Genomic DNA, 144,179 nt, shown 5'->3' on the forward strand with positions numbered 1-144,179 from the left:
ATAGTAAACGCAAAACACCAGTCTCAACATCAACAGTGAAGAGGTGACTCCGGGATGCTGGCCTTCTAGGCAGAGTTGCAAAGAAAAAGCCATATCTCAGATTGGCCAATAAAAAGAAAAGATTAAGATAGGCAAAAGAACACAGACACTGGACAGAGGAAGATTGGAAAAAAAGTGCTATGAACAGACGAATCTAAGTTTGAGGTGTTCGGATCACAAAGAAGAATATTCGTGAGACGCAGAATAAATGAAAAGATGCTGGAGGAGTGCTTGATGCCATCTGTCAAGCATGGTGGAGGCAAAGTGATGGTCTGGTGGTGCTTTGTTGGTGGTAAAGTGGGAGATTTGTATAGCGTAAAAGGGATCTTGAAGAAGGAAGGCTATCACTCCATTTTGCAACGCCATGCCATACCCTGTGGACAGCGCATAATTGGAGCTAATTTCCTCCTACAACAGCACAATGACCCAAAGCACAGCTCCAAACTATGCAATAACTATTTAGGGGGAGCAGCTTGACCATATGGTACATAAAAAGCGCCCATCAAGCCAATCCAACTTGTGGGAGGTGCTTCAGGAAGCATGGGGTGAAATCTCTTCAGATTACATCAACAAATTGGCAACTAGAATGCCAAAGGTCTGCAAGGCTGTAATTGCTGTAAATGGAGGATTATTTGTGTCACGTTCCTGACCTTATTTCCTTTGTTTAGCCTTTGTTTAGTTGGTCAGGAAGTGAGCTGGGTGGGTATATTATATGTTATGTGTTTCATTGGTTTAGGGTTGTCTAATTGGCCTGATATGGTTCTCAATCAGAGGCAGGTGTTTTACGTTGTCTCTGATTGGGAACCATATTAAGGTAGGCTGTTCTCACTGTTTGTTTGTGGGTGATTGTTCCTGTTCGTTGCGTTCTTTGTTTTATAGGTTCACATGTTCAGGACTGTAGCGTCGTTGGTTTCGTTTTGTTTATTGTTTTTGTTCGTGTAAAAGAAGTATTCATATAAATATGGATACATACCACGCTGCGATTTGGTCCTCCTCTCTTCCACCCAACGACGAGAGTCGTTACAATTTGACGAAAGCAAAGTTTGAAGGACACAATTATTATTTAAATAAAAAATCATTATTTATAACGTTGTCAACGTTTTGACTATTTATTTTGCAACTAATTTCATGTTTTCATGGAAAACAAGGACATTTCTAAGTGACCCCAAACTTTTGAACAGTAGTGTATATATATATATTATTTATTATTATATAATAAAAAAAAATCCTCATCAATCTACACACAATATCCCATAATGACAAAGTGAAAACAGGTTTTTAGAAATGTTTGCAAATGTATTTAAAATTTATAAAAATAATACAGAAATACCTTATTTACATATGTTTTCAGACTCTCTGCTATGAGACTATAAATTGAGCTCAGGTGTATTATGTATCCACTGATGATCCTTGAGATGTTTCTACAACTTGATTGAAGTCCACCTGTGGTAAATGCAATTGATTGGACATGATTTGGAAACGCACACACCTATCTATATAAGGTCTCACAGTTGACAGTGCTTGTCAGAGCAAAAAACCAAGCCATGTCCGTAGAGCTCCGAGACAGTATTGTGTCGAGTCACAGATCTGGGGAAGGGTACCAAAATGTTTACGCAGCATTGAAGGTCCCCAAGAACACAATGGCCTCTTTTATTTTTAAGGAAAAAGTTTGTAACCACCAAGACTATTCCAAGAGATGGCTGCCCGGCCAAACTGAGCAATCGGGAGAGAAGGGCCTTGGTCAGGGAGGTGACCAAGAACCCGATGGTCACTCTCTGGCAGAACTCCATAGTTCCTCTGTGGAGATGGGAGAACCTTCCAGAAGGACAACCATCTCCGCAGCACTCTACCAATCAGGCTTTTATGGTAGAGTGGCCAGACGGAAGCCACTCCCCAGTTAAATGCACATGATAGCCCACTTGGAGTTTGCCAAAAGGCACCTAAAGGACTCTCAGACCATGAGAAACAAGATTCTCTGGTCTGATGAAACCAAGATTGAACTCTTTGGAATGAATGCCAAGAGTCACGTCTGGAGGAAACCTTGCACCATCCCTACGGTAAAGGGTGGTGGTAACATCATGCTGTGGGGATGTTTTTCAGCGGCAGGGACTGGGAGACTAGTCAGGATTGAGGGAATGATGAACAGAGCAAATGACAAAGATCCTTGATGAAAACCTGTTCCAGAGTGCTCAGGACGTCAGACTGGGGTCGATGTTTCACCTTCCAACAGGACAACGACCCTAAGCACACAGCCAAGACAATGCAGGAGTGGCTTTGGGACAAGTCTTTGAATGTCCTTGAGTGGCCCAGCCAGAGCCCGGACATGAACCCGGTCAAACATCTCTGGAGAGACCTGAAAATAGCTGTGCAGCAACGCTCCCCATCCAACCTGACAGAGCTTGAGAGGATCTGCAGAGAAGAATGGGAGAAGTTCATCAAATACAGGTGTGCCAAGCTTGTAGTGTCATAGCAAAGAATACTTATGTAAATGTGGTATTTCAGTTTGCAAAAATTTCCACAAACCTGTTTTTGCTTTGGCATTATGGGGTTGTTGAGGATCTGAGGACCCATGCCAAATCTTTTCAGGCACATGAGGGGGAATAGGCATTGTTGTGCCCTCTTCACGACTGTCTTGGTGTGCTTGAACCATGTTAGTTTGTTGGTGATGTGGAAACTAAGGAACTTGAAGCTCTCAACCTGCTCCTCTACAGCCCCATAGATGAGATTGGGGCGTGCTCGGTCCTCCTTTTCCTGTAGTTCACAATCATCTCCTTTGTCTTGATCACATTGAGGGAGAGGTTGTTGTCCTGGCACCACATAGCCAGGTCTCTGACCTCCTCCCTATAGGCTGTCTCGTCATTGTCTCTGATCAGGCGCACCACTGTTGTGTCATCGGCAAACTTAATGATGGTGTTGGTGTCGTGCCTGGCCATGCAGTCAAGAGTACAGGGAGTACAGGAGGGGACTGAGCACGCACCCCTGAGACGCCACTGTGTTGAGGATCAGTGTGGTGGATGTGCTGTTCCCTACCCTTTCCACCTGGGGACGGCCCATCAAGAAGTCCAGGATACAGTTGCAGAGGGATGTGTTTATTCCCAGGGTCCTTAGCTTATTGATGAGCTTTGAGGGCACTATGGTGTTGAACGCTGAGCTGTAGTCAGTGAATAGCATTCTCACATAGGTGTTCCTTTTGTCCAGGTGGGAAAGGGCAGTGAGGAGTACAATAGAGATTACATTTTGTGGATCTGTTAGGGCGGTATGCAAATTGGAGTAAGGTCTAGGGTTTCTGGGATAATGATGTTGATGTGAGCCATGACCAGCCTTTCAAAGCACTTCATGGCTACAGACGTAGTCATATAGGCAGGTTACCTTAGTGTTCTTGGGCACAGGGACTATGGTGTTCTGCTTAAAACATGTTGGTATTACAGACTCAGACAGGGAGAGGTTGAAAATGTCAGTGAAGACAATTGACAGTTGGTCAGCGCATGCTCGCAGTACACGTCCTGGTAATCCGTCTGGCCCTGGGCCTTGTGAATGTTGACCTGTTTAAAGGTCTTACTCACATTGGCTGCAGAAAGCGTGATGACACAGTCTTCCAGAACAGCTGATGCTCTCACGCATGTTTCAGTGTTATTTGCCTCAAAGCGATCATAGAAGTAGTTTAGCTCGTCTGGTAGACTTGTGTCACTGGGCAGCCCCCGGCTGTGCTTCCATTTGTAGTCTGTAATGGTTTGCAAGCCCTTCTACATCCGACGAGCGTCGGTGCCGGTGTAGTACGATTCGATGTTAATCCTGTATTGACACTTGCCTCTTTGATGGTTCGTCAGAGGGCATAGCGGGTTTTCTTATAAGAGACGGTAGCAGCAACATTATGTACAACATAAGTTTAAAAAAAAGTTACAAACAACTCAAAAAAACATAAAAACACAATCAATTAGAAGCACTTGAAACGTCAGCCATCTTCTCTGGCGCTGTCTTACAATTGATACATGGATTGTGTATGTGTGCCATTCGGATGTTGAATGGGCAAGACAAAATATTTAAGTGCCTTTGAACGAGTTAAGGTAGTAGGTGCCAGGCGCACCGGTTTGTGTCAACCGCAACTCTTCTGGGTTTTTCACACTCAACAGTTTTCCATGTATATCATGAATGCTCTACCACCCAAAGGACATCCAGCCAACTTGACACAACTATGAGAAGTATTGGAGTCAACATGGGCCAGCATCCCTGTGGACTGCTTTCGAAACTTTTCAGAGTCAAATTGAGACTGTTCCGAGGGCAAAAATATGTATTATTTCACTAGCAGGACACTTTAAAGTCCATTATCCCTCTGAAGAGTATCATTTAGGATGGTTGAGAAAGTTTGAAACCCAAGCAACCTCCCTACACAATGTTGGAAGTACAGTAGACCAACATAGCTACTGTAGTAGTACAAAGCTGTGTGCTGGAAAACCTTGGTAGAGCAAGGTTTACTTTCTTTTTCAGCTTCAGACCAGTGCTTACTTCTCACTTAAAACATTGTTTTATGTTTTTAATTTACATGGTTTTTACACCGGACGGTGATTAGGCAACATTATTATACAACATTATAATACAGCATAACACAGTAATAAAAGTACACAATAATGACAAATGGCAACAGAAATAATGTAGTTATTATTTTTTATTTAATTTCCCACACAACATACATAGGTGCTACTGATAGTGTGCGATGTACTGTGCGCATATGGATGAGCGTGTCGTTTTTTCAGTTCCACGTGGGCCAACTTGTCAAATTTCTTAGCTTCTCACATGACAGAAAGTGGCGCCTGAAAAGGAGAAACGTTTACAACCTGTGCAACTTATGGCATGCATTTGTACCGTAGGGATGGCTTGCATCTGATGGATGAGGGCAAAGACATCTTCCTTGAGAGTTTGAGAGCTATATGTGACTGCTCTCTCTTCCTTAGTAGCAAGACGCACACACTAGTACTAGTACACGTCACACTCCCTGTCCCTAGCTAGCTAGCAAGCTTCCTTTTCCATCTCATCCAACTGGTGTAAGCTAGACAGACAAAGACAGGGAAAGATGATGCTCAGTACTGGATTTTACCCACCTCTGTACACAGACAGACAGACAGACAGACAGACAGACAGACAGACAGACAGACAGACAGACAGACAGACAGACAGACAGACAGACAGACAGACAGACAGACAGACAGACAGACAGACAGACAGACAGACAGACAGACAGACAGACAGACAGACAGACAGACAGACAGACAGACAGACAGACAGACAGACAGACAGGGGAAGATGATGTTCAGTACTGGAGTTTACCGATCTATGTACACAAGCCACTGTCTGACACAGCACAAGGCAATGGCATGTAGCGCTGTCGTTTACAATACTTTTAAAATAAATGTATTTTTTTTACTGTATCTGAGTGCGAGTTGAACCGTTGCGAAAAGTACCTCATTGAAATGATTGTAAAGTCTGATCTCTTCTCACAGTTGGCAGATAATTTCTTAGCTTGTTGACAACGTCTCGAGTGCTCTGAAAGCTAACCAAAACATTCAAAATGCAGAATATTTTCCAAATGTCCAAGGAATTGGGCTGTGGGGTATCGAGTTCTGTGGTCTCAGCTGTGTAGCACATTGATGTTTTATCAATTGAGAACAGATCACTCAGAGCATGGCATTCTGGGCCATTTTCATGTTTCTGGCTTGGACCTGGTTTGTAAATGCAAGAAAACAATGCTCCTTTCTTTCTTCAATTCTCTCTTTATTATTGCCATTTAATTCTAGCATTCAAGAGCAAGAGGATTATTACCATTGACAAAATGGCGTTTGTTTTCTTGTGTTTTACATGCCTGCTACTGGTCAAACAGTCACTGGTAAGTTCCAAAGCATTTTGTCCTCTGTTTCTTTTGAGGAGGGTGGGGTTGGGGTTTAGAGGAAGGGGCCAGTTTCAAATTTAAACTTTCAATGGATGTGCTAAGAAAAGCTGTGAAGGGTCTCTCTGAGTTTTCCCTAGGTGGAGTCTGCTTTTAGAACCCCAACCTCACTTAATGAAAAAAACAAACGCTAGGAAGAAAATATCCTCAAGGAAAAGCCGTGGCCTAGCCAACCACCGGACACCGAGACGCACTGCACAAAGCGCATGTGGGCTGTCTTCGAACTCTCCCCACCAATGTATCTATGTAGAAACCCACTTCCCTATGGGATCTGTCTGTCTGCCTCCAAAAGACACACACTAATTCATACAAAGCAACACTCATATATTGAACCTTTATTTAACTGGGCAAGTCGGTTAAGCACAAATTCTTATTTACAATGACGGCCTACCAAACCCAGATGACACTGGGTCAATTGCACACCGCCCAATCATGGCTAGATGTGATACAAACTGGATTGAACCAGGGACTGTAGTGACACCTCTTGCACTGAGATGCAGTGCCTTAGACCGCTGTACCACTCAGGAGCCTGTACAGCCACTCATACATACAGTACAGACACTAAGAGTTAACAAACAATGCAGTTTTAAGAAAATTACCTAAATAAAGTAATAAATAAAAGTAACAAATAATTAAAGAGCAGCAGTAAAATAACAATAGCAAGGCTATATACAGGGGGTACCAGTACAGAGTCAATGTGTGAGGGCACTGGTTAGTAGAGGTAATTGAGGTAAAATGTACATGTAGGTAGAGTTGTTAAAGTGACTATGCATAGATAATAACAGAGAGTAGCAGCAGCGTAAAATGGGGGGGGGAATGCAAATAGTCTGGGGTAGCCATTTGATTAGATGTTCAGGAGCCTCTTGGACCTAGACTTGGAGCTCCGGTACCGCTTGCCATGCGGTAGCAGAGAGAACAGTCTATGACTAGGGTGGCTGGAGTCTTTGACAATTTCTAGGGCCTTCCTCTGACACCGCCTGGTATAGAGGTCCTGAATGGCAGGAAGCTTGGCCCCGGTGATGTACTGGGCAGTACGCACTACCCTCTGTAGTGCCTTGCGGTCGGAGGCCAAGCAGTTGCCATACCATCAATCAATCAAATGTATTTATAAAGCCCTTTTTACATCAGCCGATGTCACAAAGTGCTATACAGAACCCCAGCCTAAAACCCCAAACAGCAAGCAATGCAGATGTAGTAGCATGGTGGCTAGGAAAAACTCCCTAGAAAGGCAGGAACCTAGGAAGAAACCTAGAGAGGAACCAGGCTCTGAGGGGTGGCCAGTCCTCTTCTGGCTGTGCCGGGTGGAGATTATAACAGAACACGGCCAAGATGTTCAAACGTTCATAGATGACCAGCAGGGTCAAATAATAATAATCACAGTGGTTGTAGATGGTGCAACAGGTCAGCACCTCAGGAGTAAATGTCAGTTGGCTTTTCATAGCCGATCATTCAGAGTTAGAGACAGCAGGTGCGGTAGAGAGAGAGAGTCGAAAACAGCAGGTCCGGGACAAGGTAGCACGTCCGGTGAACAGGTCAGGGTTCCATAGCCGTAGGCAAAACAGTTAAAACTGGAGCAGCAGCACAACCAAGTGGACTGGGGACAGCAAGTAGTATTCCAGATATAACAGACTGACCCTAGACCCCCGACACAAACTATTGCAGCATAATTACTGGAGGCTGAGACAGGTGGCGTCGGGAGACACTGTGGCCCCTTCCGACAATACCCCGGGACAGGGCCAACCAGGCAGGATATAACCCCACCCACTTTGCCAAAGCACAGCCCCCACACCACTAGAGGGATATCTTCAACCACCAACTTACTACCCTGAGACAAGGCCGAGTTTAGCCCACGAAGATCTCCCCCACGGCACGAATCCGAGGGGGGCGCCAACCAGGACAGGAAGATCACGTCAGAGACTTAACCCACTCAAGTGACGCACCCCTCCTAGGGACGGCATGGAAGAGCACCAGTAAGCCAGTGACTCAGCCCCCATAATAGGGTTAGAGGCAGAGAATCCCAGTGGAGAAAGGGGAACCAGCCAGTTAGAGACAGCAAGGGTGGTTCGTCGCTCCAGTGCCTTTCCGTTCACCTTCACAGTAAAACCATGAAATCAGCCCTAGCCTTAACGGGAAGCCAGTGTAGAGAGGCTAGCACTGGAGTAATATGATCACATTTTTTGGTTCTAGTCAAGATTCTAGCAGCCGTGTTTAGCACTAACTGAAGTTTATTTAGTACTTTATCCGGGTAGCCGGAAAGTAGAACATTGCAGTAGTCTAATCTAGAAGTGACAAAAGCATGGATACATTTTTCTGCATCATTATTAGACAGAAAGTTTTGGATTTTTACGTAGATGGAAAAAAGCTGTCTTTGTAACAGTCTTGATATATTCGTAAAAAGAGAGATCAGGTTCCAGAGTAACACCAAGGTCCTTTACAGTTGTATTTGAGACGACTGTACAACAATCAAGATGAATTGTCAGATCTAACAGAAGATCTCTTTGTTTCTTGGGACCTAGAACTAGCATCTCTGTTTTGTCCGAGTTTAAAAGTAAACAATTTGCCGCCATCCACTTTTTTCTTCCAGGAAGGGCCATTTTTTCTTCCAGGGATGGCAATTTTGGGGCTTCACCATGTTTCATTGAAATCTACAGCTGTGTATTGTCTGCAAAGCAGTGAAAGTTAACATTATGTTTCTGAATGACATCACCAAGAGGTAAAATATATAGTGAAAACAATAGAGGTCCTAAAACTCAACCTTGAAGAACACCGAAATTTACAGTTGATTTGTCACACGACAAACAATCCAGAGAGACTAACTGGTATCTTTCCAACAGATAAGATCTAAACCAGGCCAGAACCTGTCCGTGTAGACCAATTTGGGTTTCCTAACTCTCCAAAAGAATGTGGTGATCGATGGTATCAAAAGCAGCACTAAGGTCTGGGAGCACGAGGACAGATGCAGAGCCTTGGTCTGACGCCATTAAAATATAATTTACCACCTTCACAAGTGCTGTCTCATGGCTATGATGGGGTCCAAAACCAGACTGAAACATTTCATATACATTGTTGGTCTTCAGGGAGGCAGTGAGTTGCTGCGCAACAGCTTTTTCAATTTTGTTTGAGAGGAATGGGAGATTTGATATAGGTCGATAGATTTTCACATTTTCTGGGTCAAGGTTTGGCTTTTTCAAGAGAGGCAGAAAACAGTTTTCAACCAGCAATTGAGTTGTGAGACTCTGCTGTAGAGCTCATCACTCCCCCTAACTGTGAGGGGGCCAGATACAATTACTCGATGCCGACACATCTGTCTAGCTGATTTACACGCTGAGGCTATGTTGGGCTTGGTGACCCCTGACGGTTTCATCCTAATATCGTTGGTGCCGACATGCATAACAATATCCCTATACTCTCTACACTCGCCAGTTTTAGCCTTAGCCAGCACCATCTTCAGATTAGCCTTAACGTCGGAGCCCTGCCCCCTTGTAAACAGCGTATGATCGCTGGATGATTCTTTTTAAGTCTAATACTGCGGATAATGGAGTCGCCAATGACTAGGGTTTTCAATTTGTCAGAGCTAATGGTGGGAGCCTTCAGCGTCTCAGACCCCTTAACGGGTGGAGGAGAGACCAGAGAAGGCTCGGCCTCTGACTCCGACTCGTTGCTTAATTGGGAGAACTGGTTGAAAGTTTCTGTCAGCTGAATGAGCGACTCCGGTTGAGCATTCCTACAGCATTTCCCTCCAGAAGCCATGAGAAAGTTGTCCGTCTGCGGGGACCGTCCGAGGGGATTTATACCACCATCTGTACTTATTTGTGGCACAGACGCTGTTTCATCCTTCCTAACGATTGCGTATGAAGCTGGGCTTGCAGCACGGCTATCCTCACCATTAGGTGATTGTTCTCCTCTATATTATAAGTACAACGACTGCAATTAAAAGGCATAATGTTAATGTCACGCCAGTACTTAGCTTCGACTGGTAAGGTCCTGTAGAACGTACGGGGTGAAAAGGTTGAATGAAAAAAGTTGAGCGAGGGAAAATATTTAAATATAAAACGGTAATTAAAAAAGAATAACCGTAATCTTCTGCAGGTAGCAAAGTAACGCTAGCAACAAAACACACAGCATCACGTAAACAAGTCCACAAGTTGTGACAGGAAATTACATAATCTCCAGTGATAACTTGTTCACCAGGCAGTGATGCAACCCATCAGGATGCTCTTCATGGTGCAGCTATAGAACCTTTTGAGGATCTGAGGACCCATGCCAAATATTTTCAGTCTCCTGAGGGGCAATAGGTTTTGTCGTGCCCTCTTCACGACTGTCTTGGTGTGCTTGGACCATGTTAGTTTGTTGGTGATGTGGACGCCAAGGAACTTGAAACTCTCAACCTGCTCCACTACAGCTCTGTCGATGAGAATGGGGCCGTGCTCGGTCCTCCTTTTCCTGTAGTCCACAATCATCTCATTTGTCTTGATCACATTGAGGGATAGGTTGTTGCCCTTGCACCACACGGTCCGGTCTCTGACCTCCTCCCTATAGGCTGTCTCGTTGTCGGTGATGACACTGTTGTGTCATCGGCAAACTTAATGATGTTGGAGTCGTGCTTGGCCGTGCAGTTATGAGGAAACAGGCTGTACAGGAGGGGATTGAGCATGCACCCCTGAGGTGCCCCCGTGTTGAGGATCAGGGTGGCAGATGTGTTGTTATCTACCCTTACCACCTGGAGGTGGCCCATCAAGAAGTCCAGGATATAGTTGCAGAGGGAGGTGTTTAGTCCCAGGGTCCGTAGCTTAGTGATGAGCTTTGATGGCGCTATAGTGTTGAACTCTGAGCTGTAGTCAATGAATAGCATTCTCACATAGGTGTTCCTTTTGTCCAGGTGTGAAAGGGCAGTGTTGAGTGCAATAGAGATTACATCATCTGTGGATCTGTTAGGACAGTATGCAAATTGGAGTGGGTCTAGGGTTTCTGGGATAATGGTGTTTATGTGAGCCCTGACCAGCCTTTCAAAGCACTTTATGCATACAGACGTGAGGGGTCGGTAGTAATTTAGGCAGGTTACCTTGGTGTTCTTGGGCACAGGGACTATGGTGGTCTGCTTGAAATATGTTGGTATGACAGACTCAGACAGGGAGAGGTTGAAAATGTCAGTGAAGACAATTGACAGTTGGTCAGCGCATGCTCGGAGTACACATCCTAGTAATCTGTTTGGCCCTGCGGCCTTCTGAATGTTGACCTGTTTAAAGGTCTTACTCACATCGGCTGCGGAGAACGTGATCACACAGTCGTCCGGAATAGCTGGTGCGCTCAAGAATGTTTCAGTGTTACTTTGCTCGAAGCAAGCATTGAAGTAATTTAGCTCATCCGGTAGGCTTGTGTCACTGGGCAGCTCTCGGCTGTGCTTCCCTTTGTAGACTGTAATAGTTTGCAAGCCCTGCCACATCCGACAAGCGTTGGAGCCGGTGTAGTACGATTCGATCTTAGTCCTGTATTGATGCTTTGCCTGTTTGATGCTTCGTCGGAGGGCAGAGCAGGATTTCTTATAAGCGTCCCGGTTAGAGTCCCGCTCCTTGAAAGCGGCAGCTCTACCCTTTAGCTCAGTGCGGATGTTGCCTGGAATCCATGGCTTCTGGTTGGGGTATGTACGTACAGTCACTGTGGGGATGACGTCATCGATGCACTTATTGATGAAGCCAGTGACTAATGTGGTGTACTCCTCAATGCCAGCGGAAGAATCCTGGAACATATTCCAGTCTGTGCTACAAAAACAGTCCTGTAGCTTAGCATCTGCTTCATCTGACCACTTTTTTATTGACCGAGTCACTGGTGCATCCTGCTTTAATTTTTGCTTGTAAGCAGGAATCAGGAGGATCGAATTATGGTCAGATTTGCCTAATGGAGGGCAAGGGAGAATTTTGTGCGCGTATCTGTGTGTGGAGTAAAGATGGTCTAGAGTTTTCTTTTCCTCTGGATGCACATTTAACATGCTAATAGAAATGAGGTAAAACGGATTTAAGTTTCCATGCATTAAAGTCCTCGGCCATTTGGTGCCACTGTTCGCTTATGGCGGTATACAGCTCATTGAGGGCGGTCTTAGTGCCAGCATCGGTCTGTGGTGGTAAATAGACAGCTATGAAAAAATACAGATGAAAACTCTCTAGGTGGATAGTGTGGTCTACAGCTTGTCATGAGATACTCTATCTCAGGCGAGCAAAACCTTGAGACTTCCTTAGATGTCGTGCACCAGCTGTTGTTTACAAATATACAGTACATAGACCGCAACCCCTTGTCTTACCAAAGGCTGCTGTTTTTCCTGCCGATACAGTGTATAACCCGGTAGCTGTATGTTATTCATGTCGTCGTTCAGCCACGACCTGGTGAAACATAAGATATTAACGTTTTTAATGTGTCGTTAGTAGGATATACAAGCTTTTAGTTCGTCCAATTTATTATCCAGCGATTGTACAATAGTATGGAAAAGGCAGATTATCCACTCGTCGCCTGATCCTCACAAGGCACCCCGACCTCCTTCCGCAAAATCTCTGTCTCTTTCTCCTGCGAATGACGGGTATGAGGGCCTGTTCGGGTGTCTGGAGTAAATCTCTCTCGTCTGACTCATTAAAGAAAAATTCTGCGTCCAATTCAAGATGAGTAATCGCTGTTCTGATGTCCAGAAGCTCTTTTCGGTCATAAGAGATGGTAGCAGCAACATTACGTACAAAATAAGTTACATACAATGCGAAAAAGAAAAAAAAATAGCACAGTTGGTTAAGAGCCAATAAAATGGCAGCCATCCTCTCCTGCGCCATCACAACAAAACTCATCGCCATTACAAATGTCCTCACTTCTCTGAGTTTTTGTTGATTTACTATTCTTGTGAGGACTTCTGGTACGCACAAGTATCGTAAAACGTGTACACACACACACACACACACACACACACACACACACACACACACACACACACACACACACACACACACACACACACACACACACACACACACACACACACACACACACACACACACACACACACACACACACACACACACACACACACACACACACACACACACACACACACACACACACACCCATCTGCTCAGCCTGGGGTTGGACCCATCACATCATGTAAGAGTACTGATGCTGTCTTAACTGTAGCTGTGGGGCCTGACTGAAGGAATCACCACATAAGTATTAACCTTGCCTGTATTTTACGAGCACCGCTTACCGCCCCTGTCCAACATAAACAGGTGTGCTGGCAAAATGACTCCCTAGGCAAATGTCTCGTCTCCACATACAACTTTCACCTTCACATTATCTATTCATCTGAAATGATTTAAAGTTTCGCTTACGTATAGTTAGTAAATATCAAATGTCTAACACATTTACCCTGAAGAATTTGAATAAATCATCTCTAAATATATATTACTGCTGAAATTTCAATGAATAGCACATTTTTTATATTCTAAGAGGTGTGCTCAAATTTGTCGCAAACAAAAACATCAACATTTGCTTGTAGATTATGACCCCTATCGTTGTCTTTGTTAGTCTCAATAAGAAAGTGATTATTTAGAATGAATATGCAGCTAATAGATATTGGTTGACCATTTCCTGGAATTATGCAAATGTTATGTAGCCTCCTGAACCAGCCTCTAACAAGTAATGTGTGTTAAAGTTAAAGTTTGAAGCCAAGAAGACTACATATAGTAAGTTGTGCTGTTGAATAAATGAAGGTAATTAGAATCATTCTAAAGGGGGGATTACAAGTTGAATCCTATAGATGAAGACTACACCAATACAACAATGTAGTACGATGCAGGGTAGTGGGGTAGTCAGGTATACTGAACGCAACATACAACAATTTCAAGGATTTTACTGAGTTACAGTTCATATAAGGAAATCAGTCAATTTAAATACATTGATTAGGCCCTAATCTATGGATTTCACTTGACTGGGCAGGGGTGCAGCTGTGGGTGTGCCTGGGAGGGCATAAGCCCACCTACTTCGGAGCCAGGCCCACCCACTTTGGAGCCAGGCCCGGCCAATCAAAATGAGTTTTTCCTCACAAAAGGTCTTTATTACAGAAATAAATACTCCTCAATTTCATCAGCTGTCCATGTGGCTGGTCTCAGACAATCCCACAGGTGAAGAGGCCAGATATGGAGCTCCTGGACTGGCGTGGTTACACATTTTTTTATTTTTTTATTTTTACATTTAACCTTTATTTAACTAGGCAAGTCAGTTAAGACCAAATTCTTATTTACAATGAATGCCTACACCGGCCAAACCCGGATGACACCGGGCTAATTGTGCGCCACCCTATGGGACTCTCAATCACAGCCAGTTGTGATACAGCCTGGAATTGAACCAGGGTGTCTGTAGTGACACCTCAAGCACTGAGACGCAGGGCCTTAGACCGCTGCGCCACTCGCGTGGTCTGCAGTTTTGAGGCCGGTTGGACGTACTGCCAAATTATCTACAACGATGTTGAAGGCAGCTTATGGTAGAGAAATGAACATTCAATTATTTGGTAACAGCTCTGGTGGACATTCCTGCAGTCAGCATCCCAATTGCATGCTCTCTCAAAACTTGAGACATCTGTGGAATTATGTTGTGTGACAAAACTGCACATTTTAGAGTGGCCTTTTATTGTCCCCAGCACAAGCAGCACATGTGTAATGATCATGCTGTTTAATCAGCTTCTTGATATGCCTCACCTGTCAGGTGGATGGATTATCTTGGCAAAGGAGAAATGTTCACTAACAGGGATGTAAATACATTTGTGCACACAATTTGAGAGAAATAAGCTTTTTGTGAGTATGGGAAATTTCTGATATCTTTTATTTCAGCTATTGAAACATGGGACCAACACTTCACATGTTGCGTTTATATTTTTGTTCAGTATATATTTAAGAAGTCTCTGACTGGGGTCTGATGTTACGATCTCGGCTTCGCCATGCGGTCTATGATGTCACTCAGGCCTCTGCCTTTGAATAGCCATGTGTTCCTTGCCACTAATATCAAACAGACGATGCGAAACCTCAAAATGGCGGTCTTTCAATAAGACAAGCAGTCAAAACAATGTAAAATAACTGATGAGAAACACCATTCTAACCGAACAGCAGATAAAAGGCCATGTGATTTTGCAACTGGGTACAGTACTGTGTTGTAACCTTTGATGCACCAGAGGAATAGGTCCTGTTGACTTGGCAAAAATAGTTTGCACCTATTTTCTATTGATTCCATTTACTGGAAGAACACTTCATGAGTTTTGGTGTGTTGTTCTTAGATCACAGAAAAGGATAACATGCATTTTAGATCTGAAATACATTTTAGAGCTAATAGAGATCCGTGGACATCAGCTGATTTACCTCTCAGGAACACTGAAGTCAGACTAAGCGACATATTCAATCTGTATGGCGTTACAGCGTGGTTGAAATGTAAAGACAATGTTCCCGCGTTAGCAGTAAATGCCGGCTCAATCGTACATTTCCGTAAAATGTATAATTCGCAGTCTGTAACGCTTCAGCGATACAGATTGAATTGAGTCTAAGATTACAATCAAATGACATATTATACTGTAAAAATTCTTACATCACGTTACAGAGTGCTACCATACCAGGACAGACTGTTTCAGCAGCACAGTAGTGCCTCAGGACTTTCTGTTCAGCTCATCAAAAGCCATCATCCCACTGGGCACATTGTCAATTCAATGTCTATTGATGTTCAGTGTCTGGAAGACAACAGTCCTTCCTTTCTTCTCTCTTGAGCCCTGGAAAATCTCAAACGTCAACTCCAACGACTCCTGACTCCTTGAATTTACCCCCCCCCCCCATGGTTTTGAGGAGATTTATTTTTCACCACCCTCGCCTCTCTCCCCCACCGCTGCTGTGTCTTATCTGTGATGGCCAGTCTCTGATCCTAAGGTTCTCGTTTGTTTCACAGAAGTTATAAATTACTGGGTGGAGCCAGATCCCCAGATCCCCTGAGCCAAGCTGAAGGAATCTATAGTGCTTTTGTCAATTCTTAAATGTTAAGGGAAAAGACAGAGGAAACCCTAACACCTACACTGGTGTTTTCCGGTAGTTCTGTGCAAGGCAGGACTAGCTAACGTCTTTGTTACCTCTTTAGTGACCACCCCATATCTATTCTACATAGAGCTGGTCTGATACTTGAAGCTGACAGTTGGTTCTTGTGCCTCTGGGTTGACTCAGGCCCATTAGACCATAGGCGGTAACTAACGTTGCCCCATTTCCAGAAGCAGTGAATGAGGATGTTTGTCATCTGATGCAGAACAACACTGCATGGTCAATGTGTGCACTTCAATGGGTCTGAGCAGCAAAGACTTCCAGAAAAAAAGGAGAGAAAACATTCACTAGAATTGATCAGGAACTCACGAGGGAGGGCATCCAGCTTCCTGTCCTCTCTTCATCCTCTCTTTGCTCTGTGCTGTGGGCAACCAACTGGTCTCAAATGAGACTTGGCAGCCTTTTGGGCCTCTCTTATGTTCTTTAGACTCCGACTGTGTCTCAAATGGCACCCTATTCCCTATATAGTGCATTACTTCTTACCAGAGCCCTAATAGGGTGCCATTTTGGATGCACCCTCAGTCATCTTTAAGTTAACGGATCTCGTTCTCTTGCCAAAGTCATGTACATTGGATCAGACCTCCCCCTCTTGTTTGTCCCCACTCTAAACTCTTAATCATGACCATAGATGTGGGCTGGTTACAGATACAACCACTCTTCATCCATTCCCCACTAGTTTTCAATGGCTGTGTTACTTTGCAACTCTCTCCCATCCCGGGCCCTGATTTGGAAAAGCAGACACGTCGCTCTCTACTAGTGTGAATTAGACCAGAAGCATTAGCTTGCAGAATATAACCCAATGAACTAATGATTCTGACACCTGAACAATAGCTGGTTTACAAGAAGGCACACACACAGCAAAGTCTGTTTTTCTATCTCATATTTTTTAATGACAAAATGTTTGTCAGACACAAATGGATTTATTTTTCTCAATCCAGGGTATAGTATGGGGAGCTTATGTGGTTCCGGTCCCCAGGGTTTCAGACAACTAACAAAACACATCTTACTTCTGCTCTGGTGCTCGGCTGTAATGCTTTTCACATAAAGGAGTGGGAGCCCCCACTAAATTAATAAAGTAGCATGGCCCTTTTCACAGTTATGTAGCGCCACTTTACGTTAAGATTTGGATTGGAAATGTTGTCCAAGTTTAACACACAGCAACCATTTACACTTTTCACATAATAAAAAAAACATCATTTACGAGATTTGTTTTCAATAGCTGTAATTTTGAAAGCTCTTTTTGTACAACGGTCAAAATATTACCTAGTAATGTAATTATGCATTAATATTGTTTGTTTTTATACCAATTCACCCATCATCTTTACAAATATAGACAGACACTTGTCTGTTTCAAAGCTGTAGATATACATATATCACATGTCAAATATACCATAAAACTCAACAATAATACCCATGGAAATATTGATTTTGACTCATAGTCATGTATAAAAAATAGCAATGTTGACACCATTGATTTAAAAAAAATATATTGGATTTAAATAGAAATGAAACAATATTTTGTTGTCTAAATTATCTGGTAATATCTTCATATCTGAATTTTATTAAATACATGCTGGCCCAAGTGAATTTCATGTTTATTTTAGTTTTCTTTATTTTTCAGGTATAACTAATTTGTTATATCAATCATATTGTCAATGCTAAAATACCAAGTTTTCAATTTTAAAGGCAACATTCACCCAAATTAGTCCTTCACTAGGAAATGACTAGGCAAATTTTTCTCAACACCACAATCTACATCACATCTATGGAGTTGAGCGCAGATGACTGTGGGTGTACCTCCAACGGCATTGAGTCTCTGTAAATTCTTAAACCCTTACCGTGTACCTATGTTTGTCCCCTGTAGCTGCACACATTTCTTTTTTTGCTGGAATCCCATACTTTTTAATAAAACGTTAATAAAATACAACCACCGACTGTTCCCTCGTATCGACTGAGTTGAGAAACCTATCTAGCAAATGACATGAACTTCTTAGCTCCTACAATGCTAATTTGAAGCTGTGGCTATGTAAACAAACCCAAGTCTTGTTCACTGACTTTCAGAGTCCATATGAGAATCCATAGAAAAGTTGATTTAACCATCCACAACGAACAAGGGAACTAACCAACACATTAATTGGTTCAAAGATGAGTAGGCTATGGGTTTATTCTTACTTTTTGATCTGATCTTAATTGGATTTGAATATTTTTTATTTATTTAACCTTTATTTAACTTATTGAATATTGACTATTAGAGAACACATCATCCCGGTTGAGGAAAAGACAGCAACACAAATCAAACATTTGTGATTCACATCATTTGCTCTCCGCCACACAGAACTGATAGGTTAATCCTACAGTTGTACCCCCTTAACAGTATCCCCACACGTTCTCTCCCTCTCCCAACCCATTTTCACCAGCCCCTCTCTCTCCTAACCATTCTTTTCACTTGCTGTTTCCGGCTGCACATGCACATCCTTGTTCCATCCAGCCATCCCATCCATCTAGAAAACACACTCAAAAGAACGACACTCTCGTTTGTGTCCAGAAACAAGAGGCAAACTGAGGCACTGCCTATTCAGCACAGGTCATTTGCATGGAGCTCCACTTCCCCAGTGACACTGGATGCCAATGCTGCCAACACAGAGCGTATGGAGAGGGTCCAGAGAGCTAAGATAATCACTGTACTGGTACTCTATCAACATATAAAGGAGGTCGTAACACTTGAGAGATAACTTATTGACGTCAATAAGTTATCTCATATCAAATGGTGATATATTGACGCACCGCAGGCCTACAGTCAGGAACCTGGGCAATGCATGGTGACTGAGTTAGACCAGTTAATCAGATGATAGAGTGAGAAGGTTTATCTTCAGAGGCAGGTCTGACAATCCAAGCCAGACAACTCTAATTACCCAACATAAGAACTCCCAATGAGCCTTCACAAAGCCCCAAGACCACATGTGGCTGGTGGAAGCATAATTTGGGAGGACAGGCTCATTGTAATGGCTGGAAAGGGAAGAATTGAATGGTATCAAACACATGGTTTCCATGTGTTTGATACCAATCACTCCATTCCAGACATTATTATTATTACTATTATTATTATTACTATTATCCTCCCCTCATCAGTCTCTCTCAGACTCGCATGTGACTGTCTGACTCGGAGATGGGCTTCGAGAGATAATTCACTTTTGTTCCCTGCGTGCCATAACGAAGACAAACAAAGCACAGATTACTATGAGCATGTGCTGTGTACAAAATAATGTATTTACAATATTTAATGATTTATGCTTCCTTCATATCGCCAATCGCCATATTAAGGGTGGTTGGAAGTTCTGAATAAGTGGTATGTTTTATATAAATGTTGGCAGCTCAAACCTCTACATACAATGGCCAGACATATAAAGCATGTGTTCCATTTCAGGGAGTCAGAGCCCAAACAAGGGCTTTGGGTATTTGGTGGAACAGTTGACATGGGCAACTGAGATGAGCACCGACTTACAACATTATGTGGATTAACACGCACTTGGCCCAAACAATATTCAGTTGAAGTCGGAAGTTTACATACACCTTAGCCAAATATATTTTAACTCAATTTTTCACAATTCCTGACATTTAATCCTAGTAAAAATGTCCTGTCTGAGGTCAGTTAGGATAACCACTTTATTTTAAGAATGTTAAATGTCAGAATAATAGTAGAGTATGATTTATTTCAGCTTTTGTTTCTTTCATCACATTCTCGGTGGGTCATAAGTTTACATACACTCAGTTAGTATTTGGTAGCATGATGTCAAGCAAAGAGGCACTGAGTTTGAAGGTAGGACTTGAAATACATCCACAGGTACATCTCCAATTGACTCAAATTATGTAAATTAGCCGATCAGAAGCTTCTAAAGCCATGACATCATTTTCTGGAATTTTCCAAGCTGTTTAAAGACATAGTCAACTTAGTGTATGTAAACTTCTAACCCACTGGAATTGCGATACAATGAATTATAAGTGAAATAATCTGTTTGTAAACAATTGTTGGAAAAATTACTTGTGTCATGTGTCATGTGTCACAAAGTAGATGTCCTAACCGACTTGCCAAAACTATAGTTTGTTAACAAGAAATGCGTGAGGTGGTTGAAAAACGAGTTTTATTGACTCCAACCTAAGTGTACGTAAACTTCCGACTTCAACTGTATGGTCTTCTGCCAAAGAGGTTTGAAATAACTGATTCAGGATGAGTTTTTCATATTGTTTGTTTTGGTGTCGCTAAATGTGTATTAGTAATATTATGAGAAACTGTCTGAGAGATGGTTTGGATCATTTTCACGCTTTTGTCCCCTTGTTGCTGAGTTCATACTGTATCTAGAAATAGCAACAGGCCTGCGGTGGTACTAATCAAAATTAGAACGCATATTAATTTTATACACCTGCACCTCTAGTAGCTGAGGAACACTCAACTCCGTTCTCTTATATCGAGACGGATATAAGCGGATAAGAGAACAGAGTTGAGCGTTCCTCAGCTACAGCTCTAGATGACATTAAATAGTTAGCTTTAGTCAGCAGACTATCCAGTTAATTACACTAGTATTGCATTGGAGTAGCACTTACATTGATAGCATAGTTGAAAACTATTAAGGACTAGATTTACATCATTACCATCATAAAACAGCACCTTCACCTAAATTGAGTGAATATTATTCAATATGCACAACCTATGATGACAGATCTGTCTATCTTATGAAAACCAAGAAAATGAGCCAAGAAAGAAACTGGCCCATCTGACAGGTAAACCCTGGGTCATCATAATCTCAAATAAGCAGAAAGCAAATATTCTCTTATCAACATATGAAGGTTAAAGCTAGAATCGACTGTTGAAACTATACCAAAGTGGACACCCGCTTCTGTTTTGGGAAAAAGTTGAGGGATGGGCCTGGAGAAATGTAACCACTCTCAAATTCATAGACAGAGCTATGGATGCAATGACTGACCATCCCTGATATCAAAATTATAGTTTCAGTCATGTTTTAAGGCTGTACAGTGTTTGGTTACGTTGTTTACAAACATTGGAGTAAAACAGGCTTATATTTGGGGTTCTGATAGGATGAGCTCATGAGGCATTTACAAGTTATATTCTTCAAAAATCAATGGGTATATACCATTAGTTTATAAGTCCAAAAATGGATGTTGCAACTAAGTATTCTAGCTTTAAGCATGACGAAAAATTGCTGAAAATAATGACTGTTTTTGATCAGTGGTGTATACTGATGGTTTATGTCAATGAAACTCTACATAGCCTGACACTTGGTATAGTATAACCACAACCAATGAATACAGATGAGAATGCCAACACAGCTTTGGATGCAGTGAATTACCGAAACTGTTGGCTAAAACCTAACATTTCCTCTCACGACCAGCAGACTTCACTCACTGACTATCAGTCTTGTTTTTCTTTGATTCTCAGTCTTGTTTTTCTTTGCAATAAATTTCAAAAAGCAGTCAAATGGGAGATTATTTCTTTTTAATTTGGGTCGTTTCTGAATAGAAACTAATATCAGTGTACCACTCTACAATACATCCAGAAACATCATGTTTAAATAATTGAGGAAGGATCTTTGCGGTTAAGAGATTAGTTCTCTTGCGACTGTCTATGCTAAATAACCCAGACAGGATGTAGGCCTAACGTCTGCTGCATAAATGACTGCAAACAAAAGCTATGCTACAGCAAAATATAACCAATGTGATTGATTGTGATGTGAAATACCCTGTATTGTTGATGTTTTATGTAGTCAACACACCAGTAGCAATGAAACCATTTTAGAAAAAGGGGGATTGATAGTGGGATGGGGCCATATTCTAAAAGACACGCATTATCTTCAGTCAGAGTTTTCTAAAAAGTAATTTTTACACTTAGTACAAAAAAATACATTTCTACCCGTTAGTGCTTTGTTTTAAGATACTATAACATAAATAAACAATTTATTTTCAGTGTTCAAACAGACAGTTCCAGTGTGACTGGAAAACTAACATACTCCACCGTATTCCAGTTGGCAGCAGAGGGCTTACTATAGAGACTTCTCCACTTTCAATGTGCCCCAAGGCACCACACTTACACAGCGTTCTTCATGTCTACACAGCTCCAAAAAGATACACCTCCAGTTTGGGGGCTCAAATATTCACCTCTGAGCTCTCCCTCTGTGGAAAAAGAAAGTAAAACTCAAAGTTCTCACTAAAAGACTTTTAGAGTCTCAGGACTGTCTCATCCCTTAACAGTTACTGTCCTTTTCTACCACATCTCCAGAGTCTGTCTTTCTGTTCCATGAAGAATCCATTCTGTGAAAAAAAAATAAAAAAATTCCAGAGTGCAATGCACAGTTCCCATCCAGGCACCTTTTGCTTCCTGTAGTCCTAACTTTTACATCAGTACGTGATCACACATTATTCTGTCTCAGTCAGTCAAAGATTTTAGTATTATTACCTATTGATATTTAGCCCTCACTTTTCTTTTAAAAAGCTCATATAGATTCTGCTGTGCAAAACGATGCCATGAAGAGCTGATATTGAACATTCCATTCCTTTTTATTTTTAAATCTCTCACTATTCCAAGACATGTCCTTTTATCTTTTCTCTGGGGGTCTTCCTTGTCATCCAGCTAGTCCTGCCACGCCCCTCCCAATTATAGTACCGTACTGTAGGTCCGTTATGTCATGCCCCTTTATTTGCAGGTAAACACCTCCGTCCTCTCGCTGCATGTGTTGCACTTGACGAAGCAGCACCACTGGAACTTACAGTTGCACTGCCACACTTTGGTGTACTGGTGCGTGTTGTAGCCCCGGCCACAGCACATGAGGTCACAGCCGTCCGTGTGGGGCGAGGTGCGGTTACACAGCCTCCCCTGGGTGCCAACGCTCCCCGTGGCTGCGTCCTCCTCGCAGTAGTTGGGCGACCTCTCGATGTAGACGAGGTCGGTCTCCATGGGCTTGCGGTAGCCCTGGGTCTTCTTCACCTTGAGGAAGGTGGGCTGGCGTAGTCGGCTGGCCCGGACCACCTCCACGTGAACCGCCTGGTTGTACTTGTCTTTCAGGACATAGCCGATCTCTCGGAACTTGGGCAGGGTCGTCCAGCAGGTTTTGGTGGTGCAGGAGCCTGACACGCCATGACACTTACACTCCAACTTCATCCGCTCCTCCAGGACCTGCATGGACACACAGGGATAGGGGAGGTTACATGGTGTTTGATTACATTGCTGAACATTACATGGACAAACAGGGAGAGAGAGTCATACATGACATTGTTTTACTGGGGTAGGCCCAGTGTTGAAATACAGAGATGACCTGACTTGGGTGGAAAGAGAAACCAAAAGAAACCCAAAGGGTGAAGAGGTTGCTAGCTAGCTCTGCTGCTGAATGAATGATGGAAAAAACAATCCACAGAAGGTCAGTGAGAAAAGATGGTCCTTGGATAATATATTTTTTTTCTATAATAAAAGAACATTAGACAAGACCAAGCTGTTCTCAAACGTTGGTGAACCGCCACACTTTTCTAAAAACTCCCTACGAATTACCTCTTCAGTCAACAGTTGTACTTTGATAGGATATTATTTTAGTGCGTTTGGCAATAACTACTGAACTCCTAAACCAAATGCAAGGTGAAAACGTGACAGGATGCTGTCCAACAATCCTCTATTGGGCTTGGTAACACTGATGATGTTTCTTTTTTAAAAGTACGAGAACATTTAATGATACTAATGAATCACACTGCTCCAAAGTCTTCCCTGACACTTTAAAAAGGACATACTCAGATAACAATCATGAACCAATTTTTAGTCTGAAAATACGTGAAAGCATAAAGTTTCAATGTCTCTAACAGTCTTTTAATATTCTTTAATTAAAAGTGTCAAAACATGGAGCGATACCACACTGTTGCATGGACCAAAAGACAACTGTTGTCTGTGATGTATTTGGAGCACTGTTAACTAATGTCTAAGTACAGTATACACCATAGCACTGTGGCAAAATGACACTATATAGACTACCGTTCAAAAGTTTGAGGTCACTTAGAAATGTCCCTGTTTTTGAAAGAAAATACATTTTTTTGTCCATTAAAATAACATCAAATTGATCAGAAATACAGTGTAGACATTATTAATGTTGTAAATGACTTGTAGCTGGAAACGGCTGATATTTAATGGATTATCTACATAGGCGTACAGAGGCCCATTATCAGCAACCATCACTTCTGTGTTCCAATGGCAAGTTGTGTTAGCTAATCCAAGTTTATCATTTTAAAAGGCTAATTGAGCATTAGAAAACATTTTTGCAATTATGTTAGCACAGCTGAAAACTGTTGTCCTGATTAAAGAAGCAATAAAACTAGCCTTCTTTAGACTAGTTGAGTATCTGGAGCATCAGCATTTGTGCGTTCGATTACAGGCTAAAAATGGCCAGAAACAAAGACCTTTCTTCTGAAACTCGGCAGTCTATTCTTGTTCTGAGAAATGAAGGCTATTCCATGCGAGAAATTGCATATATATATATATATATATATATAAATATACAGAACCAGTCAAGAGTTTGGACACACCTACTCATTCAAGGGATTTTCTTTATTTTTTTACTATTTTCTACATTGTAGAATAATAGTGAAAACATCAAAACTATGAAATAACACATATGGAATCATGTAGTAACCAAAAAAGTGTTACACAAATCAATATATATTTTATATTTGAGATTCTTCAAAGTAGCCACCCGTTGCCTTGATGAAAGCTTTGCACACTCTTGGCATTATCTCAACCAGCTTCATGAGGGAGTCACCTGGAATGCATTTCAATTAACAGGTGTGCCTTGTTAAAAGTTAATTTGTGGAATTTCTTTCCTTCTTAATGTGTTAGAGCCTATCAGTTCTGTTGTGACAAGGTAGGGATGGTATACAGAAGAAAGACCAAGTCCATATTATGTCAAGAACAGCTAAAAATGAGCAAAGAGAAATGACAGTCCATCATTATTATAAGACCCGACACCAATAAGAAGAAGAGACCTTCTTGGGCCAAGAAACACGAGCAATGGACATTAGACCGGTGGAAATCTGTCCTTGGTTCAAATTTGGAAAATCTGTCCTTTGGTCCAAATTTGAGATTTTTGGTTCACACCGCCATGTCTTTGTGAGACGCAGAGTAGGTGAACGGGTCTGCATGTGTGGTTCCCACCGTGAATCATGGAGGAGGAGGTGTGATGGTGTGGGGGTGCTTTGCTCGTGACACCGTCACTGATTTATTTAAAATTCAAGCCGCACTTAACCAGCATGGCTACCACTGCATTCTGCAGCGATACGCCATCCCATCTGGTTTGCGCTTAGTGGGACTATCATTTGTTTTTCAACAGGACAATGACCCAAAACACACCTCCAGGCTATGTAAGGGCTATTTGACCAAGAAGGAGAGTGATGAAGTGCTGCATGGCCTCCACAATCACCCGACCTCAACCCAATTGAGATGGTTTGGGATGAGTTGGACCGCAGAGTGAAGGAAAAGCAGCCAACAACTGTTCAGCTATGTGGGAACTCCTTCATGACTGCTGGAAAAGCATTCCAGATGACTACCTCATGAAGCTGGTTGAGAGAATGCCAAGAGTGTGCAAAGTTGTCATCAAGGCAAAGGTTGGGTACTTTCAAGAATCTCAAATATAAAATATATTTAGATTTGTTTAAAACGTTTTGGGTGACTACAGGATTCAATATGTGTTATTTCATAGTTTTGATGTCTCCACTATGATTCTATAGTAAAAATAAAGAATGAGTAGGTGGGTCCAAACTTTTGACTGGTACTGTATATACAGTTGAAGTCAGAAGTTTACATACACTTAGGTTGGAGTCATTAAAACTCGTTTTTCAACCACCCTACAAATGTCTTGTTAACAAACTATAGTTTTGGCAAGTCAGTTAGGACATCTACTTTGTGCATGACACAAGTAATTTTTCCAACAATTGTTTACAGACAGATTATTTCACTCATAATTCACTGTATCAGAATTCCAGTGTGTCAGACGTTTACATACACTAAGTTGACTGGGCCTTTAAACAGCTTGGAAAATTCCAGAAAATTATGTCATGGTTTTAGAAGCTTCTGATAGGCTAATTGACATAATTTGAGTCAATTGGAGGTGTACCTGTGGATGTATTTCAAGGCCTACCTTCAAACTCAGTAATTTGCTTGACATCATTGGAAAATCAAAAGAAATCAGCCAAGTCCTCAAAAAAACAATTGTAGACCTCCACAAGTCTGGTTCGTCCTTGGGAGGCCTACAAACCTGACTCAGTTACACCAGCTCTGTCAGGAGGAATGGGCCAAAATTCTCCCAACTTATTGTGGGAAGCTTGTGGAAGGCTACCCGAAACGTTTGACCAAAGTTAAACAATTTAAAGGCAATGCTACCAAATACTAATTGAGTGTATGTAAACTTCTGACCCACTGGGACTGTGATGAAAGAAATAAACGCTCAAATAAATAATTCTCTCTACTATTATTCTGACATTTCGCATTCTTAAAATAAAGTGGTGATCCAAACTGACCTAAGACAGGCAATTTTTACTTGGATTAAATGTCAGGATGTAAACTTCTGACTTCAACTGTATATACAGTGGGGAGAACAAGTATTTGATACACTGCCGATTTTGCAGTGGCTCCGTAAGAAGCATCTCAAGGTCCTGGAGTGGCCTAGCCAGTCTCCAGACCTGAAACCAATAGAAAATCTTTGGAGGGAGCTGAAAGTCCGTATTGCCCAGCGACAGCCCCGAAACCTGAAGGATCTGGAGAAGGTCTGTATGGGGGAGTGGGCCAAAATCCATGCTGCAGTGTGTGCAAACCTGGTCAAGAACTACAGGAAACGTATGATCTCTGTAATTGCAAACAAAGGTTTCTGTACCAAATATTAAGTTCTGCTTTTCTGATGTATCAAATACTTATGTCATGCAATAAAATGCAAATTAATTACTTAAAAATCATACAATCTGATTTTCTGGATTTTTGTTTTAGATTCCGTCTCTCACAGTTGAAGTGTACCTATGATAAAATTACAGACCTCTACATGCTTTGTAAGTAGGAAAACCTGCAAAATCGGCAGTGTATCAAATACTTGTTCTCCCCACTGTATATACTGTATATATATTTAAGCAACAAGGCCTGAGGGGGTATGGTATATTGCCAATATACCACGGCTAAGGGCTGTTCTTACGCATCGCGGAGTGCCTGGATACAGCCATTAGCCGTGGTATATTGGCCATATACCACAAACCCCGAGGTGCCTTATTGCTATTATAAACTGGTTACTAAAGTAATTAGAGCTGTAAAAATAAATGTTTTGTCATACCCATGGTATACGGTCTCATATACCACGGCTGTCAGCCAATCAGCATTCAGGACTGGAACCACCCAGTTTATAAATATATATATATAGTATTTCACTGTTAGTGTACAGCTGTTGTTTTTGAAACATGTAAAATAAAAATATATTGATTTATTTTTGTTGAAATTGCTGCCAATTTCATTGATTGAATAGACATTTGGATGGTATTGCTCTATGGATGGTATTTCTCTGATATAACGTCAACTTCACAGTTCACACCAATGCTTTGTTTTCTCTTCAGTGTTACATGCTGACTAGACCGGACACGTCGTGTGCGCGAGTGTCGCAAAATAAATTTAGAAATCCATGTTATTCAATTATTGCACCCACACTGCTTGCGCGCGCCAACGAGCGTCTGCGATGCCAAGGGCTAAAATAGAACACCTTTCTATTTCTGACGCAGATCGCGCTGCAAGTCCTGCCTCTCCCATCTCCTCATTGGTTTATAGAAACACGTACCCACGTGCCATCTCCGCATTGGTTATACCCACGTGGGTGATTGAAAGACTAACGGTTTTGCCGGTTGTCGTGGTAATACTATGAAAGTGTAGATGCGATCACCATATAAGTTCAAAGATGAAAACGCCTGGAAGGAGGAGAGCTGACTAGAAACGATTTGGTTGGCCGTTTTATGTGTGGATTAATTGTCGGAGTAGAGGACCTTGTGCATTTCAGGTAAAATAACAACTCAATGTTTATATCCCAGGACAAATTAGCTAGCAACAGCAAGCTAGCTAAATAGGACAAATTAGCTAGCAAGTGCAAGCTAACTAGCTAAATTGCCATACATGTTTAATGCTTTTCGACCTGTCCCCAAATTAATGTCATTGGTTCAGAGTTTGTTTTGATATTTTAACCTGCGTGTCGTGATCGCGTTTGGTGTAGGGGGACAAAATAAATGTATGCACGATAGCGCATGATGGCGCACGCGCGCAGCCGGTTTGGGTTCCGTGTTACATATACATTAGGAACATTAGCACCTTCCTAATATTGAGTTGCACCCCCTTTTGCCCTCAGAACAGCCTCAATTCGTCGGGGCATGGACTCTATAAGCAAGGTGTCGAATGTGTTCCACAGGGATGCTGGCCCATGTTGACTCCAATTCTTCCCACAGTTGTATCAAGTTGGCTGAATTTTCTTTGGGTAGTGGACCATTCTTGATACACACGGGAAACTGTTGCGCGTGATAAACCCAGCAGCATTGCAGTTCTTGACACACTGAAACCGGTGCGCCTGGCACCTACTACCATACCCCCTACAAAGGCACTAAATCTTTTGTCTTGCCCATTCACCCTCTGAATGGCACACATACACAATCCATGTCTCAATTGTCTCAAAGCTTAAAAATCCTTCTTTAACTTGTCTCCTCTCATTCATCTACACTGATCTATCTCAAAGGACATCAGTCTGTTAAATGGCCATCACTAGCTGGCTTCCACCCGGTTACGCAACCTTGCACCTTAGAGGCTGCTGCCCCATATACATAGACTTGGAATCACTGGCCACTTTAATAATGGAACACTAGTCACTTCAATAATGTTTAAATAATGTTTACATACAGTTTTTCTCATCTCATATGTATATACTCTATTCTATTCTACTGTATTTTAGTCAATGCTACTCCGACATTGCTCGATCTAATATTTATTTATTTCCTAATTCCATTCATTTACTTTTACATTTGTGTGTATTGTTGTGAATTGTTAGATACTACTGCACTGTTGGAACTAGGAACACAAGCATTTCGCTACAACCGCAATAACATCTGCTAAATATGTGTGGCCAATAACATTTTGATTTGATTTGATTGAAGTTAATTTAACAGGTGACATCAATAAGGGATCATAACTTTCACCTGGATTCACCTGGTCAGTCTATGTCATGGAAAGATAAGGTGTTCCTAATGTTTTGTACACTCAGTGTAAATTCTTTAGAGAGAGACCAAGAAACATTCTGAGTGCAGAGGACATATTTATTTGAGTTCAATATTGTGTTTATTAATGAATAACAAAGAGTTTTCAGCAGACGGTTGGTGAATGCACTCTTTGTATGGAGGAGTCCCTGTAAGTGGAAACGGATGTTCACAATGACAGATGCGTGCCATTCCAAAGACAGATGTTTTGATTTGAAAGTATTTGAGTATATTGTGTTATAGAATAGAGAGTTGTGTTTGATCTGAATTCACACTGGTTGTTTGTTTTGTGCGTTGTGCCACAACCATTTACATCTGAGGGTCAAACATTCACAATCTGGCGTAGAGTGACTGTTCCCTATGAAGTAGACCAAACCAGGCATATCTGACATTCTAAGAGGGACACTGATGCCAGCTATATGTCAAAAACAGGGGAAAATGCACTTACTGGTAATATTCAACCATATAATTATCCCTACCTTCCTGAAGACTACATCAATAGCAAGGGAAAATAAATATAAATCTCATATAACCATACACCATTACGCTTGAGTTAAATGTGGATCATTCAGCTATTTAATGCGTTGCAGATACGGCATACTTGTCACGTTCGTTGTATGGATGAGACCAAGGCGCAGCGTGGGATGAACACATCTTCTCATTTAATGAAACGAAGAACACTTAAACAAACTTACAAAACGAACGTGAAGCTATATATGAAAAGTGCAGACACAGGCAACTAACACATAGACAATCACCCACGAAATACCCAAAGGAATATGGCTGCCTAAATATGGTTCCCAGTCAGAGACAACGATAAACAGCTGCCTCTAATTGAGAACCAATCTAGGCAACCATAGACATATAACTACCTAGACTAGTCAAAAACCCATAGACATACAAAAACCCCTAGACAAGACAAAAACTAAACAAACCACCCCATGTCACACCCTGACCTAACCAAAATAATAAAGAAAACAAAGAATACTAAGGTCAGGGCGTGACAGTACTCGACAGATGATTATTAACTGTTTGCATCTGGATCAGCGTGTATGCTGGGATCATGGTTTGGTTAATTAACTAAAGAAACATGACGTTTGAATGAAAGAAGTATTAAATATTGGATGTCACAATAAAACAGATCATCCAAATCAACACTTCAAGGCCTCTTATCTTAAATCAAAACACTCTTACATGTTCAGATAGCAGACATATATCTTAGAAACGGAATCGTTTCAAAATGCACTGGTACCCATTCATTACCAAGCTCATCTCTGACATGTGGCAAACAGTGTAGCAGAGAACTCCTCTTAAATGCCTAATCCTAGGGCATCTGGGAAATATTGTGTGGTGTGCTCAGCAGTTTAGTGTCAGGACCAAGTCAATCCTTGTTCTACAACAGGCCTCTACTTACCTACTGTAAATCTGCATTCTGTCACTACAGTACGTGCTGTATTCTGTGGAGAATAGAGTGGATGTCATTGAGTCATTGAGAAAAAACAGACTGTGGCCCTTGTATAGGACATGGGATACATATAGTAGTCCTAACATGACTCTTCCAACCTAACTGGGTGCTTCTACTTGTAAGAACCAAGTATGTATTCGTTATATAAGACGTTCAGTTTTGTTGGCAGGGCATTTTTCCAGAGCAGTTTTTTTCCTGGCATGACGACTTACCAGCAATAGTCATCGTTTCTGTCAGACACTTCCACAATGTACACAATGTACACAGAGTTATGGATTAATAAATGCTGCCTGATTCTTACATTGACACTGTATGTGTTTTGAAATCCCTCATTAGCAGATATTCGATTGAAAGCGTGGGGAGAAGGTACATAGAGTACTTGAGGGTCAACCGACAATCTCGTTACAGATGATGATTCAGAACGAGGATTTCCCAAAATATATGGTGGTATAAACCACAATGAATGTCTGTGTGAAACCGAATTACTGAATGGTTGAAAACATTTACTTTACACTGTGTCCATCAAAACCTTGTCTGCTACCAATTAGTCAGATATGACCAGATTTGTCAAACTCACTGGATCCCAGTATACAGAGAGACTAAATCATTCCATGGGTTTGTCTGTATTTATTTGGGATTCACAGAACTGGAGCCTACAGTGTTTGTGTCGGAATGTTCTAGATGCAGAGCGATCTTTGTAGTGGTAGAGTAGTAGTCTCGGGCCAGCATCAATCAAACCACAAACACTGTGAAGAAAATCACATTATTCCTGTGCTGTGAAAATGCATCCTTTCAAACAAAAAAATGTGTTTAGCTGAGTTTCCCCATTGTCTCGTTAATCAACAGATTGCACTTAAAAATGTACTGATCCCTCACAACGCCCTGTTTCCCCAGCGTGTGTTTGATTGAATCCCATCCTCTGTACCAAACCTCTGCCAGGCTTAACTCAGACTCAGACAGGTCATCTGACTACGATCCCCTCATATCAGTCTGCCTGCGTTAACTCCGGCATTGTCGCTGTGCTTTCAGAAACTGAATGGGCGCAGTGAAATGGCAGTGCTGTGTTTTTGGTACGGCTGAAAGACCAGCAATAATATCCTGTTCCTGACTTTACACTTCATAATTCCATGAAAGGGATGGATGGAGGGCCATGGCAGAACTCCATCTGGCAGCCGGCTGCCGTCCGCGCTCCGCTTTCCCAGCGAACACACGATTAAACCCTGGACTTATTCATTAGATCCATTTGTCACCAGAACGCCAGAGAAGCCCAGGCAGGCATGCTCTCTCTTACTCTCTCTTGCTCTCTCACTCTTTCTCTCACTTTCTTGCTCTCGCTGTCTCTCTGTTATGATTCATGTTGTTCTTTGTTCTGGGATGACTAATAACAAACAAACATAACCCAGGACCACACCACCACCACCACCACCACCACCACAGGAGAAGTGTGCCAGATCTCCAAGAGAAAAACACCCCACGTTATAGTAGGAAAAAACCCTGTAATTGAGCTAAAGCAAAACAGGCTGCTGAGAGGCTAACTGTCAATCAGCACGACCCCCATTTAGGGGTTGCCGCCACCACTCTGTAGGTTCCATTCTTTATCTGGGCTGGGGTGTTTACACATGGATGCGCGTGCACACACACAAACCACAAATACACGAATGAACGAGCGTGCGCACACACAAATACACACACACACACACACACACACACACACACACACACACACACACACACACACACACACACACACACACACACACACACACACACACACACACACACACACACACATAGACACATACCGATCTAAAAAGATAAAGATGTATTTCTTCTATGTGGTTGTTTACCTTTCTCCCTGCCTCATTGTTGTGGAGGTTCATCAGCCGGCGCGTGGTCTTCTTGATCTCGCGGGCATCCACGAACCTCCTGGAGAACTCAACGCCGTACTTGATGTCTGCCGAACAGCCTCCCCACTTCCAGCCCTCTTCCTGGTTATAGTAACCCTGCTTCTCCCGGTCACAGCCACACTGGCTCAGGTTTCCCTGGCTACACGCCGCCGTGATGGCATGGGCTACACCGGCGGCCGTGATGGCGTACGTGAACGCAGCTTCCCGGCTACCTGAGAAGAGGTAGAGAGGTTAGGGACGTTAAATAATTGTAGAATTACAGCGATGACAATAGAACGTCATAGAAGCTTGTTTACTATGACCTTGTTGCTTTATTTTGACTTGATGATCTCTAGATAAGGAAATCAGGCACAATCGTCCAGGCAAGACCTCCCCGGCATCCCTCCCTCCTACCTCCGGTCCCTCCTGCACATTGGTAAGAAGGTGGTCACAGCATCAGACCACAAGTCCTCAAGGACAGCCTCCAAGTGTGCAGTGCTGTGATTCCAGGCCGAGTGGGGAGAGGAGAGTACTGTAGCTAGGTGCTGTCCACAGTGCTGAATTCCTCTCCTCGAGCACCTTGTACTGTATGCCCACATTACTACAGCTGTGATTTGCAGGTCTGTCTGGCTGTCTGGTGCAGTTACTTCCCTTCTCCCTCTCTCTCTCTGGGAGCCTGGTGTTCTCTCTCTCTACAGTACACTTGCAGTGGTTAGGACTTCAGCATTACTGGTATAGGCCATGTATGCATGCACAAGTTCAGACAGAGGACAATCAACAGACAAAAGTGATGCCGGTATGACATAGTATTTGCTCCAATGAGAGGAACTGTTCAAGACTGTTAATACAAATGCTTTTTTCTACAATCCCTTTTCAAATATGCATCCCCCAGACAGTGCTGTCCAATTGTCAGAAGGGAGTGCTCAGTTTTTAAAAGACTGCTGTGCTCCAAAAGGGGCCGTGGTCACAGTGAGTTACCCAGGTGTCCTCTGAGTAGTCCTTCATGTGGGAGAAAGGGTGTGGGCCTCGGAGAGAGAAAAAGGGGCTCTGGGCCCCAGAGAGAATAGAGGGGCTCTGGGCCTCAGAGAGAGAGAGAGTAGAGGGGCTCTGGGCCTCAGGGAGAGAGAGAGTAGAGGAGCTCTGGGCCTCAGAGAGAGAAAGTAGAGGTGCTCTGGGCCTCAGGGAGAGAGAGAGTAGAGGGGCTCTGGGCCTCAAAGAGAGAGGGTAGAGGGGCTCTGGGCTTCAGAGAGAGAAAGTAGAGGTGCTCTGGGCCTCAGAGAGAGAGGGTAGATCGGCTCTGGGCCTCAGAGAGAGAGGGTAGAGGTGCTCTGGGCCTCAGAGAGAGAGAGAGGGTAGAGGGGCTCTGGGCCTCAGAGAGAGAGGGTAGATCGGCTCTGGGCCTCAGAGAGAAAGGGTAGAGGGGCTCTGGGCCTCAGGGAGAGAGAGAGAGTAGAGGGGCTCTGGGCCTCAAAGAGAGAGGGTAGAGGGGCTCTGGGCCTCAGGGAGAAAGGGTAGATCGGCTCTGGGCCACAGAGAGAAAGGGTAGATGGTGGAAGGAGAACAAATGCTACTAGTGACAAACCAGTGGGTTTATTGGGCCTTAATGGGGGATATATATTTATTTTTTTACATGGATGTTTCTGTTTCTTTACGTAACATACTTTGCGTGTAACATCACTCTGTAGAATTCATGGTTGTGTTTTCTTCTTACTCAAATATGTGTTCCATATCATGTAAACAATATTAATCAAGTATTTCAGATATCCAGGAGATTTTATGATCATCAGACCGACATGTACTTTCTGCTGTCTGGTCCATAAGGCAGAGCAGGCCTACTGTACCAGGCTACCAGCATGAGGAAAGGGAAAATGATATTGACCACTGCATATTGCAATACAGCCAAATTACAGAAAAAAAACATGACAAATGTAACGATCGTTGTTGGAAGGATGGTCGGACCAAGATGCAGCGTGGGGTAGGTTAATCATTTTTATTTATGATAACCGGCACAAAACAAGAAAGAGTAACAAACGTAACGTACAGATTTGTAGGGCTAAAAAGCAACAATACAAAATCAAGATCCCACACACAACCGGTGGAAAAAAGGCTGCCTAAACATGATCCTCAATCAGAGACAACGATAGACAGTTGCCTCTGATTGGGAACCATACCAGGCCAACATAGAAATACAAAAACTAGAGTACCCAACCTAGTCACACCCTGACCTAACCAAAATAGAGAATAAAAAGGCTCTCTAAGGTCAGGGCATGACAGTACCCACCCCCAAAGGTGGGGACTCCGGCCGCAAAACCTGACTCTATGGGCGAGGGTCCGGGTGGGCATCTAGCCTCGGTGGCGGCTCCGGTTTGGTACGTAGACCCCGCTCCGCTCGCGGATCCTTCCGCTTCCGTGGAACCGGACCGTGGATTGTTGCCGGAGGAACCGGACCGTAGATCGTTGCCGGAGGAACCGGACCGTAGATCGTTGCCGGGGACTCCGGCCCGTGGATCGTCGCCGGGGAATCCGGAACGTGAATCGTCGCCGGAGGAACCAGACCGTGGATCGTCGCCGGAGGCTCCGGGCCGTGGATCATCACCGGAGGCTCCGGGCCGTGGATCATCACCGGAGGCTCCGGGCCGTGGATCATCACCGGAGGCTTCGGGCCATGGATCATCACCGGAGGCTTCGGGCCATGGATCATCACTGGAGGCTTCGGGCCATGGATCATCACTGGAGGCTTCGGGCCATGGATCATCACTGGAGGCTTCGGGCCATGGATCATCACTGGAGATACGTAGACCCCGCTCCGCTCGCGGATCCTTCCGCTTCCGTGGAACCGGACCGTGGATTGTTGCCGGAGGAACCGGACCGTAGATCGTTGCCGGAGGAACCGGACCGTAGATCGTTGCCGGGGACTCCGGCCCGTGGATCGTCGCCGGGGAATCCGGAACGTGAATCGTCGCCGGAGGAACCAGACCGTGGATCGTCGCCGGAGGCTCCGGGCCGTGGATCATCACCGGAGGCTCCGGGCCGTGGATCATCACCGGAGGCTCCGGGCCGTGGATCATCACTGGAGGCTTCGGGCCATGGATCATCACTGGAGGCTTCGGGCCATGGATCATCACTGGAGGCTTCGGGCCATGGATCATCACTGGAGGCTTCGGGCCATGGATCATCACTGGAGGCTTCGGGCCATGGATCATCACTGGAGGCTTCGGTCCATGGATCATCACAAGAGGCTCCGGGCCATTGATCATCACTGGAGGCTTCGGGCCCTGGATCATCACTGGAGGTCTAGAGCGTAGAGCTGGCACAACGCGTCCTGGACAAATGACCACCTTCGCATGGCAAGTGCGGGGAGCTGGCACAGTGACGCACTGGGCTGTGAAGGCGCACTGGAGACACAGTGCGTAGAGCCAGCACAGGATGTACTGGACCATGGAGGTGCACTGGAGGTCTGGAGCGTAGAGCTGGCACAACGCGTCCTGGACAAATGACCACCTTTGCACGGCAAGTGCAGGGAGCTGGCACAGGACGAACTGGGCTGTGAAGGCGCACTGGGGACACAGTTCATAGAGCCGGCGCAGGATGTACTGGACCCTGGAGGCGTACTGGAGACCAGGAGCGCTGAGCCGGCACAACCCGTCCTGGACAGATACCCACTTTAGCACGACAAGTGCGAGGAGCTGGCACAGAACGCACCGAGCTGTGGAGGCGCACTGGAGACACGGTGCGTAGAACCGGAAAACATGGCACCTGAACGGTGACCAACTCCACACGGTGAGTACAGGGAGTTGGTTCTGGTTCCCACCTTGGCTCTGCCAACCACCCCGTGTTCACCCCCCCAATTTTTTTTTGAGGCTGCCTCTCGGCTTCCGTTGTGGCTGCCAACACAGGTATCGTCGTTGTTGCTCACTCGCTGCCTCCGTCTGCTCCCATGGAAGGCGATCCTTTCCGGCCAAGATTGCCTCCCGCGTCCAGGTACCCTTCCCGTCCAATATATCCTCCCACGTCCAGGATGTCTGCTCCTCCTGGGCACGCTGCTTGGTCCTGGGGTGGTGGGATCTTCTGTCATGTTCGTTCAGAGATGGATTGGACCAAGGTGCAGCGTGGTAGGCGTACATCATACATTTATTAAATGAACACCAAAATCAAGAAAGAATAAACGACACGTAAAGTTTTGTAGCGCTAACACAGAAACTAACCAAAAACAAGAAAGAATAAACGACACGTAAAGTTTTGTAGCGCTAACACAGCAACTAACCAAAAACAAGATCCCACAAACTAAAGGTGGAAAAAAGGCTGCCTAAGTATGATCCCCAATCAGAGACAACGATAGATAGCTGCCTCTGATTGGGAACCATACCCGGCCAACAAAGAAATAGAAAAACTAGAATGCCCACCCAAATCACACCCCGACCTAACCAAATAGAGAAATAAAAAGGCTCTCTAAGGTCAGGGCGTGACAACAAATCTCAAATGTGAAAAGTTATACGTTATTTGGCTAAGCAAATAAATATTTAACAATTTAGAAACTTGCTAGATGCAGAATCACTGCTTATTTTACCTTATTTTACAGCCCCAAACACCGTGGTCACATCCAGTGGAGGCTGAGGGCTAAGGCTGCTAGTCTGTGCTGCTGGAGATAAGCCCGGCCATGACTGCTGCTAATGCCCTGCCTGCCTGCCCACTGCCTGCTGTATGTACTGTATGGGGACTGACTCACAAACACCAGCCTTGCCAGTTACCAACAGAGCTGTGCCCTGCCAGCTTGTGGTCACTCTCAGCCACCTTCATCTCACACACACAGACACACACACAAACACACAGAATCACATACAGACACATGCACACAGACACACACAGACACACACACACACACAATGAACACACACACACGGCGGGGTAGTGTAATGGTAAAAACAGAATGGAGTATGAAGTTTCCAGGGTAAGAAGGGAGGTTCCCTGTGTCATAGATGCATGCTTGTTTCTGGGCCCATTCAGCCTGCACTAACACTTCTCATGGGGGAAATGGTATTGGTTGACACCCTCTGTTGGGTCTGGAACTATCAACTAACGCTAAAGGCGTCAACATGCTTCAGTTTGGCTGAAAAACAAACGAGTGTGCTCGCATACTCCCTTAAAGGACATTCACTTGAAAACATTTCCTTTAATTTGACCTTTATTTTAGCAGGGAGTCACCATTGAGACCAGTGTCTCTTTTTCAAGGATCCCTGCATATACAATATTCATAGAACTAAATAATCTAATACAATATAAAACAAGTCAAATACAGACAAGCATAAATACACAAAAGACAATCAACTAAAACAGACACATTGTTCATTATAACATTCTTCTTTCCACTCTCTATACAGCACCAGGGACACTAAGGCATCTCTCTAAACATCCCCAGGGACACTAAGGTATCTCTCTAAACAGCCCCAGGGACACTAAGGTATCTCTCTAAACAGCCCCAGGGACACTAAGGTATCTCTCTAAACAGCCCCAGGGACACTAAGGTATCTCTCTAAACAGCCCCAGGGACACTAAGGCATCTCTCTAAACATCCCCAGGGACACTAAGGCATCTCTCTAAACAGCCCCAGGGACACTAAGGTATCTCTCTAAACAGCCCCAGGGACACTAAGGCATCTCTCTAAACAGCCCCAGGGACACTAAGGCATCTCTCTAAACAGCCCCAGGGACACTAAGGCATCTCTCTAAACAGCCCCAGGGACACTAAGGCATCTCTCTAAACAGCACCAGGGACACTAAGGTATCTCTCTAAACAGCCCCAGGGACACTAAGGTATCTCTCTAAACAGCCCCAGGGACACTAAGGCATCTCTCTAAACAGCCCCAGGGACACTAAGGCATCTCTCTAAACAGCACCAGGGACACTAAGGCATCTCTCTAAACAGCCCCAGGGACACTAAGGCATCTCTCTAAACAGCCCCAGGGACACTAAGGCATCTCTCTAAACAGCCCCAGGGACACTAAGGCATCTCTCTAAACAGCACCAGGGACACTAAGGCATCTCTCTAAACAGCACCAGGGACACTAAGGCATCTCTCTAAACAGCCCCAGGGACACTAAGGTATCTCTCTAAACAGCCCCAGGGACACTAAGGCATCTCTCTAAACAGCCCCAGGGACACTAAGGTATCTCTCTAAACAGCCCCAGGGACACTAAGGTATCTCTCTAAACAGCCCCAGGGACACTAAGGCATCTCTCTAAACAGCACCAGGGACACTAAGGCATCTCTCTAAACAGCCCCAGGGACACTAAGGTATCTCTCTAAACAGCCCCAGGGACACTAAGGCATCTCTCTAAACATCCCCAGGGACACTAAGGCATCTCTCTAAACAGCCCCAGGGACACTAAGGCATCTCTCTAAACAGCCCCAGGGACACTAAGGTATCTCTCTAAACAGCCCCAGGGACACTAAGGCATCTCTCTAAACATCCCCAGGGACACTAAGGCATCTCTCTAAACAGCCCCAGGGACACTAAGGCATCTCTCTAAACAGCCCCAGGGACACTAAGGCATCTCTCTAAACAGCCCCAGGGACACTAAGGCATCTCTCTAAACAGCCCCAGGGACACTAAGGCATCTCTCTAAACAGCCCCAGGGACACTAAGGTATCTCTCTAAACAGCCCCAGGGACACTAAGGCATCTCTCTAAACAGCCCCAGGGACACTAAGGTATCTCTCTAAACAGCCCCAGGGACACTAAGGTATCTCTCTAAACAGCCCCAGGGACACTAAGGCATCTCTCTAAACAGCCCCAGGGACACTAAGGCATCTCTCTAAACAGCACCAGGGACACTAAGGTATCTCTCTAAACAGCCCCAGGGACACTAAGGCATCTCTCTAAACAGCCCCAGGGACACTAAGGTATCTCTCTAAACAGCCCCAGGGACACTAAGGCATCTCTCTAAACAGCACCAGGGACACTAAGGCATCTCTCTAAACATCCCCAGGGACACTAAGGCATCTCTCTAAACAGCACCAGGGACACTAAGGTATCTCTCTAAACAGCCCCAGGGACACTAAGGCATCTCTCTAAACAGCCCCAGGGACACTAAGGTATCTCTCTAAACAGCCCCAGGGACACTAAGGCATCTCTCTAAACAGCACCAGGGACACTAAGGCATCTCTCTAAACATCCCCAGGGACACTAAGGCATCTCTCTAAACAGCCCCAGGGACACTAAGGTATCTCTCTAAACAGCCCCAGGGACACTAAGGCATCTCTCTAAACAGCCCCAGGGACACTAAGGTATCTCTCTAAACAGCCCCAGGGACACTAAGGTATCTCTCTAAACAGCCCCAGGGACACTAAGGCATCTCTCTAAACAGCCCCAGGGACACTAAGGCATCTCTCTAAACAGCACCAGGGACACTAAGGCATCTCTCTAAACAGCACCAGGGACACTAAGGCATCTCTCTAAACAGCCCCAGGGACACTAAGGCATCTCTCTAAACAGCCCCAGGGACACTAAGGCATCTCTCTAAACAGCCCCAGGGACACTAAGGTATCTCTCTAAACAGCCCCAGGGACACTAAGGCATCTCTCTAAACAGCACCAGGGACACTAAGGCATCTCTCTAAACAGCCCCAGGGACACTAAGGCATCTCTCTAAACAGCCCCAGGGACACTAAGACCTCTATGTGTACTGCTTTTTGGACACCAAAGGAGTCTCCAGAGTTAACCAACCCTGTGAACGTACTTTTAAATCTTAATAGTGAAGTTAAGTAAGTCAGAAGCTTGTGGAACAGGGCTTTGTGAACAAAAAGAGCGTAATGATGTGATCTACATGACTTCAAAGAGGTTCAGTCAACCTTTTGGTAAAGAATACAGTGATGAGTAATAAAACTGTCTCCTGTGATAAAACGATGACAAACGGCATCCAGGAGTTTAAGAGTAGAGGCAGCTGCACTTTAATAAATAGTATCACCATAAGCAAGAACTGATAGAAAGTTTGACTGCACAATCTGCTTCCTGCTGACTAGAGAGAGAAAATATCTGTTTTTGTAAAAGGCCACTTTAAATCTTAGTTTCTTAACAAGCTCATTCGTATGTTTTTTAAACTATAAACCATTGTTAATCCAAATACCAAGGTATTTGAATGACAGACTAGTACAATTATAGAAACATCCGACGAGTGAAGACCTAATCCATCTGAGACAATCTTACGAGAACTTGAAAACAACATGTATTTAGTTTTTCCTGTATTAAGCACTAGTTTTAATCAGGGCTTTCTGCACTGCTGCAAAATTGGACTGTAGCCTTGTCACAGCCAGGTCAGCAGTTGGAGCAATTGCATACATTGTAGTATCATTGACCAAGCATGTATATACATAGTGAAAAGACCAGGTCCTTGAATCAACCCCTGCCGAACACCTACATGTACTTCACGAAATTCGGACTTCACCCCATCAACCACGATGGCCTGAGTTCTGTCACTTAGATCAGTGGTTCCCAAACTTGACTACCAGTCTGAATTAATTGGTTGGGGCAGAGAGGAGGAAGTGCAACCCTTTAGAGATTAGACAGTTTTCCAGATTTTAGCTGAGTTTCCCTTGCAATCATAAAGAGTGGTTACATAATAATCACATTTAGCCTTTTTGGTCAGTCTTACACATTGACTCCTCAGTTGCCTAAAAGAAAAAAGCGGCTGTAGTACTGTTTGTCCATTTTGAGACGCCGTAGCCAGTATACAATATATTATTTTTTTTCTTGGGTCACTATATCTATTTTGCCAATTGGATTGATCCCCTCTTCCACACGGAACCCCACTAATCTACCGACGGAAACGCACGAGGTGTCTAAAAAATAGACCTCCATCCTATGCTATCTTGCTACCGATAGCCATCTACCCGGCCAGCTGTCTGGATCGCCGTGACCCCAACCAACCTCTACTCACTGGACCCTTATTGATCACTCGATTAAGCATGCCTCTCCTTAATGTAAATATGCCTTGTCTATTGCTGTTCTGGTTAGTGTTTACTGGCTTATTTCACTGTAAAGCCTCTAGCCCTGCTCACTATACCATATCCAACCTTTCAGTTCCACCACCCACATATGCGATGACATCACCTGGTTTCAATGATGTTTCTAGAGACAATATCTCTCTCATCATCACTCAATACCTAGGTTTACCTCCACTGTATTCACATCCTACCATACCTTTGTCTGTACATTATTCCTTGAAGCTATTTTATCGCCCCCAGAAACGTCCTTTTACTCTCTGTTCTAGACGTTCTAGACGACCAATTCTCATAGCTTTTAGCCGTACCCTTATCCTACTCCTCCTCTGTTCCTCTGGTGATGTAGAGGTGAATCCAGGCCCTGCAGTACCTAGCTCCACTCTTATTCCTCAGGCGCTCTCTTTTGATGACTTCTGTAACCGTAATAGCCTTGGTTTCATGCATGTTAACATTAGAAGCCTCCTCCCTAAGTTTGTTTTGTTCACTGCTTTAGCACACTCTGCCAACCCGGATGTTTTAGCCGTGTCTGAATCCTGGCTTAGAAAGACCACCAAAAATTCTGACATTTTCATCCCCAACTACAAGATTTTCAGACAAGATAGAACGGCCAAAGGGGGCGGTGTTGCAATCTACTGCAAAGATTGCCTGCAGAGTTCTGTTTTACTATCCAGGTCTGTTCCCAAACAATTTGAACTTCTACTTTTAAAAATCCACCTCTCTAAAAACAAGTCTCTCACCGTTGTCGCCTGTTATAGACCACCCTCTGCCCCCAGCTGTGCTCTGGACACCATATGTGAACTGATTGTCCCCCATCTATCTTCAGAGCTCGTGCTGCTAGGCGACCTAAATTGGAACATGCTTAACACCCCAGCCATCCTACAATCTAAGCTTGATGCCCTCAATCTCACACAAATTATCAATGAACCTACCAGGTACCACCCCAATTCCGTAAACACTGGTACCCTCATAGATATCATCCTAACCAACTTGCCCTCCAAATACACCTCTGCTGTTTTCAACCAAGATCTCAGCGATCACTGCCTCATTGCCTGCATCCGTAATGGGTCAGCGGTCAAACGACCTCCACTCATCACTGTCAAACGCTCCCTGAAACACTTCAGCGAGCAGGCCTTTCTAATCGACCTGGCCGAGGTATCCTGGAAGGATATTGATCTCATCCCGTCAGTAGAGGATGCCTGGATATTTTTTTTAAATGCCTTCCTCACCATCTTGAATAAGCATGCCCCATTCAAGAAATTTAGAACCAGGAACAGATATAGCCCTTGGTTCTCTCCTGACCTGACTGCCCTTAACCAACAGAAAAACATCCTATGGCGTTCTGCATTAGCATCGAACTGCCCCCGTGATATGCAACTTTTCAGGAAAGCTAGAAACCAATATACACAGGCAGTTAGAAAAGCCAAGGCTAGCTTTTTCAAGCAGAAATTTGCTTCCTGCAACACAAATTCAAAAAAGTTCTGGGACACTGTAAAGTCCATGGAGAATAAGAACACCTCCTCCCAGCTTCCAACTGCACTGAAGATAGGAAACACTGTCACCACCGACAAATCCACTATAATTGAGAATTTCAATAAGCATTTTTCTACGGCTGGCCATGCTTTCCACCTGGCTACCCCTACCCCGGTCAACAGCACTGCCCTCCCCTCTGCTACTCGCCCAAGCCTTCCCCATTTCTCTTTCTCCCAAATACAGTCAGCTGATGTTCTGAAAGAGCTGCAAAATCTGGACCCTTACAAATCAGCCGGGCTAGATAATCTGGACCCTTTCTTTCTAAAACTATCTGCTGAAATTGTTGCCACCCCTATTACTAGCCTTTTCAACCTCTCTTTCGTGTCGTCTGAGATTCCCAAAGATTGGAAAGCAGCTGCGGTTATCCCCCTCTTCAAAGGGGGGGACACTCTTGACCCTAACAGCTACAGACCTATATCTATCCTACCTTGCCTTTCTAAGGTCTTCGAAAGCCAAGTCAACAAACAGATTACAAACCATTTCGAATCCCACCATACCTTCTCCGCTATGCAATCTGGTTTCAGAGCTGGTCATGGGTGCACCTCAGCCACGCTCAAGGTCATAAACGATATCTTAACCGCCATCGATAGGAAACAGTACTGTGCAGCCGTATTCATTGACCTGGCCAAGGCTTTTGACTCTGTCAATCACCACATCCTCATCGGCAGACTCGACAGCCTTGGTTTCTCTAATGATTGCCTCGCCTGGTTCACCAACTACTTCTCTGATCGAGTTCAGTGTGTCAAATCGGAGGGGCTGTTGTCTGGGCCTCTGGCAGTCTCTATGGGGGTGCCACAGGGTTCAATTCTTGGAGCGACTCTCTTCTCTGTATACATCAATGATGTCGCTCTTGCTGCTGGTGATTCTCTGATCCACCTCTACGCAGACGACACTATTCTGTATACTTCTGGCCCTTCTTTTGACACTGTGTGTCAACAACCCTCCAGGCGAGCTTCAATGCCGTACAACTCTCCTTCCGTGGCCTCCAATTGCTCTTAAATACAAGTAAAACTAAATGCATGCTCTTCAACCGATCGCTGCCTGCACCTGCCCGCCTGTCCAACATCACTACGCTGGACGGCTCTGACTTAGAATATGTGGACAACTACAAATACCTAGGTGTCTGGTTAGACTGTAAACTCTCCTTCCAGACTCACATCAAACATCTCCAATCCAAAGTTAAATCTAGAATTGGCTTCCTATTCCGCAACAAAGCATCCTTCACTCATGCTGCCAAACATACCCTTGTAAAACTGACCATCCTACCAATCCTCGACTTCGGTGATGTCATTTACAAAATAGCCTCCAAAACCCTACTCAATAAATTGGATGCAGTCTATCACAGTGCCATCCGTTTTGTCACCAAAGCCCCATATACTACCCACCACTGCGACCTGTACACTCTCGTTGGCTGGCCCTCGCTTCATACTCGTCGCCAAACCCACTGGCTCCAGGTCATCTACAAGACCCTGCTAGGTAAAGTCCCCCCTTATCTCAGCTCGCTGGTCACCATAGCAGCACCTACCTGTAGCACGCGCTCCAGCAGGTATATCTCTCTGGTCACCCCCAAAACCAATTCTTCCTTTGGCCGCCTCTCCTTCCAGTTCTCTGCTGCCAATGACTGGAACGAACTACAAAAATCTCTGAAACTGGAAACACTTATCTCCCTCACTAGCTTTAAGCACCAGCTGTCAGAGCAGCTCATAGATTACTGCACCTGTACATAGCCCATCTATAATTTAGCCCAAACAACTACCTCTTTACCTACTGTATTTATTTATTTTGCTCCTTTGCACCCCATTATTTCTCTCTCTACTTTACACTTTCTTCCACTGCAAACCAACCATTCCAGTGTTTTTTTTTTTTACTTGCTATATTGTATTTACTTCGCCACCATGGCCTTTTTTATATTTTTATTTATTTATATATATATTTTGTTTGCCTTCACCTCCCTTATCTCACCTCACTTGCTCACATTGTATATAGACTTATTTTTCACTGTATTATTGACTGTATGTTTGTTTTACTCCATGTGTAACTATGTGTTGTTGTATGTGTCGAACTGCTTTGCTTTATCTTGGCCAGGTCGCAATTGTAAATGAGAACTTGTTCTCAATTTGCCTACCTGGTTAAATAATGGTGAAATAAAAATAAAATAAATAAAATACACATCCTCAAAATAGTATAACTCAAGAAATCTGTCATTTATTTTGACGTTTTTGCCGAGGGGACCTTAGTCGCACAATTTTGCTTCTAACTAGGATGTTTGATGCAGTATTTTTATTTAACCTTTATTTAACTAGGCAAGTCAGTTAAGAACAAATTCTTATTTACAATGACGGCCTACCCGGACGACACTGGGCCAATTGTGCGCCGCCCAATGGGACTCCCAATCACGGCCGGATGTGATGCAGCCTGAATGACAACAGGCACTTCATTGAAGAATCTCTACTGTTGACCAATCACCAATGAGGTAGACTTCAGCTACTGACTTCGGCTTGCCTCATGAAAAAATGTTGTGCGCCCAAACAGCCCAAAAAAACCTTGTTGTAGTCCAAACAGCCCAAAAAAACCTTGTTGTAGTCCAAACAGCCCAAAAAAACCTTGTTGTAGTCCAAACAGCCCAAAAAAACCTTGTTGTAGTCCAAACAGCCCAAAAAAACCTTGTTGTAGTCCAAATTGAACAAAAACATCACAAAATGTCATCATAATACTTGCAAGATCTGTTCCAAACTGTTTTGACTGTGAGGCATGTGGATGCCTTAAGAGGGCTGAACCTAGAACTGAGAGAAAATGGTAGGAGAGCAGCACCCTCATTGTTAAATAAAGGTGAAATAAAGTTTCAATAAAACATTTATATAAAAATATTCTCCTGCAGTGATCCTAAGCGCAACTGGGAATCTGCATTATCCATTAGACAATGATATCAACTGGGAATCTGCATTATCCACTAGAAAATTATATCAACTGGAAATCTGCATTATCCATTAGACAATGATATCAACTGGGAACCTGCATTATCCATTAGACAATGATATCAACTGGGAATCTGCATTATCCATTAGACAATGATATCGACTGGGAACCTGCATTATCCATTAGACAATGATATCAACTGGGAACCTGCATTATCCATTAGATAATGATGTAAACATTTACCACTGCTGGACAACTTTCGTTGTGTCATGTTTTGACTTTGACTGCTTTAAGTGTCTCAAAACGCCATTTGAGTGTTCTACAATGTGATTTGAGTGTTCTACAATGTGATTTGAGTGTTCTACAATGTGATTTCTAAAATCTGTATTTTCTATTGTCAGCTCTTGTATTTTTATTAGCACATTTTCTTAATTGTTTACTCTGCTTTGTTGGAAAGGCCTCTTAAGTAAGCATGTCACGGTAAAGTCTACACCTGTTGTATTCGGCGCACGTGACAAATAACATTTGATTTAATTTGTATAATTGTGGAGTGACACTTTAATACACGTTTCTAACTCTAACTCTACAACTGGTTTACGTTCTCATGAATCTGACTGATTTACGACTGACCCAAGACCCAACCCGAGGGTTTTAAAGGTTGTGATTTATGCTGTGTGAGTGTGTGAGTGAGGGAGGGAGTGAGTGAGTGAGGGAGGGAGTTGCTTGATGTTTGGACTAGCAAGCAGTGAGAAGCTTTAATACTGCTTCCATGAAGGACTGTGAGATTTCTGATGCTCCATTTCTGTGTTTGAGCCTCTGCGTCTCAGTGAAAGGTTTGATGGAGTAGTTTCATCATTGACCCGTGAGGTGGTTGATTGTGTATTGAGAAGACAGATGTTTCATGCTGTGTTGGGCATGATGATCCAGTACATCTACATCTACTCTATGATTGGGAGTTGTGTACTGTATGCCCATGCCCTTGGGGAGCTCCTACTTGTTGAACAGGCATGTGGTTTACGAAAGAGAAAAAGGCGAAAGAGGCACCAGGCCCCAGAGTCCTGACAGGATTCCAGGAGGAACCACCCTGGGGTAGCCTTGTAGGCTGCCAGTGGAAAATTGGACTGACCAGAAAAACCTCAATGAACTTGGAATGGTCTGGGGAGAAGAATAGAGAAATATTAAACCATCTGTCTAATGGAGTTTAGTGGCAAGTGTCTGTGACAGTGTCCAATATGGACAGAAGGAGAAGGAAGGAAGGCTCAAGCTCTTCCCTGAGAGCAGTTATCAGTCAACATCCTGTGGCCATACAGGATCGCTCACTACACACTGTACAGAGGAATACCCCCTGTATGGAGGAATACACCCTGTATGGAGGAATACACCCTGTATGGAGGAATACACCCTGTATGGAGGAATACACCCTGTATGGAGGAATACACCCTGTATGGAGGAATACACACTGTATGGAGGAATACACACTGTACGGAGGAATACACACTGTACGGAGGAATACACCCTGTATGGAGGAATACACCCTGTATGGAGGAATACACACTGTACGGAGGAATACACCCTGTATGGAGGAATACACCCTGTACGGAGGAATACACACTGTATGGAGGAATACACCCTGTATGGAGGAATACACCCTGTACGGAGGAATACACCCTGTATGGAGGAATACACCCTGTATGGAGGAATACACCCTGTATGGAGGAATACACCCTGTACGGAGGAATACACACTGTACGGAGGAATACACACTGTACGGAGGAATACCCCCTGTACGGAGGAATACCCCCTGTATGGAGGAATACACCCTGTATGGAGGAATACACCCTGTATGGAGGAATACACCCTGTACGGAGGAATACACACTGTATGGAGGAATACACCCTGTATGGAGGAATACCCCCTGTATGGAGGAATACACCCTGTATGGAGGAATACACACTGTATGGAGGAATACACCCTGTATGGAGGAATACACCCTGTACGGAGGAATACACACTGTATGGAGGAATACACCCTGTATGGAGGAATACACACTGTATGGAGGAATACACCCTGTATGGAGGAATACAGCCTGTACGGAGGAATACACACTGTATGGAGGAATACACCCTGTATGGAGGAATACACACTGTATGGAGGAATACACCCTGTATGGAGGAATACACCCTGTATGGAGGAATACACACTGTACAGAGGAATACACACTGTACAGAGGAATACACACTGTACGGAGGAATACACCCTGTATGGAGGAATACACCCTGTATGGAGGAATACACACTGTACAGAGGAATACACACTGTACAGAGGAATACACACTGTACGGAGGAATACACCCTGTATGGAGGAATACACACTGTACGGAGGAATACACACTGTACGGAGGAATACACACTGTACCGAGGAATACACACTGTTGGGAGGAATACACCCTGTATGGAGGAATACACCCTGTATGGAGGAATACACCCTGTACGGAGGAATATACACTGTACAGAGGAATACACACTGTACGGAGGAATACACACTGTACGGAGGAATACACACTGTACGGAGGAATACCCCCTGTATGGAGGAATACACCCTGTATGGAGGAATACACCCTGTACGGAGGAATACACACTGTACGGAGGAATACACACTGTACGGAGGAATACACACTGTACGGAGGAATACACCCTGTATGGAGGAATACACCCTGTACGGAGGAATACACCCTGTACGGAGGAATACACACTGTACAGAGGAATACACACTGTACGGAGGAATACACCCTGTACGGAGGAATACCCCCTGTACGGAGGAATACACACTGTACGGAGGAATACACACTGTACAGAGGAATACACACTGTACAGAGGAATACACAGTGCACGGAGGAATACACACTGTACGGAGGAATACACACTGTACGGAGGAATACACCCTGTATGGAGGAATATACCCTGTAGGAGGAATATACCCTGTACGGAGGAATATACCCTGTACGGAACAATACACCCTGTATGGAGGAATACACACTGTACGGAGGAATACACCCTGTATGGAGGAATATACCCTGTACGGAGGAATATACCCTGTACGGAAGAATACACCCTGTATGGAGGAATACACACTGTATGGAGGAATACACACTGTATGGAGGAATACACCTTGTACAGAGGAATACACACTGTACGTAGGAATACACACTGCACGGAGGAATACACCTTGTACAGAGGAATACACACTGTACAGAGGAATACACCCTGTACGTAGGAATACACACTGTACAGAGGAATACACCCTGTACGGAGGAATACACCCTGTACGGAGGAATACACACTGCACGGAGGAATACACCCTGTATGGAGGAATACACACTGCACGGAGGAATACACACTGTACGGAGGAATACACACTGTACAGAGGAATAGACACTGCGCGGAGGAATACACCTTGTACGGAGGAATACACACTGCACGGAGGAATACACCCTGTACGGAGGAATACACACTGTACGGAGAAATACACACTGCACGGAGGAATACACCCTGTACGGAGGAATACACCCTGTATGGAGGAATATACCCTGTACGGAGGAATATACCCTGTACGGAGGAATACACCCTGTAACGAGGAATACACCCTGTACGGAGGAATACACACTGTACGGAGGAATACACACTGTACAGAGGAATACACACTGTACAGAGGAATACACCCTGTAACGAGGAATACACCCTGTACGGAGGAATACACACTGTACGGAGGAATACACCCTGTACGGAGCAATACACCCTGTATGGAGGAATACACCCTGTACGGAGCAATACACCCTGTATGGAGGAATACACCCTGTATGAAGAGAGTGTGTGTGAGAGTCTGGCCTTCGCATCAGCTGACCACTGCCTGGTCTACGCGCGTCCTTCATATCTTGCCGTCCCAAATGGACCCAAACATTTCTGGATGTGGTGGCTTTTACGACAATCTGTGTTTAAAGCGGAGGCGAGCGCACCACTAAACAAATTTACATGACACAGCAAAGGAGATTTACAACCTGAGAGAGTACAGGCAGTGCTAGGCTACACTAGCAACACTCTCCTTATGACCTCTCTGGGCTCAGCGTCCCCGCCAAGCCAGGCCTATGTTGATGCTGACCAGGGAGGAAAAGAGGGCACAAAAGGACACAGAAAGGACACATTGGGGAGAGTCACCATAGAAACGACAGCCGGTTCATACGTACTGAGGTTACAGCCAGCCCCTGGCCTGTCTTTTTGGTGAGCTCCTGGCCTTGACACTGGACTGCCTGGGAGTGGAAACACTACAACTAACCATTCCTTTGCTCTGGACTGCCTGGAAGTGGTAGTGAGTGGAAACACTACAACTAACCATGCCTCTGGACTGGTAGTGTGATGTCTCTGTAGATCCTGTGTTTGGAGCTGTGTAGGTGATGGGGGACAGAGGATCAGAGGATCAGAAGGAGAGCTGTCCCAGTAAGTCACAGAGCACATTGATGACTTAATCACTGCTCTGGGGTGGAGCGCCAGGAGAGGGGGAGAGGATGGGGAGCTGGGGAGAGGAGGGGGAGAGGGGGGGAGCTGGGGAGAGGAGGAGAAGCTGGGTAGAGGGGGAGAGGAGGAGAAGCTGGGGAGAGGAGAGCGGGGAAAGGAAAGAGAGCTGGGTAGGGGGGAGCGGGGAAGAGGGGGAACGGGGAAGAGGGGGAGAGGAGGGGGAGCTGGGGAGAGGGAAGCGATCCCGGACGGAATCAGGGTGGGAACCCAGGAAAAGCAGAGGCAGAACACACACACACACACACTGAGCCCAGCAGGGCAGACCAGTGGCCTCTACACACAAGCCCAGCGTCTGTAAAATAGAGGGGGACAGCCTTGGCTTCTGGAGAGGAAAGACTTTTAAAGACCCTGTCTCTGACATGCACTCAGAGAAGAGGAGGAGGTGGAGGAGGATAGAGAGAGGAGGAGAGAAAGAAGAGGAGAGAGGGAGGAGGGAGGAGGAGGAGATAGGGAAGAGGAGAGAGGAGGTGGAGGAGATAGGGAAGAGGAGAGAGGAGGTGGAGGAGGAGAAAGGGAGGATGAGAGAGGAGGTGGAGGAGGAGAAAGGGAGGATGAGAGAGGAGGAGGAGGAGAGAGGGAGGAGAAGGAGAGAGAGGAGGATAGAGGGAGAAGAAGAAGAGAGGAGGGAGGGAAGAGATGGTGAAGAAGGAGAGAGGAGGAGTGTGTTGCTTATAACATGGACGCATTACAGTTATAGAACAGTTATATCGTTGTAGTCATCCATTAAAGGTACACTATGCAGAAATTTCTCCCCCATTTCCTGGTTGCAATTTTTTAAATAGTTCACCTAATTTCAGTTTATGTGACAAAACAGGCAAGTATAGTGTAGAGAATAATTTTACCATCTAAATCTCGCTGAAATATATTTTCCAAAACCAAAAATATTGTATTTTCAGCTGTTTGAAGCTGGTGTACACACCTGAAAGTAAAAGACACAAAACCGAAACTTAAGAACAGGAAGCATAGAAATAGCGCATATAGAACTTCTTAGACTTTAATTTCAATGAGAATAACAGACCTATAACTCACATTTCTATGTGAATTTCGATGAATCGCCCAAAAAGTTACATATTGCAGCTTTAGGCACAGAGAGCCCATAACGTACAGCACAGATGTAATCATTAATTTAGAACTTAGAAAAAAGTGGCACCTGCTGGTAGTCACGAGGTGCTGCAGTTGAACAGTATGGTTCAGGATTCTTTAAAGGAAAACCCCTGCTTTGTATACCAACCACTCCGCCCCCCCACCTCCCCGACTAATATACTCTGTACTACTGTTTTCCGTTCCGCTTTATGTACAGTTGCTATGAACCTATGCTCAGAGAAAATTATAGACAAAGTTGTGGTCCGTGAGGTTTGCAGCTAGAGGAATTAACGCAGCCATGTTCCTTTACAAGAAAATAATATTTTTTTACCAGAACTACATACTGGATGCACTCACATTGTAACACACTCGGGCAGTCGGAAAAAGAACGAGTCTTAACCTCTGGTCCATAGAGTGATGATGAGAGAACGAGTTAAGTTGTAATTAGAACTGAAAAACAATATGGGGTCATTTGGGTTCAATGGTTTTAAATGCTGGGAAGCCAACCAATCTGCCTCCAAGACATGGACATAAGACTTACAGTTTGAACACTGTTCATGTGCCTTGCCTACACTTCTCCCATCTGTCTTCCCCCAGGTGAGGATAAAGATTTCGACACAATGATGACACTGTCAAAAAATGAGCCAGAATCCATCAAACTCCTTTAATGGAAAATCCTATAATGAGTCAGTACAGTTCAAGACCTCATCTAACTGTGCAACTTAGAAAGAAGTTCATTTGAGGTCATTGTTAGAATGATTGTTTGTGACATCTTGTTTATTGACATCTTGTTTGATATCGAACAGTAGTACGCTGCCTAGATATCCAACGTACTGGTTGAACTGTAACTCAACCACTCATTCAAGTCTCAGAGGATATTTGATCGTCCCAACATTAACAATATGCAAAGCCTTCCATTTTCATATCGTCACCTCAATAAGGGGTTAAAGCCTCTTTAACATTTCCTCATCCAAACCTCTCTGTATCTATCTTTCAACTCTCTTTAATGGCCAATAGTACTGTGATTGTTGGCACATGTAAATGTGCTCTGCCGCCCTGCGGTAGTGAACACAGTTAGTGCTGGGATTGTGTGGAACAAAGCACGCTTTGAGATTACAGTTGATCCTCTCACATCCTGTTCCCCCGCGTCTAGCGGCCAGGCGGACATAGACGGACACAGATCCCAGCGGACGATAACGCACGTGGGTTATCGACCCACCCCGGCCCATGGCATCAGGCCCCCAGGGGGCAAAGGGGTGGGGCAGGCCGGAAAACCCAGCCCCTGTCAGCAGACAATATAATCTGTAGTGGAGGGGAGGGAGGGAGGGAGGGAGGGAGGGAGGGAGGGAGGGAGGGAGGGAGGGAGGGAGGGAGGGAGGGAGGGAGGGAGGGAGGGGAACCCCATGCTTTTAGAGAGCAAGGGGTAGGTGGAGAGACAGAGAGATATTCACTTTTGGGAGCGCAATGTTTACTGTAAATGTTTAATTGTTTATTTCACTTTTGTTTATTATCTATTAAACATATGTTTCCCATGCCAATAAAGCCCTTAAATTGAGAGAGAGAGAGAGAGAGAGAGAGAGAGAGAGAGAGAGAGAGAGAGAGAGAGAGAGAGAGAGAGAGAGAGAGAGAGAGAGAGAGAGAGAGAGAGAGAGAGAGAGAGAGAGAGAGAGAGAGTACCAGTCAAAAGTTCTACTATGTTGTACATTGTAGAATAATAGGGAAGACAGCTAATCCAAGTTTATTATTTTAAAAGGCTAATTGATCATTAGAAAACCCTTTTGCAATTATATTAGCATAGCTGAAAACTGTTGTTCTTATTAAAGAGGCATGAAAAATGGCCTTCTTTAGAGTATCTGGAGCATCAGCATTTTTTGTGGGTTCGATTACAGGCTCAAAATGGCCAGAAGCAAAGAACTTTCTTCTGAAACTCGTCAGTCTATACTTGTTCTGAGAAATGAAAGCTATTCCAAATGCTGATGCTCCAGATACTCTAAAGAAGGCCATTTTTCATGCCTCTTTAATAAGAACAACAGTTTTCAGCTATGCTAATATAATTGCAAAAGGGTTTTCTAATGATCAATCAAGCTAACACGACGTGATATTGGAAAACAGGAGTGATGGTTGCTGATAATGGGCCTCTGTACGCCTATGTAGATATTCCATTAAAAAACTGCCGTTTCCAGCTGCAATAGTCATTTACAAAGTCTACACTGTACTTCTGATCAATTTGATGTTATTTTAATGGAGAAAAAAATTGATTTTCTTTCAAAAACAAAGACATTTCTAAGTGACCCCAAACTTTTGAATGGTATTGTATATGAGGGGAAAAAATATAATAAACATTTCCCTCGTCAATTTACACACAATACTCCATAATGACAATATGTTTTTAGAAATGTTTGCAAATTTATTAAAAATAAAAACAGAAATACCTTATTTACATAAGTATTCAGGCCCTTTGATATGAGACTCGAAATTGAGCTCAGGTGCATCCTGTTTCCATTGATCATCCTTGAGATGTTTCTACAACTTGATTAGAGTAAATTTAATTGATTGGGCATGACTTGGAAAGGCACACACCTGTCTATTTAAGGTCCCACAGTTGACAGTGCATGTCAGAGAAAAAAACAAGCCATGAGGTCAAAAGAATTGTCCGCAGAGCTCCGAGACAGTATTGTGTCGAGGCACAGATCTGGGGAAGGGTACCAAAAAATGTCTGCAGCATTGAAGGTCCCCAAAAACACAGTGGCCTCCATCATAAATGGAAGAAGTAAGAAATCACCAAGACTCTTCCTAGAGCTGGCCGCCCGGCTAAACTGAGCTCCTAGAGCTGGCCGCCCGGCTAAACTGAGAAATCGGGAGAGAAGGGCCTTGGTCAGGGAGGTGACCAAAACCCGATGGTCACTCTGACAGAGCTCCAGAGTTCCTCAGTGGAGATGGGAGAACTTTCCAGAAGGACAACCATCTCTGCATCTCTCCACCAATCAGCCATTTTCTGGTAGAGTGGCCAGACGGAAGCCACTCCTCTGTAAAAGGCAAATGATAGCACGCTTGGCACATGCCAAAAAGCATCTAAAGACTCTCAGACCATGAGAAACAAGATTCTCTGGTCTGATGAAACCCAGATTGAACTATTTGGCCTGAATGCCAAGTGTCATGTCTGGAGGAAACCTGGCACCATCCCTACAGTGAAGCATGGTGGTAGCAGCATCATGCTGTGTGGATGTTCTTCAGCGGCAGGGACTGGGATACTAGTCAGTATCGAAGGAAAGATGAACGGAGCAAAGTACAGAGAGATCCTTGATGAAAACCTGCTCCCGAGCACTCAGGACTTTAGACTGTGGTGAATGTTCACCTTCCAACAGGACAACGACACTAAGCACACAGCCAAGACAATGCAGGATTGGCTTCGGGACAAGTCTCTGAATGTCCTTGAGTGGCCCAGGCAGACTTGGACACGATCGAACATCTCTGGGGAGAACTGAAAATAGCTGTGCAGTGACGCTCCCCATCAAACCTGACATAGCTTGAGAGGATCTGCAGAGAAGAATGGGAGAAATTCCCCAAATACAAGTGTGTTAAGCTTGTAGCGTCATAACCAAGAAGACTCGAGGCTATAATCTCTGTCAAAGGTGCTTCAACAAAGTACTGAGTAAAGGGACTGAATATTTACGTGAATGTTATATTTGTGTTTGCAAAAAAAATAAAAAAAATACTGTTTTTGCTTTGTCCCCCCATGTATTGTGTGTAGTTTGATCAGGGAAAACACAATTTAATAAATTTCACAATGAGTCTGTAATGTAGCAAAATGTGTACAAAGTCAAGGGGTCTGAACACTTTCCAAATGCACTGTATATATATAGAGAGGGAAACAGAGAGAGAGGGAAAGAGATAAAGAGAGTGGGTGGGTATACAGAGAGAGAAAGAGAGAGGTATACAGAAAGAGAGAGAGAAAGAGAGAGCGAGAAAGAGGGAGAGAGAGAGAGGAAGAGAGACCAGCCATGGGGATCACACATCACTGTTTCCCTGACGTAGGTGTTGGGCCCCGCCTAGCCAACAAACGCATTAGGGAAAACACTGCCCACTGTCTAAGGGGAAAAAGATCTGACCTTTGCCATGCCTTGGGTACTAACAACCCACTCTCTGTAGGTCGACTCACAGCCAGACTACTGTACCTGATAAAGCCTAAAGATACTGCCCACACTGTAGTGGAACCCACAGCCAGACAACAGTACAGTACCTGATAAACTCTAATGATCCTGATAAAGCCTACAGATGGTGATACACATCCTGCATGTTTCCATTAGGAGTCCCTCATCCCACTCTGTTTCCCCTGGACTCAGCGGCTTGACAGGGAGGAGGCCAGTGGATTAGGCCTACCCACATGATGATGGCTCCAAAAATAGGTATTTTATTTGCTGCCACTCTAGCATAGCACAATGTACGCATCACTTGCATAGGGTTATCCACATGATATCAGTTACTTGGCTATGGGTGACTCCATTTTCTGAGAGCTTCATGGACATTATGTTGTTGCACATTAAATCAATAGATACCATATCTATCCATAATAACGCTGTAGATAGTATGATAGCATAATTATCTGATTTGATTACAATAATTTACTTGAGAATAACATAGCCAACAGGAAGAGGAGAAACAGTGATGCTAAAAGGAATAGCCTAAGTAGCTGTATTATACAAAGGTGAATAATGATATTTTGGGAGAGTGTCAAAGCATCAACTTATAGTGCTCTTCCAAAATATATTTCTTAAAAAATCTCTCCACATTAAACAAGGATTGGTTGGTTAAAGTACTTGGCTGTGGAATGGGATGTGCAATCAGATGCGGCATCAAATCATTATTCTAGCAAGAATTGAATTACTTTGTTTCCCTCCCCACTCGTCATGTTGGATGTAGAATTATGGGGAGAGAACAGGGAAATAGATGACCACTGTCACATGTGATAATGTACTGGGATAATGAGATTCAAAGACTAATTTATAGCATTTCCTTTTTAGCATTGTTTATAACCTTCTTCCAGATTCATAATTTATTTTTTGTATTTTTTTTTGGGGGGGGGGGGGGGGGGGGGGGGCGGTCCCCAATAGTTTATATTTTAAAGAAATATGTTTATTTTCAGATTTCTATATGACTTTTCCATTTCGATGTCTGTATCAAGATATTTCTTTGAAAAAAGTAGCGGTTGTAGAAAACTTTCAGCAGGACATAATTAATATTGAAAAATGCCTTTCTTTAATTTTGTCAAATTGGAAGAAAGCATAAAATACATTAATAAATTAAATCATATGTGTATGATTTTGATTTGGCATTGCATTTTAATACATTGTTAGATTTAGGAGGATAATAGCTCATTATTAAGTAACCAATAAAGTGTTAAACAAATCAAAATATATTTTATATTTGAGATTCTTCAAAGTAGCCACCCTTTGCCTTGATGACAGCTTTGCATACTCTTGGCATTCTCTCAACCAGCTTCATGAGGTAGTCACCTGGAATGCATTTCAATTAACAGGTGTGCCTTGATTGTGGAATTTCTTTCCTTCTTAATGCCTTTGAGCCAATCAGTTGTGTTGTGACAAGGTAGAGGTGGTAAATAGAAGATAGACCTACAGTTGAAGTCGGAAGTTTACATATACTTAGTTTGGAGTCATTAAAACTCGTTTTTCAACCACTCCACAAATGTCTTGTTAACAAACTATAGTTTTGGCAAGTCGGTTAGGACATCTACTTTGTGCATGACAAAGTTGTCAACAATTGTTTACAGACAGACTATTTCACTCATAATTCACTGTATCACAATTCCAGAGGGTCAGAAGAAAACATACAATAAGTTGACTGTGTCTTTAAACAGCTTGGAAAATTCCAGAAAATGATGTCATGGCTTTAGAAGCTTCTGATAGGCTAATTGACATAATTTGAGTCAATTGGAGGTGTACCTGCGGATGTATTTCAAGGCCTAACTTCAAACTCAGTGCATCTTTGCTTGACATCATGGGAAAATCTAAAGAAATCAGCCAAGAACTCAGAAAATGGTAGACCTCCACAAGTCTGGTTCATCCTTGGGAGCAATTTCCAAACGCCTGAAGGTACCACGTTCATCTGTACAAACAATAGTACGCAAGTATAAACACCATGGGACCACGCAGCCGTCATACCGCTCAGGAAGGAGACGCGTTCTGTCTCCTAGAGATGAACGTACTTTGGTGCGAAAAGCGCAAATCAATCCCAGAACAACAGCAAAGGACCATGTGAAGATGCTGGAGGAAACAGGTACAAAAGTTTCTATATCCACAGTAAAACGAGTCCTATATCGACATAACCTGAAAGGCCGCTCAGCAAGGAAGAAGCCACTGCTCCAAAACCGCCATAAAAAAGCCAGACTACGTTTTGCAACTGCACATGGGGACAAAGATCATACTTTTTGGAGAAGTGTCCTCTGGTCTGATGAAACAAAAATAGAACTGTTTGGCCATAATGACCATCATTATGTTTGGAGGAAAAAGGGGGAAGCTTGCAAGCCGAAGAACACCATTCCAACCGTGAAGCACGGGGGTGGCAGCATCATGTTGTGGTGGTGCTTTGCTGCAGAGGGACTGGTGCACCTCACAAAATAGATGGCATCATGAGGGAGGAAAATTATGTGGATTTATTGAAGCAATATCTCAAGACATCAGTCAGGAAGTTAAAGCTTGATTGCAAATGGGTCTTCCAAATGGACAATGACCCCAAGCATACTTCCAAAGTTGTGGCAAAATGGCTTAAGGACAACAAAGTCAAGGTACTGGAGTGGCCATCACAAAGCCCTGACCTCAATCCTATAGAAATTTTGTGTGCAGAACTGAAAAAGCGTGTGTGAGCAAGGAGGCCTACAAACCTTACTCAGTTACACCAGCTCTGTCAGGAGGAATGGGCCAAAATTCACCCAACTGACTGTGGGAAGCTTCTGGAAGGCTACCCGAAACGTTTGACCCAAGTTAAACAATTTAAAGGCAATGCTACCAAATACTAATTGAGTGTATGTAAACTTCTGACCCTGTCACGCCCTGACCGTGGAGAGCTTTTTATGTCTCTATTTTGGTTTGGTCAGGGTGTGATTTGGGTGGGCATTCTATGTTCATTTTCTATGTTTTGTATTTCTTTGTGTTTGGCCGGGTGTGGTTCTCAATCAGAGGCAGCTGTCTATCGTTGTCTCTGATTGAGAATCATACTTAGGTAGCTTTTCCCCACTGATGCTTGGTGGGTAGTTATTTTCTGTTTTGTGTTTCTGCACCTGACAGGACTGTTTTGGTTTTCGTTCTTTCTCTTTGTTATTTTTGTTATAGTGTTCAGTTTAAATAAAAAGCATGAACACTTACCACGCTGCGCTTTGGTCCGATCCTTCTTCAGACGACGAACGTTACAGAACTACCCACCACCAAAGGACCAAGCAGCGTGGAAGAGAGGACTGGACATGGGAGGACATCCTGGACCGCAAGGGATCCTACACACAGGAGAACCTGGCTGGGATGGCCTCCCATGGGAACAGGTGGAGGCAGCCAGGAGAGCGGAGGCAGCAGGAAAAGGGAACCAGCGGTATGAGGGAACACGGCTGGCAAGGAAGCCCGAGAGGCAGCCCCAAAAAACTTTTTTTGGGGGGAACACGGGGAGTGTGGCAGAGTCAGATTGGAGACCTGAGCCAATTCCCCGTGCTTACCGTGGCGAGCATGTGACTGGTCAGGCCCCGTGCTATGGGGTGATGCGCACTGTGTCTCGGCCGAGCATTCACAAGCCTGTGTGCTCGGTTTCAGCGTCCCGCATTTGCCAGGTGGAAGTGGGCATCCAGCCAGAACGGGTGGTGCCAGCTCTGCGCTCGAGACCGCCAGTGCACCTCCATGGCCCAGGAAGAGGCCTCCTGTATGTCTCCCCAGCCTGGTGAGTCCTGTGCCTGCTCCTAGAGCCAGGTCTCCTGTGTGTCTCCCCAGCCTGGTGAGTCCTGTGCCTGACACCAGCCCGGAGCCTCCAAAGGAGCCCTTCAGCCCGGAGCTTCCAGAGGCGCCCTTCAGTCCGGAGCTTCCAGAGGCGCCCTTCAGTCCGGAGCTTCCAGAGGCGCCCTTCAGTCCGGAGCTTCCAGAGGCGCCCTTCAGTCCGGAGCTTCCAGAGGCGCCCTTCAGCCCGGAGCTTCCAGAGGCGCCCTTCAGTCCGGAGCTTCCAGAGGCGTCCTTCAGTCCGGAGCTTCCAGAGGCGCCCTTCAGTCCGGAGCTTCCAGAGGCGCCCTTCAGTCCGGAGCTTCCAGAGGCGCCCTTCAGTCCGGAGCTTCCAGAGGCGCCCTTCAGTCCGGAGCTTCCAGAGGCGCCCTTCAGTCCGGAGCTTCCAGAGGCGCCCTTCAGTCCGGAGCTTCCAGAGACGCCCTCCAGCCTGGAGCTTCCAGAGACGCCCTTCAGTCCGGAGCTTCCAGAGGCGCCCTTCAGTCCGGAGCTTCCAGAGGCGCCTTTCAGTCCGGAGCTTCCAACAAGTGTCCCCAGTCCGGCCCCCACAACGAGGGTCCCCAGTCCCGGACCCACTACGAGGGTCCCTAGTCCGGGGTCGGCGACGTAGACCCTCTGGTGAGGGCCTACGTCCCTCACCAGAGCCGCCACCGCGGAGAAATGCCCACCCAGACCCTCCCCTATAGGTTCAGGTTTTGCGGCCGGAGTCCGCCCCGTTGGGGGGGGGGTACTGTCACCCCATGACCGTAGAGATATTTTTATGTCTCTATTTTGGTTTGGTCAGGGTGTGATTTGGGTGGGCATTCTATGTTAATTTTTTTATGTTTTCTAATTCTTTGTGTTTGGCTGGGTGTGGTTCTCAATCAGAGGCAGCTGTCTATCGTTGTCTGAGAACCATACTTAGGTAGCCTTTTCCCACCTGTGTTTTGTGGGTAGTTGTTTTCTGTTTTTGTGTCTTCACCAGACAGAACTGTTTCGTGTTGTTACATTTCGTTATTTTGTCTCAGTGTTCAGTTTTTTAAATAAATAATCATGAACACCTCCCACGCTGCGCTTTGGTCCACACCTTCTTCATACGACGGCCGTTAAAGACCCACTGGGAATGTGATGAAAGAAATAAAAGCTGAAAGAAATAATTCTCTCTACTATTATTCCGACATTTCACATTCTTAAAATAAAGTGGTGATCCTAACTGACTTAAGACAGGGAATTTTTACTAGGATTAAATGTCAGGAATTGTGAAATACTGAGTTTAAATATATTTGGCTAAGGTGTATGTAAACTTCCGACCTCAACTGTATGTAGATACCATCGGCATTTGCGTTCTTTCACAACAAATGACCATCAAGTGATTCTGAGAAAGGGAAGGAACTCTTACAAATTAATTTATAATTGGAATGGAGTATTAGTTGTCCTCCAATTGTGAGCTTCGGCTACATTACAGTCCATGAGACAAAGCTATACTTTCTTTGTTTGTGCTCAAACCGCAAATGAATAATTTACACTATCACTTGCAACTCATCTTCAAGCGTTGGTTATTTGAATCAGCTGTGTAGTGCTAGGACAAACACCTAAATGTGCACCCAGTGAGGCCCCAGGATCGACTTTGGGAAACCCTGATTTATTTGAACCCTTATGAGCCTAGCACAGGGCTCTCATACCCTGTTGCAGGAGCGCTACCTTCCTGTAGGTTTTTGCTCCAACCGCAATCTAGCGCACCTCATACTTTATCTGACCAGAGCCATTAATACAAAAACATAAACACAAAATATATCCAATTCAATCACGAATGCTGAGCAATTAGTGCTTTTGAGGTCGGTTTGTTTTAGGTTCGATTATTAAAAAAGAATCACGGTTTCTACTTTGGTTTCGATATTATTATTTTTTAAATGAAATGCACTATGCATGATGTTGGTTGAATGCTGTAACAACACAGAATAAAACAATTAATAAAAGTCCCGTGATGGTAGTGACTGCCCATTACTGCTTATCACACATTTATTCACATTACTTTACTTTAATAAAATATTTCAGTTGTTTTGTATATTACATTTGTTTTATTTGATGGCTTTATTATTTCATTCCAAGTCATCATCTCATCTCTACAGAGTTGCTGTCTATGCTGTCTGACAAAATCTATTTAGTAGTTCTATAAAGTAAATAAGGCATACTTTTATGGATTATGGTCATTGTAGTTAATTACCACATTTTCTGCGCTAAACTATGTACAACCTTGGCCTGTTGGAAACTATAATGCTGTACTGCATCGTTTGATCTGATATATCTCTAGAGAAACTGAGGAATGTGCGCATTGAGCTCACAGAAAAAAAAAGAACGAAATGGAATTCAAATAATGGAACTAATTCATTGTTAAAAAAATAAATTAAAAAAACAGAATTTTGATTAATACCTCAGCACTATAAATCACAGATATTACTTTGGAGTGACCTGTATAAGTCAAACTCTCCTCCAACACAATGCCAAAACATGATTCACCTTCCTCTGTGCAGCCCACTTCTAAACAGAGATAAAAACACACTCTAATCACCGTGACTTATGGAGCGATGTGATCTATTGACAGTGACCTTGTCTGATCCGGGGCGGGGCGGGGGAGCTGGTCTGTTTAGGGGCGTAGTAGTTTCCATCTTCAGCTCCTGATCTAGAATGTTCCACTCAAGTGGCTTTCAATGAACTTGCTGACTTGCTCATCATTTATCTGGCTAGACGTCTGTTTGGCTCGGCCTACACCGGCAACACTGCACCCTTATCCTCCCCTTCTGAACCCCTCCCCTTCTGAACCCCTCCCCTTCTGAACCCCTCCCCGTCTACACCTCTCAGCCCACCCCGTCTACACCTCTCAGCCCACCCCGTCTACTGTACACATCACAACCCACCCCGTCTACACCTCTCAGCCCACCCCGTCTACTGTACACATCTCAGCCCACCCCGTCTACACCTCTCAGCCCACCCCGTCTACTGTACACATCTCAGCCCACCCCGTCTACCCCTCTCAGCCCACCCCGTCTACCCCTCTCAGCCCTCCCCGTCTACCCCTCTCAGCCCGTTCCCGTCTACTGTACACATCTCAGCCCACCCCGTCTACACCTCTCAGCCCACCCCGTCTACTGTACACCTCTCAGCCCACCCCGTCTACACCTCTCAGCCCACCCCGTCTACTGTACACCTCTCAGCCCACCCCGTCTACACCTCTCAGCCCACCCCGTCTACTGTACACCTCTCAGCCCACCCCGTCTACACCTCTCAGCCCACCCCGTCTACACCTCTCAGCCCACTCCGTCTACTGTACACCTCTCAGCCCACCCCGTCTACACCTCTCAGCCCACCCCGTCTACACCTCTCAGCCCACCTTGTCAACATCTCTCAGCCCACCCCGTCTACACCTCTCAGCCCACCCCGTCTACATCTCTCAGCCCACCCCGTCTACACCTCTCAGCCCACCCCGTCTAGACCTCTCAGCCCACCCCGTCTACATCTCTCAGCCCACCCCGTCTACATCTCTCAGCCCACCCCGTCTACATCTCTCAGCCCACCCCGTCTACACCTCTCAGCCCACCCCGTCTACACCTCTCAGCCCACCCTGTCTACATCTCTCAGCCCACCCCGTCTACACCTCTCAGCCCACCACGTCTACACCTCTCAGCCCACCCTGTCTACATCTCTCAGCCCACCCCGTCTACACCTCTCAGCCCACCCCGTCTACATCTCTCAGCCCACCCCATCTACATCTCTCAGCCCACCCCGTCTACATCTCTCAGCCCACCCCGTCTACATCTCTCAGCCCACCCCGTCTACACCTCTCAGCCCACCCCGTCTACATCTCTCAGCCCACCCCGTCTACATCTCTCAGCCCACCCCGTCTACACCTCTCAGCCCACCCTGTCTACACCTCTCAGCCCACCCTGTCTACATCTCTCAGCCCACCCCGTCTACACCTCTCAGCCCACCCCGTCTACATCTCTCAGCCCACCCCGTCTACATCTCTCAGCCCACCCCCCGGGCTGTGTGGGAGAGAGACAGAGCTTCCTTGGGGAGATGATAATGTTTGCTATGGGCCCAGGGGAGGGGAAATAGAGATGGAACCACCCCCCACTAGCTCCCACATTCCACCCCTGTTTGTTTTTGCCTCTTCCTAAAGCACCAGACCTCTCGTTTGCTTGGTAACCAGACAGTTGGAGCTGGTCGGCATTTCTCTTGCAGTCCGTTCGCCTCCTACCTGGTCGTGCCTTCGAGTGCCTCTCTCCAAAGCTGTACTCATGGAGTCAGGCTCAGCTCTATAACTCAACTCACAGCCTGCCTGCCTGCCTGCCTGCCTGCCTGCCTGCCTGTCTGTCTGTCTGTCTGTCTGTCTGTCTGTCTGTCTGTCTGTCTGTCTGTCTGTCTGTCTGTCTGTCTGTCTGTCTGCAGCCTGCAGCCTGCAGCCTGCAGCCTGCTGCTTCTGCTAATAAAACCTGGTGCAATGCAATGTCAGGCTCAGCGCTATAACTCAACTCACAGCCTGCGAGAACTGCCTGTTAGTCTGACACCTTCTCCTCTCTGATAATTGAACAGATAGTTTTGTTCAAAAGCAACCTGGTCAAAAAACTAAAGGATAGACTACTACTGCATTGCTTTGTCATTGAATCAAAGCCTGTGGGTTGAGTTCTCCAGTCTCTAATAGATTCTATAAAGTGGATTCCCCAGCCCAACCCAGGCTTTTAGTGTTGGTATGAAATAATAGCAGCATTCATTTATTCTGCACTGAGGTTCACCAACCTCTTTGCTGCATCCATTCTCCATTATTGTGCAATGGGCCAGGGGGTAGAGTGATTGAGCCAGGGGCCAGACTGATTGAGTCAGGGGGTAGAGTGATTGAGCCAGGGGACAGACTGATTGAGCCAGGGAACAGAGTGATTGAGCCAGTGGGTAGAGTGATTGAGCCAGGGGGTAGAGTGATTGAGCCAGGGGACAGATTGATTGAGCCAGGAGCCAGACTGATTGAGCCAGGGGACAGAGTGATTGAGCCAGGGGGTAGAGTGATTGAGCCAGGGGGTAGAGTGATTGAGCCAGGGGACAGAGTGATTGAGCCAGGGGCCAGACTGATTGAGCCAGGGGCCAGACTGATTGAGCCAGGGGACAGAGTGATTGAGCCAGGGTTCAGAGTGATTGAGCCAGGGGACAGCGTGATTGAGCCAGGGGGAGGACTGACTGAGCCAGAGGCTGGAGTGATTTAACTTTTGCAATATTTCATCATTGAGCACAACATGAACCTCTTTGAGATGAAAAGCATGAATCCCTATGGTGACAAACTGGTTGGAATGTTAAATAGAAAGTAACCAGGGCAGGGCAGTTAGATGACGGAGCCTACATCTGCCTTTGATGCTGAGTGTAGCCGTTGAAAGGTGTCTGTTTTCATACTATAATTGCTAACATCAAGCGCTCTGCTCTTCTGTTCAGGCTGAGGCTGTTCAGGCTGAGGCTGTTCAGGCTGAGGCTGTTCAAGCTGAGGCTGTTCAGGCTGAGGCTGTTCAGGCTGAGGCTGTTCAGGCTGAGGCTGTTCAGGCTGAGGCTGTTCAAGCTGAGGCTGTTCAGGCTGAGGCTGTTCAGGCTGAGGCTGTTCAGGCTGAGGCTGTTCAGGCTGAGGCTGTTCAAGCTGAGGCTGTTCAAGCTGAGGCTGTTCAGGCTGAGGCTGTTCAGGCTGAGGCTGTTCAGGCTGAGGCTGTTCAAGCTGAGGCTGTTCAAGCTGAGGCTGTTCAGGCTGAGGCTGTTCAAGCTGAGGCTGTTCAGGCTGAGGCTGTTCAGGCTGAGGCTGTTCAGGCTGAGGCTGTTCAGGCTGAGGCTGTTCAGGCTGAGGCTGTTCAAGCTGAGGCTGTTCAGGCTGAGGCTGTTCAGGCTGAGGCTGTTCAAGCTGAGGCTGTTCAGGCTGAGGCTGTTCAGGCTGAGGCTGTTCAAGCTGAGGCTGTTCAGGCTGAGGCTGTTCAGGCTGAGGCTGTTCAAGCTGAGGCTGTTCAGGCTGAAGGTGCTCAGGCTCAGGGCCTGGTGCTCCCTACAATCTACTATTTCACATAAAATAACGGCAGGGTTCTTTTAACATCAACTACTACCAATTGAAGATGCCATTAATAATCTTAACTGACCAGCAACAGGCCAAAGTAGACAGCAGTGTTCAAACTGACAAGGTGTTGACTTCCCACAGGTTGTGATAACCTACTGCTGGAAACAACCCACCATACATCCCTACTATTCTTACTGTATCAAAAACATGCTGCTGAGTATCACTCTCTTGCCATTTATCCTGGCTTTTTCCATGTCTCTGTCCAGCCCTACTGCGTCAATCTGCTTTGACTATCCATAGCCCCTCCCTGCCTTGATGATGGATCTGACTTCAATTGCGTTATTAACTGTTAATAGAGGGAAATATACCGTTCAATAACACCCACTTCTGTTAGCACAGGATAATTCACTCCATATTTTATCGGCTCAACTTTCAGAGTGGTGCCAATGTCATTGTGCTGTGGCATACTACAACGTGAGTGAGTGAGATTGCTAAATCTTCTGTGTCCATAGGAGGAAACACAAACATATTTTAATACCCGGGATTCAGTGTTTATGGCCTTGTTCTCCAACGTGTCATTTAGAACATAACAGGAGAGCCAACGACTCTTCGCACAATAGAGGAACTGTTGAAGGACATGTCCGTAATGAGTATGTTTCCATCCATCCCTTAAAGTACCATGGAACAGAACTGCCAGTGTCGAGGAGCGCTGCGTTCGCCAACAGCACCCTTTTTCTCGAAAGGATCTATATTTACAGTAAAACACAGAAATAAATATGAAATTACTGGCCGTTTCTGAAACAGAATCTTTCCTTGAATCAAGATATTTGGGGTTCTGTAATTCTCAATAACCCAGCTATTAATGTGTGCTTTCTTGGAAGGCGAATGTAATACCACGGAACTCGGCCAAACTGACCGACTCCATCCAAGTGCAAGCAGCACAGAGAGAAAGCATTAGGCTTGTGGTTCCCTGATCTTTAACTCTTCAGAAAACGACGGCATCTCCCCCGATCCAAAATGAAGACTGGATCACTGAGAAGAGGAAAGGTTTAGTGTTCATAATTTGGGTATTTGAATGAAAAACTTCAGCAGGAGCAGAACAGGGATCTTTTCCTAGGAGTTGATTATGTGGGAGGAGAAGGTAAAGGAGTGGAATGTTTGTCTACTAAGGAGGTGTATTCCAAGGTGTATTCCATGACTTCATATTCCACACAGAACAACACTACTGTCATAAATACAACAGAATTAGAGAGCATGGCTACTCTCAATGTTCACTAATTGTAAATATCAAATTAGTATCAAAAACAAGCAGCATTGAAAAACCCAATGGCAGATTGACAATAAGGTGTTTACGGAAACCACTAAATAGGGCCACTTTTAAAAGTGGAAGTTGACATGCAGCAGTGCTGGTTGATGTGGTGTCCCATGATGACCTAGTAAGGGACATAAAAACCCTGAGCTGAATACTGACTGAATGGCCATCCAATGACCTTTCTACCTACAGTACTGGAGCAGGTGACCTCACAGGTAATTCGTCCATGGAGGCCCTGGTAGCAGCCAATCACTAACCAGTGTGAGTCATACTGTACAGTACCAGTACCCATGGTCTGGCTCTAGTTCTGAGAGAGTGTAGTGAAACATCCCTGGTTTCACTGCCACAGATTATCATAGAGGACAGTATGGCAGTACTGTAGAGAACAAGGACTCTCTCTCTCTTTCTCTCTCTCTCTCTCTATCTCTCTCTCTCTCTCTCTCTCTCTCTCTCTCTCTCTCTCTCTCTCTCTCTCTCTCTCTCTCTCTCTCTCTCTCTCTCTCTCTCTCTCTCTCTCTCTCTCTCTCTCTCTCTCTCTCTCTCTCTCTCTCTCTCTCTCTCTCTCTCTCTCTCTCTCTCTCTCTCTCTCTCTCTCAGGGTATAGGATAGAGGGAAACATCCCTCTAAAGTTAAAGTACATGCCTGACTGAGTTAAGGCTTTGACCATAGATGTGGCCGGGTTCATGAGTCAAATAATTAGAAGAAATCATACAAATTGTCTAAAAACATAAGCAGCATAGTTTTTCAGGGACTAAAGAAAAGAAGATCCAGTAATCAGAGACATGCAGTAGCCTGCTCATGTTCTCAGTGATAAGCAAGGCATACCCTGCGGTGCTGTTCACTTCAAGTCTCTCTGAAGCTTGGCAAAAAAGAAAAGATGAAAAAGAAGTGCAAAAGAGATGCTGAAAACAGAAGAAAATGAGACGAGATCCATTACTAAAGCGCCAGAATTACAACAAAGAAAAATGCTTTTAGAGGGGTTGGAGCTAAGTCAGCCACTCTTAAATAGCAGTGATTGTTAACAGAGCTATTGGATTAAATGCATAGTCAAACCGCACTTTAACAGCAACAAAACATTTCTAAATGAAAGGAAATGTATAAAAGTCCTTGTAAAAAAAAGCCATGCAGAAGAGCTCTGCAGAATGCCGTTTCCAACGAAAACACTGTAAATGTAAATGTAAATGTTTGTCTGTTTGTAGCTTGTTCTGACTGTATGTACACACACACACGCACGCACGCACGCACGCACGCACGCACGCACGCACGCACGCACGCACACACACACACACACACACACACACACACACACACACACACACACACACACACACACACACACACAAACACACACGCACACGAACCAAGCAATGGACACAACCAGTTTCCTAAGATGAACAACAGATGTGGCCATCTACAGTATTTTGGTTCAACAACGTTCTCTACAATAATACCATTGGTTGTCTCCTCATTTGCTATATCATTTTTCCACCATACTTTTTCCCCATTAGACTTTAGTGCTTCTGGTAACCTTTCCATAACTTTGGTACAGCCAGCAATGTACGGCATACTTTTAACCAGAAGTTCAATGCAAATCTTAGATCAACAGAAACCAAGCCATGCTGCAGAAAAGTAACAGTGTGAATTGAGATGAGGATACACCGTACTGGAATATGTTGGAATGGTAACATAATGAAGACGTCGTGAGTTTGAGTTGAGTGCACTAAGCAACCATTGACAATATGTATGGTTATACAATAGAGTTGTGCTCAGTTGGTTAAAGTTTGACTCTGATGTGCACAGCTTGGGTTTGGCTTGTGAAGAGCCATTTTTCACGAGGCTATGGGGGTCGGGGCTTGGTAGTGTATTGAGTTCCACTCTAAGGCTACCATTTAGAGAAGGCTACCATTCAAAATGTAACATGTTTTCCATCACAGCTTCAATGACCGATGACTACCATTGCAATCAGGGTGGGAAATGTACTCTTTGGTCCACCAGTCACTGGTGCATGCCCTAATTTTACCAGCCACTCAATTTGTTTACCAGATAAATAACAGAAAACACTGTACCCCATCCCGCTTTCACCACTGTAGCATTTTCAGAGATGACACACACACACACACATGTTGTTGCTTTTTTACATGTGGGCTTTGGAGACATTTTGTTTTACTACTCCCAAATGCTCTGTGTGACCACCCTCCAATGTGGCTGGTAAGAACATAGACATTCTACCAGTAAGAATAGACATTCTACCAGCCAATGCCAAAATCTACAAACATTTTGCTGGTGGCTGGTGTTAATTTCCCACCCTGATTGCAATCCAGTCCTCCCTGCAAATAAGATTTGAAGTAACTCTTAAAATGTCAGCCTCATGCCTCCCCACAAATGTAGCAAACTTATTTTTGTTTTATTATAACTGGTATTGTTTTTATCTCAATTGGTCCCCACACCCCCCAATGGTCATGCTGCTCCCCCTATTGTCATCCCCCCCCCCCCACCCCCCCCAACAGTCTTTCTCTGCCTCCACTCCAATAGACATGTATTTATTCATCATTCATAATTTTCACTGTACCCTGCAATTACACCTGCAACCCTGTACATGTGACAATTAAACACTCCAAATCTGACATACATGTCTTTCTGAGTTGAGGACATTACAGCGTCAGACCATAGAACAGCAGACAATGATCTTCCCCTCCAAAGCCAAATCCCCCCCAGCCTTGAGACAGAGCCAAGGTGCCCAGACTGACCTACTCGCAGCTCCTGTCCGAAGACAGTCCTCTCCCCCAGGGCGGAGCAATTCCAGCGGCCATAGCGGAACTGGTACTGACACTCATTGATGCCCAGCTGGGCGCCCTCCCCCACCACGATGATGGCATCCGGGCGGCTCTGGCAGATGGCCCTCTGGCGAGGGGCCAGCCCAGGGATCTTGTTGCAGATGATGTTGGCACCCAATGCCACCACGGAAGACAGGGCCCTATGGATCGGGAGGTAAAGACACATACACACACGCACGCACGCACGCACGCACGCACGCACGCACGCACGCACGCACGCACGCACGCACGCACGCACACACACACACACACACACACACACACACACACACACACACACACACACACACACACACATATATAGTCAGTCAGTGCTACTGCAGGATATATTACATAGACTTTAGGCCTCTCCAGACCAGGAATAAATTAAACCAAAGCCTTGATGAGCATTCCTTAATTACTCAGTGCTGTTTTGAAAAAATATTACAATTTAATAGATTAGAGGTGAGATAGCAAAGAGAGCATCTGAAACCAATATCTGATGCTGCAGAGGATTGTAAAACAGATCCAAGGCAGAAAATGACATTGTGTTTATTTGCTTACTGACAATGCCTCTCCGCATTGGTTTGGCTCGTGATCGTAGAGAAATGAGTTGGGAGTTTTGCGTTAATTGTTAGGTAACATGGCTAGAATTGTTTCCATGGATGAGGGAGCTGGGCAAGCCTTGCACCGGCACAACCGTGCCTTCAATTTGTAACTGGGCTTCTCAACCAAGAAGTCACACACAACTATGTTATCCCGACGAATTTGAGATTGATCTGTTTAAAGCATGCATGCAGTGTACTGCACCGCCTATTAATCTCTTTCCTGTGCGAGATTTCTTTCCTTTATCCACATTTTGAGAGCTATGCTACAGTATGCCTGGCTAATAGCAAGGTTTCCGACACCAGCCTCTCTGCAAGCCCAATAAGGTGCAAGTCCTCGAGGGTTAACTCTAGATCAAGCAGCCACCCCTCATAGCCTGGTTTCTCTCTAGGTTTCTTCATAGGTTTTGGCCTTTCTAGGGAGTTTTTCCAAGCCACCGTGCTTCTACACCTGCATTGCTTGCTGTTTGAGGTTTTAGGCTAGGTTTCTGTACAGCACTTTGAGATATCAGCTGATGTAAGAAGGGCTATATAAATAAATTTGATTTGATTTAACCCATGACATGACACCTTGGAGCTTCTGCTCCAAAGAGGCTATTTTGTAGCTCCTCTGATCACCGCCTTGGGACTTAATATCATCCCGGTTCCTGACACATGTTGGATGGGTTTGGAACAGTCATGTACCAGAAAACAGACGGCTAAACAAATGGGGTTATTTCTCTATCAGAGTGTTTATAGCCATCCAAACCCTGCAGATACATGCCTTTCAAACATGTCAGTAGGAGCCGTAAAAGAGCATGAAGACGAATGCCAGCTTTGATGTCTGACGTAGGCCTTCAAGGGCTTTACCACAAGCAGGGCAGGCTGATGCAGGCAAGTTGTGTGTCAGCGAAAAACGACAGTAGGGGTAGAGAGAGAGAGAGAGAGAGCGAGAGAGAGAGAGAGAGAGAGAGCGCGAGAGAGCGCAAGAGAGCGCGAGAGAGCGCGAGAGAGCGCGAGAGAGCGCGAGAGAGCGCGAGAGAGCGCGAGAGAGCGCGAGAGAGCGCGCGCGAGAGAGAGGGAGAGGGATACAGGGGAGAGAGAGGAGAGAGAGAAGAGAGGAGGAGAAGATAGAAAGGGGAGAGAGAGGAGAGAGGGAGATAAGAGAGAAAGGGGAGAGAGAGTAGAGAGGGAGAGAAGAGAGAAAGGGGGAGAGAGGAGAGAGGGAGAGAGGAGAGAAAGGGGGACAGGAGAGAGGGGGAGAAGAGAGAAAGGGGAGAGAGGGAGAGAAGAGAGAAGAGAGAAAGGGGAGAGAGAGGAGAGAGGAGAGAGGGGGAGAAGAGAGAAAGGGGAGAGAGAGGAGAGAGGAGGAGAAGAGAGAAAGGGGGGAGAGGAGAGAGGGGGAGAAGAGAGAAAGGGGAGAGAGGGAGAGAAGAGAGAAAGGGGAGAGAGGAGAGAGGGGGAGAAGAGAGAAAGGGGAGAGAGAGGAGAGAGGAGGAGAAGAGAGAAAGAGGGAGAGAGGAGAGAGGGAGAGAAGAGAGAAAGGGAGAGAGGGGGGGAGAAGAGAGAAAGGGGAGAGAGAGGAGAGAGGGAGAGAAGAGAGAAAGGGGGGAGAGAGGAGAGAGTGGGAGAAGGGAGTGTGACAAAGAAAAGAGGGAGAGTAGAGAGAGCGGGGTCAACTGCATTTTGTGGATTCCCCTTCAAAACGATTATGGAACAAAACCATACTGCCCCTCTGACTCGAACAACCCAAAGAGTGAATGAATATTGATTGTAAATTGGTTATGGCCAACCATGTTCCTCTTGATTATTTGGCTCTCTACAAATAAAAAATAAACCTTGAATGTAAAACCACATGACATGTTGAAATTAAACCATAACGGCAACCAGTCATCTCTGGCAACAAGAAATACTTCTGTCTAATTCAGGCTCTTTGGTACTTCATCTGCACTAGAGGAGGATGTACTATGGATGTGTTGTGGGTAAGCTTCAGTTGCAAAAGTTGTTTAAAATTCTTAAAGATTCAAACATTTAAGCCCAGTGAACTCAAATGAACTGCAAAGGATTTCATTAGTTCAAAAGAGATGATTCAGACATCCCTGCTTGCTTCAAAACTGCTGCGCATCCTAAGCAACATATACCTCTCTGTTTTTCAGATCCAAAACCATATGATAAATGAAGCTCACCCATGCTTTGATCTTTACAAAGATAACATAACCACCGTGCAGGCGTTAAGAAATCAGGTGCTTAATCAAAGTCTGGCAAATGCCATTAGAAATCTCAGCTTCATATCCATCCAAAACTGAAATTGAGATATAAAGTAAATAATTTGTGAAGCACAGAGCACTAAAATAACTCTGCATACATTTCAAACCTGTTGTTCCTTGATGTCTACTAAACAAAACCATCCAAATGCTCCACCAACCTTCTCTACTGTAAAACAACCCCCATGGAGTTTGTGGTTTAAATGTATGTTTAAATGTATGTATGCATATACTGCATTATGCTAATGTATATGAGGTCAGGTGCACTGTAACTGAAGCTCTAGCAAGGTAAACAGATGCTCTGGATTACACCACGTGACACAGCCAGGAGAACAAAAGAGTTTGGCAAACAAGGATCCCAAATATCCTATAACAACAATAATAACAGTAATACCTGTGTGTCGCGTCTCGGTCAGCAACGAGTCACTGTGCACCTCACTGACTATTAAAGTGATTATGAGGAGCTTAATGATGTTGCTATTATTCTCCTGGGTAATAGTATCCTTGCCATTTCCAGCTGCCAATTCCCAGTATCACTGTCTAACATGGGCTTGCAAAAGCAGCAGACAATGCAAAACAGAGTGTTCCTCAGCTAAGCTGTTAAATCCCTGCATCATCAAAGTGCACAAATGCGATTCTGTTTGCTTAGTGACAACTCTGTGTGCACAGTAGCAGTTTGCGACAGAGAGCACTGCAGTAGACACAGCTAGGAGCCTCATTGCCTGCTCAAATTAGATATTGTGAATATGTGTTAACCAAAAAATGTGTTGACCAAAAATGTGTTATCCGTTCTTCATGTTGTTAGTGTAAGTACTTTTGGTAAATGTTTTGAAGGAAAAAATAAGATCTACAATATATACTAAAAAAAAATACTGTCTAAACGCAACATGTAAAGTGTTGGTCCCATGTTTAATGAGCTGAAAAAAAAGATCTCTGAAATTTTCCAAAAGCACAAAATTTGGGGTACAAATTTGTTTACATCCCTGTTAGTGAGCATTTCTCCTTTGCCAAGGTAATCTATCCACCTGCCAGGTGTGGTATATCAAGAAGATGATTAAACAGCATGCTAATTACACAGGTGCACCTTGTGCTGCATGGGGACAATAAAAGGTCACTCTAAAATTGGCATGCTGACTGCAGGAATGTCCACCAGAGCTGTTGCCAGAGAATTTAAAGTTAATTTCTCTACCATAAGCGCCTCCAACGTCATTTTACATCATTATTTCAGCACATCCAACCGGTCTCACAACCGCAGACCAGGTGTAACCACGCCATCCCTGGACCTCTACATCCTGCTTCTTCACCTGCGGGATCGTCTTCAGCCACCCGTACAGCTGATGAAACTGAAGAGTATTTATGTCTGTAATAAAGCCCTTTTGTGGCAAAAAAATATTTCTGATTGGCTGGGCCTGGCTCCCTAGTGGGTGGGCCTATGCCCTGTCATGTGAAATCCATAGATTAGGGCATAATTTATTTATTTAAATTGACTGATTTCTTTATATGAACTGTAACTCAGTAAAATTGTTGAAATTGTTGCATGTTGCCATTAGAAATCTCTCAAATGTCATTAGAAATCTCAGCTTCATATCCATCCAAAACTGAAATTGAGATATAAAGTAAATAATTTGTGAAGCACAGAGCACTAAAATAACTCTGCATACATTTCAAACCTGTTGTTCCTTGATGTCTACTAAACAAAACCATCCAAATGCTCCACCAACCTTCTCTACTGTAAAACAACCCCCATGGAGTTTGTGGTTTAAATGTATGTTTAAATGTATGTATGCATATACTGCATTATGCTAATGTATATGAGGTCAGGTGCACTGTAACTGAAGCTCTAGCAAGGTAAACAGATGCTCTGGATTACACCACGTGACACACGTGGGCCTATGCCCTGTCATGTGAAATCCATAGATTAGGGCATAATTTATTTATTTAAATTGACTGATTTCTTTATATGAACTGTAACTCAGTAAAATTGTTGAAATTGTTGCATGTTGCGTTTATATTTTTGTTCATTATATAAACAATTCTGCTACCAGAAATGTACAGTAGGCTATGTAGGGATGTTAACAATAGCAAATCCAGGGATTCCCACAGTGTATTATTGTGCAGGCAAAATACCCTTCCCACAAACCTTCCATTATAAAGTGGTGGGTTGGATGGGGCTACACACACACCAACACACACACACACCTATTTCATCAGAGAGAATGCCTTTGATATGACACAGCATTAAGCTCACAGGTACGTCTCACTGAGAAATAAGATGTCAGACACAAAGTGCACCAGTGGTAAATTGCTGGAATATCAATTGTGAAACGAAATAAAACTGTATGATTTGTTTTGTGGAAATTAAGGATATCAATTAATAATATTTACCTTAAGTAAAAACAAATAGTTCTCTAATGAAAAGCTTTGAAAACTTGTGTAATATATGTAGGCCTATTTGAAGGCAAGATAAATAAGTAGAACAGCAATGGAGCTCGTTTTCATGTCTTATTCGACGTTGATGTTATTAGGGTTTAATATGGTAAAAACGTATTTCTAAAGTTCCCCGTTTTAAAAACCGTATACTGATCCTTTTTAGTGACGTGGTGCAATAAAGGCAACTTTAAATGTGTGATTGACCTTAATTGAATATTATTTAATTGAATGATAGCGTACTCTGACTAATCCCTCTGTGTGTGGATGAGTCATTTGCCACCCATGCAGTTCACCAAATGTCAATGTGAGTTTAACACATATTAACATTAGTTACACATGTAATGAGAGCGAAAGGAGCACCTTGGAGGATGGGGATCACAATCCTCTCTTTTCTTTTTCTACTTTAAAAACATCCTCATCCCTAAAACCTATTTCATTTTCTGTACTGTACTGTAATTATAAATTCAAACAATGGTATGTAGTTTCTAATGTGCAAATCCATACTAAACATAGGTATAGCCACTTTTAACTGCAACCATAAACCACATATATTTTTACATCAAGTTCGGGGTCTCCAGCAACATGAAGTTTGGGGTCTCCGGGATGGATTCAAAGTATGGTTCGGTAATTATTTTTAAACCGAAAACAAAACGTTATCTTGCGAGAGCAACTGATTCAATGACGCAAGTATTATGACTAGTGTCAGTCACGTGCATACATGTCAGAGACCGATGTTTTAGAGCCACTTTTCCAGATGTGGCTTTAAATTATACCTTGGTAGATCTGCATAAAACCATGGGTGATGTAATGCATAAATCCGAATCCATATCCACAACTGTGACAGGTAATAATCCAATACATGCGTAAAAGCTATTCATACCTTCAGGGTTTGCTAACATAGGGGGAAAATGTTTAATAATGTTCTCTCTCCATTTAAATGTCTTGAACATCTCTGCCACTCTGTGGCCAAATGAAACCGTGTCCAACCGTCATTACAATGTTGTAAGGAGAATTTGGGTCTTTAAGAATAATAAATAGACCTAACAAAAAAGTATTTATATTACCTCATCAGAAGCAAGTCCTGTGTTACAACCTGCCCATAAAATAGGACTTCGGGTAATTGACATCGACGTATAACTCGATCCGTTATTTACCACGTGGACCGGAGGGATTCCCCAGCTACCTGAAGCATACATGTATGCTTTGATAACGAATAGATGTTGAGTATCATTTTGTCATTTTAAACGGTAAAGTCTTTAGAACACAATCGAATGTCTGGAAATACCCATTATTCAATCAAATTCGGTGCGTAAAATGCACACCCAAGCAGAAAAGCGCTGACATCGAAATAATGTTGAATCTTCATTTTGATATACCCTAGTTGTCTTAAATTACTTGTTCTATATTCAACAATGTTTTATGTTCTATATTCAAACCGTTTTTATTAGGGACGTACACTGTGGAAGCAAACAACCATACCTTAACCAACAACCTGCGCCAATCTTTCAGAGAGAGATTTAACAACAGAATTATCCATCAAGTACATCGAAAATGAAATTCATATAGGCCTACTCAGTATGTCTTTGAACACAAAAGCACACAAGTGAGCTAACTAAGGGGCCCGTTGATTGGGTCAACTTACAGGTAGCTCCCACTCGTAAGGATGAGGAAGATCTGTGGATAGTAGACTGATAGCAGTACACTGCGCGACGAGAATATGATCATGATGACATTGAACAAATGGCCGCTTTCTGATGGAGTGAAAAGAAAACCTGTGATAAACTCCTTTTTAATTCCTTGATGTCGCTCGTTTTAGTTCCCCTTTGCTCCAAAATCAAAGAGCTGACTCCCCGTTTGCTGCGATGCGTTTGCGGTGCTCGCTTGAGTGGCGGTGCTATGCAGCTCCTAGCTCCCAGTCCCAGGGCCGTGAGTGTGCAGCGGGCGCGGAGATTGGCTCTGTCATCTCTCAGCGGTAGAGGCTGTTACAGAGTGTGGTTTCCGAGCCGGAATGATGATGGTTTTAGGGATTTTGGATGGCAGAAAAGTGCCTTTCTTCACTCTCATGAGAGTCGTGGCTGCCATTGGGCAGAGAGAGACACTGCTATCCGCCCACTTCTGCGCCACAACAGGACCATAGGGTGATAGTGATCCGCTGCTACCCTAGACAAGCTGTATTTCATTCATCAAATCAAACTCCAAAGTAAACAAACACTGGCGCACTCACGGACGGTTTCATATTTAGGCCTACTGATTCACACACACATCATCAGGTTGAAAAAAAAAACGTCCGTGCGTAATGGCCTAAAGCAAATATATTAAATTGTATTGCAAACATTTTATCCAATGCTTGTTCAAAAAGTTAATGCGACCATATCGTTATTTAATTAATAGGCATACATTGTGAATAGCCTAATAACTAACTGTATATAAATTATCAATTGATATGATGTGTTATTAATGGCTTCAGTCTATCTATAAAAGAAAACTGCAGGTTAAGGTTTTAACATCAACAAGCTCTCACAGTCTCACTGCAGAATTAGACGTTTTAATACTCAGGATCCGCAAGGTGCACTTTTGCGTTGAACCCGGTGAATGAAAGGCTCTGTCTGCACAATCGCTTCAGCCCAACGTGATTTCACTCGTCACCTGCAGACTCCACGTATTGTGTGTGAAGAGGTCATCGTGAAAGATTTCCCCAGGCTGATGCAGGGGGTAGTGGGCGCGGGAATGAACTAACTGGTTTGGCTTGATGAAACCATGAGATATCTGGTGACGCTTCACTTGGAGTGGTTTTTTCCTATTTGAACTGTTTAGATATGAATACCTGTGGAGGTTATCCGTTAGGCCTATTTCACTTAAGGATCACAGCAATGGAACGAGCTGGGGAATGACACCTGTTGTTTTGATAACTATGACATGGCTATGGATTCTTGTATGAGGAGCAACACTAGTCTGAAAGGCTTACCTCTGTTGAAATAGATGTGTTTTATTACTATTTTTTATGAACTGGTTGCATATAATTTTTCTCTATGAGGTATGGCATCTCTTCTTGTTTTTGCAAACACAGAACATGTATAAATCATCTCTCTTTATGCATCAAGGTGAGCTATTGCAAAACAGGTAAAAACTCAGTCTAGGCTGTGGAATGTGGAAATACAACTCAACCAGGCTGCCGCTATTAATGAAGGTATGCAGCAGTGAGCCGGAGCGGTGGAGACAGACAGCGGGTCAAATGATCTCGCTATAGAGCGACAGACCAACCAGACTCTGAGCAGATGAACAAAAACTAAAATTGAATATGGATTAATCTTCTTTGGGGGTTTTTGCAAACCGCTAAATAATTGGACAGCTTTTACGCACGCGTCCGGCAGTTGTCCCTGATGGCTATGGGTGTCAGGTTCATTTGAACACTGACATGGACGGAACACACTGAGGTGTTTCACTTAGTTTGTTATATATAATTTAGGTCAAAAGGGCAGGTGCGTCGAATTACTGCCCGAATTACACTGCATTTGTATACATTCAGAATATCCATAGCCGTATGTGGTACAGGCGTGCTGTAGGCTATATTTAAAATAATAATACACACAACAAAGCAACATAAACATATTGACAGTTGCAATAAGTACATTTACACTTACCCAAGCCTTAAGTAGATGATGCCAAAACACAAGAAGACGTAAAAACTCCACCTTCGGAGGGGTCTGTGCATGATCATAACCGCTTCTGGGACTGGCCATTCACTAGAATGAAATGGTCACGCTTACGTTCACATTGGCAACACTACAATACCTAACCTTTCCAGATGCAGATAGGCCTGTAACTTCTGTTTTCCAAAATGTAAAATGTAAACACCTTTGAAATATTTAGCCGTCTGAAATCCATTGTCAACGCGTCACAGGTGAGAGTCGCAGAGTGATGTTGATCCAAAACGTGCGTGTTAAAAAACGAAACACTTATGAAAGTGAGAGAGAGGGTTCGAGGAGAAAGATGAGTTCTCGAGTGAAGCGTTCTTATATTTCGTCCTTTGTATCAAAGTAGGGCAAGTTATGTATTCTCACTTGTTCTTGCTAGCGCCAGGTACATTTACACCCGGTGCAATGTCCTCTTTTTCAATAGAATCTCGTCTGTATTGGAGCCGTGACACTTCGGTTGCAGTTCCTCTCCCTTGACGACATCTTAAATTCTTTCCATGTAGCTGCAGGTACTCTAATGCAGGTAACAAAAGTCCTATCCACGCCTCCTCCTTTGAACTGGTATGGATATGCAGGGGATGGGACGGGCTTCGGGGTTGAGCTGAACACGTGCAGTTGTTGTACAGTAACATACAGATAACCGAACCGAAACGGCCTTATATACTGTAGGCTAGTTGAGGTTGCAACCTTGGGTATTGCCCACCAGGAGATAGACTTTCCTCATCAAGTAGCCAATCAATGGTAGCGATTAGTCCACCAGTTTACATTGTGACTAGTGTGTAGAAAAGTATTCTGCATTTAATTCGTATAGCAACAAAAAAACTTTTATGGCACATTTTGTGAATTATAGACAATATGTAAAGCTCATTAGGGAAATGTATTTCTTATTTCTCGATAGATCAAATCATAGGGCTCGTTTTCAATAAATACGCGACAGATTTTCCTACTATGATGAATGCGTTTTAGAACAATACGTAAAAATGCCTCCTTGAGTGTCTGTCCCCTGGGGTCCCTTCCTGCTGTATAATACTCCCCCTGGTGGCTAAAGGAGACAACTGCTGTCTTACTGCCAGAAGTCTTCTGTGTTACTGTACAGTCCTATATGATATGAGTGGGTGTGCCTCTGAATGTGTTTCTGACTGGGTCAAGCCAGGTCTTCTAGTTATATCACTACTCTTTTCACATCAAGATGCCATCACACTTGACATTACAGACAGTTTGGTGGCTCATTTCATGCATGTATATTTTAATATGATGTGCGCCTGTGTAATCATTAGAAAGTGTAAATCACCATCAATATGCAATATGCAAATGTGTTTAAATTGAGTTCTGTTAATTTCTGTATTTTTTTGTTGCATTTGAATTGTTTAAATTACAAAGAAATGTAATCCATTATTCAAGATTCCATAAGATTTTGATTCATTAATGCTCTTTGTTAAAACAGCACATAAACTGTAAGTCATACCATATTTGAACAAAACTATACGCATGATTACAGTTTAAACAAGAATGACAGACATGACCCATCTCTGTGCTGCTGAGAGTTATTGTTAACCACGAGAAACAGACAAAACAGCAGAAACCTTTGTTTCAAGATATCCTTGCTTTGTGGTTTCTAGGCATTTTCCTTCAAAACATGTCCATCAAAATTCCAGATGGATTTTTTGAAATAATGAACGTCAACATAAAGACTCAGGGCGACGTAAAAATACACGAATTTGATGTGTCCCTGTAAAAGATGGATTTGCTTCTCTCTCTTCAAACACAACTCTTGGTAGAGGCAGGATGGTCCTGTTTAGTTTAATTAAAACGTTCAAAGGAGCTCCCATGTTTTATTAAGCCCGATCCTCAAAGACCAGGGACAAAATACGTCAATGCCATTTGTCACCCGCCACTGTCATTGCAGACAGACATGTCACACACATAGGCCTACACACACACAGGCACACACACATGCACGCACGCACACACACACACTCATGACACTGTGGTGGCTGGCATGTGGAACATCTTATGACATAGTGTTTATGGTGTTTATTCTACATTAAAGAGCTTAGGGAACAGGAGCAGAGATGAGAGCATTAGGGACAGGGAGGACTCATCAATCAAGCCAAGTCAAATGCCACAGCACACAATGCAGCCAGTTGTTTCAAAAGGAAAACTGTAGTGATAATCATGTGATTGTAATTAATTAGATAATTAATTAAGACAGTTGCAGACTGTGAAGAATATTTAGATATTGATGATGTTCAAATTAGTTACATATTTAATGTGCATAGTGTACATAAATAACTTGTACAAATAGTACATAACATAAATAGACTACTAAAGCAATTAGGCCCGAGGGGGGTTGTGGTATATGGCCGATATACCATGCTAAAGGCTGTTCTTATGCATGATGCAACGCGGAGTGCCTGTATACAGCGCTTAGCCACAGTATATTGGCCATATACCACAAACCCTGAGGTGCCATGTTGCTATTATAAACTGGTTACTAACATAATTAGAACAGTAAAAATAAATGTTTTCACATACCCGTGGTATACGGTCTCATATACCTTGGCTTTCAGCCAATCAGCATTCAGAGCTCGAACCACCCTGTTTAGAGAATGCTTTAGAATGTAACCTACTACTTGCTTGTAATTGTAGACTGGGAAGAATTGACATTCGCAATCATTCCCTATCTGCAAGCATGACCAATGGCATAACACCTTATTGATATGTAAATTCAACCAGCTAATAGGAATACATGAACATTATACTACATATTTCTGCAAAGGCAAGTGGAAACATCCTGTTACAATAGCATATACAGTGCCTTCAGAAAGATTTCATACCCCTTTACTTATTCCACATGTTGTTGTCTCTCTCTAAGAGCTTTGCACACCTGGATTGTACAATATTTGCACATTATTCTTTAAAAATTCTTCAAGCTTTGTCAAGTTAGTTGTTGATCATTGTTAGACAGCCATTTTCAAGTCAAGCCGATTTAAGTCAAAACTGTAACTATGCCACTGTCACGACTTCAGCCGAAGTCGGTTCCTCTCCTTGTTCGGGCGGTGCTCGGCGGTCGGCGTCGCCGGTCTACTAGCCATCGCTGATCCACTTTTCATGTTCCATTTGTTTTGTCTTTGTTTCTACACACCTGTTTTTCATTCCCCTAATTATTGTTCATGTATTTAACCCTCTGTTTCCCCAATGGTGTTGTGCGGAAGTGTTTTATGTCATGTTTGGTAATGTTGGTGACTGGTTATTTCGACGGGTGCTGTTTCTTGCCCGTGCGTAAAAGTTAATGTTTGTGTGTTTGTGTTTGGGCAAGTGTATTGTTTTACCTTGCACCATTCATTATTCTGAGTAAAGTTACGTTGCTCCCAATTCTCTGCTCTCCTGCGCCTGACTGCATACACCAGCTACAACCACCATTCTGACAGCCACTCAGGAACATTCAATGTCGTCTTGGTAAGCAACTCCAGTGATGCGCTGTGTTGGATTTTCCCCAAACATAATGCTTTGTATTCAGCACATTAAGTTCATTTTTGGGGGTTTTACTTTAGTGCCTTATTGCAAATAATATTTTTTATTCCATACAGGCTTCCTTCTTTACACTCTGTTATTTAGGTTACTATTGTGGAGTAACTACAAAGTTGTTGATCCACAGTTTTCTCCTATCACAGCCATCTGTAACTGTTTTAAAGTCACCATTGGCCTCATGGTGAAATCCCTGAGCAGTTTCCTTCCTCTCCGGCAACTGAGTTAAGAAGGATGCCTGTATCTTTGTAGTGACTGGGTGTATTGATACACCATCCAAAGTGTAACTAAGAACTTCACCATGCTCAAAGGGATATTCAATGTCTGCTTTTTTTTACCCATCTACCAATAGTTGCCCTTCTCTGCGAGGCATTGGAAAACCTCTCTTGTCTTTGTGGTTGAATCTGTGTTTGAAATTCACTGCTCGACTGAGAGACCTTACAGATAATTGTATGTGTGGGGTACAGATATGAAGTAGTCATTCAAAAAATTATGTTAAACACTATTATTGCACACAGAATGAGTCCATGCAACTTATTATGTAACTTTTTTACTCCTGAACTTATTTATGCTTGCCATAACAAAGCGGTTGAATTCTTATTGACTCAAGATATTTCAGCTTTTAATTTGTAAACATTTCTAAAAACATAATTCCACTTTGATATTATGGGGTATTGTGTGTAGGCTATTGACCAAAAAAATTGGAATTCATACCATTTTAAATTCAGGCTGTAACGCAACAAAACTTGGAAAAAGTCAAGGGGTGTGAATACTCTCTGAAGGCGCTGTATATGGACAGGAGTTTTTTCTGAGATTCAAAACATTGGGCCCCAACTACATGATCAGGAAAACTCCTGGACCAAACGTTTTTATTTTGTTTGGTCTATCACTTCGTCTTTCCTGTAGCTAGATCCGTCCCTATTTGACCCAGTTATAAACATTACACATATAATACCTGTATTATAATCGTACACTAAATTGTATTGGCAGTTTTGTCCCATTTACATCGTGTTACGAAAGTTCAAAGTCCTGTCTCCTTAAAAGTTTCTGAGATCTCTACAGTATGCTCCTCTGTAATCCAGCATTGCTTTCCAACGGTCAGTGAAATTATTTTGAAGATTGCACAATTGTATCTGCTTTTCATTTGCGATCTTTTCAAACTGCAGGAGGGAAGAAGGAAAGTTAAAAAAAGATCGGCCTGTGTTTTGGCAGAAGTCAGATGATATGTTGTACTGTCTTCTTGAATATTATTAAGTACTCTTGACCAACAACTAAATAAGAAAACCAACCGGGCATCCATGTGTTTGTGTGGGAGTTCTGTCAGCTGGAAAGCGGCTGCAGCAGTGCAGTGAACTGGATAAATGCAGCAGCATGCCAAACCAAGGCCCCAGGCAGATGCAGCTCAGAGGGGGAACCAACCGGTTATTATGCTGCTCCCTGATGTCTCCGGCTCCATCAGCTCCACACTCTCTCTCCAGATTTTAACACTTCCCTCAATTAGCCCAGGGAAGATTTAGGTTGGCACGGAGATGGTGTGGATGAAAGAGGACTTCCTATTCCTGAAAGGGGGCCCCAGCTCACAGTCTGTCAGAGAGAAAAGACTGAGACCAGGATATGGATCACAGCAGAGAGGGAGAGAGAGAGGGAAAGATAGAGAGGGAGAGAGCTCGGGAAAGAGAGCGTAAGAAAGGGACAGAGAGACTGAAAGAGAGAGAGGGCGTGACCTGTATGATCAGCGCAGAAAACATCACACAATTAGGTATTTTAACCATTTAAAGGTATAAAAAAAACGTCCACTTCCTAACCTGATGGATGTGACTGAACTCCTCCTTTTCTGGTCGGGCACAGCTGTGGATAACCGTACGGGGGTGTGGAGTGGACCAAGGCCTGATTAGTTCCCTAACATGCCCACTGATATTGGGGCCTGAGAGGAGAGGCTTGACTGGGTGTGTAGATACGCCAGACTGTGTCCACATGCGGCCGGCTCGCTCCACTGGCTGATTAGAGCAAGCTGAAGTGCTCCACCATGCCCTCTAGATGGAAAGCAGGTTTTCTGAGGTTCACTGTTGCTTGCCAGACCCGAATGCCACATCGGGGGTGCTTGGATAAAGATTTAATAAAAATTCTCAAAAGTGAGCGGGGGTTTTGCTAATGTTAAACCTTCAAACGCTAATTTGCGATGTTGCTATTTTAAATAGGGTTCACTTCTCACTTGGGCCTCTTGCCAACCTGTCAAGTGTGTTTTCTGATCAGTCAGGCTCAGAGACATTGCAGAGAGTCCCCAGATCGATTTACCCAGATCTGACAGTTTTGGACTCAAAGCTACAGCCCTTTTTGTCAAAAGCTACAGCCCTTTTTGTAAGCATTCAGTTTCAAACAAGAGAGGAGCTTCCTCTGTCTGAGATGAGATTAGGATGTGCTGCCACTACTCTGTCTGGGTCATGGTGAGCTGTGTGTGTTGAGTAAGTGTCAGGAGTTTTTCCACAACAAATTCCACAGACAAATTACCTTATTAGCAGAATACACCAATCAAGTGAAGAGTCCATCTGCAGAGTTGAGCAACCAGTGATTTCTCAACTCTGTTAAACAGCTTAAGATCACTTTATTCGTCTATTGTACACCAACTGAAATTTATCCCAAATCAACACACAGCCTGTTAAACAGAATGGTGCCATGATTAACTGAAGGCCACATACGTAGAGTGGCGACTCTATAATGATGCACTGATCACATCCCACATTACCCTGGCTAGTCATGGTGATTACAGGGGACAACAGTCTGTTGATGACTTATGATCCCATCTGGAACTCCATTGTGTGACGTGTCCTCCCCAAATCTCCGAGACAATAGACTCAACAAACATTTTGGCCATGTGTAATATTGAGTGAGTCCCACTCCCCTGCAGAGTACTGTAGCATACCAGACCTCCACTTAATCATCGTCTCCTGGCCAATGTCGAATATGTGAGCGCCCGCCGCATCCGCACACAGTATGCCTCTCTTAAGCTCCTTAAATCCCGTCATTATGTATCAATACTCTCTCCAATTCATTCCAGGGATAGAAGCCCGACTCTCTCTGCTCTAAGGCCTGTTACATTACAATAGTTAGAGAAGCAATTTGTATGCAGATGTTTGAATTGAAATCAGATGGACAAGAGGCCATCACCACATTTGTGGACAGGGATTGTCAAATGAAAGGAGGACAGGCTGTCCATAAATGAGCATGTGTGTTGTGTTTTGGAATGTGCGGTAGACAAATGACTGCATTAAGCTTTAGTGTTTTCACATGCTGCCTGTAGACAAGGTCCAGTTCATCTACTAGCAGACAAGGACCGGGTCCAATTCATCTACTAGCAGACAAGGACCGGGTCCAGTTCATCTACTAGCAGACAAGGACCGGGTCCAGTTCATCTACTAGCAGAAAAGGACCGGGTCCAATTCATCTACTAGCAGACAAGGACCGGGTCCAGTTCATCTACTAGCAGACAAGGACCGGGTCCAGTTCATCTACTAGCAGACAAGGACCGGGTCCAATTCATCTACTAGCAGACAAGGACCGGGTCCAGTTCATCTACTAGCAGACAAGGACCGGGTCCAGTTCATCTACTAGCAGACAAGGACCGGGTCCAGTTCATCTACTAGCAGACAAGGACCGGGTCCAGTTCATCTACTAGCAGACAAGGACCGGGTCCAGTTCATCTACTAGCAGACAAGGACCGGGTCCAGTTCATCTACTAGCAGACAAGGACCGGGTCCAGTTCATCTACTAGCAGACAAGGACCGGGTCCAGTTCATCTACTAGCAGACAAGGACCGGGTCCAGTTCATCTACTAGCAGACAAGGACCGGGTCCAGTTCATCTACTAGCAGACAAGGACCGGGTCCAGTTCATCTACTAGCAGACAAGGACCGGGTCCAGTTCATCTACTAGCAGACAAGGACCGGGTCCAGTTCATCTACTAGCAGACAAGGACCGGGTCCAGTTCATCTACTAGCAGACAAGGACCGGGTCCAGTTCATCTACTAGCAGACAAGGACCGGGTCCAGTTCATCTACTAGCAGACAAGGACCGGGTCCAGTTCATCTACTAGCAGACAAGGACCGGGTCCAGTTCATCTACTAGCAGACAAGGACCGGGTCCAGTTCATCTACTAGCAGACAAGGACCGGTTCCAGTTCATCTACTAGCAGACAAGGACCGGGTCCAATTCATCTACTAGCAGACAAGGACCGGCTCCAGTTCATCTACTAGCAGACAAGGACCGGGTCCAGTTCATCTACTAGCAGACAAGGACCGGGTCCAATTCATCTACTAGCAGACAAGGACCGGGTCCAGTTCATCTACTAGCAGACAAGGACCGGGTCCAGTTCATCTACTAGCAGACAAGGACCGGCTCCAGTTCATCAACTAGCAGACAAGGACCGGGTCCAATTCATCTACTAGCAGACAAGGACCGGGTCCAATTCATCTACTAGCAGACAAGGACCGGGTCCAGTTCATCTACTAGCAGACAAGGACCGGGTCCAGTTCAACTACTAGCAGACAAGGACCGGGTCCAATTCATCTACTAGCAGACAAGGACCGGGTCCAGTTCATCTACTAGCAGACAAGGACCGGGTCCAATTCATCTACTAGCAGACAAGGACCGGGTCCAGTTCATCTACTAGCAGACAAGGACCGGGTCCAATTCATCTACTAGCAGACAAGGACCGGGTCCAGTTCATCTACTAGCAGACAAGGACCGGGTCCAGTTCATCTACTAGCAGACAAGGACCGGGTCCAATTCATCTACTAGCAGACAAGGACCGGGTCCAGTTCATCTACTAGCAGACAAGGACCGGGTCCAGTTCATCTACAAGCAGACAAGGACTGGGTCCAATTCATCTACTAGCAGACAAGGACCGGGTCCAGTTCATCTACTAGCAGACAAGGACCGGGTCCAGTTCATCTACTAGCAGACAAGGACCGGGTCCAGTTCATCTACTAGCAGACAAGGACCGGGTCCAGTTCATCTACTAGCAGACAAGGACCGGGTCCAGTTCATCTACTAGCAGACAAGGACCGGGTCCAGTTCATCTACTAGCAGACAAGGACCGGGTCCAGTTCATCTACTAGCAGACAAGGACCGGGTCCAGTTCATCTACTAGCAGACAAGGACCGGGTCCAGTTCATCTACTAGCAGACAAGGACCGGGTCCAGTTCATCTACTAGCAGACAAGGACCGGTTCCAGTTCATCTACTAGCAGACAAGGACCGGGTCCAGTTCATCTACTAGCAGACAAGGACCGGGTCCAATTCATCTACTAGCAGACAAGGACCGGGTCCAGTTCATCTACTAGCAGACAAGGACCGGGTCCAGTTCATCTACTAGCAGACAAGGACCGGCTCCAGTTCATCAACTAGCAGACAAGGACCGGGTCCAATTCATCTACTAGCAGACAAGGACCGGGTCCAATTCATCTACTAGCAGACAAGGACCGGGTCCAGTTCATCTACTAGCAGACAAGGACCGGGTCCAGTTCAACTACTAGCAGACAAGGACCGGGTCCAATTCATCTACTAGCAGACAAGGACCGGGTCCAGTTCATCTACTAGCAGACAAGGACCGGGTCCAATTCATCTACTAGCAGACAAGGACCGGGTCCAGTTCATCTACTAGCAGACAAGGACCGGGTCCAATTCATCTACTAGCAGACAAGGACCGGGTCCAGTTCATCTACTAGCAGACAAGGACCGGGTCCAATTCATCTACTAGCAGACAAGGACCGGGTCCAGTTCATCTACTAGCAGACAAGGACCGGGTCCAGTTCATCTACTAGCAGACAAGGACCGGGTCCAATTCATCTACTAGCAGACAAGGACCGGGTCCAGTTCATCTACTAGCAGACAAGGACCGGGTCCAGTTCATCTACTAGCAGACAAGGACTGGGTCCAATTCATCTACTAGCAGACAAGGACCGGGTCCAGTTAATCTACTAGCAGACAAGGACCGGCTCCAGTTCATCTACTAGCAGACAAGGACCGGGTCCAGTTCATCTACTAGCAGACAAGGACCGGGTCCAGTTCATCTACTAGCAGACAAGGACCGGGTCCAGTTCATCTACTAGCAGACAAGGACCGGGTCCAGTTCATCTACTAGCAGACAAGGACCGGGTCCAGTTCATCTACTAGCAGACAAGGACCGGGTCCAGTTCATCTACTAGCAGACAAGGACCGGGTCCAGTTCATCTACTAGCAGACAAGGACCGGGTCCAGTTCATCTACTAGCAGACAAGGACCGGGTCCAGTTCATCTACTAGCAGACAAGGACCGGGTCCAGTTCATCTACTAGCAGACAAGGACCGGGTCCAGTTCATCTACTAGCAGACAAGGACCGGGTCCAGTTCATCTACTAGCAGACAAGGACCGGGTCCAGTTCATCTACTAGCAGACAAGGACCGGTTCCAGTTCATCTACTAGCAGACAAGGACCGGGTCCAGTTCATCTACTAGCAGACAAGGACCGGGTCCAATTCATCTACTAGCAGACAAGGACCGGGTCCAGTTCATCTACTAGCAGACAAGGACCGGGTCCAGTTCATCTACTAGCAGACAAGGACCGGCTCCAGTTCATCAACTAGCAGACAAGGACCGGGTCCAATTCATCTACTAGCAGACAAGGACCGGGTCCAATTCATCTACTAGCAGACAAGGACCGGGTCCAGTTCATCTACTAGCAGACAAGGACCGGGTCCAGTTCAACTACTAGCAGACAAGGACCGGGTCCAATTCATCTACTAGCAGACAAGGACCGGGTCCAGTTCATCTACTAGCAGACAAGGACCGGGTCCAATTCATCTACTAGCAGACAAGGACCGGGTCCAGTTCATCTACTAGCAGACAAGGACCGGGTCCAATTCATCTACTAGCAGACAAGGACCGGGTCCAGTTCATCTACTAGCAGACAAGGACCGGGTCCAGTTCATCTACTAGCAGACAAGGACCGGGTCCAATTCATCTACTAGCAGACAAGGACCGGGTCCAGTTCATCTACTAGCAGACAAGGACCGGGTCCAGTTCATCTACTAGCAGACAAGGACTGGGTCCAATTCATCTACTAGCAGACAAGGACCGGGTCCAGTTAATCTACTAGCAGACAAGGACCGGGTCCAGTTCATCTACTAGCAGACAAGGACCGGGTCCAGTTCATCTACTAGCAGACAAGGACCGGGTCCAGTTCATCTACTAGCAGACAAGGACCGGGTCCAGTTCATCTACTAGCAGACAAGGACCGGGTCCAGTTCATCTACTAGCAGACAAGGACCGGGTCCAGTTCATCTACTAGCAGACAAGGACCGGGTCCAGTTCATCTACTAGCAGACAAGGACCGGGTCCAGTTCATCTACTAGCAGACAAGGACCGGGTCCAGTTCATCTACTAGCAGACAAGGACCGGGTCCAGTTCATCTACTAGCAGACAAGGACCGGGTCCAGTTCATCTACTAGCAGACAAGGACCGGTTCCAGTTCATCTACTAGCAGACAAGGACCGGGTCCAATTCATCTACTAGCAGACAAGGACCGGCTCCAGTTCATCTACTAGCAGACAAGGACCGGGTCCAGTTCATCTACTAGCAGACAAGGACCGGGTCCAATTCATCTACTAGCAGACAAGGACCGGGTCCAGTTCATCTACTAGCAGACAAGGACCGGGTCCAGTTCATCTACTAGCAGACAAGGACCGGCTCCAGTTCATCAACTAGCAGACAAGGACCGGGTCCAATTCATCTACTAGCAGACAAGGACCGGGTCCAATTAATCTACTAGCAGACAAGGACCGGGTCCAGTTCATCTACTAGCAGACAAGGACCGGGTCCAGTTCAACTACTAGCAGACAAGGACCGGGTCCAATTCATCTACTAGCAGACAAGGACCGGGTCCAGTTCATCTACTAGCAGACAAGGACCGGGTCCAATTCATCTACTAGCAGACAAGGACCGGGTCCAGTTCATCTACTAGCAGACAAGGACCGGGTCCAATTCATCTACTAGCAGACAAGGACCGGGTCCAGTTCATCTACTAGCAGACAAGGACCGGGTCCAGTTCATCTACTAGCAGACAAGGACCGGGTCCAATTCATCTACTAGCAGACAAGGACCGGGTCCAGTTCATCTACTAGCAGACAAGGACCGGGTCCAGTTCATCTACTAGCAGACAAGGACTGGGTCCAATTCATCTACTAGCAGACAAGGACCGGGTCCAGTTAATCTACTAGCAGACAAGGACCGGCTCCAGTTCATCTACTAGCAGACAAGGACCGGGTCCAGTTCATCTACTAGCAGACAAGGACCGGGTCCAGTTCATCTACTAGCAGACAAGGACCGGGTCCAGTTCATCTACTAGCAGACAAGGACTGGGTCCAATTCATCTACTAGCAGACAAGGACCGGGTCCAGTTAATCTACTAGCAGACAAGGACCGGCTCCAGTTCATCTACTAGCAGACAAGGACCGGGTCCAGTTCATCTACTAGCAGACAAGGACCGGGTCCAATTCATCTACTAGCAGACAAGGACCGGGTCCAGTTCATCTACTAGCAGACAAGGACCGGGTCCAGTTCATCTACTAGCAGACAAGGACCGGGTCCAGTTCATCTACTAGCAGACAAGGACCGGGTCCAATTCATCTACTAGCAGACAAGGACCGGGTCCAGTTCATCTACTAGCAGACAAGGACCGGGTCCAATTAATCTACTAGCAGACAAGGACCGGGTCCAATTCATCTACTAGCAGACAAGGACCGGGTCCAGTTCATCTACTAGCAGACAAGGACCGGGTCCAGTTCATCTACTAGCAGACAAGGACCGGGTCCAATTAATCTACTAGCAGACAAGGACCGGGTCCAATTCATCTACTAGCAGACAAGGACCGGGTCCAGTTCATCTACTAGCAGACAAGGACCGGCTCCAGTTCATCTACTTGCAGACAAGGACCGGGTCCAGTTCATCTACTAGCAGACAAGGACCGGGTCCAATTCATCTACTAGCAGACAAGGACCGGGTCCAGTTCATCTACTAGCAGACAAGGACCGGGTCCAGTTCATCTACTAGCAGACAAGGACTGGGTCCAATTCATCTACTAGCAGACAAGGACCGGGTCCAGTTAATCTACTAGCAGACAAGGACCGGCTCCAGTTCATCTACTAGCAGACAAGGACCGGGTCCAGTTCATCTACTAGCAGACAAGGACCGGGTCCAGTTCATCTACTAGCAGACAAGGACCGGGTCCAATTAATCTACTAGCAGACAAGGACCGGGTCCAATTCATCTACTAGCAGACAAGGACCGGGTCCAGTTCATCTACTAGCAGACAAGGACCGGCTCCAGTTCATCTACTAGCAGACAAGGACCGGGTCCAGTTCATCTACTAGCAGACAAGGACCGGGTCCAGTTCATCTACTAGCAGACAAGGACCGGGTCCAGTTCATCTACTAGCAGACAAGGACCGGGTCCAGTTCATCTACTAGCAGACAAGGACCGGGTCCAGTTCATCTACTAGCAGACAAGGACCGGGTCCAATTCATCTACTAGCAGACAAGGACCGGGTCCAGTTCATCTACTAGCAGACAAGGACCGGGTCCAGTTCATCTACTAGCAGACAAGGACCGGGTCCAGTTCATCTACTAGCAGACAAGGACCGGGTCCAATTCATCTACTAGCAGACAAGGACCGGGTCCAGTTCATCTACTAGCAGACAAGGACCGGGTCCAGTTCATCTACTAGCAGACAAGGACCGGGTCCAGTTCATCTGATCATCCAAGATGGCGTAGCAGTCGGACGTGTGTTTGTCTTGTCCCGTGTAAATAGTCCTCGTATTTTTCGTATACATTTCGTATATATTTTAATTTCACTTTCCATCTAGGAACTGAATATACATTCCTACATTCCGCCTCACCCAATGTGGTACGGACCTGCTATTTTTTATACTTTAGAACCTTAACCCCAATCAGAAGCTAGCCAGATAACTAGCTACTAGCTAGTAGTCAGTTAGCCACTGCTGCGGTCTTCACCCTTAACTCGGACACAGCCAGCTTCAGCTCGGGCCAATACCTGCCAGTCTGAAAGCGCGATATCAACCCAGAGCATATAGGACTGCTTTTTCTCTACCACATCACCGGATTCCTGACGCAAGCTCTGGACAATTACACCGTATCATCACAGCTAGCTAGCTGCAACCGAGTGGCTACTACTGGCTAACACCTCTGTCCCGAAGCAAGCACCAGTTAGCCTTGAGCTAGCCTCGAGCTAGGCCCATCTGCCGGCTAGCCGAAGAGGTCTACCAGCGAATTCTTGGGCTACAATACCTCTTTTGCCAATTGGACTGGACCTTTTTTTGCCGACACAGAGCCCTGCCAATCCATCACAACTGGTCTAAATCAGCTACAAGCTAATTTAGCCATTTTTTTGCCGCTGCTAGCAGCTTTTACCTTCTGCACAGACACCAGCCCTGTTATTAGCCTGGATATTACTCACCAATTTACCAGCATCGGACTGTCTCTCGACAACAACGCCGGATTCCTGCCGTAATCCCTGAGCCACTACTTCTGATCCTCACAGCTAGCTTGCAGCTAGCGCAGCTAGCGCCACTGCCACGAAGCTAGCACCAGTTAGCAAACACAATTCTACAATTCACAACCTCTCTTTCGCCATCGCCATCCGGCTTGGATTCTCTGTCGACACGACCACGTCTGAGCAGACCCCCTCCGTCTGAGCAGACCACCCCCCGGGCTACTAACTTTAAACGCCGCGTGCTAGCTTAGTGGAGGCCTCCCTGCTCCATCTACGGCTGCCCCCTGGACACTATGATCACTTGGCTACATAGCTGATGCCTGCTTGACTGTCCATTAATTCACGGTACTCCATTCTGTTTATTTGTGTTTTATCTGTCGGCTCTGTGCTTTAACTCAGGATCTGTGTGTAGTTAATCCGACCCTCTCTGCCTAGTCGTCGCCATTTTTACCTGTTGTTGCTGTGTTAGACTAGCACCCTGTTATTGCTGCTGTTATCTTACCTGTTGTTTTAGCTAGCTCTCCCAATCAAGACCTGCAATCACTTTATGCCTTATTGTATGTCTCTCTCAAATATCAATATGCCTTGCATACTGTTGTTCAGGCTAGTTATCATTATCATTGTTTTGGTTTGCAATGGACCCCGTAGTTCCACTCTCCGTACCTCTGATACCTCCTTTGTCCCACCCCCCACACATGCGGTGACCTCACCCATTGAGACCAGCATGTCCAGAGATACAACCTCTCTTATCATCACCCAGTGCCTGGGCTTGCCTCCGCTGTACCCGTGCCCCACCATACCCCTGTCTGCACATTATGCCCAGAATCTATTCTACCACGCCCATAAATCTGCTCCTTTTATTCTTTGTCCCCAACGCTCTAGGCGACCAGTTTTGATAGCCTTTAGCCGCACCCTCATCCTACTACTCCTCTGTTCCTCGGGTGATGTGGAGGTAAACCCAGGCCCTGCATGTCCCCAGTCACCCTCATTTGTTGACTTCTGTGATCGAAAAAGCCTTGGCCTCATGCATGTCAACATCAGAAGCCTCCTCCCTAAGTTTGCCTTACTCACCGCTTTAGCACACTCTGCCAACCCTGATGTCCTTGCCGTGTCCGAATCCTGGCTTAGGAAGGCCACCAAAAATTCTGGGATTTCCATACCCAACTATAACACTTTCCGTCAAGATAGAACTGCCAAAGGGGGAGGAGTTGCAATCTACTGCAGAGATAGCCTGCAAAGTTCTGTCATACTTTCCAGGTCTATGCCCAAACAGTTCGAACTTCTAATTTTAAAAATTAATCTCTCCAGAAATAAGTCTCTCACTGTTGCCGCCTGCTACCGACCCCCCTCAGCTCCCAGCTGTGCCCTGGACACCATCTGTGAATTGATCGCTCCCCATCTAGCTTCAGAGTTTGTTCTGTTAGGTGACCTAAACTGGGATATGCTTAACACCCCGGCAGTCCTACAATCCAAGCTTGATGCCCTCAATCTCACACAAATCATCAAGGAACCCACCAGGTACAACCCTAAATCCGTAAACATGGGCACCCTAATAGACATTATCCTGACCAACCTGCCCTCCAAATACACCTCTGCTGTCTTCAATCAAGATCTCAGCGATCACTGCCTCATTGCCTGTATCCGCCACGGGTCCGCGGTCAAACGACCACCCCTCATCACTGTCAAACGCTCCCTAAAACACTTCTGCGAGCAGGCCTTTCTAATCGACCTGGCCCGGGTACCCTGGAAGGATATTGACCTCATCCCGTCAGTTGAGGATGCCTGGTCATTCTTTAAAAGTTACTTCCTCACCATATTAGACAAGCATGCTCCGTTCAAAAAATGCAGAACCAAGAACAGATATAGCCCTTGGTTCACTCCAGACCTGACTGCCCTCGACCAGCACAAAAACATCCTGTGGCGAACTGCAATAGCATCGAAGAGCCCCCGCGATATGCAACTGTTCAGGGAAGTCAGGAACCAATACACGCAGTCAGTCAGGAAAGCAAAGGCCAGCTTTTTCAAGCAGAAATTTGCATCCTGTAGCTCTAACTCCAAAAAGTTCTGGGATACTGTAAAGTCCATGGAAAACAAGAGCACCTCCTCCCAGCTGCCCACTGCACTGAGGCTAGGTAACACGGTCACCACTGATAAGTCCGTGATAATCGAAAACTTCAACAAACATTTCTCAATGGCTGGCCATGCCTTCCTCCTGGCGACTCCAACCTTGGCCAACAGCCCCGCCCCCCCCGCTGCTACTCGCCCAAGCCTCCCCAGCTTCTCCTTTACCCATATCCAGATAGCAGATGTTCTGAAAGAGCTGGAAAACCTGGACCCATACAAATCAGCTGGGCTTGACAATCTGGACCCCCTATTTCTGAAACTGTCCGCCGCCATTGTCGCACCCCCTATTACCAGCCTGTTCAACCTCTCCTTCGTATCATCTGAGATCCCCAAGGATTGGAAAGCTGCCGCGGTCATCCCCCTCTTCAAAGGGGGAGACACCCTGGACCCAAACTGTTACAGACCTATATCCATCCTGCCCTGCCTATCTAAGGTCTTCGAAAGCCAAGTCAACAAACAGATCACTGACCATCTCGAATCCCACCGTACCTTCTCCGCTGTGCAATCCGGTTTCCGAGCCGGTCACGGGTGCACCTCAGCCACGCTCAAGGTACTAAACGATATCATAACCGCCATCGATAAAAGACATTACTGTGCAGCCGTCTTCATCGACCTGGCCAAGGCTTTCGACTCTGTCAATCACCATATTCTTATCGGCAGACTTAGTAGCCTCGGTTTTTCTAATGACTGCCTTGCCTGGTTCACCAACTACTTTGCAGACAGAGTTCAGTGTGTCAAATCGGAGGGCATGTTGTCCGGTCCTCTGGCAGTCTCTATGGGGGTACCACAGGGTTCAATTCTCGGGCCGACTCTTTTCTCTGTATACATCAATGATGTTGCTCTTGCTGCGGGCGATTCCCTGATCCACCTCTACGCAGACGACACCATTCTATATACTTCCGGCCCTTCCTTGGACACTGTGCTATCTAACCTCCAAACGAGCTTCAATGCCATACAACACTCCTTCCGTGGCCTCCAACTGCTCTTAAACGCTAGTAAAACCAAATGCATGCTTTTCAACCGTTCGCTGCCTGCACCCGCACGCCCGACTAGCATCACCACCCTGGACGGTTCCGACCTAGAATATGTGGACATCTATAAGTACCTAGGTGTCTGGCTAGACTGCAAACTCTCCTTCCAGACTCATATCAAACATCTCCAATCCAAAATCAAATCAAGAATCGGCTTTCTATTCCGCAACAAAGCCTCCTTCACTCACGCCGCCAAACTTACCCTAGTAAAACTGACTATCCTACCGATCCTCGACTTCGGCGATGTCATCTACAAAATAGCTTCCAATACTCTACTCAGCAAACTGGATGCAGTTTATCACAGTGCCATTCGTTTTGTTACTAAAGCACCTTATACGACCCACCACTGCGACCTGTATGCCCTAGTCGGCTGGCCCTCGCTACATGTTCGTCGTCAGACCCACTGGCTCCAGGTCATCTACAAGGCTATGCTAGGTAAAGTGCCGCCTTATCTCAGTTCACTGGTCACGATGGCTACACCCACCCGCAGCACGCGCTCCAGCAGGTGTATCTCACTGATCATCCCTAAAGCCAAAACCTCATTTGGACGCCTTTCCTTCCAGTTCTCTGCTGCCTGCGACTGGAACGAATTGCAAAAATCTCTGAAGTTGGAGACTTTTATCTCCCTCAACAACTTTAAAAATCTGCTATCCGAGCAGCTAACCGATCGCTGCAGCTGTACATAGTCCATCTGTAAACTACCCACCCAATTTACCTACCTCACCCCCCATACTGCTTTTATTTATTTACTTTTCTGCTCTTTTGCACACCAGTATCTCTTCTTGCACATGATCATCTGATGATTTATCACTCCAGTGTTAATCTGCTAAATTGTAATTATTCGATTTATTGCCTACCTCATGCCTTTTGCACACATTGTATATAGATTCTCTTTTTTTCTACCATGTTATTGACTTGTTTATTGTTTACTCCATGTGTAACTCTGTGTTGTCTGTTCACACTGCTATGCTTTATCTTGGCCAGGTCGCAGTTGCAAATGAGAACTTGTTCTCAACTAGCCTACCTGGTTAAATAAAGGTAAAATAATAAAAAATAATAATAATAATCTACTAGCAGACAAGGACCGGGTCCAGTTCATCTACTAGCAGACAAGGACCGGGTCCAGTTCATCTACTAGCAGACAAGGACCGGGTCCAGTTCATCTACTAGCAGACAAGGACCGGGTCCAGTTCATCTACTAGCAGACAAGGACCGGGTCCAGTTCATCTACTAGCAGACAAGGACCGGGTCCAGTTCATCTACTAGCAGACAAGGACCGGGTCCAGTTCATCTACTAGCAGACAAGGACCGGGTCCAGTTCATCTACTAGCAGACAAGGACCGGGTCCAGTTCATCTACTAGCAGACAGTCATATTTGAGTTCATCATTCAAAAACAAAACAAAAAGTGATTATAGTTACCCCCAAAAACATAAAAACATTCTGGTCTGCAAATGGAACTGAAGGATTTACATTGATAATAAAATCTGACAGACATATTGCTTAAAACCTCTACGGACCCCCCATCCCGGATCCGGGATCATCCTCATCAGAAACGCTGACAAGCATAGACTAGCCTATAATTCATGAAATCACAAGTCCAATACAGCAAATGAAAGATAAACATCTTGTGAATCCAGCCAACATGTCCGATTTTTTAAATGTTTTACAGCGAAAACACAACATATATTTATGTTAGCTCACCACAATAGCCCAACACACAACGCCATTTTTTCACCGCAAAGATAGCTTTCACAAAACCCACAAATAGAGATAAAATTAATCACTAACCTTTGAACAACTTCATCAGATGACAGTCTTATGACATCATGTTATACAATACATTTATGTTTTGTTCGAAAATGTGCATATTTATAGCTATAAATCGTGGTTCTACATTGCCGCCATGGTCACAAATGGCACCAAAATGTCCGGAGAAATTTTAGACAGCCACGTAATCTAACAGAAAAACTCATCATAAACTTTGCTGAAAAATACATGTTGCATATATAATTAAAGAAACACTGGTTCTTAATGCAACCGCTAGATTTAAAAAAATAACTTTAGTACAAAGCACAGCATGCAATAATCTGAGACAGCGCTCAGCCATTCTCCGCCATGTTGGAGTCCAAAGAGTCCACAAAAATACGAAATAACATCATAAATATTCCCTTACCTTTGATGAACTTTCATCAGAATGCAGTGCCAGGAATCCTAGTTCCACAATAAATCGTTGTTTTGTTTTAGAATGTCCATTTCTTCTGTCGAATTAGCAACTTTGGCTAGCATGGTGTAGCTCACGTGTTCATGAAGATTTTACGCATGAACGAAAAATTCAAAAAGTCATAATAAAAGTCGAATAAACTGGTCAAACTCAGTTGAGAATCCATCTTTAGGATGTTTTTCACAAATATATCCAATAACGTCCCAGATGGAGCATTTCTTCGTGTCTACCTAACGCATTGCAGACAACGATATGACAAACCCAAGTGCGTAGCCAAGTACTACCAATATGGCTGACCTCTCACTTCAACGAGTCCCATCAGGTCCCAGAAAAGGCTAGACACTTCATTCCACCTTCTACTGCCTGTTGACATCTTGTGGAAGGCGTATGAAGTGCATACAGATCCATAAATACAAGACAATTGAATAGGCAATGCCTTTCACAGAGACCCATTTCAGAATTTTCACTTCCTGGATGGAAGTTTGCCTGCCAAATTAGTTCTGTTTTACTCACAGATATAATTCAAACCGTTTTAGAAACGTCAGAGTGTTTTCTATCCAATAGTAATACTAATATGCATATCATATGATCTAGGACAGAGTACGAGGCCATTTAAATTGGGCACAATTTTATCCAGAAGTGAAAAGGGCGCCCCCTATTTCCAAGAGGATTTATATATGGCCCGACCAATGACAGTTTGTTCTATGCTAATAAACCAGACGATATGAGAAAAACCTTAAGAACAGACTATTAGATTGTGCTTATTGGCGTAGTACCGATTGTGCTTATTGGCGTAGTACCGATTGTGTTTATTGGCGTAGTATAGATTGTGCTTATTGACATAGTACCAATTGTGCTTATTGGCGAAGTATAGATTGTGCTTATTGGCATAGTACCAATTGTACTTATTGGCGTAGTATAGATTGTGTTTATTGACATAGTACCAATTGTGCTTATTGGCGAAGTATAGATTGTGCTTATTGGCATAGTACCAATTGTACTTATTGGCGTAGTATAGATTGTGTTTATTGACATAGTACCAATTGTGCTTATTGGCGTAGTATAGATTGTGTTTATTGGTGTAGTATAGATTGTGTTTATTGGTGTAGTATAGATTGTGTTTATTGGCGTAGTATAGATTGTGTTTATTGGTGTAGTATAGATTGTGTTTATTGGCGTAGTATAGATTGTGTTTATTGGCGTAGTATAGATTGTGTTTATTGGCGTAGTATAGATTGTGTTTATTGGCGTAGTATAGATTGTGTTTATTGGTGTAGTATAGATTGTGTTTATTGGCGTAGTATAGATTGTGTTTATTGGCGTAGTATAGATTGTGTTTATTGGCGTAGTATAGATTGTGTTTATTGGCGTAGTATAGATTGTGTTTATTGGTGTAGTATAGATTGTGTTTATTGGCGTAGTATAGATTGTGTTTATTGGCGTAGTATAGATTGTGTTTATTGGTGTAGTATAGATTGTGCTTATTGGCGTAGTATAGATTGTGTTTATTGGCGTAGTATAGATTGTGTTTATTGGCGTAGTATAGATTGTGTTTATTGGCGTAGTATAGATTGTGCTTATTGGCGTAGTATAGATTGTGTTTATTGGCGTAGTATAGATTGTGTTTATTGGCGTAGTATAGATTGTGCTTATTGGCGTAGTATAGATTGTGTTTATTGGCGTAGTATAGATTGTGTTTATTGGTGTAGTATAGATTGTGTTTATTGGCGTAGTATAGATTGTGTTTATTGGCGTAGTATAGATTGTGCTTATTGGCGTAGTATAGATTGTGTTTATTGGCGTAGTATAGATTGTGTTTATTGGTGTAGTATAGATTGTGTTTATTGGTGTAGTATAGATTGTGCTTATTGGCGTAGTATAGATTGTGTTTATTGGTGTAGTATAGATTGTGTTTATTGGTGTAGTATAGATTGTGTTTATTGGTGTAGTATAGATTGTGTTTATTGGCGTAGTATAGATTGTGTTTATTGGTGTAGTATAGATTGTGTTTATTGGCGTAGTATAGATTGTGCTTATTGGCGTAGTATAGATTGTGTTTATTGGTGTAGTATAGATTGTGTTTATTGGCGTAGTATAGATTGTGTTTATTGGTGTAGTATAGATTGTGTTTATTGGCGTAGTATAGATTGTGTTTATTGGCGTAGTATAGATTGTGCTTATTGGCGTAGTATAGATTGTGTTTATTGGTGTAGTATAGATTGTGTTTATTGGTGTAGTATAGATTGTGTTTATTGGTGTAGTATAGATTGTGTTTATTGGCGTAGTATAGATTGTGTTTATTGGCGTAGTATAGATTGTGTTTATTGGTGTAGTATAGATTGTGTTTATTGGTGTAGTATAGATTGTGTTTATTGGTGTAGTATAGATTGTGTTTATTGGTGTAGTATAGATTGTGTTTATTGGCGTAGTATAGATTGTGTTTATTGGTGTAGTATAGATTGTGTTTATTGGCGTAGTATAGATTGTGCTTATTGGCGTAGTATAGATTGTGTTTATTGGTGTAGTATAGATTGTGCTTATTGGCGTAGTATAGATTGTGTTTATTGGCGTAGTATAGATTGTGTTTATTGGTGTAGTATAGATTGTGCTTATTGGCGTAGTATAGATTGTGCTTATTGGCGTAGTATAGATTGTGTTTATTGGTGTAGTATAGATTGTGCTTATTGGCGTAGTATAGATTGTGCTTATTGGCGTAGTATAGATTGTGTTTATTGGTGTAGTATAGATTGTGCTTATTGGCGTAGTATAGATTGTGTTTATTGGCGTAGTATAGATTGTGTTTATTGGTGTAGTATAGATTGTGCTTATTGGCGTAGTATAGATTGTGTTTATTGGCGTAGTATAGATTGTGTTTATTGGTGTAGTATAGATTGTGTTTATTGGCGTAGTATAGATTGTGTTTATTGGTGTAGTATAGATTGTGTTTATTGGCGTAGTATAGATTGTGTTTATTGGCGTAGTATAGATTGTGTTTATTGGTGTAGTATAGATTGTGTTTATTGGTGTAGTATAGATTGTGTTTATTGGCGTAGTATAGATTGTGTTTATTGGTGTAGTATAGATTGTGTTTATTGGCGTAGTATAGATTGTGTTTATTGGCGTAGTATAGATTGTGTTTATTGGCGTAGTATAGATTGTGTTTATTGGCGTAGTATAGATTGTGTTTATTGGCGTAGTATAGATTGTGTTTATTGGTGTAGTATAGATTGTGTTTATTGGCGTAGTATAGATTGTGTTTATTGGCGTAGTATAGATTGTGTTTATTGGTGTAGTATAGATTGTGTTTATTGGCGTAGTATAGATTGTGTTTATTGGTGTAGTATAGATTGTGTTTATTGGCGTAGTATAGATTGTGTTTATTGGCGTAGTATAGATTGTGTTTATTGGTGTAGTATAGATTGTGTTTATTGGTGTAGTATAGATTGTGTTTATTGGTGTAGTATAGATTGTGTTTATTGGCGTAGTATAGATTGTGTTTATTGGTGTAGTATAGATTGTGTTTATTGGCGTAGTATAGATTGTGTTTATTGGTGTAGTATAGATTGTGTTTATTGGCGTAGTATAGATTGTGTTTATTGGCGTAGTATAGATTGTGTTTATTGGTGTAGTATAGATTGTGTTTATTGGTGTAGTATAGATTGTGTTTATTGGCGTAGTATAGATTGTGTTTATTGGTGTAGTATAGATTGTGTTTATTGGTGTAGTATAGATTGTGTTTATTGGTGTAGTATAGATTGTGTTTATTGGCGTAGTATAGATTGTGTTTATTGGTGTAGTATAGATTGTGTTTATTGGCGTAGTATAGATTGTGTTTATTGGCGTAGTATAGATTGTGTTTATTGGTGTAGTATAGATTGTGTTTATTGGCGTAGTATAGATTGTGTTTATTGGCGTAGTATAGATTGTGTTTATTGGCGTAGTATAGATTGTGTTTATTGGCGTAGTATAGATTGTGTTTATTGGTGTAGTATAGATTGTGTTTATTGGCGTAGTATAGATTGTGTTTATTGGTGTAGTATAGATTGTGTTTATTGGTGTAGTATAGATTGTGTTTATTGGTGTAGTATAGATTGTGTTTATTGGTGTAGTATAGATTGTGTTTATTGGCGTAGTATAGATTGTGTTTATTGGTGTAGTATAGATTGTGTTTATTGGTGTAGTATAGATTGTGTTTATTGGCGTAGTATAGATTGTGTTTATTGGCGTAGTATAGATTGTGTTTATTGGTGTAGTATAGATTGTGTTTATTGGTGTAGTATAGATTGTGTTTATTGGTGTAGTATAGATTGTGTTTATTGGTGTAGTATAGATTGTGTTTATTGGTGTAGTATAGATTGTGTTTATTGGCGTAGTATAGATTGTGTTTATTGGCGTAGTATAGATTGTGTTTATTGGCGTAGTATAGATTGTGTTTATTGGTGTAGTATAGATTGTGTTTATTGGCGTAGTATAGATTGTGTTTATTGGCGTAGTATAGATTGTGTTTATTGGTGTAGTATAGATTGTGTTTATTGGCGTAGTATAGATTGTGTTTATTGGTGTAGTATAGATTGTGTTTATTGGTGTAGTATAGATTGTGTTTATTGGTGTAGTATAGATTGTGTTTATTGGTGTAGTATAGATTGTGTTTATTGGCGTAGTATAGATTGTGTTTATTGGTGTAGTATAGATTGTGTTTATTGGTGTAGTATAGATTGTGTTTATTGGCGTAGTATAGATTGTGTTTATTGGCGTAGTATAGATTGTGTTTATTGGTGTAGTATAGATTGTGTTTATTGGTGTAGTATAGATTGTGTTTATTGGTGTAGTATAGATTGTGTTTATTGGTGTAGTATAGATTGTGTTTATTGGTGTAGTATAGATTGTGTTTATTGGCGTAGTATAGATTGTGTTTATTGGTGTAGTATAGATTGTGCTTATTGGCGTAGTATAGATTGTGTTTATTGGTGTAGTATAGATTGTGTTTATTGGCGTAGTATAGATTGTGTTTATTGGCGTAGTATAGATTGTGTTTATTGGTGTAGTATAGATTGTGTTTATTGGCGTAGTATAGATTGTGTTTATTGGTGTAGTATAGATTGTGTTTATTGGCATAGTTGTGTCACCATTGCATGTCATAAAGCTTTCCAATAAAGTAATGTTAATGCAACAAACCTACTGTCATCCAAGTGGCATATTAGTATTATGTTTTGAATATTACTGCATTGCTTAATTGTTATTGATTTATTTCAGAGGATATTGCCAGGTAGGTCACAGTACTAACATTCCTTGGGCAAATGTTACGGAAGCAGCAAATGAATGGGAGTTCACGTGAGTTTACATACCTGTAAAAAGTTAACAGACTGCATTGACTCGATTGTACCTGACCGCAGTTATGGACAGACCCATCTACACACACACACACACACACACACACACACACACACACACACACACACACACACACACACACACACACACACACACACACACACACACACACACACACACACACACACACCACGCTCTTCTTCCTCTGAACAGCTGGATGAGTTTGTCCTGGGTGACAATAGCAGCATAATGATGCTGTACACACTGGGTGCTCTGTAGAAGAGAGATGTAGTCAAATACATTCAAAAGCTTTCAAGTATTTAAGGTAAACTTGTTTCAGTTTGCACTCTTTACCCTCCACCCCAATCTCTCACCATAACATCTACCATGTCCTTCATTGATTCCCACTGTTTATCTCTAACATTGTTTTGGGGGGGTTTTAAGGCTCTTATTTCAACATGGCATGGGCTGATATGTTCAGCTATAAGATTGGGGTTTTCATTCTTGGCACTACGACAAGGTCCTTTCATATATAATCATAACATCAAGCACAGAGTATTGATATCACGGCAGGCAGGTCCTCTGTTATTTCCTCACATGTCCAACGATGGCTTGGCAACACAGCAAGAGTGTGAGTCTAATATCAGACTAATGTATTACTGTGGTATTGAGAAAATACAACCAGTATTTCCTGACTCCTAAGCCCATGCCATTCTGAAAGCTCAGGGGCACAGTAGGTCATATACGTTATACTGCATACCTAGTTGACAATTTGTTTAATAAGTCAATGTCAAAACCATTTGTCATGATGAATTCAGCTTTTATGCTATACTATTGCCACACGCCACAGGAAATAGCGCCTACATAGAGAGCAACAGTAATGGTGTATTTTTATAGCCACTAACGGAGGCTAACTATTCATGTTTTGGGGTAAACGCTGAAAATATGGTATGTGGTAAACACAGGCTTAGGAGATCTTATAGGTTTCTTTCTGAGATAATCTTCAGCAGCTAACGTCACTTTTTGTGAATTTTTAAGCATTTATGTAATCAAAACAAGCACATAAAGCACATAAAGGATTCAAAATTCATGAAGGTCATGTTAACTGATTGATATTATCTCATAGAACAAAACGTATAAGAGATATTAAGCTGGTGATAACCTCAGACCTTATATGGCTGAACAAGGAGTTGAACAAGGAGTTGCTCCTGACCATGTGAAGAGGTTTTCCTGAGCAGGTCACATTGGCAAAAAAATACTAATTCATATACTGTGCCTATACACGTAGTTTGAACGTATTGTGCCGTTCTTCACAGCTTTCTACACTGCAGTATATGACTCATGTGTTATTGTGCTTATGGCCCACAGTATTGTATGTGAGATGGGTGTCCTGTCCTCCTTGAGTTAATGTGTCTTAGTGCAGGGATTTCAAACTTTTTGAGGCTGGGGACCCCTTTTGAAATAGCAAATTCATCAGGGACCCCCTCATAATCAGAACACAACTCCAGTGAGATAAATAGCATGCTAAAGAGTTTTACAATGGCTTCCGCAATGCATGGTCAGAAGAACCAAGTCTTGGGCACTGGGAAGGAATATTTTAAAGGCCTGCCTTTTGTTATCGGAGATAACATTTTGCAATTTTCAAGCAAATTTCCTGAGGCAGAAAGGAAAAATGGCAGTTTTAAAAGCCTAAATCACAGTGCATTTATGTAAAAAAAAAAAAGGGGGGGGGAATACTAGAAGTATTGATTTTGAATCATGTATAATTGGTGGAGTACTCTGGATACCAATATCCCTGTGAGCCTCCCAGCCCCTTGTTGCCCAGAGTTAAGAACATATATTAGATTAATAATATTATAATATTATATTGTATTGTAATACACCCGCTAAACATATTCCACATATCCCTTGGCCAAAATTGTATCTGTTTTTATTAATATTAATATTAATAATATTACAGTTATATATATAAATATACACTACCAGTCAAAAGTTTGGAAACAACTACTCATTCAACTACTCATTCAAAAATTAATTTTTTATATTTTCTACATTGCAGAATAATAGTTAAGACATCAAAACTATGAAATAGTACATATAGAATCAATTAGTAACCAATAAAGTGTTAAACAAATCAAAATATATTTTATATTTGAGATTCTTCAAAGTAGCCACGGCCTTGATGACAGCTTTGCATACTCTTGGCATTCTCTCAGCCAGCTTCATGAGGTAGTCACCTGGAATGCATTTCAATTAACAGGTTTGCCTTGTTTGTGGAATTTCTTTCCTTCTTAATGCCTTTGAGCCAATCAGTTGTGTTGTGACAAGGTAGAGGTGGTATATAGAAGATAGACCTACAGTTGAAGTCAGAAGTTTACATACACTTAGGTTGGAGTCATTAAAACTCGTTTTTCAACCACTCCGCAAATTTGTTGTTAACAAACTGTAGTATAGGCAAGTCGGTTAGGACATCTACTTTGTACATGACACAAGTCATTTTTCCAACAATTGTTTACAGACAGATTATTTCACTTATAATTCACTGTATCACAATTCCAGTGGGTCAGAAGTTTACATACACTAAGTTGAATGGCTTTTGAAGCTTCTGATAGGCTAAATAATGAATCATAAATAAATAAATATATAATTTGAGTCAATTGGATGTGTACCTGTGGATGTATTTCAAGGCCTACCTTCAAACTCAGTGCCTCTTTGCTTGACATCATGGGAAAATCAAAAGAAATTAGCCAAGACCTCAGAAAAATATTGTACACCTCCACAAGTCTGGTTCATCCTTGGGAGCAATTTCCAAGCACCTGAAGGTACCATTTCCATCTGTACAAACAATAGTATGCAAGTATTGCAAGTATAACCATGGCCATCATACCGCTCAGGAAGGAGACGCGTTCTGTTTCCTAGAGATTAATGTATTTTGGTGCGAAAAGTGCAAATCAATCCCAGAACAACAGCAAAGGACCTTGTGAAGATGCTATAGGAAACAGATGCAAAAGTATCGATATCCACAGTAAAACAAGTCCTATATCGACATAAGTTGAAAGGCGGCTAACAAGGAAGAAAGCACTGCTCCAAAACCACCATAAAAAAGCTAGACTACGGTTTGCAACTGCACAAAGATCGTACTTTTTGGAGAAATGTCCTCTGATGAAACAAAAATAGAACTGTTTGGTCATAATGACCATCGTTATGTTTGGAGGAAAAAGGGGGATGCTTGCAAGCCAAAGAACACCATCCCAACTGTGAAGCACGGGGTGGCAGCATCATGTTGTGGCGGTGCTTTGCTGCAGGAGGGACTGGTGCACTTCACAAAATAGATGACATTATGAGGGAGGAAAATGATGTGGATATATTGAAGCAACATCTCAAGACATCAGTCAGGAGGTTAAAGCTTGGTCGCAAATGGGTCTTCCAAATGGACAATGACCCCAAGCATACTTCCAAAGTTGTGGCAAAATGGCTTAAGGACAACAAGTCAAGGTATTGGAGTAGCCATCACAAAGCCCTGACCTCAATCCTATAGAAAATGTGTGGGCAGAACTGAAAAAGCGTGTGCGAGCAAGGAGGCCAACAAACCTGACTCAGTTTCACCAGCTCTGTCAGGAGGAATGGGCCAAAATTCACCCAACTTATTGTGGGAAGCTTGTGGAAGGCTACCCGAAACGTTTGACCCAAGTTAAACAATTTAAAGGCAATGCTACCAAATACTCATTGAGTGTATGTAAACTTCTGACCCACTGGGAATGTGATGAAATAAATAAAAGCTGAAATATATAATTCTCTACAGCCAGTGAAAGTGCAGTGCGCCAAATTCAAACAACAAAATTCCTCAAACATACATGTATTTTATACCATTTTAAAGGTAATCTTGTTGTTAATCCCACCAAAGTGTCCGATTTCAAATAGGCTTTTCAGCGAAAGCACCACAAACGATTACGATTACACCACAAACGATTACGATTATGTACGATTACGATTATATAACTAAACTAATAAATACTCATCATAAACTTTGATGAAAGATACATGTTTACATAGAATTAAAGATACACTTGTTCTTAATGCAATCGCTGTGTCAGATTTCAAAAAGCTTTACGGCAAAACACAATATTCAATAATCTGAAAACAGCGATCAGCCACAAAAGCAAGCCATACAGTGACCTGCCAAATTGTGCAGTCAACAAAACTCATAAAAAGCATTATAAATCTTCACTTACCTTTGCTGATCTTCGTCGGAATGCACTCCCAGGACTCCCACTTCCACAAGAAATTTTCGTTTTTTTCGGTAATGTCCATCATTTATGTCCAAATAGCTATTTTTGTAGCGTGTTTGGTAAACAAATACAACGTCAGGGAAGCGCGTTCACTAAAACCTGACGAAATGTCCAAAAGTTCCGTAACAGTCCGTAGAAACATGTCAAACGATGTATTGAATCAATCTTTAGAATGTTTTTAACATAAATCTTGAATAACGTTCCAACCGGAGAATCACATTGACTTCAGATGAGCGATGGAACAGAGCTCCCTCTCATGTGAACGCGCATGGTCAAAGAATGGTCAGGTCATGGCAGACCTGACTAATTCCCCTCTCATTCGGCCCCACTTCACAGTAGAGGCGTCAGACAAGGTTCTACAGACTGTTGACATCTATATGTCAACAGTCTGTATGACTGACTGTTGACATCTATATATATCAAACTCATCCATATCTCGCTGTGACTTCAATGGGATCTTGGTTGAAAATCGACCAGCCTCAGAATTTCCACTTCCTGTTTGGATTATTTCTCAGGTTTTTGCCTGCCATATGAGTTCTGTTATACTCACAGACATAATTCAAACAGTTTTAGAAACTTCAGAGTGTTTTCTATCCAATACTAATAACAATATGCATATATTAGCAACTATGACTGAGGAGCAGGCCGTTTACTCTGGGCACCTCTGTGCACCTTTCATCCAAGCTACTCAATACTGCCCCTGCAGCCATAAGAAGTTAACCAGCATGGCTACCACAGCATTCTGCAGCAATACGCCATCCCATCTGGTTTGCGCTTAGTGGGACTATTGTTTGTTTTTCAACAGGACAATGACCCAAAACACACCTCCAGGCTGTGTAAGGAATATTTGACCAAGAAGGAGAGTGATGGAGTGCTGCATCAGATGACCTGGCCTCCACAATCACCCAACCTCAACCCAATTGAGATGGTTTGGGATGAGTTGAACCACAGAGTGAAGGAAAAGCAGCCAACAAGTGCTCAGCATATGTGGGAACTCCTTCACGACTGTTGGAAAAACATTCCAGGTGAAGCTGGTTGAGGGAATTCCAAGAGTGTGCAAAGCTGTCATAAATGCAAAATGTGGCTGCTTTTAAGAATCTAAAATGTGAAATATATTATGATTTGATTTACACTATTTTGGTTACTACATGATTCCATATGAGTTATTTCATAGTTTTGATGTCGTCACTATTTTTCTACAATGTAGAAAGTAGTAAAAATAAAGTAAAACCCTTGAATGAGTAGGTGTGTCCAAACTTTTGACTGGTACTGTATATATATTTTAGTTCTGGTCGCAGTACCTCCGCGGACAGACCCCACTTTGAGAACCCCTCTGCTAGTGTCTGTCCTAGATCTAGTGTGTGTCCTAGTGTTCTTTCTGACCTCAGGTTTGGCATGGTGCTGCCTGTCAAACACAGGTGCCCTTTGTTGTGTCTGTCTGCAGTCCAGGAGAGTGCCTCTGCCTTCACAGGGCCTCACACACAAAGGAATGTTTAGTGGGATATATTACACAGGGACTGCTTGTTTGTTTGGGACCTAACAACAGTAACCTGATGACATCTCAGTCAGGTCAGGGGAGGATTTTAACCTCTACAGTAAAGCAAATGCTGCACTTCTTACCAACAGGATTAGATTTTTAGTTGGAGGTCATGACTTATAAAAAGTCAAAAGAAGTTCTCAATGTCTTCTAGCTACCGTTTGTACTCAACACACTCTATTTCAGCCCCCATCTTGTAGCTGGCCCGTGGTGAGCCCCATGTTCCTCTCCCGGTGTTTGTGAGTTGATGAAAAGGCTGCTTTGTTGTGTTTCAGTAATGGACCGTCACATTGAGCTTGACTTCCTCACAGAAATGACTGTTATATGAAGTCAAGCCAGTTTGGGTGCCTGTGGTTTGTCTGTCTGTTTGTCCGTCTGTCTGTCTGTTTGTCCGTCTGTCTGTCCTCCTGTCTGTCTGTTTGTCCATCTGTCTGTCCTCCTGTCTGTCTGTCCGTCTGTCTGTCTGTCCTCATGTCTGTCTGTCTGTCCTCCTGTCTCTGTCCTCCTTAATGTCTGTGCGTCTCTCTATCTGTCCTCCTGTCTCTGTCCTCCTTAATGTCTGTGCGTCTCTCTATCTGTCCTCCTGTCTGTCTGTCTGTCTGTCTGTCTGTCTGTCTGTCTGTCTGTCTGTCTGTCTGTCTGTCTGTCTGTCTGTCTGTCTGTCTGTCTGTCTGTCTGTCTGTCTGTCTGTCTATTTGCCCCCTGGCTTTCTCTCAGCCCATGTGAGACGGGATGGGAAGTGGACAGTTTCCACGGCGACAGAAGAGTGACAGTCAGTCACCATGGGTGACCCAGACGCCCCCGCTGAGTGGCTGAACTCCAGTGGAACTGCAAGCAGAAAGCATTCTGTGGTTTTTGGTGACAGAAGGTCAAAAGGCATATTTGGGTTCTGTTGTTGAAGTTTGTTTGTGGTTGACTCTTTACTTCTCTCCTCTCTTCTCCTCATTCGTTATTTCTTGTTTTTTTCCGTCTGCGTCGCTCTGTCTGCAGTCTCCATCTTGTTTCTTTCCAGTGTGTGGCCGACGTGACAACAGCTGGAGAGGGAGTCAGAGAAAGAGCCAGCTTCAAGGCTATGCTGAATCCATTACCTCAGCTGACACAGAGATGTCAATGAAATGTTCAGTCACAGCGTAACTCAGCTATAAACTGGAACTGTTCCACATGAAAGGCATCCATTTAGTTTTATTTTGCTGTGGTGCATGAGTTCACTACATGTGTTTTCTTTGAGAATTAAGAAGACAGTTTGGTCTGTAGATGTCTTCAGACAATTACTCAGAGGCCATACTGAAGTGTAAAACTGGTCGCCATCAGCTTCTGCCTGCATGAGGCCCATGTAGAAAAACTCACTGAGTAACCATGTTCTCATACAACGTGATGTGTTGATGTGGAATAAGTTGTTATGTCGCTATTCCAGAGGACCTTTTGTGGCCCTTTGCTCCTCTAGGGGCTCAATGTAATAAGTCAAATAAGTCAAGTCTTTATTCTGGGTCCAGGAGCTTCTCTTTACACTGTAAAACAAGCTAGGATCAATAATTAGTTTAATAAGCATAACTAGGCTGTGGCTAGTATAGTTTGTAGACTGTGACCCTCAGTAACCTGTTAAGGGCATGGGGCGCTATACAAGACACAGCTGACCTTGTGACACACTGTCTAAGAATCTGTTAGTTTAGATAATACCTAATTTAGCCTCTGTTTCTGTGAATAAATAAATACAGAAGGACATTAAAATGCTGAAGTGACCGTTAGGAGGAGAGGCCACACACGCCATGCAGTGGCTCCAAACATACTGTTCCTCTGGGAATGTATTTCTTCTACACTGAATTTATTTGCTTTATGGTGAAATCGGCCACCTCCGTATCTGCCGAAGCCAATGTTACACCAGGGAGTGGTTGGCTATGAGTGGATTAAGACTTTTCCATTGACCAGCGGTTTACAGAGGTTATAATCTTGGGTCCCATTGAATGATTTCCCGTTAAGCCCAGGAAAGCTGTCAAATGCTACTTACTGGAATCCAGTGGAATTTGTAGCTAGCGCTGAGTCGTTGGCAGCAACGTGCACAGACACAAAGCTCACAGGAAGTGGCAGATAGGACTGTCTCTGGACAATGAGGTTCTCTTTTATACAGTACAGAACAGGGCAATAAACTAGTATTTATTTTATCTCAGTTTTGACTGAAAGGGCTGTAATGGCTCCTGAATTTACACAGGGCCGGCTCCGAGTGTTGTCGGAGAGATAAATCATGTCATAACCAAGTAATTAAATAATTAGAGGGATATATTGAAGCTAGTGGGCGGTCGGTTGGTCTGTATCTCGCAACTTGTATGATATTCAGACCTGCCTTACATGCACTCATTGTCATTCATTGCATGATAAAATAAGATATCTCATGTCTTTGTGTGTTTCAATACATTGCAATATGTTGTATAGATGTTGTAGTAAATATCCTCTGTAGTTTGTTGCCATTTCTGTTGAAATTATTGAGTAACTGGCCATTATTGTATGTTAGTGAAAACATTATTGTCTGTCATTTCCTTGTAACACACACAGACACTGCCCTAGTCGTAATATTCTGCCATGGAGCTGTCATCCTCACCCATGGAATGTCCTCCACTGTTGCGTCGAGAGTTCCGTCTGTGTTTGTTGTGTAATGGCTTGGAAGATAAATAAAATAAGACGTTCCAAACCCTCCCAGTAGATGGAGACAGCGCAGGGTGAACAGACAATATAAATGGTCTAAAATGGATTATCACGGAAATAGAGAGAATGTATTCTTTGAATGCCTGTTTGCCTACTGCTGTAGAACATGTGTTGTGTGATATTTTTGCATGTGTTCTAGTTTGAGAAGCTAAGTGGCTGAATTGGTGCAGAAAATTCAAACGTCAGAGCATTCTGGATTTGCACACACACACAATGGATGACAAATTCCATTGGATTTACAATGGCCATTTATTTTTAGAATACGATTTGTATTAACACCTCAAATTCGTATGAGGTTTTATCAATAACACCCAGCAGAGGGTGCTATTCCATAAGTATTCACAATGAATAAAGCAGGAGCTCCTGCCTCAAACTCCTCCAACAGTGGATCTGGGCTGGAGTTCGGAACGTCCTCCAGTCATTCCGCCATCTTAATTGCTGCCGTCTTGGTAGCAATGTCTCGTGCCATTATCGAGAAATTTTCACCTGACCTCAGTGGCTCCTCACTGTAATCATGGGGACTGTATTTCTGTGGAGTGTGGATGTGTGTGTGTGTGTGTGTGCTTGCGTGCGTGCGTGTGTGTGTGTGTGTGCTTGCGTGGGTGTGTGCGTGCGTGCGTGCGTGAGTGAGTGAGTGAGTGAGTGAGTGAGTGAGTGAGTGAGTGAGTGAGTGTGTGTGTGAGTGAGTGAGTGAGTGAGTGAGTGAGTGAGTGAGTGAGTGAGTGAGTGAGTGAGTGAGTGAAGGAGTGAGTGTGTGTGCATACAGTCAGTTATACCAATGTATAATAAGCACTCCCTTCTCTTCTCCCCAGGCTCACATGCAGACTGTCTTGATAAGAAGAACTCAATCACAGCATCACTATTAATCACCACTAACCCCCCTCCCTCCCTCTCTCTCTGTCACACTATTAATCACCACTAACCCCCCTCCCTCCCTCTCTCTCTGTCACACTATTAATCACCACTAACCCCCCTCCCTCCCTCTCTCTCTGTCACACTATTAATCACCACTAACCCCCCTCCCTCCCTCTCTCTCTGTCACACTATTAATCACCACTAACCCCCCTCCCTCCCTCTCTCTCTGTCACACTATTAATCACCACTAACCCCCCTCCCTCCCTCTCTCTCTGTCACACTATTAATCACCACTAACCCCCCTCCCTCCCTCTCTCTCTGTCACACTATTAATCACCACTAACCCCCCTCCCTCCCTCTCTCTCTGTCACACTATTAATCACCACTAACCCCCCTCCCTCCCCCTCTCTCTGTCACACTATTGATCACCACTAACCCCCCTCCCTCCCTCTCTCTCTGTCTCACTATTAATCACCACTAACCCCCATCCCTCCCTCTCTCTCTGTCACACTATTAATCACCACTAACCCCCCTCCCTCCCTCTCTCTCTGTCACACTATTAATCACCACTAACCCCCCTCCCTCCCTCTCTCTCTGTCACACTATTAATCACCACTAACCCCCCTCCCTCCCTCTCTCTCTGTCTCACTATTAATCACCACTAACCCCCCTCCCTCCCTCTCTCTCTGTCTCACTATTAATCACCACTAACCCCCCTCCCTCCCTCTCTCTCTGTCACACTATTAATCACCACTAACCCCCCTCCCTCCCTCTCTCTCTGTCACACTATTAATCACCACTAACCCCCCTCCCTCCCTCTCTCTCTGTCACACTATTAATCACCACTAACCCCCCTCCCTCCCTCTCTCTCTGTCACACTATTAATCACCACTAACCCCCCTCCCTCCCTCTCTCTCTGTCACACTAGTAATCACCACTAACCCCCCTCCCTCCCTCTCTCTCTGTCACACTATTAATCACCACTAACCCCCCTCCCTCCCTCTCTCTCTGTCTCACTATTAATCACCACTAACCCCCCTCCCTCCCTCTCTCTCTGTCACACTATTAATCACCACTAACCCCCCTCCCTCCCTCTCTCTCTGTCACACTATTAATCACCACTAACCCCCCTCCCTCCCTCTCTCTCTGTCACACTATTAATCACCAGTAACCCCCCTCCCTCCCTCCCTCCCTCTGTCACACTATTAATCACCACTAACCCCCCTCCCTCCCTCTCTCTCTGTCACACTATTAATCACCACTAACCCCCCTCCCTCCCTCCCTCTGTCTCTGTCTCACTATTAATCACCACTAACACCCCTCCCTCTCTCTCTCTCTCTCTCTCTCTCTCTCTCTCTCTCTCTCTCTCTCTCTGTTTCATTATTAATTCCCACTAACTCCTCTCCCTCTCTTTCTGTCTCACTATTAATCACCACTTATCCCCCCTTTCTTCTCTCTCTGTCTCACTATTAATCACCACTAACCCACCACCCTCTCTCTCTGGCTCACTATTAATCACCACTAACGCCCCTCCCTCCCTCTCTCTCTGTCTCACTATTAATCACCACTAACCCCCCTCCCTCTCTCTCACTACTTAAAAAGCTGAGTAGGAGCTACCAGCTGCCCTACTGAGCCAGGGCTTGCACGGCACCGCAGCACACATGCATATCATTAATAACTTAATTAGCGCTTCCTGAATGCAGCCAAGGACATGGATTAGTTGGATAACTAACGAGTGTGTGTGTGTGTGAGTGTGTGTGCGTTCGTGCGTGCGTGCGTGCGCGCGCGCGTGTGAGTGTGTGTGTGTGTGTGTGTGTGCGTTCGTGCGTGTGTGTGTGTGTGTGTGTGTGTGTGTGTGTGTGTGTGTGTGTGTGTGTGTGTGTGTGTGTGTGTGTGTGTGTGTGTGTGTGTGTGTGTGTGTGTGTGTGCTTTCGTGCGTGCGTGCGCGTGTGTGTGTGCGTGCGTGCGTGTGTGTGCGTGCGTGCGTGTGTGTGTGTGTGTGTGTGTATGTGTGTGTGTGTGTGTGTGCGTTCGTGCGTGTGCGTGTGCGTGTGAAGACGAACACATTTATTTTCAACGTGTTGGCTGTCACTTGTTGTTATTGATAGACTGGACCAAAGGGTCTGTTTCATTCTGGAGGTAATCAACTATTTTAGATAAACTGCCCCGGAATTAAAAGGCTGTCTCCTCCTACAGTTGAAGTCGGAAGTTTACATACACTTAGGCTGGAGTCATTAAAACTTGTTTTTCAACCACTCTACACATTTCTTGTTAACAAACTATAGTTTTGGCAAGTCGGTTAGGACTTACTACTTTGTGCATGACACAAGTCATTTTTCCAACAATTGTTTACAGACAAATTATTTCACTTATAATTCACTGTATCACAATTCCAGTGGGTCAGAAGTTTACATACACTAAGTTGAACGGCTTTAGAAGCTTCTGATAGGCTAATTGACATCATTTGAGTCAATTGGAGGTGTACCTGTGGATGAATTTCAAGGCCTACCTTCGAAATCAGTGCCTCTTTGCTTGACATCATGGGAAAATTAAAAGAAATCAGCCAAGACCTGATCACAAGTCTGGTTCATTCTTGGGAGCAATTTCCAAATGCCTGAAGGTACCACGTTCATCTGTACAAACAATAGTACGCAAATATAAACATCATGGGAACATGCAGCCGTCATACCGCTCAGGAAGGAGACACGTTCTATCTCCTAGAGATGAATGTATTTTGGTGCGAAAAGTGGAAATCAATCCCAGAACAACAGCTAAGGACCTTGTGAAGATGATGAAGGAAACAGGTACAAAGGTATCTATATCCACAGTAAAACGAGTCCTATATCGACATAACCTGAAAGGCGGCTAGCAAGGAAGAAGCCACTGCTCCAAAACCGCCATAAAAAAGCCAGACTACGGTTTGCAACTGCACATGGGGACAAAGATCGCACTTTTTGGAGAAATGTCCTCTGGCCTGATGAAACAAAAATAGAACTGTTTGGTCATAATGACCATTGTTATGTTTGGATGAAAAACGGGGAGGCTTGCAAGGCGAAGTACAGCATCCCAACCGTGAAGCACAGGGGTGGCAGCATCATGTTGTGGGGGTGCTTTGCTGCAGGAGGGACTGGTACACTTCACAAAATAGATGATATCATGAGGGAGGAAAATTATGTGGATATATTGAAGCAACATCTCAAGACATCAGTCAGGAGGTTAAAGCTTGGTCACAAATGGGTCTTCCAAATGGACAATGTCCCCAAGCATACTTCCAAAGTTGTGGCAAAATGGCTTAAGGACAACAAGTCAAGGTATTGGAGTGGCCATCACAAAGCCCTGACCTCAATCCTATAGAAAATTTGTGGGCAGAACTGAAAAAGCGTGTGCGATCAAGGAGGCCTACAACTTGACTCAGTTACACCAGCTCTGTCAGGAGGAATGGGCCAAAATTCACCCAACTTATTGTGGGAAGCTTGTGGAAGGCTACCCGAAACGTTTGACCCAAGTTAAACAATTTAAAGGCAATGCTACCAAATACTAATTGAGTGTATGTAAACTTCTGACCCACTGGGAATGTGATGAAAGAAACAAAATCTGAAATAAATAATTCTCTCTACTATTATTCGGACATTTCGCATTCTTAAAATAAAGTGGTGATCCTAACTGACCAAAAACAGGGTATTTTTACTTGGATTAAATGTCAGGAATTGTGGAAAACTGAGTTTCTATGTATTTGGCTAAGGTGTATGTAACCTTCCAACTTCAACTGTATGTCTTGGATTGAAGCAGGAAATCATACAATACACCTGAATTATATAATTCATTGTCCTTTCATTCTATACCATATGAGGGATTCCCTAGCATGTTCAATTGAAAGGAAAAGAGAGACTACTCTTAAGAATAAATTATTCTCTTATATCTGAACAACTGAATAGAACTCTTAGCCAGACATAACCTGAATCTATACTGGTAGCACAGAGAGTGTTTTGAGATAAGGTTTTGAAGGATTTGACACTAAAATAGATATGAGGTCTGACTGTGCTTTCTCTTAACATGCAAGCAGAATTGTGATGAAATTATACTACATGTTCACTCCACTACCCCGGCAAAATCAACTTCCACTCGCTTTCAATTTAGTTCTGGCATCTTTCAGCAGATCCACAACCTAGTCAACTCCATCACTCACAGTAAATGTGTTACAAGTTTTCTTGATTTATTGAGGGGCAATCAGCAGTTCCTATTTTTGGACTTATAAATTAATGATATGTACCCATTGATTCTTGAAGAATATAACTTAGAACTGCTTCATTGCCTAGTCGTACCCCATCATAACCCATCATTACCCATCATACCCCATCATAACCTATCATACCCCATCATAACCCATCATACCCCATCATACCCCATCATACACCATCATACCCCATCATAACCCACCATACCCCATTATACCCCATCATTACCCATCATACCCCATCATACCCCATCATAACCCACCATACCCCATCATACCCCATCATAACCCATCATACCCCATCATACCCCATCATAACCCACCATACCCCATTATACCCTATCATTACCCATCATATCCCATCATAACCCATCATACCCCATCATAACCCATCATACCCCATCATAACCCATCATAACCCATCATAACCCATCATAACCCATCATAACCCATCATACCCCCATCATAACCCATCATATCCCATCATAACCCACCATACCCCATCATAACCCATCATAACCCATCATACCCCATCATAACCCATCATAACCCATCATAACCCATCATAACCCATCATACACCATCATACCCCATCATAACCCATCATACCCCATCATAACCCATCATAACCCATCATACACCATCATATCCCATCATAACCCATCATAACCCATCATATCCCATCATAACCCATCATACCCAATCATACCCCATTATACCCCATCATATCCCATCATAGCCCATCATACCCCATCATACCCCATCATATCCCATCATAACCCATCATACCCAATCATACCCCATCATACCCCATTATGGCACAGGCACTATACATACACATGGATTTAGTACTGTAGATATGTGGTAGTGGTGGAGTAGGGTCCTGAGGGCACACAGTGTGTTGTGAAATTTGTGAATGTATTGTAATATTTTAAAATTGTATAAACTGCCTTAATTTTGCTGGACCCCAGGAAGAGTAGCTGCTAATGGGGATCCATAATAAATACAAATACAAATGCAAATCCCCATCATAACCCATCATACCCCATCATAACCCAAAATATAGGCTTGTTTTACTCAAACACTATATAGCCTCAAAACATAGACAGTGCTATGGATGCAAGGACTGACCATCCATTATATCTAGTAGAAATGAGGAAGGGAAGCGCTACTAAGGTACACTATAGTAGATTTTGGTAGATAGAAGGTGCTCTTTGGTAAAAGGGGTAAATTGGTCATCAAAAAGAAAGGAGGACCAAGGCACTCTTCATATAATTAATTAAAATGCCTTTATTAGTATGGCATGTTCAATAGAAACAAAGTTTTTTAAAAACCGACGCGTTTCGGCTGCATGGCCTTCGTCGTTCCTGACTAAAAGCTTGGGTCATCTAATATAACTTTGGATTGTTCAGAGAGCCATAGGGAAAACAGCATCACAAAGGCACAGCAGGTATATCGTTTCTGCATCTCAATCTGCCTGTCCGTGCCTGGTATTCATTTTTTTTTTATACTGTATTGTCTACTTTCCCTCAACTTTTTACTTCTCTTAGAGCCTGTTCTGCTGGTGTAACCCACTCTGACTCCACCCCTTTTGTCCTTCGTGGCTCTGTCATTGGGGGAGACCGAGTTCCGTCTGTGATGCAAGGGCCCAGCTCAGCAGGGCAGATGTGTGATGATGATGATATTAATTATTATTATTATTATATTATGATGTCATCGCAGAGGGACACCAGAGCCTGGTGTGCTGAATCAGGCTCTGTGGAGAATGAGGGAGGAGAGGGAGGGAGGAAGGGGGGCAGGGAGGGAGGAGAAGGAGGGAGGGAAGATATTTCTAGCAGGCAATGCTCTCTTAAAGAGCAACTGCCCCTAAAAAACAACTTCTCATTTAGAAAACAGCCTATGTGGCATCGATATGAGTCAGAAACAATTATTCTACTGTCAAAATTTACTACAAAGTGTAAATAGGACAATTTTGGTCATAAAGTCAGTCTCGTCTAAAACTGAGTTTTGTGAGACTTGTGGTCGTGACAACATCAGAACGTAAATGAAGGTTGGGTTTGTTTCAATCCTGCCCACATGCCCACAGCTGGTAGCACACAAGTAATCATCAATTGTGCAGCTGCACGCAACCCAAACATAATGCCGGTGATAAATGTGGGTTTACTTTGGATATGCATATAAGGCTAGTTATGGACCATCAGTAAATTACAAAATGTACATGGGACAATATGTAAATATTCCAATAGCTCCATGTTTCAATGACTTAAACATCTCAAACCAACTATAAATTGTAGAAATTCATATACAAATATTTTAAGCATTTAATGAGAAAACTAAAAAGTGTGTAACATGAAAATATTGTCTTAGTTACATTCTGTAATTTATTGAAGGTCCCTAACTAGCCTCGGAGATAGGCTATCCAAAGTCAAACCAATTTTGTCACAGTTGTACACCAGCCGGCTGAAGCTAATTGGCTAAATAACTTTTCCCACCTGCGAACACACACAAGAGACACCCACATCAAGCCAAACCCCGAAACCAACTCACTTTTGAATTCAGTCATGGCCTCTAGCATTTCGTAATTAACCAAATCTAAATTGAGGCCAAATCAGGAAGTGCACTTGCCCTTTAAATAGATACAGCACAGGAAAAAGTACAAATGCAACAATTAAAGAGTGAGATGGGTGCTTTGGGAATTGGTTTGGGTATTGAGAATGTTTAAGAAAGTTTAATATCTGTATCCAGATGATCTAATATAAGTCGTTTTATTAACCAAATTCATTAGCCAAAACAAATATTTTAAGTAATATGGAAATAGGAGTTTTAATTTGTTGTTTCTTATAGCATACCTACAGTATCAGAAACCAGTAATAGTCACAGCAATCTTTTTTTGAGTAAAACTCATTTTCATAATAAACATACAGTAGATGGATATGATTCTGTTGACATGATTGAGTGTCTTGAAACTCTTAAAAGTTTCTTGACCTTGCTGGACCCTTGAGTGTCTGCAGCACAAAGGAAGTGATTGTTCTGGTTCTGCTCTTGGACAATGCATGTTTGTCATTACTGGGTGCAGAGAGGGGGTGTATGGGACATACAGTAATGTTATTGTGTGCCCATGGTGTGTCTGGCTCCATAATGTAAGTTCAGAGAGGTCATTCTTACTGTAGGGAGGGGGAATGTTGTTCTGCTACAAATCCACAGCAGGCCTAGCATAACCATTCATTACACCAGTGACATGCTGGTGTGTTTCTCTGGCAGGATTTTACTGTAAGTACAGGCAAGGATAAAACAACATTGGTCTGTTATACCACTTTAACCTAGACATTGAAAGTCCTCCTGCCTTTGAGTAATAACACGGAAAGTCCTCAAAAGGGAGTTTACAACTTTACATGAACGATCAATTAAATATAATAACAACGCTGACAAACCACAAAGCCAACACATCGGCTTGGTAAACAGAATGCTAGACATTTATCACAGGCGTCTTTGACAATGACAATGTATGACAAATGACACACAAAGTGTTGTGCAACATAACCACAGCTAGGCTGGTACCTGGCCAGACAGAGAGCCTAAATCTCGGGAGGTCTCGGGGTAGATGCTTGGAGGAACCCTGGAGTGGAGCAGATCTGAGCTGGCATAGAACAGATTTTTTTATTTTTTATGTTTACCTTTATTTAACTAGGCAAGTCAGTTAAGAACAAATGCCTTCAATGAAGGCCTAGGAACAGTGGGTTAAATGCCTTGTTCAGTGGCAGAATGACAGATTTTTACCTTGTCAGCTCGGGGATTCAATCTTGCAACCTTTCGGTTACTAGCCACTAGGCTATCTGCCAGCCCAACTGGTTGAGACATAAAAGCCACTGGAAACAACGGATTAAGGTTGTTTAAGGTAAACAACACCATATGCCACACACGCACCTAAGCACGCACACACACACACACACACACGCACACACGCACACACGCACACACGCACACACACACACACACACACACAGGACAATTTGACCCCCTCAATAATATACCATGACACATTTGATGGATTGGAAATTATTTTCCCACCGTAGCTTTTGGCTTTCTGTGGCTTTACATTACACAGTACTACTCAATTCCTAATTTTATGATTGGATCCCCCTCACCCACCAATTATGCTTTTGGTTTGGCCCGTGGTTTGTAAAGGGAAAAAAAGTTGCGTATGGCTTGTAAGGAGAACTGAGCAATAGCTCCTCTCTTTATCTCTCTCTCCTCTTCTTTCTCTCTCTTTCTCCTCTTTATCTCTCTCTCCTCTTCTTTCTCTCTCTCTCTCCTCTTTATCTCTCTCTCCTCTTCTTTCTCTCTCTCTCCTCTTTATCTCTCTCTCCTCTTCTTTCTCTCTCTCTCTCCTCTTTCTCTCTCTCTCTCCTCTTTATCTCTCTCTCCTCTTCTTTCTCTCTCTCTCTTTATCTCTCTCTCCTCTTCTTTCTCTCTCTCTCTCCTCTTTCTCTCTCACTCCTCTTCTTTCTCTCTCTCTCTCCTCTTTCTCTCTCTCTCTCCTCTTTATCTCTCTCTCCTCTTCTTTCTCTCTCTCTCCTCTTCTTTCTATCTCTCTCTCCTCTTTATCTCTCTCTCCTCTTCTTTCTCTCTCTCTCTCCTCTTTATCTCTCTCTTCTCTTCTTTCTCTCTCTCTCCTCTTTATCTCTCTCTCCTCTTCTTTCTCTCTCTCTCTCCTCTTTCTCTCTCACTCCTCTTCTTTCTCTCTCTCTCTCCTCTTTCTCTCTCTCTCTCCTCTTTATCTTTCTCTCCTCTTATTTCTCTCTCTCTCCTCTTTCTCTCTCTCTCTCCTCTTTATCTCTCTCTCCTCTTCTTTCTCTCTCTCTCTCCTCTTTATCTCTCTCTCCTCTTCTTTCTCTCTCTCTCTCCTCTTTCTCTCTCTCTCTCCTCTTTATCTCTCTCTCCTCTTCTTTCTCTCTCTCTCTCCTCTTTCTTTCTCTCTCTCTCTCCTCTTTATCTCTCTCTCCTCTTCTTTCTCTCTCTCTCTCCTCTTTCTCTCTCTCCTCTTCTTTCTCTCTCTCTCTCCTCTTTCTCTCTCACTCCTCTTCTTAAAACATTTTACTGCAGTAGGCTAAATCAGGGTCACAGAGTGTTTCTTGGTAGTCTTCAACAAATCTGGTTTGAAACAAAAGTATACACCTCACATACATGGTTATGGGCTTAAAAAAGATTGAAATTTATTCAATTCTGAGTTTGCATCCCAATATTACACTTTATATACTTCACAGAAGACTGAAATATGACAAAACCGCTTGACAAAGAAACACCAGATTTCCGGCAGTTTCATGAAAACAATTGTTTTTTATTAATTATGAAATTCTGAAAAATATTAATAATACTCCACCCATGAGGCCATTAGTTATTTGACTGCAGGAAAAGGATACCGAACCCATAATTCGGTGAACTAACTTGTGACAAATTAAGAAGTACAGTCCCATTTAACGCAGTAAATTCATAAGAACAAACAGGAATTATATAGATAGGGAAATTTTTCAAATGGAGAAAGATTTATTGCGAATTGACGAGATGCACATCTCGTGTCTGACCGGTATTTCTCAAAACGAGTGATAACTCGTGGTGGTTATATTGGGCTCAATTTTGTGAGTTCAAAGACAGCTTTAGAAGTATTATAAACTTGGAAACAATTGGTTTGTAGTAGGCTACAGAATTGGAGAAGAGCTGTTTCTCTGAACCTCAGGCAATACGTTCAAGCAAGCAGGTTCCTCTCCCAGTCAGACTGTGACCACCAGCAGCAACCTGTCCTCCATATTTATGATTAAAAAAAACATTTGAACGTCAAAATTGTGGGGGGGTAAGCACTCATCATGTTTGTTTAACATAACAATCAACAAAATAATACTTCCAGAACCACCTATATATGTAATTTCAATTGAGAAAATCTACAAAATAAATTGTCCCACCCTAGTCTTCATTGATAGGGATGCATCAAGGCTGCATCACATCCGGCCATGAATAGGAGTCCCAGAGGGCGGCGCACAATTGGCCCAGCGTCGTCCGGGTTTGGCCGGGGTAGGCCGTCATTGTAAATAAGAATTTGTTCTTAACTGACTTGCCTAGTTAAATAGGTTAAATGTACAAAAATATACACCTACTCATTCAAGGATTTATTTGTACTATTTTCTACATTGTAGAATAATAGCGAAGACATCAAAACTATGCAATACCACATATGGAATCATGTAGTAACCAGAAAAGTGTTAAACAAATCAAAATATACTTTATATTGGATATTCTTCAAATACCCACTCTTTGCCTTGATGACAGCTTTGCATTCTCTTGGCATTCTCTCAACCAGCTTCACCTGGAATGCTTTTCCAACAGTCTTGAAGGAGTTCCCATATATGCTGAGCACTTGGGGGCTGCTTTTCCTTCACTCTGCAGTCCGAATCATCGCAAACCATCTCAATTTGGTTGAGGTCGGGATTGTGGAGGTCAGGTCATCTGATGCAGCACTCCATCACTCTCCTTCTTGATAAAATAGCCCTTACGCAGCCTGGAGGTGTGTTGGGTCAATGTCCTGTTGAAAAACATATGATAGTCCCACTAAGCCCAAACCAGATGGGATGGCGTATTGATGCAAAATGCTGTGGTAGCCATGCTGGATAAGTGTGCCTTGAATTCTAAATAAATAACAGACAGTGTCACCAGCAAAGCACCCCCACACCATAACACCTCCTCCTCCATGCTTTACGGTGGGAAATACAGATGCAGAGATCCCTCGTTCACCCACACCGTGTCTCACAAAGACTCAAATTTGGACTCCAGACCAAAGGACAAATTTCCACCTGTCTAATGTCCTTTGCTCATGTTTCTTGACCCAAGCAAGTCTCTTCTTCTTATTGGTCTCCTTTAGTAGTTGTTTCTTTGCTGCAATTCATCCATAAAGGCCTGATTCACACAGTCTTCTCTGAACAGTTGATGTTGAGATGTGTCTGTTACTTGAACTCTGTGAAGCATTTACTTGGGCTGCAATTTCTGAGGCTGGTAACTCTAATGAACTTGTCTTCTACAGCAGAGGTCACTCTGGGTCCCCCTTTCCTGTGGCGGTCCTCATGAGAACCAAATTCATCATAGCGCTTGATGGTTTTTGTGATTGCACTTGAAGAACCTTTCAAAGTTGTTGACATTTTCAGTATGGAATAGACTTAATTTCTCAGAACAAGAATAGACTGACGAATTTCATAAGAAAGTCCTTTGTTTCTGGCCATTTTGAGCCTGTAATCGAACCCACAAATTCTGATGTTCCAGATACTCAACTAGTCTAAAGAAGGACAGTTTTATTGCTTATTTAATCAACAGTTTTCAGCTGTGCTAACATAATTGCAAAAGGGTTTTCTAATGATCAATTAGCCTTTTAAAATGATACACTTGGATTAGCTAACACAATGTGCCATTGGAACACAGGATTGATGGTTGCTGATAATGTGCCTCTGTACGCCTATGTAGATATTCCATTAAAAAAGATCTGCCGTTTCCAGCTACAATAGTAATTTACAACATTAACAATTTCTACACTGTTTTTCTGATCAATTTAATGTTATTTTAATGGATAAAAAAATTGCTTTTCTTTCAAAAACAAGGACATTTCTAAGTGACACCAAATTTTTGAATGATAGTGTATATATATATTTATTAATGTGACATTGCACAGCAGTTAGATGGTTTATTTTTTTCAATATAGAAGGGAATGGGGAAATTATATTTAATGGTGTTGCCATCATTTTATTTTCATAAATTTTGGAGTAATAATGTCACCATGAGGGTTTGGGTTGTGGGGAGGGTTTGGGTTGTGGGTTCAAAATGCACCTCTGCCCTTCAAATATGTCACTCATTGTTTCAAGCCACACCCCGCCACACCCACCAAACGGAGCAAACGTAGGCTACCTCAAAGTCTGTTCAAGCACATTGAAGAATGTTTTGGGGAAATGTGTGGTTTAGTACAAGCCATTACGCAATGTAGCAAACGTTCAATCAAACTCAACGCACCCCAGAACTGACTCTCTCATAGTCATAGAAAAAAAATCTAACCATGGTTACTTTCTGAAATGTTCGAGTTAGACCAACAGTTAAATTATTGCTACTGTATTTCAGTTGCGGTTGCGATATTTTGACCAAATTATCAGGAAAGTTTGACATTTATCAAAAATCCCCAGAAACAACCATTTCACAGCTATTTCTTCAAAAACAATCTCCTGGGGTGGCATGCCTCCAGACCCCCCTAGAAGGGTGTTGACCCTGGAACCCATTGACCCTGACCCCACCAATATGCAACACAAAAGTTACACTCTTGCACACACGCACAATTACAAACGTGTACATACACACATTACATATGCAGACAGATAGAGTGCACTCAAGTACGCACAAGCCAAGCCTAGAATTAAGTGATAAATATTTGTTTTCAGTCTAACTTTTATGGGGTCTTGTTTATGAATCTCTTCAGTCTGTACTCTCTTTTACCAATGTGAGTGCTGAGTGTTGAACCAACAGAGATTTAGCTTTGGTGAATCCCTAGTAAAACAGTTTATTTTAATGATTAGTTTACTTGAAAATAGTTTGATTTGACTGAGCTTCTACTTCCAGGGGTGAGGGAGTCCACGGAGGCCCGTGATGACCTAGAGTGACTGTTAGCTCATTTAAATGCCTGATGCTTGATAGCTTGTTAAGACACATCTGTCAACCAGCCTAAGCTTATCGATGTGTTGTGCTGCTAGTGAAAACAAACAAGAGACAGCAGAGACAGCTAGGGGAGGGAGTTAGCAGCAGCCTATGGGAGCTGATCCTTTAGAGTAAACCTTAAAATAGGTCACAGGAAGCAGAGAATAAGGATATAGAAGACAGCCCTCTGACTTGTTAGTGTGTCCAGGGTTTTGGCTATGTGTCAACCTGAGCTGTCATCCACTACATATGGGGCCAGGTTCAGCCACTGCCACATTGTGATAGTTTTTGCATGTTATTGCGCGAATTGAGTGTGAGACTGCGTTGCACAATGTGTGGGTAAGGATCCTCCATGTGTGGCCGCATGATCTCTTCTTCAACTGGGATAACCCACTCAGAGCAGGATAGATGACTCATCTATGGGAGGCTCTGCCTGTAGCTTTCATGATGTATTCTACCAGTATGATAATGATGATAATGTAATCTGATCCACAGCACACCTTAGGGCTCAATCACTAGCTGAATGGTGTTGTTTAGCCTATAGGAGCTATACAGGCAGGTTCTATAGATCACTCTATAGATCACTGTGGTCCGTCCCTCCCTCTCTGAGGTGTAACATTTTGTGAACTTGATGAACCTGTTTGAGGACAAAGTGCCTACCCAGCAAACCAGAATGTATTCTGTGAAGGTTTCTAGAACAATCGTTATGTCACGGTAAATGTTCTCATGTCACAAAAACACTCCAGTCGTGGTGATGATTATGGAATGTTTGTATAAAACATTCGCCTGATGTTACAAGAATGTTCCTATTACATATTTAATCTGTTCTTTAAAGGTTCCCAGAATGTTTCATTAGGTTGTGGGAACAGTCTGGTGAGAACATTATGGGGATATCACAAAAGATATCTTCCCAAAACACAAATGTTGTCCAGTTGTGAGGATGATTCTACAATGTTTATTTTAAAGTGCAAAAACATTCACATGATATTACAAGAACGTTCCCAGAACACATTTTGTCTGTTCTTTAAGGGTTACCAGAATGTTTCATTAGGTTGTGGGAACATTGTGTGGACATGACAAGAGATATATTCCCAAAATACAAAAACTGTCCATTTGTGCTTAATTTTGCTGGACCACAGGAAGAGTAAGGCAGCAGCTAATGGGGATCCATAATACATACAAATACAAATATGAGTCTGAAACATATTTTTTGTGTGTCAAAATTGACTACAAAGTGTAAATAGGATAATTTTGGTCATTAAATCAGTCTCGTCCAAGACGAAGGTATTGATGGGTGGGGTATGGATTACTTACATGCCCACTTTTGCAGAGACGACAATATGTGTTCCGCCCCCAGCTGCCACGTGTTGTGGACATGTTGTCAAGTCTGCAACGCATAAACACTTGCTCGGCAAAGGAGTGAAAATGGGCTTCTATAAAGTTGGTGCATACTTATAATGCATTCAACAATATTGTGCAAGATGGCAAGGAATGGGCCTCCCGAGTGGCGCAGCGGTATAAGGCACTACATTGCAGTGCTAGAGGCGTCACTACAAACCTAGCAACTCCTTGTCTTTCGGGCTAGGCGCATGCACGCTGACGTTGGTTGCCAGCTATACGGTGTTTCCTCCAACACATTGGTGCGGCTGGGTTCCGGGTTAAGCAAGCAGTGTATACAAGAAGCAGTGCGGCTTGGCGGGGTCGTGTTTCGGAGGATGTATGGATGTCGACCTTTGCCTCTCCCGAGTTCGTACGGGAGTTGAAGTGATTGTACAAGACTGTAACTACCAACTGGATGTCCCGAAAAAGGGATAAAAAGTTTTTTTTTTAAATGTCAAGGAATGGATTACATACAACAAACGTACAGCATGATGGCTGTGACTGGTGTGGTGAGTAGCTAGCTATGCTACTGTGACACTGTGATGTAACTAGCTAAATACGTAACCTCTCCCTAATGTGTAATGTGATGATATGTCATAGAGAGGAAGATTTGCATAGCTAGCATTGCACGTGATGATAAGGTTTGATAGGATTTAACATTAGCCAGCTTACTATCAATAATATTTCAACTTGAACTGGCTGCGATATAATTAACTCCACGTTTTTTTTCTCATTATATGTTTATTGAATGATATTTAATTTAATTCACAGGCTACTTACAAAACCTGGTGGATTTGTTGTTCAGCAGTGTCGTGGGAACCCCCCTACCAAATCAGGAGCAGAAGGCTGAGGCAGTACGTTGCCAAGCATCAGTCCCACTTCAGGTTGGTCATATTTGATCTGGTCATAGGTCAAAATACTATCACTTGTTCTTGAATTCGCCTAACAACCATTGATAATGTAGTCAGTGCTGTGTGTATCAACTCTACCTTGTTTTTCTACAGATGGAGGACAGGAGAGATGGTTTGTCATGGAGTCCCCTGACTAAAAGACAGGTTGATACAGATGTCTGAACTGGGAGAGATCTTACACTCAGCATTAAAATTATACAAGACACATCTATTACTTTTCATCGTCTTTTGTTATTATTGAATTGAATGGTGGGCGGTTTCCTCCTTGAAGAAGCTTGGCCAGTAGCTGCGGAGTGGTATGAGAAGAGTGGCATGTTCCTACATCTCACATCTGCCTGTATTTACTGAACTCTGCCTGCTGGACCCATGGGTCGACTCTGTCATATCCATATGGAGTGTCATGCACTTCACCCCTCCTGCCACCTGACTGCATCTGTCCATAACCTGTAATACATTACATAGATGGAAGGGACTTCATCGCCCACTGGAGACTTGAAGACAGAACCTCACCCAGAGAGCTGTACATGTCAGTGTGCGGTTAGACAGCCAAATGCCTAAAATAGACAATAGAAATATAATTGAATGTCATGCTAGTTCTGGGACAGCTGAAGTTGTACCAAAGATTGTTATGCTACTTGTTCTCTGTGGTTGTACTCTACACACAACTTATTTTCATTTTCTAGGTAAAGTGTAGGCATACTGTCTTTATAAGCAAATCAATTTGATAGCTTATTTATAGCAGAAAATGTTTTGTCTTTGTGAAACAAACACACCTATCATTTTTTTGTTGATAAATGTAATCTACATTGAAGTTGGCCATGTTTGTGCAATGTCCACAGGCTGCTGAGAGGAGGACAGCTCATCATAATGTCTGGAACGGAGCAAATGGAATGACATCAAACACATGGAAACCATGTGTTTATTGTATTTGATACCATTCCAGCTATTCTGCTCTAGCCATTAACACGAGCCCGTCCTTCCTAATTAAGGTGCCACCAACCTCCTGTGAATTACACCTGTAGGGATATTAGTTCTGGGATTTGTCCCCCGGGAAAGATCTAACGGGGAACGTAAGGAGAAACAAAACTAGCCAGTTATAGAATATTGTGTTGACATGACGTCGATGCAAGTTTCAACGGAAAGTATACACAGAAATATCACGCAATCATATAATAAATGACGCAACATTTTGTGAAATCTGTGGCTAGGTTTCCATTCAATTAGCGACAGATTTTCATGTGAATATTCTAAAATCTGCTTAAAAACAATATGCGCATTTTCCCATCAAATTGACTTGTTGCGGATAAAAGGCTGTGTGTGATGACATAGTGCACAGACGTAAAACGTATTAAAGAGCAGTGATCCTATCAAGAGCAGTGTGCGGGTATCTTATTTTTCCTCATCTTATTCAACTGTTGCCATGCACCTGCAACAAAGATAGCTCAGATGTGCGAGTGCCTTTTTGAATTTTGACGTAGTGCACATAAAAAAACCTTTGGGGTTAACTTCCCATATACCGAATAAATAATACAAGTTAAACGGGTTTCCATCGCATTTTCAACTCAACTGATGGTTTTCTTACCAAAAATGTTGAGCGTGCCCACTCTGGTATTGGCACGTGCGCTCTAGGCAATAGCTTGCAGATATAGTGTGGTTATAGCCTACATAATACATAATAATAAGGTTATTATGAGCAAAAGAGCAAGATTATTTTTGTTTGTCAAATGGAAGCCAAGCCTGATCATGTCACCAGAATAAGTCCCCCAATATTCATTGGAGAGGAGCATCAAGCTCCTGTATATGTAATACCTGTAACATCAGGTGCATGTTTTCTGCACCCTAAAAGCAACATTATAAAATCATCCGCACAACTGGACAGTTTTTGTGTTTTGGGAAAATATATTTTGTGATGTCCACACAATTTTCCCACCAGACTGTTCCCACAACCTAATGAAACATTCTGGGAACCTTTAAAGAACAGAGAAAATGTGTTCTGGGAACATTCTTGTAACATCAGGCTAAAGTTTTATACAAACATTCCATAATCATCACCACGAATGGATAGTTTTTGTGTTATGAGAACATTTTCTGTGATTTAAAGAATGTTCTGGGAACTTTCGCAGAACCAATTCGTTTTTGGGGGGATTACTGGTACATTGTGTTATTACATTACCTGGAAACCTAATGAGAACTTTTGCGGAATGTTCTGTGGTGGTTCTTACAAATGTTGTGCACAACATTTTATTGAACATTGGGAGAACGTTTACCAATCTCTGAATGTTTTTGGGATGTTATCATCCTAATGTTAGATAAAACCCTAAGTCGAACTTAATGGAAATCTTAGCTAATGTTCTGGGAATGTACCCGGTTTGATGGGTAAGCTGTGCCAACACATTTATGACACAGTGCCAATATTGCTGTGCAAAGCTCAAAGAGACTTACCCAGAAAGACTTACAGCTATAATCACTGCCAAAGGTGATTCTAACATGTATTGACTCTGGGGTGTGAATACTTAGGTTAATAAAATATTTCTGCATTTCATTTTCATGAAATTTGCTAAAATGTAAAATAATATATTTTCGATTTGTCATTATGGGGTATTGTGTGTAGATGGGTGAGAAACATAATAGGTAACACTTTACTTGACACCCAGCGTCATAACACGTTATGAGACGATCATAACCATATTATAATATGTCATAACAGCTGACATAACTTGTCATAACCTGTCATAATATGGTTCATAACACTGTCAAGACACATATATTTAGACATGTTGTGACATATATTACATTATTTTATGGCTGGTTATGACACCTACATAAGAGTGTCAAAGCCCACAAAACCTACCACACAAGGCAAAACATTCCATTACGCCATAGCCTGCTTATCAATAATATGTTTATGTCAATAAAACAATTCTGAAATTGATCATTTAAATTATCATTGTAGTTGCGCACACATTGATGTCAGACATGCACCTACCAATGCTCTGTTTCTGAAGACAGGGATGAATGCAGCAGCAGATATTAGGAGCAGGACAAAACACCGTATTTTTGACTGATGACTGACGTAAGGGCATGTATGTGACAGGTGTCACACCCTGATTGTCTCCACAACCCTCCAGGTGTCGCCCATCTTCCCCATTATCTCCTATGCATTTATACCTGTTCCCTGTTTGTCAGTTGCTCCAGGTGCTCATTGACTCTGGGGCCGATGAGAGCTTTATCGATGCTACCTTGGTGTCGGAGCTTGGTTTCTCCACTCAGTGCTCTATTGGCAGAGTCACCCGCAATATGATTCCTATCGACCTACTAGTATCAGGAAATCTCAGTGAGTGTATGCAATTCCTGCTCATCGAATCTCCCTAAGTACCCGTGGTTGTGCTACTTGTGCTATCGTGGGTTGGAGCTCGTTCTGCCATGCTCATTGTCTCAAGTCGGCCTAGCCTGCCCCGGGACGTCTTCCTGTAGGCTTGAGAGAAGCCTCGGATCTCTCCACCATTCCCGCGGAGTACCTGGACCTTGGGGAGGTCTTCAAAAGGCCAGTGCTACTTCTCTCCCTCCACATCGACCCTGTGACTGCCCCACTGACCTTCTCCTGGACGCTACACCCCCTCGGGGGGCGGTTTTACTCCATGTCAGGTCCGGAGACCAAGGCTATGGAGGAGTACATTGAGAATTCGCTCGTTGCAGGGAGTATTCGCTCATCGCCCCCCCCCCCCCCCCGCCGGTGCAGGGTTTTGTCCTTCTTCTCCACAAAGAAGAATCCTGTGCTGGCGGGGGAGGCCGATGGGCAAATACTCCCTGCAACGAGCGAATTCTCAATGTACTCCTCCATAGCCTTGGTCTCCGAACTCGAGGCTGTGGAGGCTGTTTGGTCAATAAACATCTGTGATTCTAGCTGTCTGCATCTGGGTCTTATCCTGAGTTATATCTGGCTTATATGATTATGATGGTCATAATGCTTCTTGACAGTGTCATAAAGTGTATTTTCTACAAGTTATTTAAAATATAATGAAAATGAAAACATGACTGTAAAGAATTATTACAACAACAACAACAAAGGATTTATTTCTTACATGCTGACCAATGCTCAGTATCGATATGATGAATAGTTTTGTGCTGATGGAAAATGTACTCCGATTTAGAAGGCTGAGAATTTCTTAAACCAAATTTTATTGTTTATATCAATCCCAATGAAGGATATTTTATGTTAATATAAAAACTCAGTGAACCAACTGATGACCATTTACAATGATAATGTACTAGTGCAAGGAAGTTTATGCTTAAAAGTTGTTTGATGGTTTTCTCATCTGTGTAATGTCTTTCTCAACCATGTAATTTTATTTTTAAGTTGAGATAATTCTCAAAATGGGAGAATGTGATAGAAAAATGATATATTTACCTGATTTGTTTAATATTAATAGTTAACAATTAATTAAGAAATAGGACATTTCTGTTCTGTTTAATTCTGTGTTTCTGTAAAGAGATGGTTTCCACTCTAGTTTCCTGCAGTTAGTCTGCTAGAGATAGCTTGAGCTGACAATGACTTGGTGATAAAAACCTAAAAGCTGGCAATCCATAGACAAGATGTGGTGTGTGTGACCCGAGATAGAGATAGCCTGGAAGTGTTTAGAGCAATACCTCATTGTCTCATCTGGGAAACTACGCCGGGTTGGGGGTAAAACACCATCCCGTGTAGATAACCAAGGTGGCTTATGGGACTTGGAACCAGTCTGACTAAGCATTTTTAGGTCCCATATAAGTTCTGTTTTTTCATTATCAGTTAAGCACTCTGCAACACACTTCAGCGTGTGGGGTCAACGGTTTCATTATTGCAATAATTCCTCGATATGATAAAGACAATAAAGAGGATTGTTTGAACGAATGACCAAGTCTCTCTCAATACTGCATTTCTACGACAGCTTCCCATAAGAATAGGCTTTAGGCGAGGCAGATGAACCTGTAGCCATATTACTTCAACAGTATTTAACATGAGATCCTCTCTAATCTTTACAGGAATATGGTTCTGAATATAAACAGACACAGCAGTGGTTCAAAATGTAGAACCCTGTTCCTACATTTGAATATAAAAATTGATTTTATCAAACATAACTATGCTACATTTTATCTCTGGGACCCTCAGGATGACAAATCAGAGCAAGATTACTGAATGTAAGTACATTATTTACCTTCAGAGGTGAATGTATCAAACCAGTTGCCATGATAAAAGTTTTTTGTTGTTGTGCACTCTCCTCAAATAATAGTATGGTATTTCTTCACTGTAATAGCTACTGTAAATTGGACACTTCAGTTAGATTAACAAGAATTTAAGCTTTCTGCCCATATAAGACATGTCTATGTCCTGGAAAGTTGGCTATTACTTACAACGTCATTCTAGTCACATTAGCGCACATTTGCAACAACCGTCCCGGTATAGGGACACCGATCTTAACCATTTCCATCCCCGTAGAACCTTCTGTAGAAACAAAAATTAGCATATCTTGTTGGACAAATCCAGGTAGTGAATCCCTGTTTAAGTCACATTTCTTCCGTTTAGTGCCTAATGAACATGACACAGGACAAGCATCTTGATCCCACTATGTATAAAGCATCGCCTATGGACTCAATTTTTCCATTAGCATAAACCTGCTATAGTTCCTGAGTATTATCTGTATCATCAAAAATTGCAATTTGGCAATGGATATAAATCAAATAGATTAGGATCCGTTTCACTCTCAGGATCAGAGTTCACCTCTCCATTCACCAAGGCATGCTGAGAATGGTCACTGGTCAATATTTTCAGCACACAACAACCTCTTTACCTATGTCACAATCAGCATAACAACAATCAAAACAATCATTCCATAATACATTAGAATACCAAGTGCTAACAGTCAGTATCTGGATAACGTGTGAAATGCTTAATAATGTATGTGATATCAACAGAGATTTATATTTTCCGGGTGATTTAAATATTGACTGGCTTTCATCAAGCTGCCCACTCAAGAAAAAGCTTCAACTGTAACCAGTGCCTGCAACCTGGTTCAGGTTATTAGTCAACCTACCATGGTAGTTACAAACAGCACAGGAATGAAATCATCAACATGTATTGATCACATCTTTACTGATGCTGCAGAAATGTGCTTGAAAGCAGTATCCAAATCCATTAGATGTAGTGATCACAATAGTGTAGCCATATCTAGGAAATCCAAAGTTCAAATGCTAGACCTAATAAAGTGCATAAGAGGGCATACAAGAAGTTTTATAGTGATTCCTATGTTGTTGATGAGAAACTTATATTTGTTGGTCCGTGGTGTGTAATGAGGAGCCAACAGACATTGCACTTGACACATTTATGAAATTGCTTATCCCAGTTAATGATATGCATGCACCCATTAAGAAAATTACTTTAAAAACTGTTAAATCCCCTTGGATTGTGAAATTGTAAAATGTACAGTTGTAGTCAGAAGTTTACATACACCTTAGCCAAATACATTTAAACTCAGTTTTTCACAATTCCTGACATTTAATCCGAGTAAAAGTTCCATGTCTTAGGTCAGTTAGGGTCAGTTAGGATCACCACTTTATTTTAAGAATGTGAGATGTCAGAATAACAGAAGAGAGAATGATTTATTTAAGCTTTTATTTCTTTCATCACATTCCCAGTGGGTCAGAAGTTTACATACACTCAATTAGTATTTAGTAGCATTGCCTTTAAATTATTTAACTTGGGTAAAAAGTTTCGGGCAGCCTTCCAGAAGCTTCCCACAATAAGTTGGGTGAATGTTGGCCCATTCTTCCTGACAGAGCTGGTGTAACTGAGTCAGGTTTGTAGGCCTCCTTGCTCGCACACACTTTTTCAGTTCTGCCCACACATTTTCTATAGGGTTGAAGTCAGGGCTTTGTGATGGCCACTCCAATACCTTGACTTTGTTGTCCTTAAGCCATTTTGCCACAACTTTGGAAGTATGCTTGGGGTCATTGTCCATTTGGAAGACCCATTTGTGACCAAGCTTTAACTTCCTGACTGATGTCTTGAGATGTTGCTTCAATATATGATATTCCTCATGACATCTATTTTGTGAAGTGCACCAGTCCCTGCTGCAGCAAAGCATCCCCACAACATGATGCTGCCACCCCTGTGCTTCACAGTTGGGATGGTGTTCTTCAGCTTGCAAGCGTCCCCTTTTTTCCTCCAAACATAACAATGGTCATTATGGCCAAACAGTTCTATATTTGTTTAATCAGACCAGAGAACATTTCTCTCAAAGTACGATCTTTGTTCCCATGTGCAGTTACAAACCGTAGCCTGGCTTTTTTATGGTGGTTTTGGAGCAGTGGCTTCTTCCTTGCTGAACCGCCTTTCAGGTTATGTCGATATATGACTAGTTTTACTGTGGATATAGATACTTTTGTACCTGTTTCCTCCAGTATCTTCACAGGGTCCTTTGCTGTTGTTCTGGGATTGATATGCACTTTTCGCACCAAAGTAAGTTCATCTCTAGGAGACAGAACGTGTCTCCTTCCTGAGCGGGATGACGGCTGCGTGGTCCCATGGTCTTTATACTTGCGTACTATTGTTTGTACAGATGAACGTGGTACCTTCAAGCGTTTGGAAATTGCTCCCAAGGATGAACCAGACTTGTGGAGTGTCACGCCCTGACCATAGAGAGCTTTTTATTCTCTATGTTGGTTAGGTCGGGATGTGACTAGGGTGGGTCATCTAGGTGATTATGTTTCTATGTTGGCCAGGTATGGTTCCCAATCAGAGGCAGCTGTTTGTCGTTGTCTCTGATTGGGGATCATATTTAGGCAGCCATTTCCCCTTTGTGCTTTGTGGGATCTTGACTATGTACCTGTTAGCACTATTGTTAGCTTCACGTTTCGTTTTGAGATTTATAGTTTTTTTGTTTTGCTGTGAGTTTCACCTAGTAAATAAAAGATGTGGAATCCAGATCACGCTACACTTTGGTCCACTCATTATAACGATCGTGACATGGAGGTCTACAAAAACATTTCTGAGGTCTTGGCTGATTTCTTTTGATTTTCCCATGATGTCAAGCAAAGGCACTGAGTTTGAAGGTAGGCCTTGAAATACATCCACAGGTACACCTCCAATTGACTCAAATTATGTATGTCAATTAGCCTATCAGAAGCTTCAAAAGCCATGACATAATTTTCTGGAATTTTCCAAGCTGTTCAAAGGCACAGTCAACTTAGTGTATGTAAACTTCTGACCCACTGAAATTGTGATAAGTGAAATAATCTGTCTGTAAACAATTGTTGGAAAAATTACTTATGTCATGCACAAAGCAGATGTCCTAACCGACTTGCCAAAACTATAGTTTGTTAACAAGAAATTTGTGGAGTGGTTGAAAAACGAGTTTTAATGACTCCAACCTAAGTGTATGTAAACTTCCGACTTCAACTGTATGTTTGAGAGGGATGAGGAAAAACGAATGGCAAATAACTGTGGCTGCACAACCAATTGGCAAACATACTGCAAAATGAGAAAGCATGTGACTAAACTGAATAAAATAATAAGAAACTACACTATGAAACAAAGATAAAATACATAAAGAATGATAGTAAGAAGCTTTGGAGCACAGTCAATTACATGTTGGGAAAAAAGACAAACTTAGCTCCATCATTTATTCAATCACATGGCTCATTCATTACAAAACCCGACTGATTTTTTCATTGGCAAGATTAGCAAACTTAGGCATGACATGCCAGCAACAAACACTGACACTACATATCGAAGTATAACTGACCAAATTATGAAAGACAAGCATTGTAATTTTGAATTCCGTAAAGCGAGTGTGGAAGAGGTGAAATATTGTTGTTGTCTATCAACAATGACAAGCCACCGGCGTCTGACAACTTGGATTGAAAATTACTGAGGATAATAGAGGACGATATTGGCACTCCTATTTGCCATATCTTCAATTTAAGTCTACTAGAAAGTGTGTGCCCTCAGGCCTGGAGGGAAGCAAAAGTTATTCCGCTACCTAAGAATAGTAAAGCACCCTTTACTGGCTCAAATCGCTGACAAATCAGCCTGTTACCAACCATTAGTAAAGTTTTGGGAAAAATTGTGTTTGTGTTTGACCAGATACAATGCTATTTTACAGTTAACAAATTGACAACAGACTTTCAGCACGCTTATAAGGAAGCACTTACATAAATCACTGAGGATTGGCTAAGAGAAATTGATGATAAAAAGACTGTGGGGTTTGTTTTGTTAGACTCCAGTGCAGCTTTTGACATTATCTATCCCAGTCTGCTGCTGGAAAAATGTATGTTATGGATTTACACCCCCTGCTATATTGTGGATAAAGAGTTACCTGTCTAATAGAACACAGAGGGTGTTCTTTAATGGAAGCCTCTCCAACATAATCCAGGTTGAAACAGGAATTCCCCAGGGCAGCTGTCTAGGCCCCTTACTTTTTTCAATATTTTCTTTGAGTAAAGCCAGATGGCTCAAGACTATACACGTCAGCTACTACAGCAACTGAAATGACTGCAACACTTAACAAAGAGATGCAGGTAGTTTCAGAATGGGTGGCAAGGAATAAGTTAGTCCTAAATATTTAAAAAACTAAAAGCATTGTATTTGGGACAAATCATTCACTAAACCCTAAACCTCAACTAAATCTTGTAATAAATAATGTCGAAATTGAGCAAGTTGAGGTGACTAAACTGCTTGGAGTAATCCTGCTTGGAGTAATCCTGAACTGATACGGTCAAAACATATTGATACAACAGTAGCTAAGGGGAGATGTCTGTCAAAAGTAAAGCGCTGCTCTGCCTTCTTAACAGCACTATTGTAAAAGGTCTGGGTGTAGCTGGTGCAGAGGAGTCAGGCGCAGGACAGCAGAGATGAGTAATAAAAGTAACTTTACTCAAAATTACCAAATACATGTAGTCATACCAAGCCCACACAATAGGACTAAAATATATAAAACAAACACGTACAAAAACCATGGGGAAAACAGAGGGTTAAATAATGAAGATGTAATTGTGGAATTGAAACCAGGTGTGTAAAACAAAGACAAAACAAATGGAAAATGAAAAGTGGATCGGCGATGGCTAGAAGGCCGGTGACGTCGACCGTCGAATGCCGCACGAACAAGGAGAGGGACCGACTTCGGCGGAAGTCGTGACAACTATCAACAAGGCAGGTCCTACAGGCTCTAGTTTTGTCGCACATGGACTACTGTTCAGTCGTATGGTTAGGTGCCACAAAGAGCCACTTGGGAAAATTGCAATTGGCTCAGAACAGGGCAGCACGGCTGGCCCTTGGATGTGCACAGAGAGCAAACATTAATAATATGCATATCAATCTCTCCTGGCTCAAAGTAGAGGAGATATTGACTACATCACTACCTGTATTTGTGAGAGGTATTGACATGTTGAAAGCACCGAGCTGTCTGTTTAAACAACAAGCACACAGCTCAGACACTCATGCACACCCCACAAGACATGCCACAAGAGGTCTCTTCACAGTATATCTAGAACTATTTTCAGGTTAGCACGCAGACATTTCGTTGGTGACTTCCCGTGAAAAATAACAATTGATCATAGTTAAAATCCAAGATGGCGTAGCAGTGTAGACGTGTTTGTTCAGTCCTCTCGTGTACATTTGTATTTTTTTCGTATTTCTTGTATATATATTTTTTTTAAATCTATCTCTTTTCGATTTTTAACTCGATTATACCTTCCAGTAACCTACCTCACCCAATGTGATACGGAATCGCTATTATTTCTTTACTTTGGAACACATTCAAGAACCCCCAGTAGCTAACCAGCTAATCAGCTACAAGCTACTTAGCCATTTTTAGCCGCTGCTAGCAGCTTTTACCTTCTGCACAGACACCAGCCCTGTTATTAGCCTGGATATTACTCACCAATTTACCAGCATCGGACTGTCTCTCGACAACAACGCCGGATTCCTGCCGTAATCCCTGAGCCACTACTTCTGATCCTCACAGCTAGCTTGCAGCTAGCGCCACTGCCACGAAGCTAGCATCAGTTAGCAAACACAATTCTACAATCACAACCTCTCTTTCGCCATCGCCATCCGGCTTGGATTCTCTGTCGACACGACCACGTCTGGTCTGCAGACGTATACCCCATCCGCTGTGCCCTCAACCGGCCTCCGTCTGAGCAGACCCCCTCCGTCTGAGCAGACCACCCCCCCGGGCTACTAACTTTAAACGCCACGTGCTAGCTTAGTGGCGGCTTCCCTGCTCCATCTACGGCTGCCCCCTGGACACTATGATCACTTGGCTACATAACTGATGCCTGCCGGACTGTCCATTAATTCACGGTACTCCATTCTGTTTATTTGTGTTTTATCTGTCGGCTCTGTGTTTTAACTCAGGCTCTGTGTGTAGTTAATCCGACCCTCTCTGCCTAGTCGTCGCCATTTTTACCTGCTGTTGCTGTGTTAGCTGACTAGCTGCTGTTATCTCACCTGTTGTTTTAGCTAGCTCTCCCAATCAAGACCTGCAATCACTTTATGCCTTACTGTATGTCTCTCTCAAATATCAATATGCCTTGTATACTGTTGTTCAGGCTAGTTATCATTGTTCTGGTTTGCAATGGACCCCGTAGTTCCACTCTCCGTACCTCTGATACCTCCTTTGTCCCACCTCCCACACATGCGGTGACCTCACCCATTGAGACCAGCATGTCCAGAGATACAACCTCTCTTATCATCACCCAGTGCCTGGGCTTGCCTCCGCTGTACCCGTGCCCCACCATACCCCTGTCTGCACATTATGCCCAGAATCTATTCTACCACGGCCATAAATCTGCTCCTTTTATTCCTTGTCCCCAACGCTCTAGGCGACCAGTTTTGATAGCCTTTAGCCGCACCCTCATCCTACTACTCCTCTGTTCCTCGGGTGATGTGGAGGTAAACGCAGGCCCTGCATGTCCCCAGGCACCCTCATTTGTTGACTTCTGTGATCGAAAAAGCCTTGGCCTCATGCATGTCAACATCAGAAGCCTCCTCCCTAAGTTTGTCTTACTCACCGCTTTAGCACACTCTGCCAACCCTGATGTCCTTGCCGTGTCTGAATCCTGGCTTAGGAAGGCCACCAAAAATTCTGAGATTTCCATACCCAACTATAACACTTTCCGTCAAGATAGAACTGCCAAAGGGGGAGGAGTTGCAATCTACTGCAGAGATAGCCTGCAAAGTTCTGTCATACTTTCCAGGTCTATGCCCAAACAGTTCGAACTTCTAATTTTAAAAATTAATCTCTCCAGAAATAAGTCTCTCACTGTTGCCGCCTGCTACTGACCCCCCTCAGCTCCCAGCTGTGCCCTGGACACCATCTGTGAATTGATCGCTCCCCATCTAGCTTCAGAGTTTGTTCTGTTAGGTGACCTAAACTGGGATATGCTTAACACCCCGGCAGTCCTACAATCTAAGCTAGATGCCCTCAATCTCACACAAATCATCAAGGAACCCACCAGGTACAACCCTAAATCCGTAAACATGGGCACCCTAATAGACATTATCCTGACCAACTTGCCCTCCAAATACACCTCTGCTGTCTTCAATCAAGATCTCAGCGATCACTGCCTCATTGCCTGTATCCGCTACGGGTCCGCGGTCAAACGACCACCCCTCATCACTGTTAAACGCTCCCTAAAACACTTCTGCGAGCAGGCCTTTCTAATCGACCTGGCCCGGGTACCCTGGAAGGATATTGACCTCATCCCGTCAGTTGAGGATGCCTGGTCATTCTTTAAAAGTTACTTCCTCACCATATTAGACAAGCATGCTCCGTTCAAAAAATGCAGAACTAAGAACAGATATAGCCCTTGGTTCACTCCAGACCTGACTGCCCTCGACCAGCACAAAAATATCCTGTGGCGAACTGCAATAGCATCGAAGAGCCCCCGCGATATGCAACTGTTCAGGGAAGTCAGGAACCAATACACGCAGTCAGTCAGGAAAGCAAAGGCCAGCTTTTTCAAGCAGAAATTTGCATCCTGTAGCTCTAACTCCAAAAAGTTCTGGGATACTGTAAAGTCCATGGAGAACAAGAGCACCTCCTCCCAGCTGCCCACTGCACTGAGGCTAGGTAACACGGTCACCACCGATAAATCCGTGATAATCGAAAATTTCAACAAGCATTTCTCAATGGCTGGCCATGCCTTCCTCCTGGCGACTCCAACCTTGGCCAACAGCCCCGCCCCCCCCCCGCTGCTACTCGCCCAAGCCTCCCCAGCTTCTCCTTTACCCAAATCCAGATAGCAGATGTTCTGAAAGAGCTGGAAAAACTGGACCCATACAAATCAGCTGGGCTTGACAATCTGGACCCCCTATTTCTGAAACTGTCCGCCGCCATTGTCGCACCCCCTATTACCAGCCTGTTCAACCTCTCCTTCGTATCATCTGAGATCCCCAAGGATTGGAAAGCTGCCGCGGTCATCCCCCTCTTCAAAGGGGGAGACACCCTGGACCCAAACTGTTACAGACCTATATCCATCCTGCCCTGCCTATCTAAGGTCTTCGAAAGCCAAGTCAACAAACAGATCACTGACCATCTCGAATCCCACCGTACCTTCTCCGCTGTGCAATCCGGTTTCCGAGCCGGTCACGGGTGCACCTCAGCCACGCTCAAGGTACTAAACGATATCATAACCGGCATCGATAAAAGACAGTACTGTGCAGCCGTCTTCATCGACCTGGCCAAGGCTTTCGACTCTGTCAATCAACATATTCTTATCGGCAGACTCAGTAGCCTCGGTTTTTCTAATGACTGCCTTGCCTGGTTCACCAACTACTTTGCAGACAGAGTTCAGTGTGTCAAATTGGAGGGCATGTTGTCCGGTCCTCTGGCAGTCTCTATGGGGGTACCACAGGGTTCAATTCTCGGGCCGACTCTTTTCTCTGTATATATCAATGATGTTGCTCTTGCTGCGGGCGATTCCCTGATCCACCTCTACGCAGACGACACCATTCTGTATACTTCTGGCCCTTCCTTGGACACTGTGCTATCTAACCTCCAAACGAGCTTCAATGCCATACAACACTCCTTCCGTGGCCTCCAACTGCTCTTAAACGCTAGTAAAACCAAATGCATGCTTTTCAACCGTTCGCTGCCTGCACCCGCACGCCTGACTAGCATCACCACCCTGGACGGTTCCGACCTGGAATATGTGGACATCTATAAGTACCTAGGTGTCTGGCTAGACTGCAAACTCTCCTTCCAGACTCATATCAAACATCTCCAATCCAAAATCAAATCTAGAGTCGGCTTTCTATTTCGCAACAAAGCCTCCTTCACTCACGTCACCAAACTTACCCTAGTAAAACTGACTATCCTACCGATCCTCGACTTCGGCGATGTCATCTACAAAATAGCTTCCAATACTCTACTCAGCAAACTGGATGCAGTTTATCACAGTGCCATCCGTTTTGTTACTAAAGCACCTTATACGACCCACCACTGCGACCTGTATGCCCTAGTCGGCTGGCCCTCGCTACATGTTCGTCGTCAGACCCACTGGCTCCAGGTCATCTACAAGGCTATGCTAGGTAAAGTGCCGCCTTATCTCAGTTCACTGGTCACGATGGCTACACCCACCCGTAGCACGCGCTCCAGCAGGTGTATCTCACTGATCATCCCTAAAGCCAAAACCTCATTTGGACGCCTTTCCTTCCAGTTCTCTGCTGCCTGCGACTGGATCGAATTGCAAAAATCTCTGAAGTTGGAGACTTTTATCTCCCTCAACAACTTTAAACATCTGCTATCCGAGCAGCTAACCGATCGCTGCAGCTGTACATAGTCCATCGGTATATAGCCCACCCAATTTACCTACCTCACCCCCCCATACTGCTTTTATTTATTTACTTTTCTGCTCTTTTGCACACCAGTATCTCTACTTGCACATGATCATCTGATGATTTATCACTCCAGTGTTAATCTGCTGAATTGTAATTATTCGATTTATTGCCTACCTCCTCATGCCTTTTGCACACATTGTATATAGATTCTCTTTTTTCTACCATGTTATTGACTTGTTTATTGTTTACTCCATGTGTAACTCTGTGTTGTTGTCTGTTCACACTGCTATGCTTTATCTTGGCCAGGTCGCAGTTGCAAATGAGAACTTGTTCTCAACTAGCCTACCTGGTTAAATAAAGGTGAAAAAAAATAAAATAAAAAAAATAAATAGAAAGCAGAAAATAACCACTAAGGGTTTTATTCACAATCTTTTCTGGTCCATCCTATTTCCCTGTCACTTGGCAGTTTGTTCTGGAGATCAAGAAACTCTCAAATTTTCTCTGTCCCAATTGGCAACCTATTCCCTATATAGTGCACCACTTTCACCAAAGCCCTTTGTGCCCCGGTCAAAAATAGTGAACTATATAGGGGATAGGTTGCCATTTGGATTTGGGACAAACCTTTGACATGGCAGATTTGCAGATCCAGATCATGTGTTTCTCCAGCAGTGACAGACACACTATACCCCCCACCCACCCCCAGAGAAACACTCTGTTGGCATTAGGTAGTTCTGAGTGACACAGTAGTACACACAGCTCTACCATAGAAGCCCAGGCCAGGTTTATAGCTGTAAGAAGCAGCGCAGTGAAAGATTGTGTTTCTTTCCAAACACTGTCGCTCATTCAATACAGAACCAACTTCCTTTTAACATACAAACCCCTAGAACACGAGAGCCCTGTTGAAAGATTGATCATTAATATGACCAAGTTAAAGGATTTCTGGGCACTCTGAGGCCTGCGAAATTATAGTGGAATGCACGTCTATAGGGCCTGCGAGACAATTTTACCATACAGT

At 43.6% G+C, this 144,179-nt stretch overlaps 1 protein-coding gene across 2 annotated transcripts; it reads right to left on the bottom strand.

Moving 5' to 3' along the window:
• Nucleotides 1–16,934: 16,934 nt before the first annotated feature.
• On the bottom strand, nucleotides 16,935–79,549 carry LOC139578272 (protein Wnt-7b). 2 transcript variants are annotated; one of them, XM_071405670.1, is made up of 4 exons: nucleotides 78,900–79,549; nucleotides 69,915–70,141; nucleotides 32,686–32,957; nucleotides 16,935–23,254 (listed from the first exon to the last, which is right to left on the bottom strand). In XM_071405670.1, exons 1-4 carry the CDS (start codon nucleotides 78,974–78,976, stop codon nucleotides 22,775–22,777), a joined length of 1,056 nt encoding a protein of 351 aa, XP_071261771.1. In that variant the 5' UTR covers nucleotides 78,977–79,549; the 3' UTR covers nucleotides 16,935–22,774. The 2 variants fall into 2 exon arrangements, with proteins under 2 accessions (XP_071261771.1, XP_071261770.1); XM_071405669.1 differs by lacking the exon at nucleotides 78,900–79,549 and adding an exon at nucleotides 76,901–77,391.
• Between the last annotated feature and the right edge of the window lie 64,630 nt (nucleotides 79,550–144,179).

Source organism: Salvelinus alpinus, chromosome 6 (assembly GCF_045679555.1).
Source record: "Salvelinus alpinus chromosome 6, SLU_Salpinus.1, whole genome shotgun sequence".
Lineage (NCBI taxonomy): Eukaryota > Metazoa > Chordata > Actinopteri > Salmoniformes > Salmonidae > Salvelinus > Salvelinus alpinus.

Coding starts and splice junctions, on each gene's coding strand:
- LOC139578272 (XM_071405669.1), bottom strand. CDS start 76,983: ATGATCATATTCTCGTCGCGCAGTGTACTGCTATCAGTCTACTATCCA. Junction 70,142..76,900: donor CTTACGAGTGGGAGCTACCT/GTAAGTTGACCC, acceptor CCCGATCCATAG/GGCCCTGTCTTCCGTGGTGG. Junction 32,958..69,914: donor CGGACAGGAGCTGCGAGTAG/GTCAGTCTGGGC, acceptor ACCTCTTCTCAG/GTAGCCGGGAAGCTGCGTTC.